The sequence below is a fragment of the Mastacembelus armatus genome, chromosome 6, assembly GCF_900324485.2.
Source record: "Mastacembelus armatus chromosome 6, fMasArm1.2, whole genome shotgun sequence".
Classification (NCBI taxonomy): Eukaryota; Metazoa; Chordata; class Actinopteri; order Synbranchiformes; family Mastacembelidae; genus Mastacembelus; species Mastacembelus armatus.
In genome coordinates, this window is record NC_046638.1 from 15,975,304 (window position 1) to 16,119,482 (window position 144,179).

A 144,179-nucleotide genomic window follows, 5' to 3' on the forward strand; every position below is an offset into this window, starting at 1 on the left:
AACTATGTATACAAAAATTAAAATATAAAACAAGTCAGCCAAGAAAGAAGATTACAAATACAACTGTAGTGAAATGACAAGGCAGTAAACCAACATGGGAAACTAAAATGCTGCAGAGAAACTCATCAGACAAAGGGAACCTGGTTCAATTTGTGCAGTGTCAGAGCTGAAAACAGCTTCATCCTGTTTGTTCCTGACTTAAGATGCTTACCAGCTGACTGCTTTGTAAAGAGAGAGCAGAGTTGTCTTTTGGTGTGGTCTAGAAACAGACAGTAGCACTTTTAAATCTACTCTGTGGGAAGATTTAGTAAGCAGTAAAATTGAAATAGAGGAATAGTGTGTTCAGTTCTCTTGGTTCTGGTTACAGGTCTGGCAGCAGCATCCTGAATGGGTTTGATGAACTAACACTGTTTAGAGCAGGTAGCACAGCTCAGCTGAGTAGCAGTAGGCCTGATCCATCATGAGCTACATTTAAAACACATATGTACTCGAATTTCATTGAAGACTTTACACTATTACAGATGTATTGCAGACACTGTCCATATGTGGTGTGTGCCAGGATGTTGTTATGAGCAGGAGTAGCTTCATATTGTTGGGCAACTTCTGGCCGTAGTAATTTTGACGTGAGGATAGGAAGAAGTTAGGTGGCATAGTTTATAAGTGGCCATCAGCCAGAGGTTTGGGGGTGTATCGGTGGGTCAGACGACACAGCATTTTACCCACAGGAGAGTGGTGTTCGATTTCAGTGTGAAGTGTGTTTTTCCACAACTGTAGCTGTGCTGGTGCTTCCCGTCGTAACAGTGACAGTGAAGGTTATTTTAATGTAAACCACAAGCTTTTTTTAAACCAGGCTGTGATGGTTGCATAATCCAAATGCTGTGTTTATGATTGTTACCCTGGCAACAAAGGTCTGGTAAACATGCTGTTTGAAGAATCCTATACAGTGAATCCATATAAAGTGAACTGTTGTAAACGACGTATATTTCCATTTAGGTTGGAGGACTTGCTATGCAGTTAATTAACTCAGTGTTTAATACAGTAATAGTGTTTAGCACTAGCATTGCAGCATATAAATACCGATGCGTTAAAATAACCAAGACACTAAGTACATCCGCACACATAAGTACGCACACATTGTCATTAGGGAGTATATTTTATTTACAAATCAACAGAAGAAAAATCTGAATTGTGGGACTTCTGCGACTTTTAAAATGCAGCTTATGATTGATAATTATCAGCATTGCCACTATGCTATATGTTTTATAAAGGTACTTATGTAAAGTGGCATGCATTGATGGTACTACTATTAGGAGAACATATTTCTTTTTCAGTCCATTCTGTAAGGCTAATTAATTTGTAAACTAATTTGAAAAGTGTTTTCAGATGTAAAGAGATGTTCTCATTTATTATTTTCATCCCAGCTTAGAATCACCTGTAGCAAGAAATGACTTAATTGCACAATCTATTAATTTAACATTCATTTGTTTAAATGTACTTTTGCAAAATTAATCACAATATAAATTATCTTCAGAATTGCAAATCATAATGTATGCTGGTGGCCAGAGGACAGAGAAATCTGTTCTGTCACAGAAAGAATAATGAAAATGTGTCATCTTGGATGAGGAAGGCAGACGCACACTTCTCTTCAGAGAATTCCATTTTCTAATTCTCTGACAGACGCAGAGGGGGAGCAGAACACATGTACCTCCCCCTCACATACACCAATTACCGCAATGAGCAAATGAAAGGCTGTGTCCCATCAGGGCCGCCGTAGGGGGTAGAGGGAGAGAGCGTGGAATGCAGCAAGTGAAGGGGGAGTTATACATAATTGCCCCCCCCCCCCTTCCACATGCACAGACACATACATTACCAACAATCATCATCTGCTGTCACCTCTGTTGATAATCCCAGAGTTGTCTGTTCAGCTTTATAGCAGAATGGCTCCTCTTGTTCACGCTCCTTGTTTTTCTTTTTCTGTTTTTCTGACTCGCCCTCGATTTCTTGTCTCCATTTCTCCATCATGCCATTTTACCCACTCCACAGATTTTCCCTCCTCCTCCTCCCCCTCATCAACTGTCACCATGCACACTGACATTTTCACTGACTTAGTTTTTACAATAATAGCAGTCAAAATATGTGGAAAGAGTCTGTCGGGTCAGTCAGTATTATTTGCAGCTTCACAACATTCAAATGAAAGACAATGATTGACTGTTTCCCAAAAACAGGATTTACCAACTATCAGTGCTTATATTAACACAGCTTTTATATTCAAATTCTAATTATCCTATTTAAGTTGGCTATTTATATAATTGATGATTTTTTAACAACTGCATTTTAGCTCTTTTTAAATACAATCTCACTGTAGACTCCTAAAATGAAGATCAAGATTAAACCTGAGTCTCTGTTACTGTGTGCACCTCCAATGTAACAGATTTAAGCCCAACTGTAAATCAGAGAGCAGTGAAGCCCACCTGACTGCATGTTCTCACTGCTCTCGGCTGCAGTGCAGTGTCTCTGCAGGCTAATTGAAGTCAACCACAGGGCACCGCTAATGATCAGCCTACAGCGACCCTTGATGGTCTGTCATCCTTCTGTCTGCAGCCCTGTGTGGCATTTAGAGAGCTCCTGAAGGTTGAGAGAAAATGAGAGAAAGGCAAAAAGTAAGGTTAAAAAAAAAAAAAAAAAAAAAAACAGACAGAGAAAGAGGTGGGGGATGAGGCGTGGAGGAGGCCATGGGGTAGAGTAGGCCTTGGTGGGGCGGGTGGCTGGACAAATGACCCAGATGACGAAATGACCACCACACTGTGCAGGATGTAGCCACGTTTAACTCTGCTTACTTCTGTTCAGTGGTCATTATCCCTCCCTTGAGCTCTCTGCAACTCCAGATTTACTAACACAGAATCAATACGAGTGGGTGGAGCAGGAGGTGGTAGGACAGGAACTGTGGATGAGGTGAGAGGATGAGGGACAGACAGGGAGGAGAGGCGTGTGAAGAAAGATAGGAGGAAAGGAAGGAGGGAACTAGAGAGGAAAGAAAAGAGAAAAAAGAGGAGGAAAAGAGAAGAGAAGTTAAATTAGGGAGCAAAACAGAAACAAAGGTAACAGGAAAAATGGGAATGAATAGGACAAAAGAGGAGAGAAAAAGGAGGGAAAAGAACAGGACAAAGGAGAGGAGATGAGAAGAAAGGAAAGGAAAGAGAGGAGGAATGTATGGAGGAAAGGACAAAATGAACAAAGAATGGAAAAGTAAAAATAGAAAGAATAAGGGAGGTGAGAGGAATAGAGGAATAGAGTGAAAGGAAAAAAGAATCAATGAAAGAAAAAGAGAGGGAAATGAAAGAAATCAGGAGGAAGAAAGAAAGGAAATGGAAAAAAAAAAAGAAACTGAAAGGCCGGACGAAAGATGACTGGAAAGGAACTAAGAAGGAAACTGAGTTCTGTCAGTAAATCAATAACAATCAAAGAGTGGAAGAAACTAAAGACAGATGTTCTCTATGCTTTTGTCTGCAGATTGTGTTGCTTTACTGCTACAGCACAGGGCCCCTTGTGTTCTTGCAGCCACTCAACTGAGACTCGCTTCTGCCACATCTGCCCTCTTGGCATTTGGGTTTATGAGTCCTGGGTACCAGCGGTCAACCGCACCAGTTAGATCTAACATAAAAACAAGCATCAAGGCTCTTCCAGTTAACATGACGTCCTCTATTAATACAGTAAGCCTCAGGAGGGCAGAGCCATTGCAGAAAAACAGCAATTTGCCTGCAGTTACTGTTTTATTCAGGCAACAAAATATGAGACCCCAAAATGAAGGTGAAGCTTTATTTCATATCATTTCATATCATAAAGCCGGAGAGTGGTGTTGTATTTTCAGCATTTGGACTGTTCACGGCACGTTTCAATACCAAAATGAACCAATCACATGACCAAGGCTTTCTTAAATTATTTACTGAATAACCAAACAAATTTTTTTTTGTCCAAACAACAAAACAAAATTAAAAAAAAGAAAATAAAAACTCTTAGCAGCCATGTTGCTGCTATTTCACTTTATTCAAATTCAAGCTGAATTTGAAATTCAAATGGACTGAAAAGAAGACATGTGATTGATTATATGGATTTTATGACACAGGAGCCTGTTGGGTTGCAGCTAAATCAGCTTTGAGAGCAGCACCTGTGGAACATAATGTAATCCAACAGACAAAAAAAACCAAAAAACCTTGTGCTGCTTATAATGCTCTGTTCTGCTCTGCATTTCATTTGCAATGCAGTGGAGCTAGATTGCGTTATATTCCAGGGCGTATGTGTTATTTTGTCACCGTGTCATGTCATCTATACATAGTGTCGCTTTATTTAAAAATGAGAAGCCCTCTGTATCACTGCCGCATTAAGAGCCTTATACGTATGAAGTGGCAGCACAAACTCTTTGTCACTAGAGAGGCTCTCTTTTTGAATCTCATTAACATGAAATCTTATCTTATTTAAATTCATCATCATGAGCAAATAATTAATGATTTGATTAGCTTAACGTATATATAAAGGCAAATTATTCACAATAGATATGATGGAATATGATTTTTTTTAAAAACACCCCTCCACACACACACACACACACACACACACACAGCCCACATCTTTCCCTTCGTCTGTATAAGAATTACATTTCACTAACTGGCCTTGACAACCTAATTGAACATTAGTCTAATATAGAACATTACCAGAAGAGAAATGAAAGCCTGCTGTCCTTGAACACTCTGTCAGGTTCATTGTGAACACTACTGTCTTCTCCCAGTTATTTCTCTCTTTGGCTCTGAGTGAAAGGACCTTCCCAAAGTGAAGAGCATAATTTAGCCTGCTCTAATGACATAGAACTATTCAACAGGCTGTCCGTAATTGTTGGACCAGGGCTGGGAGAATAATAGTCTCGAACTCTCACCCTCCTAGCTTTTCTTCTGCACAAGTCTGAGTACATGCAGTGACCTAAGTCCTCCAAAAAGACAGATATACAGCTAACTAGAGCCAGTAAGTTATGTGAACTATGGGGAGCCCATTATTTCTTAATATGCTTATTTAATGTGAAAATTAGAAGCAGACTGGACATGGAGCTAATTCCTAATGTGTCATTCTGTCTGTGTGTGTATGTGTGTGTGTGTGTGGGTTTATGGGTTTAACCAGGAAGCATGTCCATGTGTGGTGGTCTTCAATGTTCCTCAGCTAATACCTGTAACTCAGTGGCTCATGCTGGACGTTAATGAGTACTGAGAAGGGCACACCTCGGCAGGCAGACAGCGAGGGACAGAGAGGAGGGGACAGAGAGAGAGAGAGAAAAGGGAAGGAGAAAGAAAGGCGAGCGGTGCTGGTCTAATGAACTCATAGCTCGCTGTAGGCTGTCACTCTCCTGCTCAGCACTGTGACCTGGACAAAGCAGCCACATTGTTGCTTCAGCATTGTGTGTGCTAGCCCCGGCAGCCAGCACCCCACAGAGGATCAATGGCTCCTGTAACTTAAACTTGGTGACGGTGCGGGCCAGTGAAGGCAGCTGTCACTCTGAGTATTGTTGGCTCTGACAGCAGCCTCTGATGAGGGCATTGTAACGAGAGAAACTCAGCAGAATGGCAGAAAACCACAGACACGACATGGTGAAATGTGCAGGCTGCACAGGTCCAAGACAAGATGATGTAGATTTATAGCTAAAACTGAAGCAACTAAAAGAACAGTTAGGGACATTGCAAAAATAAATGGGGTTCTGCTTTCTTTTGGATAAAGGGAAGGTGGTTTCCAGTTTCTTCTTTTTCCACTCACCTACTATATATACGTATATATGTATACACAGGCTTAATTATGCATAGTTCAATGTATTTTTGATTTATTTTCATATATATTTTTAAAATTTGGAAATGATCAGTGTTCAGCTGGACTTCTGATGTGTGCACTGATGGCTATATTTTTGTTACAAGATTTTATGGTTTAAATTGAAGTAGACAATTACAAAAGTTGTACCAGTTCTGGGCTGGTCAGAAATATGTGTGATTTCAAGGCAGTAAGTGGAAAAGAAGGCTCAGAAAATATGAATAATGTCAAAAGTGGAACGTGAGATTCAGCCTTCATCCTCACCACACTAATTTGCATAGACAGTCTCTTATTACAGGACCTTACCGGAAGGAAGATGACTTTATTATGACTACTCCTGTTCAAACTGTCAGGTGTTTAAAGTGGCAACCTGTGACATTTTAAAAGTAAATGTCAGTTATGCTATGTTGTGTTATTATCTTGAAATTTAAAAAGCAGCCATTTATATTTCTTTCTCAGGTTTTGTCTAATGCACACCTGGTAGACAGGTGCATAGGAGTATAAAGTCTTGTGAATTTCAATTTAAGATGAGCACTGAGGGCCAACGTTACAGACAGAATGTCTCAGTTAGAGCCATTTGTCAGGCATCAAATTCACAATATGAAACGTCTTTATACCAGAGCCAAAGGCTCCAGCAACTGGTGAGAAGTCAAATCTCAAACACCTGAGACAGGACCAGAGCCAGCAGTGTGTTATTCTTTTTTCAATTTTCACTCAGTGAAGTGAAGTGAATTACAGCTTTGAAAAGTCTCAAACAGCTTTGCTCTGTGGTTTTCAGCAAACATTATTCAAATAGGAGCGGGGGCTATTTTCAGCCATGAATTAAAACACATGTGATAAAGTATGTGGGACTGAGTGAAAATAAACAGTGTCCATCATGTGAAAACACATGTCACCCACTTCAACAGTGTGGCTCACTCATGTGCTTCAATAGACTTGGACAACAATGGAGCTCTGCAGCAGGACAAGACCTATCAGGCTTTGAATACATGGACAGTAATGGTTGATTTTGTTTTTTTTTTTGGATTTATGGACTGTAAGAAAAATATAGAACAGCATAAGACTTGGGCAGCCAGAGCCCTATCAGAGTGCCACTTACTTAAACCCTGTAATGCAAAGTGCTAGACACTTTTCAGCTGATAAATGATCTTTGGGAGTGTAGAACAGAAACACCGAAGCCTCAGCTCGTTAGCACCAGGAATGTGAAAATTAATTAAAGAAGGAACTCAAGGATTTTCTACGTTTGGTGTTGAAAAAACAGTATTGTTCTTGTGGAAAGCTGTAATTTTACAGTAATAATATGCTTTTAAGCTTATGAAATGCCAGATTGGTGTGATTTTTTTTTTTCATACTAAACCTCCCACATCCTCTACAGTATATTTTAATATGCAAACCAGTGAAATCCATTTATCCTGTTATGTGATTTCAAACATCAATCATCAATGTCATGGGTAAAATAGGAATTTGTTACTTAATTCCTCAGGAAAAAAGTAGTGCTTCTCTGAGATTTGAAGTCTTCCTCCAGCTGGAGTAATATGTGAATTTTAAATTATACATTTAGCAGCTCAAGAGCCCTGGGTCGTGCTCTTTAATGGGCTTTGGACTCAGATTTGATTGGGTCCTGTAGCGCCTGAACCCAGCAGGGACCTAAAAGGCTCTGCAGAGCAGAGCACCCAAAAAGCAGGGACATGAATAGAAAGGTATTGAAGCATGTACTGAGGTCCTAAAAAGGCGTGTGTGTGTGTGTGTGTGTGTGTGTGTGTGTGTGTGTGTGTGTGTGTGGGTTGTGTTCTTTTCAGGTCTTAAGAGCTCTTATCCCTGAGCAGTAAAACATCGAGCGCTGCACTCCCTGACCCTGCCAGTCATTTCATCTACTTCCAAAAGTGTCACAGACCTTTGTTGAGATCAGCGAGGAGACCACCGGTGTATGTGTGTGTGTATGTGTGTTTGTGTGTGTGTGTGTGTACACGTGATAAATTGCCGTACCTTAAAGCTTTGTGACAATCATCCGCCCTGGGAAGATGGCCACCATTAAACAACACATCTGGGAGGTAATTAACAAACAGGAATCCACAGAGGTTGGAAACAGCAAGATGCAGACCAAATAAATGATGGAGGAGAATTCCAAAGATTATGGAAAGTCTTCAACGCATGTAAGAGAAAGAAGTCATGTTTTTGTTCCATGTGCTCCTCCAGGACAATAATGGTGGTGGGAAAGCCATGTGGGTCAGTGTGTGGCGCGGGCCCGTTTACCCGCCATTAAAGATTAATAGAAATAGAAGAGCGGCAGAGAGGTCAGTGAGACTGAAGCCAGCGATATTAACAGGAAATAGGATGGAGCAGAGATGCAGTAGGCGGGCTACAGCTAAACAAGCCATTATCATTCATTTACAGGAAATTTGTCATTCACAACACAACCTGCACCCACAAATAATGCAGTGATGTTCGGCTTGAATAACACAATTGCTGAACAGGAAAACAGTTTATCTCGCTGGTTTATTCTCACTCATTTGCACTTTTCCCTTTCCCTTCCTTTTCCCCCTTGCTGTTCCTCTCATCTTTTATTTTATTTCCTCTTCTGTCCTTCCCCACTTTTATTTCCTTTCCTTTATCAGCCCCTTTTTGTCTTCTCATTTCCTCTTCTTTTCTTCTTTTCTACCATTTCTTTTAATTACACCCTCTTTTCTCAACTTACAATTCTTCCCTCAGTGCCTCAATTTCCTTATTCTTTCCTTTCAGGTTCCTATCCTTTTAAATTTGTGTTCCTTTCCATTTCATAGCTTTATTTCATTTTTGTTTCCTCTCTTTTTTTCTGTTTACTTCACTCTTATTTTTTTCTCTTCCCTCATTTTCCATCAATCCCCCTTCTTTTTTTTGTTCAATTACACACTTTTTTCATTTTTTCCCCCTTTTCCTTCCTGTTTCCTTTTCACTTTCCTTTATTTTTTCCCATTCCTTTCCTCTTGTTTCCTAACCTTTACCTGTTTTTCTTTACTCTCTGCTGCTCTCCTCCTTCTTATCCTGCAAGAGATCCAGCTTTATTGGCAGAGCTTTAGAAAACCAATACCAGGAGATTAAACTTGTGTCCTTTTACTCTTCTGTTATTAAACAGAAGAGCTCCGCGTTCTCTCAGTGTGTTTGAAACCAGGCTCTAGCCCAGCTAACAGGAGACTGGGAACCATAATGAAATAGTCATGATGTGTGTGTGTGTTTGTGTGTGTATGTGTGCATATGTGTTTTTTTGTCCGTGCTCTATAGTTATTGGTGCATTATTACCAGCTCCCAGGCAGCAGTGATGCTCTTCTAAATTAATTCATCAAGGTTGCTTCATCTCTCCTGCAGTATGTTGTTTCCTCGCCCTCCTGTTTACATCAACACATGCAAAAAAGTGCCCTTGATAATTTACATCATGTGTGCAATGACTGAATAAATTCATGTAATGTGATGAAATAAAGTGTAGATTGGTCATTTACACAGTGTCAGGTGTGTCTTACCCATTGCCTGTATAACGTGCTTATGGCATTAGCCTGAAAGGACTCTAAGTATTAAAACATCCTCGCTCTATGTATATGATCCTTGTGTTTTATGAGGATATTTCATTACATCTTGATTTGGCACTATTAATAATCTCCCTTTTCCACAGGTGTTTTCACCTGTGTCAGTCTGGAAACACACTAAAAAGCAGATAAAGCCTTTTTTTCAAACAGGAGAATCCTCAGCATCGGATGTCACACCTTGTCTGATTTACAGGGTTGATGTTGTCAAATCATCAGGGTTCAGTACTGTGACTCTTCAGCTTGTCAGCGCTTCGCATCCACTTTTTTGGTACATTTTCAAAAGATGAAAACAGCCCTTTTCTGTTCACCGCTGTGTGGCACATTGTGGAAGACTAGTGATTTTGTTGTTGTAAACTCACGTTCTTGACAACAAGTCACAGTCTACCTCAGTGAGTCACGCCTGCACTCCTTTCCTCACTTCCACTTTCAGCTGTTTCCCTCTTGTATATGTCTGCTTTTTTGACTTCCAGCATCCGTACTGTGGCTCCAGCTAATAATCAGTTCCACTGGATTTTTATTTTCTCCTGGAAACTAAATATGGTCGCAAAACAAAACCAAGACCCACTGCCTTTGTACCCTGTCTGAAACCACACTTTTATTTATTTGTTTTATTGAGGCCTGTATGAGAAACTGAAGGAGTCGTTAAAGTTATAATTGTTATTGGTGGAACATCTTAGTAATCCAGAATCTTATGTTTTTGATTAAATGGGTCATCAAACTAACTTTGATCATCTACTCTACTTCTTAGAAATACAACAGAAGAAGCAAGCAATTGCTGCCAAGCATCCGTACTGATGCAAATACATTTCCTTTCAAATTTGAATCCAATGGGGGAATGATGAACAATGTGAATTACTATATAGGGTGAAACAGTGTAACAAAATATATTCCAGCCTTTTAATATGATTAAAGTCTTAAGGATAATAACTTTAAAGGGACTAATGAAACCCCAAAAATGTACAGCCACCCTCTAACACCTCCCAGAAATGTTTTTCTCTAAAATGCTCACAGCTAAAGAGCTTCCTTTAATTTAATCTTGACCTATGACCCCTAAAATATTTGTGCAAGACCCTTTAGGTGTCCTGGCCCTTCCTCTTGTCTGTCTTTTTGGTTTTTTTTAGTGGGGGAGACAAATCGTGTTAGTGCTTATGTAAAAGTAGGTAAGTAGGTAACATATCATAGTTCTTTTCCTGCCTGTGAATTTTTGTGGTTGTTTCTATATGTTATGATGGAAAGACAGATGCAAAACTTTAATAAGGGCCTGGTGAAGCTGCAAGACTTTGGATGAAGACTTTCTTCCCATGTGAACAACTGCAGAATGGTGAGGCAACACTACAACACATCTGTCAGCCATAATGGAAATAAACGTCATATTCCCTCTTACTTTGCTGTCATCTCTTGCTTATGACTTGTACTGTGTATATCTTTAACTGTACCTGAAATAAAGTGAGAGCCTGTAGCCCGATCATGTGAGCTGATTAATGTTCTATGCTCTGCATATTCCACCCCATTGTACATCTCAGCCAGACTCCAACTGTGGCAATCAATTCAATCAGCAGCGCTTATGAACCCATTACAATCTAGCTGAGAGCAGACGGGGGCTGCATCCTTCAACTGGCCTCAGAGTAATTACTATTTAGTCAAGCCAAAAAGGATAGAAGGATGGATGGAAGGATGGCTAGATAGATGGATAGATGGGTGGGTAGACTAATAAAACATGTCCCTAATGACTTGCATGTGACTATGAATATGCATTACAGCGATTGGGCAACAAGAGTGGGTGTTGCGTTATTTACACCCCCACCCCCCACCTCCCCCCTTCTGAGAACGCTGTAGCAGGTTGCCATGATGACTAACGTGTACCATAGCAACCATGCTGAACGTTCCATCCCAGTCCTGAAGGCCAGAGGACTCACAGCTCTGTGAGGACGTCCACAGGCCTCAGGGGCGTAGTATGTGATACTGGAGATTCATTGACCACAATGCAGACAGAGGCAGCCCACCAGTCTCACCTCATGCATAATTACAGCTTCAGCGCTCAAAGGGGATTTACCAATGCTCCAAGTGAAATATATATCACACTATGGTCAGTATATTCTCAGTCTATTCCAACTCCATTAGATGGCATGTACATGTTTGTACACAAAATTTTCAAAATGATCAAACCTGCAGCCAAATGTTGTGAGGTCAAAAAGGGTGAATGTACCATAGCAAAGTTTTCATTAAGTTTAGGTGTACTCATATTAAAAGACGATATACACAGTAAGTAAGATTACCTTGTGTCATATGTGGACAATGCAGTTATAGTAGCTGCCTGAGTTATTCGATGGTTTATGTCTTCTTTTTTAAAATGACCTTTGCCATTTCAAAATGAAGTTCAATGTAGTATTAAAGTTTAAAATCTATTGAAGCAATTGAGGGCATCATGTCGGCCCTTTTTGTTCAGAAACGACAGGCAGTCTTGTGCTTTAATAAAAACTGACAAAGTTGTCCAAGATTGCTGGAACAAAACATCAGTTCTGTTTCAGTCTATAGAAAGCCAAGACTCAGATTTGGGACGTCAAAAATAATAACAGTTTCTTTGAAGAGAAGCATCAGTGCTGTGCTGAGTAATTTGATTTTCTCTTCAATAAATTGTCATTAAAGTTGCACATTCTATGTGTGCATATTTTCTACCTAGAAAAATGTGTAATTTCAGGAAACATATAACAGAGAGAAGCTGTACCAGAGAAGACCTAATCTAATCTCTGATGATATAAAATGTTCATCTAAGGGTGCCCCCCCCCCCATGTAGTGAGAGTTGTGTATTCTCTAGCCTCCCTCTGCCCTCTGCTGTCCATGTAATATAAAACTGATGAGCTCATATGATAAAATGTCTTACTAGCAATTCATTCTGTAAAATACACAATGTGAACAGTATGTCTACATTTTGTGGAAGTATTAAGACATGTCTGCTGTTTGTTCCTTACATATGACCAGCAGACTCTATGTAGCTGCACAGTTATCTTAAACCTTTGTATTCTATACAGGTTACGTCTTTATGGGTACAATGATGCACACATGCCTATTGTATTATACACAGGTGGAATGTATTAAGATGCAATGCATATATGAGCTATGCAGTATAGAGTATTTTTCAGAACCAATATATAATCACTTAAAGAATTTGTTTACACTGGGATAATGCTCTATTGTCAGTAAAGAAAAAAATAATAATCTAGAATACTCTATTACTTCATGTTCAACGGACAATCATAGATAAATATAGGGCTGTGTGTCATTTGAAATATTATGTTTTCTTTAAAACAGCACACAAAACAAATCATGAAGATTAAACACTGCTGTACATACACAGTGCAAAATCTGCCATGATGAGGAGGATCCATCTCATTTTGACACTCTTCATGTCTGGAAGGCAATATAAATACTGGATTAAGAAACTAAAACACTATTCATTTACCTTTATTAAACCGAGTGATATGTGGCACACACTAGACATAAGCTGGTATTATTCACTTTAACAACCATGGTTGTCAGTAAGCCTCCAACCTCCTGGAGGGTGAATAGTTGTTATTTACACATTTATATTTTAATTTTGAAACTACTTCTTTGGCATCTGTGTCTGGTTTTAAGAACACACACACACACACACACACACACACACAGAGTCGAAGTCATGGCCAAGGGACCGAGGTATGGAAACAGGAAGCATGGTGGGAGAAATATATAGGGAATTAGCTGTAATTTCCACACTTTTGTAACATTTTGTGATGACACCCTTTCACAGGATATATCAGTTAATCACTTCGATGCAACAAAATAGCATACAGACCACCAACACTGCTTTGCATGTTCATTTAACAAGAAAAGCATTGACAGAATTAATCTTGTTCCCAGTAGTCCCCAAAAAAGGAAACATTAGTTTTTAATTCAGTGTTTCGATTCATTAACCTGAAGACTCAGGAGCCAAGGTCACTGACATATGTACATTTGTATATATGAAGCCTACTGAGCTTAATGTTCCAAAATCTGTATGTGGCTCAGATTAGTCTAGTTTCTTTACAGACATTAATCGCTTTGCATTGTATCGTTTCTCTCGTACTACGACGTTACATGAACAGCTTGTCTGACCAACACATATAGCAGTCTTTTCCACCTTGCTTAATACCTTTGGACTATGGGAGGAACATGAAACACACTAAAAAAAACAGGAGATCAATCATATACTCATGGGTGTATTTTAATAAAAATAATTCTGTCAAAATTAAACAGAATACAATATTTCTTCTTTAACATGTTTCCAGTACATAGATATTTTTTTCAATTCTCATTTTTCCTTTTTTTTTTATATCATTTTAAAGATTTTAGAAGTCATGCTAAGTAGAGGATAATTCGTTTCACAACAGTTTTTTTTTGTTTGTTTTTTTTTTTTGGCTAAAACTTAAAAGTCAAAGTATGAAACTAAAATCATGATAGAAGTCAGTTGTGCACAGCTTGTCTGCAATGCCAAAATCCATTTCTCTGGCCTCTCCAGAAGAAGTCCATTTGGCTTCAGAGGCACTCGGGCCCATTTCCAAAACTCTTCATATGACTCCCTTCCTTAAAACAGTCACTGAACACATCAGTGGTTATGTCTGTGAAGGGAGAGGAGGAAGGGTTCATGGTAACAGCGTTGAGATGCAGCCCCAGCTCAAACACAAAGGAGAGCTGGGAGATTTGTTCCCTACAGGTATGCAACACAGGTTGTTCTTTGACGTACGAATAAGTGTGTGTAACAGAAGTCCTTTACAGCTGTAGAAGCAGAAGTCGTGTGTGTTCTGTATGTGTAGTTCCTATCATAGAAGAGTTCCTATCATAGCAGAAGGTGTTTATTAAAACCAACTTGGTAAAAAGTTTGACCACATACCCTGTAGTAAACCCAACACTGCATACACACATCTCTAGTATTGTAATAGAACATATCGACTGATTCTCTTGTAATGGAAAATATACACTTCAGGGTGGATTCATGAGCCATTTGCCAGAACACAACAAAGTAGTCGGAGTGAGAGCCAGGCAACATTCAGTCATTGGTATTTGGGAGAAATGAACTATTTAGCAAAAAGAAAATGAAAATATATTTTCAACAAAACTAAAGGATGTAGCAAAACAGGTTTGCTATCAAAAGCCAAATTATAATATACATATATGGCTGTTTTTGTAATTTTGCCATAGAGAAAGCAGATAGACAGCAGAACATTAAGGTCTTGAACTTTCAGATAAACAACAGATGAGGTGAATTATGCATAATTACAAATGGGGAAAAATGTCTAATACTGGTTAATTAAACAAGACATTATGAAATGAATAATCTTATGGAAGTAGAATTAAATAACAGCCAATAAACTGAAATAATTTTACTAATAATCAAAACTCAACTCAGACCCATGAATGATCAGTTCACTCCTTTTGGCTACAACCATTAAAGAAAATGACTTTTTGGTGTTGCTCCTCAGAGTTATGTCTTTGCTGTGACTTTCTCTAAGAAACATTTTCAGATTGCCAAACTCTGCATTAACTAGCTACCATGAGCTGCTGCCATTTACACTGTGTCCTCACTATGATGCTAAGTCATAAATCCGAGTTCACAGGTTAGCTGGTTACTGTAGGCATGCAGCACTGCCATGTGAAGCTGAAGGGAATGTAAACAGACTGCTAGTTATTGTGCAGTGTTTTATGATCAGCAGCAACTAGTCACTGACTCAAAAATGACTAACTACTTAGCTACTATCTAACAAGAGCCAGCTGGTACAGGTTTGATAGCAGCTCATAAGCCTGTCAGGAGGAGCTGAGATTAAAACATTACTTCAAAGTTTCTTGGTTCACTTACATATTTCAGTGTTTATTTATTTAATACTAAATACTTCAAGGCTCTAAAAACTGTTTGACAATGAGGTGTGGTTCACAAAAGATGGTGCAGCCATACTTTTATGCTGTCTCAGGTTGTACTGTAAGTGCTTCATGAAAGTTTTGCTACTACCCCTGAACAGGATCGATGTAAGAATTTCTATGTAAATGTCACAATAGCCAGCAGCCACCCTTAACAAAAAAAAAAAAAAAAAAAAAAAGATCCTAGTTTTCCATGTAATTATTACATTATTGCACAAACTTTGCATGAGTTTGGGTGACAAATTTCACTTGATGATGTCCCTATATCCAGTAACAGCAAGAACACAGTCAAGTTAGACAAATGGGGGTGTGAGGGTTTGTGTGAAAAAAAAAAAAAAACAACTCGTTTTCTCAACCTTTAACTGGTTTGAAATGAACATAAAAGAAAGACTGACTTAATTATCACAAAGTGCACCAGAAAATGAAAAACTTTCCTTTTGGGCAAATGACTTCACCTTTTCATCTGAAATTATAATTGCAACAGCACATGCCCAGAGCCGGTCAGACTGTGGGTGATTATATATATATATAAAAAAAACCAAACCTGCAGTAATGAAATCCCCAGGGGTGACTTGACTTAGTCATACACACACTGTGCTTGTTAGTCTGCCTGTGATACAGAATTTCTCTATGCTGGCATCAAGGTGACTATGAGAGTGTCAGGCTCAGTCCTGAGAGCGGCTGTTACAGGTGCAGCTGGGGCTGAGCTCTGTCACCTGCAACCACGTCATTGATTGGTCGATACTGTGGTCCTGACAGTAAAATTAAGGCTCCAACACCTCTAATATTACAATTCAGAACCTTGTCGTCACCTTTTCCCCCTGGTTACTGGCAGTGTTCGCCACCCTATAGGCCCTTCAATTATGTTGTATACGCAGGTGATGTTTTTCAGGATCTGCCCTGTTCTTTGGCTACTCACCTGTTGGCTCAGTATTTTATTTTTAAAAACATTATGTAACTACAGCTCAGGAGGGTTAAGGAAGCAAAAGACAGCCTCCAAATTTTTATTCCCAACTTTCTGGATTAATTTAGGGACTGTCTAACAGTCAATATTCTGTCTTATATTAGTACTGTACTGCATCAGACTTAACCAGAGTTAATGGTCCACTCCACACAATTAGAGGTGTTTTTTCATGCTGACCACTTGCTTACTCATCCTCCATTTTGCATTTCAAGACATAAATGCACTTTCAAAAGGAATACAGGGTTCAGAGTGTGTACTCTATTGTCTGTCTATCTTCTGTATGTATATTAATGACATCTCAGGTTTTGTTGTGTTGACCTATAGCTGTGGAGGCCACCATGGTAACTATCTGTGGGTACTGTGGTCTATAATATGCTAGTCAATAACAATGTGAGTTAAATTATTGACTGGAGGGAATCAAAATCATTGAACCTAAAGAAAGAACCGGGGCAATTACGATTTGTTTTGTCCAGGATGAGCACAACAAACTAACAAAAGAAAGAACTAAAAAGCCTAGATAAACAGAATTATAATTAATTATCTTTAAATAGTGTCACACACTCCTTTATTTGATAATACTAAATTAAAAGGAAGCTTTCTTCTTTCTCGCTCTCCTCCGCTTCTCTGTGCTGCTGGCTCAGTCTGACGGACAGCCAAGCACACCAATCACATGCATGCTCTTTCCTCTGTCACCATGACAACTGCCTGCCGGACATGCCTTCTGTCAGTGCTACTTAACGTGAACCTGTGGAGAGATGGGTAATGAATGAAACAGGCTGGATTTATATTCTCCAACAACAACCACACAGACACACACACAGACACACAGACACACACACACAGAGACACACACACAGAGACACACACACAGAGACACACACACACACACACACACAATGCTTGCTTGTAATAATTTGATGAAAACCAGTGTATGTGAAGATGTGAGCATTCATGAAATCTTTACCATAATGCTCTCTAACTGACACATGAGGATATCAAAAACTATCACACCGTGATTCACACATCATACAATTAGTTAAAACATTAAAAATATTGTTGAATCTATCAGTAAAGTATTGGCAAAAATAATGGTGAAAGCAGCAATTTGTCTTAAATTACTGGTGTGCCACTTGAGATCTGAACTGTAGACTAAGTGAACAATGAAGCTCATTATGTGTAATATACAGTTTATCAAACTGCCAACTAATTAAAAACAAATACCATCCAAATCAATGTTACAATATTGACTCACCTGGACCTGGGCTAGTGCAAAAAGTTGTCTACTCTGGCGAATGAGCAGGAACCAGACCGGACTCGGGCCATGAGCTGAACACACTCTGTGGCCTGACCCAGTGCTAACATCAGTGGAGGCTGCTTAGGCAGATTTTGGGACTCTAGATGAGAAAAACACAGCCAGGCGGGGGTACAACACATGAGACACAAAAGAAAAACATTTGCCTAATAAGAATGATAGTGATGGGGTTTTTTACCTTTTCTCTTTTATGCTATTTTTTGTGCGTATGGACGTGTTGGTATTTGCCATTTTGAAGGGTGGGGATCTGAGCATGGTTGCATTTGTTTACATCTCAAAGCAAACAGTGTTCAGTACTTTTACCTTTTTTGCTTTTCTTAAAGAACAATAGCAATGCTTAGGTTTGTGCTAATTGTCTTGGTTCCCTCGCTGTTTGAAATTGAGTCTCAAATTGTCAAATTGAAATTGACAATACAAACTTCAAAAGAAGTTGTTTATGAACTTGAATCTTATACAGACAACAGAAAACAATTTTGACTAGCCATAGAGCAGATAGTCCATCAAATTTTATTTCACTGTTATGGCATTGGGCAGTTTTCATGACTGTGTGTATTATAATATGTTCTGTTTATGCTAAGTGACAGAAAACAATCTGCATATGATGGATTCAAACAAAATGAAGTACTTACTAACACACAAAATAAAACAAGTAAAAAATTTAATCACATGTGTCATTTACTGCAGACTGACTGTATGCTGTATGTATAATTGGGGTATCATATAAAGTACAGGTATACTCTATATACAGTTTATATTTCCAACTATTCCAACAATGTCTATGTTTGTCATGGAACATTGGCCATAACTGCAGGTCAGATAAAGTAAAAGTCATAAACTGCAGCTGTAGTTTGAGGAAACATATGCCCATGTAACAAACAGTATGTGACTGTGTTTGCTCTTTACCCAGTATGGCGCTGTTGAGTGCGGAGCAGAGTGATTCTCTCTGTGTGGGGTCTAACTGCTGGCCAACGGGGCAGTTCCACGGGTCTGAGTATGCTAACAGACTGAACGCATCCTACACACAGACAAAGGCAGACAGGCAGAGGCCAACATCAATACAACCCTGCAGCGCATACATGCTCCAGCTTCCTAGGTTGGAATACAAATATTCTTACTTTTATAAGATGGCCAAAAGTATGACTTGAAGTGAATGACAGTTTTGCTCAGTGTCTGCTGAATGTACCAGTGGGTAACAAATTAATTAGCTGAAACTACAGTACAGTATGTCAGTGCTCTGTCACTTGTCTGGGGGGAGTAATCCTGCCCCCTGGTGGTTACAAAAATGACAACTAAAGTACTTAAAATTACCTTGTCCCTTTTGTAAATGTAGCTATATCTAATGGTGTATTTTGCTGTCATAGAGGCTTTGCTCTTATGAAATTAGTGTAAAATTCCTATTATTGTAGAAAATTAAAGACAAGCCCCTTGGTGCAAAGTTTTTCAATGTATTGCAATTACTGGTGTTTTGCCAAAGGCTCTATTGTTCTCAGAGTGACTGCTTATAAATCAAATGACTCAAGCTGCAGTGCAAAGCAATTTAGCCTTCTCCTGCGCACTGGAGAACTGGAACATATGCCCTTAAATATTGCGGGATAGACAAACAACACTGCAACCAGGATTTTACTGGTGCCAGCAGAAGAAATATCTTCATCTCAGTTCTGTATTACCTCAATGTGTTGTAGCACAGCTGTTTAGTGAGCTAAAGTGGGCGTATACCTGCAACATCTTCTTGTGTGTGGCGTTCTTGCCGTACTCGCGACACAGCTGCTCATTGAGCGCCTGCAGCTCCCGACCAAACTGGATCATCCTCTCTGTGGCTGCCTGGTTCCCTCCACAAAGTTGTTTGCTATTACTACAACACTCATCTGCTGACAACACACACGCAGGCACACACAAAGTATACAGATACTGTAAAAACATTGTGCAGAAAGCACATTAGAAATAGGAAGAAAAAAAGGATGGTTACTTTATATATTACTATATTACTTTACTTGTTACCACAGGCAAGTAATATAATAAAATGCATAAAGATAAATCAAACAAAGGGAAGCACATAGAAAAAGAGTAGGATAAAGGGAAAAAAGTTGCACGAATATGTTAAGTTGTAGTCTGTGTGTGTGTGTGTGTGTGTGTGTGTGTGTGTGTGTGTGTGTGTGTGTGTGTGTGTGTGTGTGTTTACCTGTGACCCCATTGCCAATGCTGTTGTCATCTGGCTGAAGGATCTCTTCGTGTTTGTATGTGCCGTTCATGATTCGTGCCGAGGAACCTTCGACAACCCCGTTGGTATAGTGCTCTGCTTCGATCTCCATCTCACTGTCACTACACAAACAGACACAGCAGCCACACGGATACAGAAATAAAAAGACACAAACAATTCACAAGTTTAATAATATAAACAAATTGTTAACATTTAATGCTGCAGATAACTTGTCCATCAAATTCATACTAACTTGAAAAGTAGTGCAGAAACACTGACTAAATCATCTGGGGACATTATCTGAAAACAACAACTTCTATTTGACCATTATTCTGATAGAATATTAACCATGAGTCATCACTTACATTGTTTTAAGACAAGCATCTCAGGGCAAGCAGCATGAATTAGTTTAGACAAGTGTTGAACAAGAATCACGATTAGTCAAGCTTCAACTGCAGTTAGCCTTCTTCTATTGCAGGTGCTTAACAAATTGACAGCTTACAAAACTCTGACAGTAAATGGAAGTTCCAGGTATTATTCTATTATGGTTGATCAATTATGTGTGTTGAGACATCACAGCAAACACAGATCACCATTTTACTACTGGATTTGCATAATAACCAAGATAATTAATACTTTAATTCAGCACTATTAAAATACATTGTAAAATACTGTGAAAACACAAGTCACTAGAACACCAAGTTCTTAAAAGTTCCTGTTATGTTTTGTGAAGTTACAGCAGAAAAAACTGTCTAAATGTTACTCTGATAAAACTAATGAATCTGAAACAAATTAATGCTCAGCACACAAACTGTAGAGCAAAATGTAACCATCACCTGCAGATGGCCACACGTAGAAAAATAATACAATAACAATAGGTTGATGTTACAGTGTAGCAGTTTGTGCTTCTTCAAATTAATGAAGACATCTTAAAACCCTGTAGCTTGCTGCCATCAGAGAGGCAGATCCAACATGACACTAAACATAAATGTTGCCAGTGTTCTGATTACATATTAAGGTCTTACAATGACTGTGGTGATGATTTACGAATGATAAGCCATCCCATGTAGCAAATTTAATGGTCAATTGTCATCAGAACACTGAATACTGAACACAACCTACATCATCTGCTACTTCTAATATGAGTACCAACACCCTCCCACCATTCCTATTATACAGGCCCTCTTACCTTGTTTCCTGGGTGCTGTTGGTGCTGTGTGGCTGGCTCTTTGTGGAGTCAGAGGAATTGGACTCAGAGTAGTTGATGGAGGAAGGGGAGGAGGAGGAGGAGGAGGAGGCGGAGGAAGATGCGCTGGGGTATTTGATGCTGCTGCTGCCAGTGCTGCCATGGGCTTTAGTCTTGTTAGGGGGAGTCACCCCATTACTGCAGGTAGGGCTGTCTGCTCCTGGGGTGGGGGTGATGGGGCGGAAGAAAAACACACTCTTTAGATGACTGTACAAATCAGTCTTTTTGGTGAGTATTTTTAAGAATTTTAGTGTGCTTCTGTATTAGGCTGCTTCTCACTGTGTACCTCCGGTGTGCAGGTGTGTGTTGCTGGCTCCGTGGCGGGGACTAAGGGTGGGTGAACCGGGGTAACTGTCCTGGGACTTGGGGGAGCGAATGGTCAGACAGCGAACCTCGCTGTCTGTACCATTCACCATCTCCACAAACTGACGACACCTAGAGGGCAGAGCACACTGGCTGCACTTTTGTTCACTGGAATATTACACATTTAAACAAAAAATATCACATTTCTCAACAAGCTAACTTTATTTCCACTATAGCCATGGTTTAGGTAGACAATCAGTGTTCAGCTTTACAGATATAACAGCATCTCAGTCCTGTGTTTGGTCTTAATGCTTGAATAGTACCAACTTACTTTAACATGAATAGCAGGTTGGGGTTGTGTTCTAACAGGCCGGGATAAAGCTGCTGAGTGGCTTCTATGGCTTCACCCACCCGGCCTGCCAGCACCAGCTTCTGTATTCCTGTTAGACAAAAGAAACAAGATGCTATTTACAATGCACAGATAAAAAGAAACCATGCAATGGAAACAAGCATTTGATAGAGGCCAATACATCATTCTTAGACATCACAGGTCATTAGTGGCTAATAGCACCCACAGTATCTAACAGTATCTAATTTTGTATCCCTTTTGTTTCATCATGTAGTGCACTATTTGGATAGCAAAAAGGTATTATTTGATGATAAAGGTTTGCTTGTAAAAATGTCCATCGATCTGAAGTCACTATCATTACTGCAATTACTGTTTGACAAAAGCAGGCTACTACAGCTTAGCTAATTTAGTGCACAAGCTACAACGCAACATTGACACAAAGCCCAGAAATTTCTTTGGCGATGCTAAACAAACACTGTATCGAATTTATGCAGCAAGACAAGAAGTTGAGGATGTGGAGCAGTGTGTGCGGATGGTTCGCTCACTCTGTCTATTCTTTATAGATGTCTGGTCCTCTTGTATCATGGTCTCTGTGGCTCTGGCGAATGCTGTTGCAGTGGCGCAGTACCCATGGTGCACAAGGTAGCTGGACACCATACTGTAGACAAAACATGAAAGAATGTTTGATCCCCTTTATCGAAGTACACTAACATTTTGTGAACATTAGTCATCTGAGCATGCAACCAATTTTAGACTGAATTTTTTCATATTCAGCTACTACTCTGTGACAGCATCTGGTTACTGTTTCTCAACTTGGGCTTAAGACTTTTAAATGAAAACTGGATGTGTGTCATTTGAAAGACATGAATGTTTATTGGGCTGGGAAGAGCTAATAAAAGAGCTGCGTCACGGAAAATGTGTGAGCTACTATTTTGGAGTAGAGGTAGTGAAAATCTCACTCTTTGCTGCATAATGTTTTTATGTGTCTTACATGTACCTAAACTGTAAAGTATTTAATTGCTTTATAAGTCCATCCATCCATCCATTATCTATACCCGCTTATTCCTAACCAGGGTCACGGGGATCTGCTGGAGTCCATCCGAGCTCTCTTTTTGGGTGAAAGGCAGGGGTACACCCTGGACAGGTCATGCTTTATAAGTCATCAAACATAAACATAATCACACATTTGTGGCATTCTTCACTAACAATGACAATAAAACTAGCTATCCTGGTAGCCTAGTGGTTGAGTTACATGCTATATGCTATTGATAACAACTTCCCAAGTTCAAGTTCAGTGAGCAAGCCTTAATACTGGTCACTTCACTTCCCTGGATGTAGGATAATGAAGCTGATGCACCCAGTTTTATTTTTGAAATACTGAATGTGAGTATGTTTACTGAATCTTACTTCTGAAGCACTGCCTGCCACTCCCCAAGCCTCTCTCCTATGGGGAAACGGGCGATCATGCCATGGATCTTGGCCCGCCATTCACTCATGTAGTCCTCAATATCGAAGACAAATGGCTGCTGGCCAAAGTTAGCGTCTACGATCTCACCTGGAGTCTGAAGCCCCACAGTAGGGTACAGGTTGGGCTGGTAGATATTAAAAACAGAAAATACAGTTAAAATAGTTTCCACCTTGCATTTTATTATATTTTTCCAACGTCTTTTAAATATTGAACAACATATTCTGCCTTGTATTAGACAAATTATTACAGTATCAAGCTGTATCAATGTTACATTCAAACCAATACTTGACTGAATGCTATTTAGGTTTGACAGTGGTTGGTAACTATCTACTCCTGCTGTCATTGTGGGCAGGGACCAACTGTGAGATTGAATTCCAGTACTTAAGACCAATTGGTCGGTAAAACTGTTATAGTGGTTTATTTTCTCTAAGGCAAATTTTCTAGTTATTTGCACCCACTTTGTTAGTCACTGCATTTACACAAACTATATAATAAGGATGATGCTGATTTGGTGTTATAATATTACAAGAAAAGTCATCATTCAAAATTTTACTTAAAAGGTGCAATGTGAAAAAATGAAAGATTTAGCCACATCTAGTGGAGAGAATGCAACCTTCTGAGCACACTTTACACTCCCTAACCCCCGCTTCCAGGTGCAAGGGAGGGTACAGTGGCCATCACTTTTAAAACAAAATGTGATTCCCTGTCTAGAGCCACTGTTTGGTTTGTCCTTCTGGGCTAGTGTGGAAACACGGGTGCCTAAGTGAAAGGAGACCTGCTCCATGTGTAGATTTAAAATGTTCATTCTAAGATTAAGAAAATGCAACATATTTTCTGGTAAATGACATACATGCATACTACATTCCATTTCCGCTAAAAGAGCAGTCTAAACATCACACATTGAAGTGTGTAGTAGCAAAAGCAAAGTACATCTCTCATTAATGTATTTCATAATATTAGATCGTATCTACTCATGTATTATCGTGCTCATTACTTCAATGTTGCATTTGGTAAAGGTGGAGATAATGTTAACACATATGCTTATAAAGTACTTTACATACTGTTGGGAAATATATATGATTCCAAAAAGTAATTAGCAACTACAGTTATAGAGTAAATGCAGTGGACTAAAAGTATGATGTGTTCCTCTGAAATGTAGGGAAGTTAAAGTATAAAGTAGCAGAAAATTTAAATACTCAAGTAAAGTACAGATATCTAAAAAATGCACTTATGTACAGTACCTGAGCAATTGTAATGGATATTGAGTCACGGATACTTACAGGGAGGTCTGTGAAGGCTACACCTACAGAATAAAAGGACACACAGTTAAACTTAAATGTGCTATATACATGAAGGTTCCATGCCCAAACAAAACAACTCATCCCCCACATCATTTAAAGTTTTATTAATTACCCTACATGCATGAACAATTAAGAAAATGTTCACCAACCTAAACTGATGCCATTTTTGGTGTAAAAGCAAGTGTTGTTAATGAGGTTAACGCAACAGCCAATCACATCCCCCGTGGTAAATGTTGGCCCGTATGGTTGGCCAGTCCCAGACGAGCAGAAGGAGTGACCGTCATCTCCATGGTAACCGTATGAGTGCTTGTCCCATCCTAAAATAGGACAAGGATTAGGATTAGTTTTGTTATTTCATACTTGACCTCCTATGAAAGCTGCTATGCCTAACAACACTGGAAAAGGCTGCATGATGTTTTACAGCAGTCTAATACTGCGCACATGAAGTGGGAGCGGTACAAAAAACTGTTACTGATTCCACTGGAGCATCTGAAGTGAAGTGACTGGCTTTGAGGTCACTCTTAACAGTAGCTGCTGCTGGAGGGAAGGGAGACAGTTACTCATTGACTTCAGCTGCTCAGATTTTCCCATCTGACAACCACTGCCTGCAGGGCGTCTCATGAAAATTCACACACACACACACATTCTCACTTATTGGCGTATGGTGCAGTGCCCTGAATGACCAGCAGGAGGACCTCATCTATGTAAAGAAACTGGTGAGTCACTGCCAAACAGGAACAGCAGCAGGAGGGTGAATCAGGAGAGTACAGGAGAAGAGAAGATGTGTTATTTTCCTGATTTTTTTTTAATTTCTGCTGCTATTGTTGCATATGTGTGGGATTCTGAACTGTTCATTCAGCTGAATGTTAGCTTATTACTGCAGCTGGAACACTTAATTTTTTTTATTCCCTAATAATTTTCTAGTAGGGTACTTCAGTACAAATGAAAATGAAGAATATGTACAATAGTTTTTTTCACAACAAACAATTTGACTAGTAACATTAAGAATGCAGTCTGTCCAGTAACCCGCCTCTTGTACAATGTCAGCTGGGTTTGGCTCCAGCTCCCCCCATGACCCTGGATAGCAGGAATAAGTGGTAAAGGAAGGAAGGAAGGAAGCAAGGAAGAAAGGAACGAACGAAGGAAGGAAGGAAGGAAGGAGGGAAGGAAGGAAGGAACGAAGGAAAGATGGGTGGGTGGCTGGATATCAACAATGGCTTTGTTTTTGTGAAGTGTCCCAGTAAGCTTTTGTGATAAAATGGGTCTCCATTTAAATTTTAATGGGATTTCAAGCAAATAAATAAAAAAAAAAAAAACAAACACACATTTCTATACACTACTGATAAGCAAAGCGTAGTAGTTAGTTTGCTGAGATAAACAGCTGCTGTTGCTAACTTGGTTTCTGAGATTATCTGTTATCGCCACCTCCATTTTCCTCATGTATAAATATTTAGTATGTACACTCAGCGGTTTCAGTAAACATTACTTATTTTGTTACATTTTCTGTCTAAAACTCAAAAGATGAGTTAGCATGCATAAATGGATGAGATGTGCCCCCCCCATTAGTCAGTTTACATCAGTCCAAATTACTTATGTCACACAGGGAATCTTTTCCCTCTGTGCACATGTGAGACATTTTGAAATATATACAAAGAAACATCTCATCAATATGGGTGTGCACACATAAATACATATACTAAAAGTCTGCTTTCAATTAGTATGTAGAATGGATTTGGAAGGCACCGTAAAAGACACGATGTGAAGCTGCACTTCGGCACAGCTGTGCTTTGAACTACACTCCCAGTCAGAGCTTTGGGGCCGCTTCAGTTTTCCCAGTTATGTATGCACTTTTCATGAATGTGTCAATGTCTCTGAAATCAAAGTGTAAACAAAACAAAAAAAAAAAAATCATGTAATCTTTTCGTTTACCTCTATATTTTCTAAATTTTTGACTCATTCAAGACACTTCTTTCTTTAACTGAAATAAAATTAAAAAAAAAAAAAAAAAAAACGAACTGAATAGGCAAAGGATGTCAAAAGAACAGCACCAGTATTTTTGTCGTCTTTGCCCTTTAATCACCATCCCTTACACTTATCTTGGGACCATTTGGAAGGGTCACAGTGGCTTTGTATATCTCCACATGGGAAACCATTGGCTTAGAGGGTCTTACAGTGCGTGAAGAGCAGGGCAGTTGATCATGCAGCATGAAACATCAGAGGTTCACTTTTAGTTATTTAGATGACCAGCCTGTTGTACCTTTAGGTCTACTCTAATGGAGTTGTAGGCATCCCTTCTCTTGATCTGACTGAGCTTAAAGGGACCCAAAACTTACAGGGTTTAGCTTCAGCTTGCTACCACTCCATCAGTGTCCCTCCTCAATCACAGCTTGTCTATTGTTGCCAAAAAGCAAAGTAGGGTTGATAAAAGTAGGTCGTGGGTGAGCTGAGATATTAGATGTGAGCTTCTATATGTGACTCTGTGAGCAAATAATTAAGTATTAACCTACACCAAAATGTGTATATGGAAGTGTGCTTGTATGTCAAGTGCATTGGTGTGTTTCTTTAAACGTAAGCACATGCTGTTCTCAGTCCCTATGCATTCTTTGGAGTTTATGTGTATGTACTTCTGTATGTGTATGTGTGTGTGTGGGAGGGGGGGTATTACATTAATCTGCTGACAGGGATATTGCCTCTAAAGCCAGGCTCACTGCTCCAACATGCTAATGAAATGGGCAGGCCTCCACAGCAGGATCAGACACAGAGGTCAGCAGTAGAGAACACTGTACTATTAAGGGACACACACACACACACACACACACACATATATATATATATATATATATATATATATATATATATATATATATATATATATATATATATATATATATATATATATATATATATATATATATATATATATATATATATATATATATATATATATATATATATATATATATATATATATATATATATATAGCTGTGTGTGTATATGTGTGCGTGTACAGTATATATATATATATATATATATATATATATATATATATATATATATATATATATATATATATATATATATATATATATATATATATATATATATATATACTGTACACGCACACATATACACACACAGCGAATGCATGAATTCACCAGCACTTACATCCCATGTGCAGATGAAAATAAACAATAAGTGGCTACAAACTTACTTCAATGAACAGAAGTGTGAAGACACAACACAAACAAGTGGACTCTGAGTCAGTCAGTCCAGGACACACACAGATAAATCCAGGACAAACACACACTGTCACACAAACACACTGAGTTAGTCAGAGTTAAGGCAATCAACAGTAATCTGTCTACCAGGGCTATGGACCATCTGTAGCTCTAGCAACCAAAAATATTTTCATAACTAATGTGTGAGCCGGTTTGGAAAACATGTCCATCCCAGCAACAGAGTTCCATCATGTTCCTCCCTTTGTGTGACATTTGACACATGTGAACCAAGAAAAGAGGAGAATAAATGATCTCTGTGTATGTGTGGGTGAGAGTGTGAGTCTGCTGAACTGGCTGCACCAGTGTCCACAGCATTTCCACAACCATCGGCCACCAGACAGATCTTGACTAGTCAATAAGCAGGTCAAATGGCCCCCAGACAGGCCTGGAAACCCCACAACGCAACTGGTCCGAGCATAGGAGTGGTCTGTTTGGTTGGGAGAGGCAAGAGGCTTTAGCTGCGAGCCTGTGGCTGCAATATGGCTACCACACTTCCTCCTATGTCATCAGAGATTGCTGAACCATTCAATGATGTCATTGTGTGTATTTGCTCAGAGTCTGTAGAGACATGGTGGGCCAGGGGTTGCAGGGACAAGAAGAAATATAAAGCCAAAACAGGAAAAAAAAAGTCTTCACAGTATAAGGCAGTGAAAATGAAAAATCAATTTTCTCCACTTTAAACTTGTTTTCCAAATCCATACCATACTGACAGCAACAAAGGACACAATGCTGGGACAGTCAGCATTGCCATTATGTTGACAAAAGACATAACAAGCACACAATACACAATAAATATTTAAGTGTCAGTAAAAGACTCGGGTGATTGTTGTCAGACAGGCACTTTCTTCTTAAATCGTTATAGTGGCGCCTTTGTTCTCAGCAATGGACTCAGTAACTTTGGTGCGGATTCAACTTTATTCTCACATGTAAAAAAACGTTATGGGAATCGGACAGTGTATGACTGATGACTGATATACTCACTATGTGATATCAAAAAACTGATGCTAAAAGCTACCTTGTAACTAATTCAGTGTAATTCATCATGACATTATTTCATCTCTGCCTTGGGGAGATTTTTCTTTGTTATACAATATTGGATAAAGTTTTATTTTAAGGTAAATTCTGAAAATAGCGTACAAAACACTTTATTTAAAAACGAACGCCAATCAGTTTACTCATCAAAAGGAATTTTACTCTGTGACACCTGTAGAAACAAAAGCTTTATCACACAGCCCTGATGTTGTTATAGTGATGTCATTTGGGGTACTTTCTGTTTGGGTGTGGAGACTACAGATTTGTAAGAGAAAGATTATATACCTTAAACATTGGGTTTTGAAGTTATAGGAAGTGTAGGGTCATGGTTTCAGCAAATGTAAAATTTTTTTTTTTTTTACGTACACACCTAACATCTGAGAACTCCAGTGTCTTCCTTAAATTTCAGAATAACTGCATCCCTATTTCAGGAACCAGTGTGCCTAGCTAGCATGGATTAGACCACCACCTACTATGTGGGACGCACTGTTCAGACTGAAGCTGAAGGGACACACTGTAAACATGGCACCATTTTAATGGGACAGGGTAAATTAGTGATCAGCTGAGATGTGCATCTGAACTGAATAAAGTGACCTGTCTAATGAAAGAACAAAATGTAAGCAGTTAGTTATGAGCTTCAAGTTGACCAAAAGGATTTTTCAGTTGTTTTAACTGTTCATTGTATCAGTTATGTTGCTGTATCCACAGCTCCTAACCTGTATTTATACTGAGGCCATTTGTTAATCCAAAACTACTGCAATTAACATAATGCAAGTCTGAGTCCTGTTTGATGTCGGATTTTGAACACAAAGGCTTTGTATATCTCCACAGAGTGAACAAAGGAATGATGATAGAGATGATAGAGGACACAGAGGGAGGAAGAAGCTCACAATGTGGAGAACAGTGGTGCTGTAGTAATGAAGGTGCAAATGATTCAAGATCTGAAGGGGAAAAAAAATGGAGGAAAAGAAACTGATTCAGGATCAGTGCAGGAATTGGCAGAGAAATATGAAGACTAAAACACAGTGGAAAAACTGTTCAGACCTAGATGATATTTTAATCTAAAACAAATCAACTTCAAACACATTCAATAATTGACAGAGAATAGTAAAAAATGTCTCATGTTTGGCAAATTATTTGATGGGTATTACATATTAAATATTCAGAAGTAGCAGTTTGTGGTGCTGCCTACTCCTACCAAAAGCCCAAGTCCACCTCATACTGTACGTCACTGATCCATATGAATGCTCAATGACATGCCCAGGCATGCCCTTTCTGCAGCCAGACGGTTCAGACACAAACCACATCAAATTACTATGGAAGCACCACACATCTGCATCTCCTCCTCCTTTTATCCTTAAGTCTCATGAATCTCAGCACTTCTCCAGATACATTCTGTTATCTGCAAGACCCACTCCTTGTCCTTTACTTCATTTCTGTCATCTACCTGTATATGTTGCCTCCACAGTCTCACACATGCATCCACCCAACTAAATCCACAACATCTCTTCCAATACTCCAGTTCCAAAAATATCTACAGCCTGAGTGAAAACAATGACTAAGTGCTAATAGTGCTTTTGCAGCAAAATCTCCTTTTCTGTGATTTAAAGTCTAAAGAAAATCAACCACATTCACAGTATAGTCAGTGCTTGATTGTAATCTGAACCATTGTGGTCAGAGGCTTGAAACTCTGGGGTAGTAAGTAATTAGAAAGTTCAGGGTCAAGGTTTTGGTCAGCCCTTGCAGAGCTGCTTAATTGTACCGTCAAAGGGTCCTGTGTGTAACTAAAACTAAACAAAAGTAGAAAACAATGCCGGTTGTTGTTCTTGCTTCCCATGGTGCTGGTTCAAACTGACTGCTAAGTGGCTGAAATTCTGGCTGTGTCCCAGCAAGCTAACGTTATTGCTGGACGCTGGCATGATGATCAAGTACTTGATATACAGCCTGTTCACAGTGTATAACCTTGGGAGCCCATATTTCTCCCCATCTCACCACAGACTGTATCTTGCTGTTCTACCATCCCTGCATGAACAACTTATGTTGACTTGCCTATTGTAACATCCTTAAATGAATTTCAGCATTAACCTATCAACCAAACGTCAAAATGTCCTTCCCTGCACTGTTTATGTCATGATGAGAACTGAGCATGTTACTCACCCGGCAGTCTGTTCATGTTGACTCCCTGGGCCGACAGGCCAATGCCCATGTACCTGCACATGTAAGGACAAAAATTCAAACTTCAGTAGAGTTTAGGCATCATTACATAACAAGCAACCACATACATTATCTATAATCACTCAGGAGTATCATCTCCTTTTGATTCCCAAAGTAATTTAGCCCAAAATATTCAAATAAAGCTCTGGATATACTTTTGATGAGTGTTATGCAGAGGTAACTTTGAACATACAGTCTTTGATCTCCTTTCATAACCCAAATGTGAGGACTGGTTATTGCAGAGTGAACTGCCGCCAACAGAGAGTCTAAACATCAAAAGTGGCAGCAAGAGTTGAAGCACAGGGATTCACAGTGGCATCATAAGCCCATCCCATCAGTATAAGTGTTTGGCCTGCATCCTACTCATGTAAACAGGTTTAAGAAAGCAACTAAGAGGATCTCTAAAATCAGACGATGAATGTCTATGCTAAATTCATGTGCTAATCCATCTATTAGATGTTGAGATATTTTACTCAATTCATGAAAATGTTGACCTGCTATTGATGCTTGAGAAAAAGTCATGGAATTGCCAAAGTCAGTAGCTCTTGAAGAGATATTTCAGACTGAAATAATTGAAATGTCTATGAAGTTGAAATGGTTGACAAAAGTGGGGGACTAACAAGATTTCCATCCCATCCTATTCCATCCCAAAACAAAGCACTCCAGACTGTGATCCGGTGCCTCGTTTGCTTCAATTTTCCTGGAGAAGATATATGAGTTTAAATTCTATCATAGCTCAGTTGGAGTTTGACAAGAGACATCCAAAGGACTGTGAGAGCATTAGGAAAAAAGATTCTGGCATGGTGGTGGCAACTATGAAGGTGCTTCTCAGCAGCAGGAACAGGGACATTGGTCAGAACTGATGGAAGGACGGATGCAGCCAAAAACAGAGGCCCTTGAAGGAAACCTGCTGCAGAGTGATGTGACCTGAGATCCCAGTTCAGATACTTCCCATTCAACCTGACAAGAAGAATAAGATAAACTGCCCACATTCTGGTGTGCAAAATATCTCAGGTTATATAATCTACCATTAACACTTCCCAGTACTACTTGAAGAGCTGAATGCAAACAGCAATTTATACCTATTAACCTGTACCTATTATATGGTTCACTGGACAAGCAGTTCATGCTGACAATGAGTCTGAGATCATAGCAATGTGACTTTTTGTTATTTGGGAAGTCAACATTGTACAGTATTTGGGTGTCTTTGGTTTCAGTTCATTCCCCAATGTCAGTGGCAATACTAAGAAATACCCATACACTACACATTATTATAGTGGGATGTCATGGCAGTAATTCTTGACATATTGTTTCTGTCATCACTACGAGAATTAGAGTAACTCCATGAAGCAACCTTTGTGATCCACCGTATGTCATTATTTCATGTTGCAACTTAAATACGGGGTCATACAACTGCACTGCTGTGTGTTTTTAAACTCATGGTGACATGGAAAGCTTACAGTTAGTACAGTTAAGGTAGCAGTTCTATGCACCGACACTCCCACATTGTGCACCAATGTTCTTTCCTTTGCATTGAGCTTTTCAAATGATACTGGGGAGTATTAACAGTAGATTATGTAACCAGAGACTTCTGTTGGGGAGGATGGAGGAGATTTCTGGCTCTATTGCAGAATACAAGTCAAAAGGTCATGTTACAAAGCCAGGAATTTAAACACCTGGCTAGGTAAATACTGATCATCAAACCCATTACTACCAGCTGATACTTCAACTAAGGGGTAGTAATGCAATATTCTAAACCAGTGTCATTCAGTTGTGTTCAGAGACTTTGGAGAAAATCCAATATAAATACATCAGGACTGCAGTGAAAGAATCACTTCTGGAAAAATGAGTCAGATGTCACAATAAGATAATTTGGGTGCAGCTAAGATTTAGCTTTTGATTTTTCAGCTACATGAAACCTGAACAGCCCCCCCCACAGCAGTTGTCAGTGCTAACTGCTTAAACTGCCGTTTTTGGGTTGTAACATCTCCATTTTCACTGACTTAGCAATTGAACAGTATACATGTCTACGACTCTTTATGCAACCCCATCAGTGAAACATTTGGACAACAGGATAACAAATGCATATATTGGCAACAAGACTCTAATGCAGGTCGTGAGAGATATCTTTGGAGTCCCTATTGTATTTGGCAGTGATCTTGGACCAAAGATATATAGATTGCTGTTTTTATGCAGACTCAAGGTGAGGGAAATGCTGCTTAAGCAAGTTTACAGATTTGAAACACACCACAGTGACCCAGGGATGTGTGACCCTACCAGAGCAATCCCAAAAAAACAAAAATGAGCAAAGATAGTACAGGTGACTTACAGACAGGCCTACCTAGCCTGATGTCACAAATATATACTAGACTTTGTATATAAACTATTTTAATAAAGTACATAGATAACATGAAGTGGTTAACATGGATAACATGAAGTGGTTATAGCCTTGTTATTCAACACATAGTCTACTGAAGGTGTGTGGAACTCTATGAGGTGACATTTAGCATGGTAACATACTACAGTTCAGTTTAGAACATTTACATGTTTAATGTGTTAGCAAAGCGATATTTGCATGTTAACACATTAGTCAAAATCAACAAATTAAAAAGCAAACTGTGAGCAGGGGCAGACTGGCAACAAGAAGCAGCCTGGGAATTTGGTGTCAAGTGGCTCCAGTTCAACACACTGGTCTCAACAAGTTTATTCATCAACAAATCATTAATTAACAAACCACAATCTGCTAATTTGTGTGCAGTTTGTGTTGGGCTAATATGTAAAACAATGGACCTCATTCTGGAATGTTTCTACTGCCCATGTTTGTGTGTACAGAAAGCAAAAATTCAAAGCAGGATTAATGTAACATCACCTCCCGACCCACTACCTACATGTCGGCCGGTCTGCACCTGACCATGAGGATGATGATGCTGACATTTGTTAGGGTAACATGCTAATGTTCAGGGTTCTTCATTTTCATTTTGTGTTATTTTAACATTCGTTTCATAACACAGCTGTGACAAACATGAATTCGGGCATTTGTTTCAGATGTACTCTGAAATAGTGCTGTTTGATGAAAATGAGCATTGATCTTTTCATTAATCCTCTGAAAAAAAATCATATCAACTCTTCAAAAAAAAAAAAAATGTCTGGTTACAGTAAAAAGTCAGACTGGATGGATTAATTTGTAGTCAGAGCTAACTCACTAGCTGAGCTGGCAGTTTGCATACCTAGCTGATAACTGCCCCAGAAATCAGTGTGTGAACAGGTAAAATCTTGCTAGACAAGGACTTTGTTTTCATGAGATTGGCTCCATTGATAATATTCTCAGAAACCAGCTGATCCATGGTACTGAACTTGAAGCTCAAACTTCACAGAGAAGAGACAAGGATAACTAATACCAGTTAATGCAGCTTTCTTTTTGTCTGGGTGGGTGGGTGGGTGGGTGGGTGGGGTTGCAGTGATACAGAAATACAGACCAACTCCTCTAAGATTAGAAAAGGTTGCTCTACTGCCACAGGACACACACAATGAAGCTTGACCAGAGTTTTCTTTGCTTACCCATCTCGACCTTTGCTGACAATCTTCACTTCAAAGTAGTAGATCCCACAAGCAGCCGGGATTGGGTGTGTGGCTCGCACTGATGCTGCATCTTTGTGGTTTTTACCATGCCCTGCAAGAGGGAGAAATACAAGGTATACATGAATATTATGGAATTCTTTAGTCTTCTTGGGTAGAAAGCATCAACAAAGCATATTTCCTAAAGCTGAGAAAATGTACTGTGAAAGTTTGTGGTGGCTTTGAGCTCCACTAGAGAGATCTAGTTAGGCCAACATTTAACTGACATTAGCTTCCCACTGGCATTATATTTTAATTAGTAAATACAGTTTTAGAATAACACTTGGTCTGTATTTAACTCTAGATACTCAGTAGACAGCCAGTTTTCACCCCAAATCTGTTAATATATGTGTATTTGTTTTATTATATAGACATTTTATGCATTTTCTTAAATTTCTAAATCGTTGCCCATACATTTAAGCTATCAACAAATTAACACAGAAATACAATGTCCAATTTGGCTTTGCACATATTGGATACATCTTAGTATGCCCACAAAAATCAGTGGTGGCTTAGTAATTCTGATCCTGTACTGAAGGTAGGGCTTAGAAAACACAGCCTGCCATCTGACTAGAGCCTGACTCTCCTTTCTACAAGCCAAGGCATACCATAAAACTGGTGGTGGATCATTTGTCAGTCGTGTGACATGGTTAGGTTAGGCCCATGACTCTGCCAATCTGCTGTACTTTCATCAAACTTTTTTTTAATCCAACATTTCCCCAAGGCAGTGTCTGAACAAATTCCTCTATGTTGAACTTTTAGTTAACAAAATTTTTATCATTCACATATCAGACAGTCACATCTAATTCTCTGAATTCATGTACTGGAACTGACATTGAAATTTAGTGATGAGTCAGACACAGATATGGCTGATTTACATTCATCAATCCATGCTTTTGTTAAGGTAGCTTTTCTATGATGAAGTTAGAAATTGCTTTTGATTTTTGTGAGAATGTGTATGCAAAAATAACAGAGTCTACTGTGTGTGGCACAGGGTCAAAGGACTCATGTACAGTGTCTGGATCAATTATATTCAAGCACAGCAGTCATTGCTGTCTGTCATTCTATATTCAGATGGGTGCTTATGCAATCCCTCAGGTCATAAAGGGGGTTGTGTGTGTGTGTGTGTTGGGGGGGGTACCATGTTCAGTAGTGTGTTGTATAACTGCAATCGAGCCTCTGCAGTAAGCATGTGCATGTACTCACACCACTCACTATGTTGTGATAAAAAAAAAAGTCATCGTGAGCTCTGTTTGTATGTGTGTGTGTGTGTGTGTGTGTGTGTGTATGTGTGAAATGTAGGTAGGCTGTAATCTTAAACGAAGCAGCTGGCTGTCAACAGACACCTTTAGGCTGTTTGTGTTTGTGTGTGTGTGTGTGTGTGTGTTAGAGACAGACAGAGCACTCCAGATAGTCATGCAATAATTTTATGACCTAATATTAGGTTAAAGTACATTAAAATGTACTACATAAAATATACACAATAACATGTCATCAAGAGAAACAGAACTTTTAGGGGGAAAAAAAACACTGATCAACTGAAGTACTGCAATAAACTATTCTGATTAACTAAAACTATTATGATTTATAGTAACATCCATTTCTGCCCACTCTCAAATATGCTGTGGTACCAATGCATGTTGTTACATGTTCATTCATGTGACAAGCATGTCTGTTCATGTGTGCACTTCTCTGTGATTGTCTGGTCCGGCAGTTGCAGCAACATTCGTGCCATCTATTTTTAGCTGCTACTCGTGAAAACAGCCAACAGGTCTCTTTACAACTGCATAGATGGGTAGGTGAAATGGCTACTACTTTTAACAACACTACCACCACCCTACCACCTCAAAGACCTAAACCAAAAACTAAAGTTAAAAATTAACATTCACAAGTTGGGTGTTTGTGAGTGTAAAATTAAGCTGTAAAAGACACATACACCATCTTGTCATTTAACTATTCAGACAAAATTACCCTCTAAAAACAGCACTGGCACTGCACATTTCAGCTGTTATCTGGCATCAAACCTCTTCACCAGAAGTCAAGGATCAAAGGTCCATGTCCTGTTCTTCTTACCCCACAGCTTACTTACTTACTTACTAGGAAACCAGCACTTCTATCCCAAGTTCCATCCCTCGCCACAAGCAGGGGAAAGTGAAAAATCTATTAGTTCAGTAACAAGAAGACCAAAGGCTGCAGCGTCTTGTTGCCCTCTGGCCCATCCCGTTAACAGCAGCAGAGGCAACATGAGAAGAATAAATAGCACTACAGTATGTCACTAATGAAGTAGAGAAAGATTCTGGAGGAATTAGAAAACAAATATGGTTGCTACAAACTTTGTACTAAAATGCCTTGAACAGATACTGGATATTGGATGCAGTGGAGATCAGTAGTGGTATGAACTGTGACATCACAGTTTTACCTTCTCATACTCACATTTTAGGCTTGTCAAGCTATCAAACTAGCTGAACAACAGATGACAATCCTGTGCTTTGTCACCATAGATTAATGCCTATTAGTACAGTCTTTCTAGGAAACGGCTTCTTCATGACATTGCCCTGACACTCTGCATCACAACCCACTGTTCCTCTGCTGCGGCTTATTGAGCCACCTAAGTAGAACAGAGCCAGTGCTGTTAATGTTATTAGTCAATAGGCACGTCAAAATGTCTTCTGTGAAAATGGCCTGTTGTTTGGTCTATAAATGCAATAGGCCTATCAAACAGAAGTGCAAACCAAAGACAAAAGCTAGAACAACTGCCCAATACTGGCTTAAGTGAGACATGTTATGCTACACTGAACATTGTAGTCACTAACAGATGTTGTGCTATAGCGTAGCCGAGGTTAAGGCAAAGGTCATAATTGGAATAGATAGATAGATAGGTAGGTAGATAGACAGATAATCTCAAAGATCTGTAAAGATGCAATAAATATGATCAAACAGAACAAAATTATTACCTTTACAGGACAATAATGCTATATGTATTCAACATATGACTGTTGAAACAAGTTTAAGGTCACATTCTGGGAGAGGATGAACATGACATTGGCCACGAATTGACACTCCAAAAATATCAAAAAACATGTAGGTTGCATTTATCAACTAATGTCTAACAATTAGCCTGCAAATATCATCAGAACACAATGTTTGTTGATGTAGCAGTTCTGATCAATTTGGACTAGTCCAAACCAAGGTGTCCTAATGGGGCAGCTCTGGGTGTACAGTCCACTAGGGCTGTTACTATAAGCAAATGGGTCCTTGTATAACTGGACCAAAAGCTTTGTCTTCATCCTTGGCATTTTTTCAAACTCCCTCAATAGATGGACTCCATTGAGGTTGTGCTTTGTCATCTATTGTGTTTGCGATTTTCAAGGACATAATTTTAAGGCACAGCCAACTAGTAGAGCATGTGCGTCCTCTTTGGAGACTTCAAGATTGCCTTATATTTGCAGATGATGTTTTTCTATAAGCTTTGCCAGGTTATACAGTTGACAATGGATCTTTAAGAGCTGCAAAGGTTGATAAAAGCGGAGAGACTAGAAAATCAGTGTAGGCTAAATGCACACTATACTATTTACATCTACATAGCTGTGAGGGTCAGTGTGGTATGCTCCTGTCACACTGACCAACATTCAAAGAATGTGTCAGATTTAACCAAGAAGGCAAATTTTTGTAGTCTCTGAGCGGGTTGATGTTAAAAATGAAGACAGACGAAATATACAAAAACATTATATGAATGTCATCAGCTGTTAATGTCTGTGTAGTTTTGTGCAGATCGCCTGCATACAGTCCAAAATTTATGACTGTGCAGAACACAAAAAAACCCAAAACATTCACTTAGGGAAAAAGAGGTGACATTTCTCTTTTGATTTGCGACCATGAGTGATCCCTGTCACTTTATCCAGAGTCATTTGATCCATTACTAACATAAAAATATTGATTAATACAGCCATAACTACTTAACAATATTGTTCAGAGGTTAATGGTACAATACAGTGTGAGTTTAACAAAACACCTTGCCAGTGCTTTATGGTCAATGATGAGCTCAGGACATGATCAAAGATCTATCTACTGTAATTTCATCTAATGCTAACATGTTTTAAATATGCTTAATCTTAATCTGTAGTAATCTAGTTAGCAGATACAAATGAATAAATGGGTGATTATTACTTGAAATGACTGTCCTGAAAGAACATCAGGTTTACAGTAATGTTTAAGATTAAATTAATCTTTGTGAATAAAAGGACTAGGTAGGTACTGTGGCCTTGAACAGGGAAAATTGGCACACTGGTCAAAATAGCATCCAAACCACAAGGGTGAAGGAACAGAGCAAGCACTAGAACAACCAGGGGGATAAAAAATATCCCACACACTCCAGAATAGACCTATTTATATGTCAGTGCTGAACATTTATGCAGTGTCACTTAATCTGTGCACTTCATAGACATAAAGACTCTATGTTCCACATACCCCAACATGAAATGTCTAGTCTTATCAAAAGCATGGGTTTAATGATCATTCTGTGCTAATGTCACAACTGTGACAAGTTCATGGGTAATTCTAGACAGTATGGCAGAATCCCAATAACACTGATTAAAATGGAAAGTAACCTTTGTCACAACTTAATCTAGTCACACCATTAACATAGAGTATGTTTTATGTACACCAACATACCTGACAAATAACATGTAAGATGATATCAAATTAAATATTTGTTCACATCAGCAGCAGAGCTCAGTTATTCACTGAATAATCTGCAAATAATTTTAAACAAATAATAGGGCTTCTCTGCTCTTCATAAACAGCGGTACCATTACAAGAGATGTGTCAAATGAGCATTTCAAAATGGGTTACACAGCCTGCCTGCATCCTCTCATCATCTGCATGTTTCACTGACGTAAACAGCCAACAGGGCCCAGAGTGGCCTTGCAATGCCTCTATGGAGATTTCTCACAGCCTGAGATGCAGAACTAGCTTTCCTTGCTACGGTGGGCTGCCCTGGAGCGTCGCCTGATGAAAAACAACGGAACAGGCAAAAGACTGAGAACAGGGCTTCACACAGATGTCAGGTTGTTTTGATTTAGGAGCTGGAAACGTCAAATAATCCAGCTGACAGCTCTGGCAGGCCATGCCTACATCTTTTAAACCATTTGAATGTGTGACTGACCGCACCGTCTGACGAACTACGTTGCTGTTATTGTGAAGACACCAGTCTGCCGATACTCCAGATTTATGAAGACCGGCACATTTGGCCTAATGTAATGCGCCAAGGCCTCCTCCCTCACAGCAGCTGTTAAGAACCAAGTGTTCGTCTGCTGGAGGTTGGACGGGACACTGTCGTGGTGCTCAGGGCTCACACAGACCTGAACAGAGCTGGGCCGGAGGGCTCCAGACTGCTAAGAAAGATTTACGGGTTCTGGACAGCACTTCTAGAACACTGCCACTGAAATCACGCGAGCCTGTTGTAGTTGAAAAACTAAACAATTGCAGCTTCACACTCATTGGTACATTGTAAAAGGGTAACAGGTTTGGCTGGTTTCCACGGTGTAGCCAGCTTATCCTGTTATCCTTCTGTTTTCAATACTAGTTCCAAGGAGCAGCAAGGTTAGCGACCGTTAGCTAGTTAGCCACCAGGCTAACCACTGTATCTGATAGCTTGCTGTTAGCTAGCCCTGCTTTCTAAACACATTAGCTTCTTGGCAGAGCCCTGTCTGTGCGTCGTTACTGATGCCAGTGACCCGCTCCAGTACCAACCATGAAGAACATCAGATGCACGGTCAGTTTAGTGCAAACAAATAACGTCATGAGCGGTAAACAAACAAAGGAGAGCTGTGTTGTTGGGGGGTGAAATTTCAGTGTGGTGGTAATAAGAGCAACTGTGAGGGTTAGCGAGTTCACTGACGCCCATCTGGGCATTCCTGTGCTCGTTTGTGAAACAAAGCAAGGTTACGGGACAAGAGAAGCAGCTCAGACTAGATTTACCAGGACTGCACACATACACACACAGTCAACATAATCGCATACTGTGTGCGTGTGCGAGTGATAGAGCCCCCCTTCGCAACAACACAGTGACAGGTTTGAGCTGAGACCTACTGCTGCTGTGACTACTTGATCAGACCCGTCAGGGCCATGCCAGCCCTCTAACCTTTGTAATGGACCCGCAGGTTGTTCTGTGACAGCCCAATGTAGCTGTATTTATCCTTGGGGCTCCAGGATCGGGGTAAAGGGGTCTCTTCCTCGTTCACAGCCGGGTAGAGCCGTTTCAGCCTCTCGTTCAGTTCGTGTTCCTGGTAATTAAAAGCAGGATCCCCTAACGGCAGGCTTCCCGCTCCAAGCTCTGCCATGTTTGGCCTCTTAAAACGTTATCTTATTGTTCGTTTCTTTCTATCCAAAGCCCCGTGTCAGTCCGCTGGAGCTGTAGGCTGAGAGCGAGAGAGACTGAAGGGAGAAAATAGCAGCGGTGTGACATCCCCGGATAAGCAGCAGAATGTACTGTAGACTGGAACAGTGCCGTGTGGGTACTGTAGTTCACATGCACTCTCGCTTTTGTGCTAATATGTCTGGAAATTACTACACAGCTGTACTTTGGTTTAGGGCTTCTAAAGGGAAATGTAGCTAGGAAATGTAGTTCTTATAGTTACTCTATGGACAGTTTTTAGGATATCAAATATTTTAATATTCTGATATTCATCTATTATCTATACGTGGCACAAGCACGCGAGGAAGTGGAATTTAAATATCTTTTCTAACCAAATGAAAACCATCTAAATCGCTATTATTTCCAGAACGAAAACAAAGTATAATATTACAGATGCCTATTCCTAAAGATACAGATCACCTTTTATTACTTTGCAATAATCAAAAGTTGCTGTTTTTTGTGGTATTTCCAAAGTGGGTAAGGTTATAATTTATGTATCAAATGTTTGTAATATCACTATACCGGGTTAATATCTTATACACAGGTTTAAAAAATCTAATCTTGGTTTTAATGTCTGTAAAGTTCTCTATTTAAAAAAAATTATCCTCTTACACAATTTGAAAACTAGTCAGGCACACCGCGGACGACTAAGTGAGGTCTTGCTACGTCCCTGTTGCCATGGAAACCATGCTACAATGCTGTGTGCCTGTGATGCTACAGCCAGCCTTGAACTAAACGGAACAAAGTCGAGAAGTAAAAATAGCAAGAGCGTGTTATGCTATTATTTAGCCTTCATATAATCACTATAGATGTCACCACAGAAAGATATCAAATTTCCACCTTTAACGCCGTCACAAAAACAAAGGCAAGTGATAGAGAGATTGAAAAATATTTCAAATATAACGCTAGTTGTATTAAAAGTAGCTACATATGGCTAAACTGCAGCGTTCAATGAAACCGGACTCTCTTTCTTTTTATTTTAGACTTACATATGACCATAATGTACAAACTGTCCAGACATCAGAGGAACGTCGAGAAGGAGAAAGTGCTAATTCTGTCTTTGTCCATTCATCTTCACCGAGAAAGGTAAGCAAGCCAAACAGATTCATAAAACATTGCCAGCTGGATAGCTGAAATATTTTATTGCTGTAAATAATACAGTCAGTTTTTCAGTGTTTCACCTCTGCCACAGCAAAATAACTGTGTGCACGCACGTGTTTGTGTGTGTCTGTGTGTGTGTGTGTGTGTGTGTGTGTGTGCGCGCACGTTTGTGGATGTTGGAAGTTGTGCTGGACAGGCAGCAGTTACATTTATGCAAGCCCAGGGACAAAGCCCCAACTCCTGATGCAGCTGGAGAGCTGTGTGAAAAAGGAGCTGCATATGATAAACCCCCATGAGCCAAAATATCAGGAACTGAAACTACAGGTGCTTTGTCTTTGATTAGTTGTGTTTGATGTTGATTTACTATAAAACTAAAAGAAATACCATACACACATTTTCTTTATAGAACACACACATATCTTAATCTGTTTGGTTGCAGGTCTACCGCAATGTCTTTGGTTGCTTCATCAAAGAGTTCAAAACCTACCAGCCCCTTCTCTGTGCCATCAAAAAAGAATATGAAAACACTTTAGGTTAGTAGCCCTACCAGTAAACTACTTACATATGTGCTGTGAGATAAATGGAAACACTATCTTTGACAAAGAAAAAAGTTCAACAAAAAAAAAATGATGACAGGAAAATTATGTCTGAGGTACAAAAGATGTAGGTGGCAAATTTTAAAGAATTAGTTTGAAAGGTAGACCCCAATAGAGGATTTATCTCATTTATCTTGCATTATACTGTACATCTGTTCAGCATATCAGCAGGATCAAATCCGAGAACTGGAACCACTGCAATCCCGTTTAAGGCTGGTGACAGAGGAATGTGACAGGAAGATTCAAGCTCGCTGGAGAGAGGAGCAGGCTGAGATTGCAGCCTTGAAAGGGGAGAAACTGCAACTGCAGAGGAACATTGAGGTCATGAGAAAGAACGAAAAGGCCATGCAGGCAGTGGTACATGAAATGTTTCTTTTGTTCTAAATATTTTTTTGTTCATTCATGTAATTTTTTTATTGCATGCAATTCAGAACAATTCATTTCCATGTGAATTTGAGTTTTTTCAATTTTTGTATACATGAACGGAAGCATATCAAAAATCATTTAGGGATTATCACTATCTTGTCTGATCCCACCCCACTATTTTCTTTTACACCCTAGGTGGCTCATCTGCAGTCTGAACTGTCTAGCCAATACATCCAGTACCGAGAGGAGCGTGATGCCCGCAGGCTGCTGATGTGGCAGCTCAGTGACCATACAAAAGGCCATGTGAAGAAAGAGGATTCTGCCGGTGAATATACAGGTAGACCCTGCAACTACTCATCAATTTGGTCAATGAATCACTCCAATCAAATGAATCAATGATCAAAATAGTCATTAGTTTCAGCCCAAAATACAGGGGCCAAATCATGATATAACAATATATACTCTCCATATATTTATTCCTACAGAACCCTGCAAATGTAGTCACAATTTCAGGTTCTGCCAAAGTTCTGACAAAAGCTGCTGTAATGAAAAATGTCTTTAAAGGAACAGTTTAACATTTACAGTTAACATAAATATGCTTATTCACTCTTGCACAGACACAGAAGAGATAATCGATGACACTCAATCTGTCCATTAAAGATGAAGCTACAAACAGCACCTGCTTAGCTTAGCATACTTTAAAGACTGAAACATTGCTAGCCTTGCGCTGTCAAGAGGTCAAATATCCACCTGCCAGCTTCTAAAACTCACTAATTAACACATTTTATCTAGTTTGTTTCATCCAAGCAAAAAAGTGAAACAGAGGTCAAGTTGTAATTGGACTAAGTATATTGTGTTTTGATTGGCAAAGAAGAAGCTAAGGACCCAGTGGAGCTGCAGCTCACTCTGAAAGTGTGTCGGGAAGACCTGACTAAAGCACAGGAGGAGCTCAACAGGATGAAGGCGGAGTACTGGGATGTTGTTCCTCGACGTAACTGGGAAGCACTGGAGCAAACACACAAACAGACTCTCTTGCAAGTAAATCGTGTATATATATATACAGTACATATAGTACACATATATAAAAATTATGACATTTAAATAGTTTCTTCATCATTTGCTTTTCTTTTTTTTTTTTCTTTTTTTCTTTTCAGCTAAAGACACTGCAAGGTGACTTTAATCAGCTGAAGCGTGAGTATGACACCTTGCTGGAGCTCCATAAAGGAGGTAGCATACAGGACAGGAAACATGTCTCCACCATTGTGCAGGTATATTGAGAAAATTAATAAAGCTGTTATATCTGTTTATTCAGTAAAGCTGGAGCTTGGAGATAGAAACAGGAAAACAGCTAGCCTGGCTCTGTCTAATGAACAAAACAAAACTAACAAAAAACATTTAATTGTAAAAATACTAAGTGAAGGTGTTATGAGGGATATTGTCATTTTTACATTTCAGTTGGTTAAACAAACAAGATAAAACCTGTTAATCAGTGAGCTTTAGGTGGCAGTTGGTGGATTCAAAATTTTTTCTTACCTGGACACCAACTGCCCTCCACTGTTTTCAATCAAATCTAAATGTCACTTCGCTCCAGCTTATATTAAACAGACAGATATGAGTGCGATATCCACCTTCTCATCTAACTCTCAGCAAAAAATTAAAAAAGGGGGACAACAGAATTTACTACAACTGTTCCTTTAAAAATGTTTTGGTTTTGCAGATGAATGAGTGTGCGTCTCAAGGGCAAAGCCAGATTCAGTCCAGCCAACTAAAAGAGATGATCAACTCTGATATTTCTGAGAACAGCACACTCACTGCCCAGGAGTTTAGGTGATATAAATAAATGCACACACACACAACTATACAACTGTAGAAAATACAGCTCACAATGATAAATGTGCCTCAAAGGGCTTTATTTTGTTCCACATATTCCATACTCCTTAAAACAATCAGATATGGAAGAATTTCACCAAAATACTGATATAATTACTATCCCTGTTTTGTTGCCAACAGAGTGTCTTTTGTGTATGTATGTGTATGCATATAGGATGGCTCTGAGGACAGCATTACCTCTTAAATCAGATGAGGAAATAGATGAACTTGTTACGTCAGCTCAAAGTGAACCAGACTGCAGTAATGACACCATCTCCTCCAAGAGACTCCACAGCTTGGTATGTAACAGCAGAAGTTTCTTTCAGGCTGATTTTAGTACCACACTACATGCCATCCATATCTTGCATCTGTAGCCATTCCCAGACATTTATGCTCCCATTTGGTAAAGATACTGAATTAAATTTTGATATTTACAGAAACTGTGGTCACCTATACTAATGTTGTCATTTCAATAAATCAACATAAAAATATAATTTTTACTTCTTTAAAGACATATTAAAGTTTGAATAGCCTTCTACCCAGTTTTTAAGACTGTGTTTTTTGACTTTAATGCTCCAACAGCTTGCAGAATTTGATGCAGCAATCTTACCTCTATGTCTTGACGAATCAGAAGAAAATGCATCATATCATCCACCCAGTGATTAATGCTTTTATTAGTTTTTTGTTGAATGAATGCAACATTGCTGGTTTAAGTATGTATGTTGTTAGTAGCTCCATTTGTATAGTCATGATCCAGTATATGACTACACCCCGGTATCCCCCTGGAAGAGCTGGAGAAAGTGTCTACGGAGAGGGAAGTCTGTGCATCCCTTCTTAGACCACTGCCCCTGCAAGCCGAACCCGGATAAGCAGCAGATAACTTTCTTTCTATCCATCGTCTTACACTATTCATGGTAACTTAAATTTGAAGGGGCCTTGTGGGGCTTTTGTGTATAAAAACAAAAGCTATGTTTTTATTGCAATTACCAAAATGCATTGTGTATCATTGAGGTCTGACAAGCATTTTGAATGAATTTCCTACCTAATAAAAGCTTTTGTAAAGCAAAGTATCTGCAATCTTGCAATGCGTACTTTCATATTTTCGAGCTTGCATCCTTTATTGCCTTTTTTTTACACTTGAATGCATTCCTTGGTGTGCCGCCTAGATCGCTGGAAAAAACCATTGACAGCACTATATTGTATCAGCTGTTTTCATATATGTATGTGTGCATACTTTTGTGTATCTGCAAGAAAAGCAAAATAGATACCAACACATAAAAAACTGCTCCATAGCATTACTATAGAATTAAGAACTCCACAGGAAACCTTTAAATGTCTGATAGATATGTGAATTTTCAATGAAACTATGTGCCTTATTTTTTATGGGTACCTTACTGTATAGCTATACATTCTATCCCATAGCGTATGTGCTTTTGTGCGTGTTTCGCTAAAAATGAAACAGGTTGTCTATTTTCTGTTTAAACAACGCTGTTTCTGTTCAAACAACTCCTACAGCCTCATTTCAAGTCAACCAAAGTGAACATTGACCCGTAGTAGAAGCTCTGTTTGGTTGAATACTGTGGTCTAAAAAGGTTCCAGGTGGCCCATAAGGCCTGGGTCTCAAACAGAGCGAAAGTAACACAAGGAGTTCTGAATTCTCAAATATGTAGATCCTGCAAGAACCAGTATGACAAAGATCTACTTCTATAGAAAACATTTGGACTAAGAATTACTGGGTAGCATAACTGATTAACATATATAATCTTCATATGCTTGCTTATACTTAAAAGTAACCCTATAAAACACCAAGACGTTACAATGAACATTGTTCCTCAGCGAAAAAACGTGAATATTATCAGAGTATTACATACAGCTGGAGAGCAGATAGCCATGCAGATGGTTTATATGATTATCTGTATAAGTATAGCAAGGGATCCTATAAAGTTCAATGCCCTTTACAGTCTGGAGAAGCAGATTAATAAATGTGTTGTTGCTGATAAAATGGCCAACCCAAATAAAGTCTGTATCACCAGTAACGGTAAGTTACAAAATATTTTTGACACAGTCTTCATAAAAGTGACTACAATAACAGTAAAAATGCATGCCAAGGAGTTTTTGTCTTCTAATTCATGCTCATTGTGTAAACCTGACCACTTATCACAGGACAAAAAAAAAGCATGTCAGTGACCAATGGGAAAAGTGGACTATTATTAAGAGAGTGAGCTACAATGGCAATGGAAACCTGTTGACTCCAATTAGCTTTTGTTGAAGTAATTAGTCTATGGGTTGACTTACTGTTTATTAAAGACATGAGAAATTAGAATTATTTGTGTGATCAGCTAAAGCACATTGTGTTTGTCTATTGTTGTGATCTAGATGAGATTTGTGGATTTGTGGAACTATATAGGCCTCACTTGCTGAAACATATATGCTTCAATGTTTTCCATATCTTTTGCTTCTTCTGCACTACACAGAATGCAGTAGCTCAAACTTTCCACAATGAATCACGGTGGCCGCACCTTCTGATGGCTATGTCCAGGAGCGCACACGCTGGGCAGCCTGAGACAAAATAAAAATGCACATGTCCACAACTCCTCCAGCATACCAAGAACCATATGTGAACAAAAACATACCTGTGTATAACAATTTCCCGAGGCCAGACCTGTTTGGGGAGATTGCTGAAAAGCAGCTTAAGGTTTGGGCGGGGTGCTTTAGCCAGCTCAATTTGGTTTGGTAGTGAATGTTTAAAATTTTTATTACACAGAATGAGCTGACTCAAGGTTTATGAACCCAGGATGTTTTGTAACTTCTGCGTTTATGGGATTGTGTGACCCACTGCAGATGTGGGGTGTTTCTCCTGCTGTCCCACCCATGATTTCCTGGTTGGCCCACGGCCTTTACATTGGGATGATGTCACAAAAATACAACTGGCTTTCCTACACTATGTTTATTTATGACACAAATCAATATAATACCTCCATAGATTACAAATTCATAATACAAAGTGTAAAAACTAATCATGCTGTAGGTGTCCTGTTTGACAGTTTGACAGACATCTTTTTTAGCATTATAGTCTATTAGAGAAAATACTTTTGGAGCCACAGGGATTGTTACTTGCAATACCATCCATCCATCCATCCATCCATCTTCTATACCCGCTTTTTCCTGGTTCAGGGTCACGGGGATCTGCTGGAGCCTATCCCAGCTCTCTCTCGGGTGGAAGGCAGGGGTACACCCTGGACAGGTCACCAGTCTGTCGCAGGGCCACATATAGACACACAAAGACAGACAACCACACACACTCACACTCACTCCTACGGGCAATTTTAGAGTCACCAATCAACCTAACATGCATGTTTTTTGGACTGTGGGAGGAAACCGGAGTACCCGGAGTAATACTTGCAATACCTATAAATAGAAATTGGCAGCAGGCTGAGTATTGATGCCGTATCCATCACACTAATACTGTAACACTCATTAGTAGCAGCAACCCCTTTCACACAGAGTCATCTGATTTGTTGTTAATGCACCAATACTAAGCACACCACCTTGCTAGCACCTTTCGGCACAGCAGTGCTTTGGGCTAAATGCTATCATCAGTGTTCTGATACGCTCACAGTGATAAGACATGTATGTGTAGTATAATGTTTAATATGCACACTTCTTTTTCCTTTACTGTTCCAAGTTTATAAAACAAATAGAAATTGTGCTTTAGTAAAAGAATGAATATTATTATACCTTCACGATGAAAGGTCAGGACGGTAAGGTAGGTATGTCATAACTACTGTATTTGCTTACAGTGATTTGCAGATTCCTTTTACAAAATAGATGCAAGTACCTACAATATAACAGAAACTCCACAACTCAAGGTGTTGATTTGACTTCTCAGTGTGCACCACATATTGCTCTGTCCTCACTATATAGAATTATTATATAATATATGTACTAATTGTGTTAATACATTTGTGAATGATCACTGTTAGTGAATTAAGAGAACGTTTAACTATACTATATTCCTATCTTTCAGCTTTCACAGAGACTATGTCTGGCCCACATGTTGTAGGTTGCTTAAAGACTGTGCTGCCCAATTGTGTAAATCTGTTCAGAGGATCTTCAACCTGAGTTTACAGTTGGGGAGGGCTCTGGCTCTGTGGAAAACACCTTGTATTGTACTGGTAACTAAAGTAAAATGTCTGTCTGAAATAAATGACTACAGGTTGAGATGGTATGAACTTGGATCACAGACTTTCTGACAGAAAGGCTACAGCTGCATCTGCATCTCTGAAGTATTCTGATGATACTGTGGTTGTTGCATGTATCAGGAAGGTGTTATACGACTAGTTATAGGCTCTGTCAAAATAAGATAAACTTCATCTGCAAAGTCTTAGCTCTATCTATCAAATGAATGTAGTGAAGTTAAAACATTTCATACCAACATAATAGTCGAGTACATAACAACTGTTACCTGAAAATTGTAGGCAACTTAAAGTTGCATAATTGATATTTACCAGTACGTTTAATTTCACTGTTGCTGTTAGCAATAGTTAACAGTGTGTAGCAGTTTTTTGCAGTGTTTGCAAATAATACAATGTAACTTACTGCACACAACCTACAAATATTAGACAACGCACATAAAAACTCCAATCCCCACAATCCTACGGGCCAGTTACGGCGTAGAGTACGTGCCTCGTAACGGAGTAGACACTGCACTCTGCGTTCGTGCAGCCGGCCTCGGCGTTGGTTAGAGGTAAGTTTTTAATACTTATTTTTAGGTAACTCTCTTGTGGAATAGTGAATGGAAACATGTGCGAAAACAAAAAGCGCTAGTTTAGTCTCACATTTGAATAAGAATAAGGTGGTATAAGTACTTAAACTGGCTACTCCTGTCTGGTTTAGGGCTAACGTTGGGCACGCCTATGTAGGGTAGCTGCTTCTGGGTTCCAGGGCTGAGTGCGCGGGCCCGGAGGAGACATCAACACTTGGAAGGGACTGGGTATTTTTAGCAGCCACTGAAAGGCCAGCGCCACTCAGCCAGTTAGCTAGTGCCTGAAATTTTATTGTATCTGCTGACTAACATTGGCTCGCGGGGAGGCGTGCTATGTGTATGCGAGCGTAGGCTGAGTGAACGTTAGCAAACACGACAGCTCACAAGCTAGTGAAAGCTAACTAGTTAGCTAGTGCTAACTAGCCGTCAATGAGGGTTTTCATTTATTAACGTTGCTAATAAGCTTATGCTTCTTTCTCATTCGCCTTAACTATATTTACCGATCTAGAACCGGCTTTGTCCTGTTGTTATTTATGGCATATTTGTTTGTCTCCACTGTTGTTTCACATAGCTTTCAGATTATTCCAGTAAGTAGCCTAACAGTGCATCGTTATGTGGAGGCACATGACTTATGCTGTCACTGTGACCCAAGCTCCACACCACTAGTACACCTTAGTTAAAGCAGTTTTACTTTTTTAAGTGCAGTTATATGTCATGCACTTTGAGTGGACAGTAAGTCTGATCTTGATTTTTTCTGTTTTTAAAATTGTGTTTACTCATAATAATTACAAAGTAAAAATATGTTTTTAGATTTATTTTCCCTTAATTTATTAAATATTTTTTAAAAACTGTAATCACATGTATGAAATATTAGGACTGTTAATTCAGTGCTTTTGTAGAAAGCTTCTTCTCGGTACGGCTCTACAAGCTTTGCACGTCTGTATTTTGGCACTTTATCTAATTCTTCCTGGCAGATCTTCTCAGACTCCAAGGGAAGTGTCTGTCAGTGTCCGATCACTCACCGGTTCTCCATGTTCTCTGGAGTTTAAATATGGGCTTTAGGTGGCCCACTAGAGGACGGTCAGAGACTTGTCCTGAAGCTTCCAGCGTTATCTTGGCTGTTTCTTTTGAGTCATTGTCAAGCTGAAAGATGAACTGTTGTTCCAGTCTGTTTGTTACACACTGGAGCAGGTTTCCTTCAAGGACCTCTCTGTATTTGGCTGCATTCATTTATTCCTATGTTCTGACCAGTCTCCCTGTCCCTGTGTTCACCGGATATCGTGCTTAGTGTTCTGCCCAAAAAGTTTAGTTTTTCGTCTCATCAGACCAGGGAATCTATTTCCTCTTGGTCTCAGAGTCCTTTAAATACCATTTGATAAACTCAGTGCAGACTGTCATTAATTTTGCTCAAGTGTCTTCTGTCCAGCCACTCTACTATAAAGGCCTGATGGATAGAGCTGCTGAGATTGTTGTCATTTCAGAAGGTTCTCTGGTCCCTGCAGACTTCTGAAGCTCTGTTACAGTAACTCTGGATTTTTGGTCACCTCACTGACTGTGATCCTGGTAGCTCTCAATGCTTTATAATAGTTTTTTATCCTTACCCTATGCTGTCTATCCTTACCACAGTTATATTGTGGATATCTACAGAGAATTCCTCTGACTTGATGATGTGATATGTGCATTTCTAAACTATGTTCAGTCAATTAAACTTGCCCAAGTTGGATGTCAGTGAAATTGCAGACCTATCTCAAGGATAATTAAAGTGAACAGAATGCACCTGACCTCAGCAAAGGCTCTGGATACTTTTATAAATGGCATTTTCACTCGGTCATTACTGAGTGTAGATTGATGGGCAAAAATCTGTTTGTCTAATTTGAATGTGCTTTAGAAAGTTGTATGATAACATTAATAATATTAGTGTGCTGTACAACATAAAATGCAACATATTAAAACTACATATTATAATGTAATACTGTGCAGTAATGAATCTGCAAGTGTGATGATGTGGAGCCATTCCACTCTTCCAGATAGTTTGAAGTCTGGTGACTGGGCAAGTGTAACAAATGTGCATTTTTCACCTACACTTGCTGTTTTTTTTTTTTTTTTTTTTTGGTTTTTTTTGGTCACTCTGATTGTTACATCATATCATATAATATCTTTCCATCTTTTTAGTGTGTTTTGCAGGGTGATTCAGGATGGTGGACCAGCCTCTGTGGGAGCAGATAGGATCCAGCTTCGTACAGCATTACTATCAATTATTTGATTCTAACAGAATACAGCTTGGATCCATATATGTGAGTGTGAGAGAATTGTGCTTTTGTTCAATTGAAAGATGCTGTAACACAGGACTATGCTGCACTTGTGACTTGGACATGTTAATGTTAATGGATTCATAGTTTTACATCAGAAAATGCATGTGTATAATATACAAGATTTTTTTAAAATTATTTTTACAGTTCAACTTGTTCTCACAATACAATCCATGTACATTAGATATTTGAATCATAAATAAACCTGCGTAAACCACTCGACTTTTAGGTTAAATTAGACAAACTTATATTGTCAATCAAAGTTTGTGTATTTGTTTGTGTACATGCGTCCTCCCATGTAGAAATATAAAGGTTTCTATTGGATGTAGTGTTTGTATAGGTTTCCTTACACAGTACAGTAGAGCTGAAACACTCAAATCTATTAGTCAGTTGATTAAAATATAAGATTTTGATAATTATTTCATTTATTTCAAATCACAATATTCTGTGTTTCCAGTCTGTTGAATGTGAACATTTGCTGCTTTTCTCTGTCATATGTAAGATAACTTAAATTAATAAACTGCAGCTTGGGTTTTGTGCTGTTGGTTGGATAAAACAAGCAATCTTGGGCTCAAAAAATAGTAATGGGCACTTTTTTTATTTTTACATTTTATAGACAGGGCAATTAATCAGTAGATTAGCTCTTACAGAGAATAATTATGATTACTCATTAATATTAGCTTATCTACTTCTTACTATGTTTAGTATTTACTAAGAAAATATATTTATTTATTCTTTAAAAGATAAGCCTGGACACTCACTGCAATTATAGAAACTACTACTACCTATAAGATTACAGTTGTATTGGAGCATCAGCAACTGGTACAAGCCATGTAAAAATAAACACGTGAATGGTACATTGAAGGCCATGTTAGTAGTTAACCAATTTTGGATTAATATATGTTTACTTGTCTTTGTAAGCAGGTAACTCAGAGAAACTAATAAAGTTAAGAAAAAAATCATGATCTAGTGTTGTAATAAGCCTTTTCACAGTGAATCTACTAAATCTATTTGTTTCTCATATGTCAATGTCAGACACAGCGTGAAAGGAGCAAAGTTAATATCACTCGTGTTATGTGTTGTGGCGTTTTTTTCATTGGCCTTTTATCTGCAGTAAAATAATGCAAATCATTCTTTTCCCCCAATCTGTTTTTGTCACAGACCGATGCGTCATGCCTTACATGGGAAGGACAGCAGTTCCAGGGAAAAACAGCAATTGTTGAGAAACTCACTGTAAGTTGGTCTTGCAACTTAATGCTACATACAGATGTAATGTAACAGGTATCGGGTGGCCCACACACTGGTAGTGGTAGTCAGTACATTCACATGCATGCAAGTAACCGGGTTACCCTGAAAAGACTGGTTATACAGGGAACTGGACAGTGCATTTACATACTCTGTTGTGTCCTGGTTACTGCAAAATCTATATGTACATGCAGTGGTCAGATTTTACCTCCACCTTTTGGGAGCCATGGTATGCATACTTTACTGTTTTCGGGATATAACTTACAACACACTGCTTCCTGTTTTTGTGTCTGTCAGAGCATTTGGAATGACAGAGCAATGACCACAGAATTTGGCTATTAAACTGTTATATATAGGCTACTCACTTTTGAGGATTATATTATTTTTTTCTCAGGTTTTCAATAGTTCTAAGTAAAGTAGAGGAATCTTGGGTAAAAGTTGTTTTTTTTTATTATTCTATTAGTCTGTGGTATACCTGTATTAATCTTCTTTTTGTGTGTTTTTTGTGTGTGCTAGAGTCTTCCCTTCACAAAAATAGCGCATAGTATAACAGCACAGGACCACCAGCCGACTCCAGACTCCTGCATCTTGAGTATGGTTGTAGGACAACTAAAAGTAAGTAGCACTGTCATTAAAACCTTTTTCAAAGTGTTTTACAGCTGCACTGGCACACATTCATTTTTATTGTAAGGTTCCTCATGCATGTAGCTGTGTCTCAAAGTAATTTCCAACCTTACTATTTAATTGGATTGAATTTATTATTTAAAGTTTAATTTTTGACAGAGCAACTTTTTTTTGTACACTGTCTAAAAATATTCAGCCTATATATTGAAGAAGTGTATATAATGAGGAAAAGGTCCTATGGATTTACTGTATCAACTTGTATGTGGCATGCTCAGAAAAGCATCTTTCAGTTTAGTGCTCAGTGTTAATGTTAATCTGTACACAAGTGATGAATCTTTTATACAGCATAGGCTTACAGGGTTTAAAGAACTATGCCAAGTCCTCCTCATCCAACATTCTTGCATTACTCTTACAGACAATGCATGTATACACTCAGTTTGCTAGATTATTAAATTCAAGTCTACAACTTTCCTGCAAGAAGTCCTACCATCAGAAAGGTTATAGTGTCGAGTCCATGCTGTTTTAGATAAATGTGGTAAAATGTGTGGTCATTTTGGTGTTTTCACTAAAAACACTAACTATAGCACATATTCTATTAGATTATGTGTACATATAATCTATTAGATTATGTGGTGTTGTTTTTATTCCTTTTATGTCCATGTGAAGGCTGCTTCAGCCAGCGTCTCTATCATGTTGTTTGCCCTGAGCTCTGCTGTTTGTGTATTTGCAGGCAGATGATGACCCCATTATGGGTTTCCATCAAAGTTTCATCCTGAAGAACATTAACGACGCATGGGTGTGCACCAATGACATGTTCAGGCTGGCCATTCACAACTTTGGCTAACCCTTCCCCACTCTGGTGGGCAGGGGTGGCCATAGTGAAGGGCACTGTGTGATGAAGTATAGAGGGAGGTGAGGGAGGAGTTGAAGATGGAGAGGAGAGAGAACACTCATCCCTCCCTCCTGCTGTCTCATTTACACCTGTTTGACCAACAAGCAAACACCGGATTCTAGATGTCAATCACTGAACCTCATCCAGGTGGTTTTTCAGACCACCCCAGCCAGTAGAACTGCAACGTGTTTCTTTGCTGAGAGCCGGCCGACCAATCAAATACCCCTGTCTGCCACTCCGCTGATCTGCATGACGCTGGGAGCTCCTTCATTACAATATCTACAGTAATGCCACCAGAAAGACAAACAGCTGTCCAACGCCATTAACTCTTACTCTGCTCTGCTCTCCACCCTTCTTTACTCTCTTCTAACCCGTTCTGCTCAACTGTTGACTCCACTGCTGTCAACTCAGTTCTGTTAGCACTGTTGTTGACTGGTTTGTAGATCCTTGTTCAGGTTCAGAGTCGGCTTCTTCAGATCCGACTTTTTGTGTTGTAATTTGTTTTTAGATGCCACTTGTGTGTTGACTTTAGATTGCCTTAGTGTGTTTAATTGAGTTTTACCTTCCTTTTACACAACTGTTAACTTTGCCATGATTCAGTCATGTCAGGTTTTGCGCTTGCAAGCCAAAGAATCATGGAAGAGGCAAAGTTTGACCTTGCTGTTTGTTTGACTCTGAGCTGATCTCGCATATTCTCTCTCTCTCTCTCTCTCTCTCTCTGTCTCTATTTCTGTCTCTCTCTCTCTCACACACGTCTGGCAGTTAACATGGACTACAGCCACGATACACAATAAAACCTGAACTTTTTTCTTAATGGTGTGGCCTTGTGTTTCCATATCATTCTCTTTGGCTTGTTGTTTTCCCAATCCTTCATTTATCTCTTTGTGTACATGTGTAAAGGATTTGTCATTTTTACTTTTAGCAGTTTGTAGTTTTGTATTGATTTTGGTGACCTCACCACTGAGGATCAGCTGGTAAACTGAAAATGCCTCATTTATATATCAATTAGCCATAGCATTATGGTCAATGACAAGTTAATAGCGCTGATTATATTGTTACAATTTCACCTGTCAGTGTGGGGGGTATATTAGGCAGCAACTGGACATAGAAAATATGGGCAAGTGTAAAAATGTGAATGACTTTGACAAGAGCCAAACTGTGATGCTAGATGACTGGGTTTGAGCATCTCCTAAACTGCATAACTGAACTACAATAGTGTTGGAGGTGTCTCTGGTCTCATGTTACTATGCATAAACTGGGGTCCATGCAGGGGATAAACTGTTGGGGAATCAGGGGGGATAAAATTGAATCAGTTTGTTCCAACTGAGTCATACTGTAACCAAATATGATTTTACAAAAGATGAGGTAAGATTCATTCATCCCTGAAGGCAAATTCAAGTTACGACCTTATTTTTCTGTAGTAGGGTTTCGTTTAACAACTTAAAATTGAACAGCAAACGTGCTAATACAGATTATATGACCTAAGTCAGTGGCTTTATTTTATGGAGAACTATTTTGTACCATAAACATGATTAATTTGTTGGCACAGGAATTATTTTTTCCAGCTTCAGCACTGTTTAGATGATTCATTTGTACAATGGCCTCACTGTGTCAAAACTTGTACAGTTTCAGAATCAGTGAGCAGAAAGCACCAAACTAGCACAGATCCTCATGTAGGAGCCACCTGTCATCTGACATGCTCATGAGTCAGAACCTACTAACCTACTATCTGATTATTGAACACATTTCCTGTGTTTAATAATAGTCAACTAATAAAAAGAACTTTGAATCTACAAGGAAACAGAGAAAACTAGCACACAGTGGGATTCTGGATGCCAGCTAAGGCCCTGTGTGAGCAGACACTGCACTGAAAATGAACAGCTATAGCAAACAGGATCTGGATTGAGAGCAAACCAGTTACAGACTGAAGAGGGCGACATCGTGCCTTGTTCATGTCACCCTGTTTTGAGGTAGGAACCAAAGACCTGACACGCTGACAAGTCGGAGCCTACGCCGCGGACACAGCGGAAGTTTAGACGGTTGCTCTGGGTGAAAGAAGTGAATCGCGTCAATCAAGAAAACATTGTCCCCCGTCATTACCCAGTCTCCCCTGTCCCTCACCCATGGCGTCTGACTCTAATATAGATATTGAGGATGCGACCCAGGCTCTCCGGGACATACTCAAGCTCGACCGTCCCGGGAATAGCACCGGTAAGTTAGACCGGGAATCAAAGGAGGCTGCGCTAGTTTAGGCCGCAGACGCTAATTGAATGCTAGGAAGCTAAATGATACGAGCTAACGTTAGGGCTTTAACGCGCTGTTATACTGGAGGAGTTTCACTAGCTGCTAATGAAAGCACAGTTTAAATGTCAGTAAGTTTACAGGTGTATTTTCACAGAGGGTAACGACTATGCTGGAGTACGTCATGATGTTAGGGCTCAATTGCACCTGAGAGTCCAGTATTTTATAGTCCCAAATGCTAGCTCCTCTGCCAGCTAACGCTAGCTTATGTCTCAGTCTATTTTCTGGAGTAGGAAAGCTGGGTCTTTTGCTGCCATATTTGAAAAAAAAAATCCAAATATGTTAGGTTAGTCGAAATTAACTCTGCAGCACTGTTCATATGTGCCTTCATAGTAATACATGTAAATAGGCCTGTTTATCGCATTTTGCCCCAGTTCCTTTAATGCTATCAAGAATTAGCTGCAGCCTCGCAAGCTGCGTACTGAGGTCAGTGATCTGGATGCACTCCCTTCAGCTTGGTTTGTGGTATTTTCAGCACAGTACTCGATCATTTAGAAACGCAGACCTTTTATCTGGGAAAGTTGTGATGAAAAGAAACGCAGGGTCGTTGCTGGCATTATTGAACGTTAGCTCGTACGGTAATGCATTACTTTGATGAAAAAGTAAGTTCATTTCCTATTATGTAAGTATCATTGCTGGCAATTTTTCAGCCAATACATTAAGTTGAATTAAATAAATAATGTTCAATCCCTATGGCCAGGATTGATGTGATTGAGGTGGGTATTTAAAATTATTGCCCTACTCCTGAGCTCTTTGTGATTGTGATGATTATTTTACATACACAATTTTTACTGTGAAAGTATTTCAACAGGCATTCAGAAAAAGCTTTCTCTACTACTTTGTGTCTGTACAAATAAGTAAATGCATTAGGTATATTACATTAAGATTGTAGCTGTGTTTCTGCATATGTATCTTTAATGCAGTGGTTCCCAAACTTTTTCTGCAGGACCTCCATTTTTGTAGTCTATAACTACCCCTCAACACACAAGTACATGTCCTTTGCTTCCACACACCACTGGAATTCTTTTAAAACACTTTAATTCATACAAAACTGTAACTTCTTATTAAACAAACAAAACAATACACAGTGTCTTGTTCAATGTAACAAGATAACCAGAGTTATTGGTTTTACCTGTCAGTGGTCATACCTTTATGGCTCAGTGTAAACTAGGTCTTTTCAGAAGCTAACACACACACACACAGTAGTTTCTCGTCGTTACCCACTATTGTCCTGCAATGTACACCTCATCATATTGTCTTCTTAGATTTGGAACCTGTGCTCAAGACTGATCCTCTGCTGTAATGTTATGTTTTATTGGGAGCCCACTTCAAAACTTGTCCTTTCACACCACCAGCAGGACCAGTGAACTAACATAAGCCGACTGATGGTTGCTGTAGTGACATCTGCTATAGGACTTCTGCTATACGTTCTAAAGCAGAGCTAGAGAAAGTTTTCACGTTTTGTTTTGGGAACCACTGTTTTAACGTATTAGACCGCCTACAGTGTTATATATATCATATTGGCCTCATACCAGAGATGCCCATCGCTAGTTGACACACATTTTTGATACATCTAGAACTCTTTGCAAACTTTGAATTGATATCTTTCTACATTTTGTCCCATTGTAACCCCTGTATTAAACGACTTTCTTCAGATGCACATTCAAGTGACGGTCAGAGAAAGCTTTCTTTTAACGGCGAGCTGAACGGGTTATTGGGAGCAGCAGGCCTTCTAGGAAACAGTGATCGGTCCACCATGACAGAATCTACCAGACCCATCTCCACAGACATATGCAGCACTCAGGAGAGTCAGATAATGTGAGTGGCTTCTTAGAATCAGTCACTTAACAATTTGTCAGAGTAATATATGTGCATTTCTAAGAAATTTAGTTAATATTTGTACTTGGCAATCACAGCTGCCTCTCTGGTGATGATGGGTCCACCTGTATCCCTATCACCTGTAACAATGTGGAGATCGTGGCAAGCCAAGACTCCAGCATCAACAGCAAGGCTCGAGGCAGCAACAAGGTAAGGTCTTTAATGCTCCAAAATAGCACTATTTGGTGGCCTCCAACAAGGCATGAGTGTCACACTGCTGTGTTCCTGAAAAGGTTCTGTTGATCAAAACCTGTTGATCAAAAATCTGTGATGATTCAAAACGATGCCACCAGCTGGCTTTCTTTTAAGTGACAAGCTGCTGTGCTTTGTAAAGATTGAGATCCATGCACTGGTTTTCAATCTGCATATTCATTTATTGTGCGATTTTAAGCTGTTTTATGTACAACAAAGATATTAGGAGCTATATTTTGAAAAGACAAGATGTTTTTTGTGGTGTTGAGTTTATCATATGTTTTGTACTTTATTTTGACGAGCCTAGATTTGGCTCATGTGTCACAAGTTTGTTTTTCATTCAGGTGAAGATTCAACCTGTTGCCAAGTATGACTGGGAGCACAAGTATTATTATGGGAGATTGATAGCTGTGTCTAACTCATTCCTGGCCTACGCCATCAGAGGTAAGACTGTCAGACTATGTATTTATTAGTTATTTACATTGATTGATATTTATACAAACATCACCCAGCATTTGGGATGCTATAAATCAACAAGAGTTACCACCTCAAACAAGTAAGGTATAAGTATTTTACTCATGCTTTTTGATCAGTGTTTTCATTTTAGACTATGGCATTTAATTAAAACAAATGTTATTTTAATTAACATATCTCCATATAGGAGCCAACAACCATGCAATGATTCGTGTCCTGAGTGTGAGTTTTGCTGAGCGCTCCCTACTGAAGGGATTCACAGGGGCTGTCACAGATTTGGCTTTCGCGCACCTTGACTCCTCCCTGCTGGGTTGTGTAGATGAAGCAGGCAACCTGATGGTCTGGCAACTCACCTGCACTGAAAACAAGATACTGTATCCTGACGTGGGGGAAAGTGAAAAGGAGTGTGATGGGAGAATGTGTGTATAGAGTGGATATTACCTCTGTTGCAGTGTTTAATTATCTGTCTGTAATACCCACTGAAACATCACTCATAGCAGCCCAAACTGCAATGAGAATTTACACAAACCTCTAATTTTCCTCTTTGCTTTTGTCACAATAGTGACAGAAAACTGGCATTATCTCTTGTTTTCCTTAACTCATATTCCCTGCAGAGATCAGATAGTGGTTCATATCAGACGACCAGAAGACACTCCACTGAACTCTCACCGCCGCCTCATTTGGTGTCCATTCATCCTGGATGACAATGAGGAGAACCAGGATGACACTAGCCAGACCTTGGCCCTTCTACATGAAGACAGGGTATGAGTGTCTCACACATACTTGTTTGTACCAGCTGGAAGGATAAAATGCATATTACAGATAGACTAAAACTTTGAATAGACTGTTCCAGCAGCATACCTTTCTAAAACTAATTTTAAGAACAGAGAAAAATTAGGAACCAGGGATTGCAACGAGTGTATCTTGGACACTGTTATATATAAAAAACAAGTAAGGATATAAACATCTGCACTTGTGCAGTAATTAAATGTGTCTATTTACAGGGGAATGATGTTATGATTGGGAATGATCAGCTCCACAATGAATTTAACTTCAGAAAGAAGAGCTGGCATCAGATCAGTATTATCAGTGTTTAGGAAATGGAAATGAATCAGCAGACAAATAGAAACATTGCCTCACTAAATTTTTAATTGCTCTCCTCGTCAAGGCTGAGGTATGGGACCTGGAGGTTTTGAGAGCCAGCAACAGTAGTTGGCCTGTCAACGCCACAGAACTGAAAGAAGGCCTCATCACAGTCAAGGGACATACCCAAGTAAGAGTCATTATGAAACACTAATGAAATAATTCTTGTTTAATGTTACTTATGTGAGTATTCATTTAATACAGTACAATTAAATGGCGATCTCCCGCTACTGTCTCCCATGAAATAAGTATTACTTTGAAGGATATATGCCATATGGAGTGTTTTGACTTGCACAACAAAAAAAGAATTCACTACTGTTACTATGGATATTTCCATGAAGAAAGATATGGTGACATTAACAGATGTGGTATGCTCTATATTAGTGTTGGGTCTAAGACAATGATTTTTCACTGTGCTCACAATGTGTATTGTTTATTGTGCGTCCCTCCAGCAAGTCAGTGAAGGTGCCCTGTCTCCTGATGGTACTGTGTTGGCCACAGCCAGCCATGATGGATACATCAAGTTCTGGCAGATATATATAGAAGGAGGACAGGACAAGCCCAGGTAAGGAAGTCTTTTTACATTTGGTTTACAGTATTTCTTACTCTCTGCTAACCTGGTTTTTTCTCATCCTATTTTATTTTTTATTTTTCCTCACACTGCATTGTTCAGATGCCTTCATGAATTGCGGCCTCATGGAGGACGTCCCCTCTCCTGTCTTCTTTTCTGTGACAATCACAAGAGGCAGGACCCAGAGTTAGTACACACAAGTGCACACATGACCTTCAGTGAAAATTGTGACATTAAGTATACATATTAATCTGAGGTTGTTGCAGTTTGATTTTTAATACTATATTATTCTTTTTAGGGTTCCATTCTGGCGATTCCTCATAACTGGAGCAGATCAGAACCAGGAGTTAAAATTGTGGTGCACTGTTTCCTGGACCTGTCTACAGACCATCAGGTTATTCCTTTGGCTTATTTAAAATTTATACTAATCTTATTGCCTGTTATCAGTGTAATACTGTATTACCCAAAATATTGACACAGGGACCAGTGGCAATATGTTTGGTAATACCATTTATTAGCTTTTAAATATACTAATGACAATTTGTTTTCCTCTCTTAGGTTTTCTCCAGATCCATTCAACTCATCAGTGCTTCCAAGTCTGAAGGCCAATCTGGACCTCTCTGCTGAGTATCTCATCCTCACTGACGTACAGAGGAAGGTCAGCACAATGTTGTCAGCTGGATAGGTTCAGGAATATTCACAAATTCTTGTTTACACAAATAATTTTAATCACTGATTGTTTGGTGGCAATAAAAAATATTAAACACTCTCATTCTTCTCAGTGCCACTAACAGCAATTAAATAAAATTAAATCTTTCAGTGTGCCATATGTCAGAGAACTAGTTCTAGCCAGCTGCTAGAATCAGGGTGTCGATGAAAGTAGTTCAGTATTTTTGAAATATAAGACTTTGTGTCTGGACCAGTCTGTTTTTCTTGGTACACACCTTGGCCTCATACATTGTTGATGTTACTCTTTCCAAGGTTCTGTATGTGATGGAGCTGCGGCAGGACTTGGAAAAAGGCAAGGCCAGTTTCACAGCTGTGTCAGAGTTCCTGCTGACCCACCCTGTTCTGAGCTTTGGGGTCCGGGATGTCACCCACAGCCGACTGCGGCACACTGAAGTCCTCCCTGCAGAGGAAGAGAGCGAGAGCATGACTACAGGTGCAAACACATGCACAAACATACATATATGCTTATACTCCAAAACGCAAATGACTCTTTTCACTACTGTAGTCCTTTGATTTCTCTAGCCATATGATTTTTCCCATTATTACTGTATTTTGTGGATTATAAGTAGTACTGGAATATTAATGGAATTCTACTAATTATAGTCTAAATTAGCCTATGAAGAATGTAGGCTAGGCATAGCAACAAGCAGAAGTGCATTATGAAATTCATTAATCTGTGTCAAGTAACGTTAAACACCTGCACCAACATCAGGGTGGGGGACATGAAAAAATGTACCCCCTTCCTCTCTCAGGTTGTCCGAATGCTGACACTCACTCCAAATTTTGTTTCAGCTGCACTTTGAAGTTTGCAGTACAGCTTTCTTTTGGGCGGCATTTTCACTTGTGCTACACTAGGTGTTGTAATTTAGCATTTTTACTGTTTCAGCAATACAGTATTATCTTCATTTGAGTCAAGAGTGCCAGTAGGGCCATGTAACAGTAGTGACTACTTAATAAAATTGCTGTAAATATACACGGTTGCACCACAAGCCAGAGGAGTAAAGAAAGTGCAACTTATAGTCCAGAAATACAGTGTATGGTATGTCATTTAGCTATTCCAAGGTCATCCAAACTCCAAAAAGTTATCTTTCAAACAGTGAAATTTGTTTCCTTTTCACTCCATTTGATGATTTTGTGAGGAAGGTTATGTCTTGAAAAAGACGATTGTCACTTTGAGACCATTAAATATGTAGCAGCAGTCATCCTAATTAACCGTATTATCTTTTTCTTCCAGAGGGCACTCAAGGACCCACAGAGTCCAAGTCTGGGATCCAGATTAAACTCTATTGTGTTCACACCAAGTAAGTCTGCCTTTATCTCAGCTCAGCTCATGTTAGCTTGTGTACAATGGTGTAAACTTTAAACTCTCCAAGGGGCAATTTGAGTTACAGGCAGTCAATATTAACAAATACCTAATTACCAAAATCTAGTTTTTCATCTGTAGCATCCATGTGAAGTGATTCACAGTATGTAAAATTTGATAGGGGGCAGCAGATCTCCAAAGGCTTGTGGATGCACTTAAGTTAGTGGAATCCAAGAAACAAGCAATTGGCTAAGCCATAATCATGGTGCTGTTAAATGTGTCGGCATATACATGTGTCTATGTGTGTGTTTTCAGGAGCCTGCAGGATGTTCAGATCTGGTTCCAGCCCAATGTTTGTTCCAGCTCTGCAGTCTTCATGCCCCATTCTGATTCTCAGGATGGTTTTGGTAAAGTATCAGAGTAAAGCAGATGTGAAGCATGAAAATGATGACTGGTGTTGATGCAATCTGTAGCTTTACTTATATATCTTCATTCTGTTCATTTGTGAACATCTGAATGTTGCTGCACCAGTTTTGTACAGAGAATTGTTAGAGGTTTAGGTTGGTGATCTATTTATATGGGAAGGTTATTATTATCACATTGTATTTACCCACATACCTATTTAATCTAGCAAGGTAAGATTGCATCTGCTGAGTCTCATTGGCCAGTTGTGCACAAGATAAGCTATATGTAAAGGCCTATCTAATTAGTGTAAAACAAATAAAGAAATCTGTGATTGTCTATGACAAAAAGATGCTGTGAAGACATGTTGATGTCTTGGGTCTACATGATCTAAATATTGCACTATGTGTATGTGTTTTGTTGAATAATACAATGTATATGTGTCAAATTTTACAGTGCAATTAATAGTATATTCTGTGTTTCCTGCAGGGTTTTCAGACAATCTCATTGACCAGAGCTCAGATAAGGAGTCAGGAGGCGGCTCCCAGACTGACCTAAGAAAGATCCTATCTCTTCCTACGCCTGCTGACTTTTTGTCAAGCCCCGTCACTGGTGGTGGGCCGATGCCCAAGCTGATGACTCCTGATGCCTTCATGACACCAAGCACTTCGGTACAAACACTCATAAGCCATGTCTAATGCCACTCTCTGTCTTGTAAATCTGAGTTTTACCAGAGTTATGCATATTACAAAATCTGAAGCACTTTCATCACCAGCACTCAATGAATGTTAGGATATGTTAGGCTACGACATATACAACAGGGAAAAGAAGGCCGCATTTAAAGGATTCTTGAAATGGGACAGCCTTGTCGCAATGCTCTGGTGCAGTTGGGCTTCAAATGTAGCCTTCCAAAGAAGTGGCCCCTGAACTGGGACACAGCTTATGTTTCAGACATGTTTTTATTTGCTGCCTAGCAACATCTTGCCGCTTGAATAGCACCTGCTCCCCTCATACTGGTCAAGTGCTGCTGCTGGCACTTACCAGACCAAGCCTACAAAGCTTGTCTATACAAAGAAAAGAGCTGCTTTGTCTTTGCTGTTTAAGTAAAGGTACAACTGAGACAACCAAAGAAAGTCTTCATTTCCAGTCATGAAGAAATTGAAAAACAAGATTCTAATATAAATATTGTACGTGAGACTTAACTGTTCTGTCTAATAACCTTTTTGGAAGTTATCTGCATTGCACTTTAGTTTTAGTTTTGTTAGTTTATGAGTTTGATAAACATGCCAAAGTAATACAAGGAAAATGTAAATATAGCAATAATATATATATTTATTCAATTGAGAAGTGATGTTACAAACCCTATGCTATATTTCTGCCTGTATAGAACTTTTTTGTCCCATTTCAGGTACCACCATCTCCTGGCAGCAGCGCCAGCAGTCTGACTATTGTAACTGCTATCAGCAGCAACTCTGACTCAACTAACAGGTAGGTTTCTCTCTGCACTTCATTTGGAATAAAATCTGATGTCTTTAGTCAAGAAGTTTTAGTACTTGGTGTAGTGAAAATGTTTGATCATACATTCATATGTTCTCTATTATATTCAGCTGTAAATTGGTTTGCATTGCTTTCAACCATTTACCATTTCAACTAGTTTGTTATACTGCGTCATATTCTATTTGCTCATAGTGTGTTAGAATTTGTATCGGGTGTTGTAATGGTGTGGGACTGTTTACTATTGAACATAGCGACACATTTTACTTATAGACCCTGTTTATTACTACTGTTAGAGTAACACGTCCACGTAATTTTGCTTCTGTTTCCAGAGCTGTAGATGAGGTCAGTCAGAGTCCTAACAGAGCTGAGAACATCACCAGCAATAATCTGGTTCACTCTGCCTCAGCCAGTAGTCCAAGAGCTGCTTCTGCTGTGCTGCTGCCTGGACTGGACAACCTACAGGTAGAACCTGACACAATTACCTGCTTCTTCCAGGGCCCTAATATGCTTATGGTGTGATGTTTTTTAATACACTCTTCTCTCTGTATCCAGGGTATTGTGACCCCTATCAGTCCTCTTGCACTTGACAGTCCTCAGGCCATAGACTCACCCATCCTGCCACCACTGGCCTCTCCAACCAGGGCCCGCTCCCCTGATGTCATCTCCTCAGCCTCTACAGCCATGTCTCAGGACATGCCAGAGATTGCATCGCAGACCCTACAGCTTCAGCGTGGACTAGGGTCCAGTTTGGAGCCCTTACCACTTTCTGCTCTCCAGACAGACAGCATGGCCTCTGCTGCCTCTGCTCTGCACCTCCTCACCTCACCACGCACACCCAACAACAGGTACAAGACTGACAAAGGAATGCAGACTTGATATTTGTGTACAGAGTACACAACGAAAGTAAATGTTTAAACAGTTCTACCTGATCCTCTTGTGAAAACCCAAAGCTGTCAGCATGATAATCAAAATATGATGTACATTTAAACATGGTCAGGAGTATTGAAAAATATGCAGAATTTGTCAGCGCAAATGTTTGCCAAAAGCATCAGTATAGTTCCTTAAATTAATGAAAGCATTGTATTTTCTCTCAGCCTGTTGCCCCTTGAACTTGGAGGTGCGGATGGGCCTGTAGGTGGGGTAGTTGAGTCAGAGCCTAGACTCAGCCACACCCCCTCTCTGCTCGAGAATGCCTTATCGCAGGAAAACCCTGGGGTGGGAGGTGGGTCTTCAGATAGTAGTGGAGGTCACACACCTTGGCCAGCTGCACCCGACATCACCAGAGAAACCAGGAACACTCTCAGAGACAACGGTCTTGGAGACTGGTAGGAATTCACACAGATACATTTAACAGTTAAACACTAATCTACATTTCATGATTGCAACTATTTTTGTTCTGTTTACAAATCCTTTAACACAAATAAACAGGCAATTTCATAAGGCCTGCAAGGGTAAGGCAAGATATGATAGCTTCTGTGTCAAACTTGTTTTGAAATTGTAAATGCAGTTTGAAAAGAGGTTTGTGTCCTGTCCCCCCCTTGTGTTGCAGTTCAAGAGAGGAATCAAAGGACAGACACTTGAGCTCCTCTTACCATCGTCACTCCTACCACCTAACACAGAATGATAGTCAGGACACTGGTGCAGAGCAGAGGTAATGCCAGTGAACTCACCTTTAAGTGTTTGTAAATAAACAGGCACAGGTAATGCCATCACAGACAAATGGCACAGCAATTTGCTTACAAACATTTAGATTTTACTACAGGAGCTTTCTTACTGTGGTGTTTTGATGTGTTTGTGTACCCAGTGACCCTGATGATGAGGTGGCCAGCCTGGCATCTTCCTCAGGGAACTGTGGTTCTCGATCTTCTCACAGACTTCCAGTAAAGGACTGGAAGACCTCACCACGCAGCTCGCCAAAACTAAAGAGGAAAACAAAAAAAGATGACAGGTATTTAGATGTTTGATATTTATGTACGGGTGGGGATGTGGGTGATGCCTGTGCATTGGGAGAATTTCACTCAGGCTTTATTGCACTGAAGCATTCATCAGCAGTTTCTCACTCTATCTCTTACACATAAAGTAGTAAAATGAACAAAACTGAGAAATGGTTCAGCCTGCTCTCAGTCCTTCGTCCATAACACATTTGAAGTTCAGTATCTGTGTTTATACATGCAGTCTAGCAAAGACCAGACTAAATGTGTTTGTGATGTAGCTGCAAATTCATTTTCCGCAACCCGGTAATTTTGTCACAGTATGAAACTATGATCACTTTTGTCTGAGCCACTATTCAATATTTAATCAGTTCATGTATTATCATTAAAATGTGTTTGTGCATTCTTTGTTCTTTCCTTTTAGTGAGTCATCTCTGTCCAGGCAAATGGACTCTGGTCAGGTAACGTGTTCACAAAATATCTGTGCATCCATTTTATATTAAAATAAACAAACTGACAGATACCTAGCACCATCTTATTTTTTTATTGTTCCTAATCTGTTACTAAAAGAATTGCCTACTTAATTCAATGTTTAACTCAAAGATGTTGATTAATCCAGGTATAATTTAGTGTTTCAGCAACACATTTCCTTGGTCTGTGTGGTCTCCTTTTTAATCCTTCTCTATATCCACTCATAGATGAATTCAGAAGTACAGGACGAATTGTTGATGGTCCTGCGTAGCCAGCAGAGGGAGTTAAGTGAACTGCGTGGGCAGATTGAAGCCATGCAGAGCTCCATTATGACCCAGGTAGAGCATGTCCTTACCAACCACCAAGAACAAGAACGTATCCTTCTGTTGTTGTTGTTTTTTTTTTTTAAACTTACTAATAAAATTTATGGTTGTGAGTTTATTTGGCATTTTCACTCTCCATCCAAGGATTAGTAAACAACTCTGATGCCATTATTCGAAAATGTAAAAGTTTTGGTGCTAGGAACACCTGAAGTTCCAGTACATCTTTTCTAATAAGCACCAATAATCACAGAAGATTTCTACATTTAAAAACTCCTATTATAACAGTTTTCATTGTTGGACACATGCTGGTCTAGATGGTGATCCTTTGATAACCTGTTATTTCGAGCCGTGACTGTTCATGTCCTCAGAGCGCCGACTGGAGCGAGTTCTGGCAGAGAGTCAGAACCATCAGCAGCAGCTTCATGAGCAGCTCAGCCAGCAGCTCAGCCACGCCCTCAGCACGGCCCTTACCAACAGAATGGACAAAGTGCTGCGAGAGGAAATGAAGAAGACAGTCCCACAAAGTAAGAGGGCACACACACAAACACAGACAGAAATAGAAAGAAAAGTGCCATTCACAACTTAGCAGAAATGAGATGGATATGTCCTAAAAGATCATTATAGAGGAAGTGGGACTGATTATTGAATTGAAATTGAATTATTAACCGATAACCATCACTTTAAAATCCATAATGCGTTACAGGACTGTCTTAAATATATATGCTGTTATATATAGTTTTTGTCTAATTTAAAATCTGTGTATATTACAATCTGAGGTTGTGTAAACATCTTTTGAATAATTTTTGACTAATTTTGACTTTTGAATAATTTTTATTTAAGATTTCTACATAAGTGAGACCATGATCACATGAAGCCATTTATTGTTTAGCAACTGTAAACACATCTTTCCCCCTCTGTTTCAGCTCTCCACTCAAACTAAACAGAGTTGTTTTCCCTTTCTCATAACACAGCTTTCAAAATGGTCATCAGAGTTCATAGATCAGACAGGACCAAAATGGATCTTTTGCAAAATAATGTGCCTAAGCCAACCCAGTTATGGTCAGGCTGTGCTGTAGTAAAGTTATGAAAAGTTGGTCAAGTCTGACTTTACCATGTGTTTTCATTTTCAATGTCACTATAGCCAGCTACACAGCTGAGTTGTCATTAACATGGATTTATGCTGATTCTGTTAGATGACGTTGCAATGATGGCAATTTATCAGTGTAGCACAGCAGTTTGAGCATGACTGATGGTCGTTGTGCTTTTTTTATGGCCTGCTTAAATTAAATTGTTGATTAGAATAGTATGAGCTGCTGAAGTGGTTAGGAGTGTCACCTCACAGCAAGAAGTATGTCTGTGAAGATTCTCAGTTGTCCAGGTGAAGTTATCTAAATGTTTTCCAGGGAGGACACACTCTGCAGCCAGTTGGTGAATCAGAGGGGTCAAATGAGTCCACCATTAGATCCTCACGACCCTCACCTGAGCTCACTTCTTTTGCTCACCAAACAAGCCTAGTCAGACCAGGTGTGAAGTGAAACCAACTCAGGAGTGTGGGTCTAACAACTCTCACCTGATTTACATAGCTCACCTAGTGAGCCTATTTGGGCTGGGGTGGACTGAAACCATCCTGCAGGTTAAATTGAAGTTTGCATAGCAGCTTTCTCTTAGACTGATGAAGCTACTCAGATGAGTAGTAAAACGTTTCAACCTAAAAGCTAGAAGTCCATTTACCATGACTCAACCGCTAGATTAGAGCAAAAAGGTTCAGGGTTGGAGTCTGTAGCTAATCTGGGTCTTTGTGTTTGGAGTTTATATTTTCTTGTGTCTCTGTGGGTTTTCTCCAGGTACTGTGGCTCCCTCCTACAATCCAAACACATGCAGTTTGGGGTTAGGTTAATTGGTCACTCTAAATTACCTGCAGGTATGAATGTGTTTGTTTGTGTGTGTGTCATCCCTGTGATAGACTGATGATCTGTCCAGGATGTACAGCACCTCCACCCAATGTCCGCTGGGGTTGGCTCCAGCGCCTGTGGTCACCTTCTACAGAATAAGCAGTATAATGATGGATGGATGGATTAAATTAATGGGTGATACTCAATCAGTTGTTTAACAGGAATTGAAAAATATGTACATGACTCTTTGATAAATTGGACTTCATTAAAACCGAGTATAGATGACCACAGAGAGCAGAACATTGAATGGAGGTGTAAGTGGCTGACACTAGGCATTGTAACCAGCTGTGTGTGGTAGTGTGTGGGTGTGGGACATACATGGTGTGTGGCAGCAAAGATGACATCCTTAATATATCTATACACTTGATACACACACACATATATAGTACTATGCAAATGTTTAAGGCACTGAAAATATACAGGTGCTGCTTTTAATATAAATTACATAAATTGTGTTTTCATTTATAAATTGATTTCATACCAACTGCAGTAAATGGAACAAAAACCTGAGACCATCTGCTGCAGGGCTCCTAGTTTTTCTTGCGTCTGAAAATAGTTCTTCGTGAACTCTAGTGGGTTCTTTATGGGCTTGTTGTCCTGCACAATGAACCCAGGATCAATCGGGGACACACACTTGATGTAAATTTTGTGTGATGTACCATGACTGAATGACATCTTAAACAGGTATACACTGCCAAAAAAAAAAAAAAAGTAGACAGTTGGTCGGTATCAGTTCTTAGAGAATCGGATTGGTGTATCCCTAATCTAAATCACATGTAAATGTTGTCTGGTTAGCACACCTTTTATAGGTGATGTTAAAACCTGGTGGATTTAAGCTTTCTTCTCTATAAAGCTCAGTTTGGCAGCACTAAAAATGGACAAAATGCACACCACCCTGTACATCAATAAATTAGTGTTATTTTAATGCTTGACATCATTCTAGGTGTGAGTTAAATATAACAGGCAACTGAGGTGCGTTGACTGTGACAATCTTTGGAGAGATGTTTTCTTGCATCGTGCCCTCTGATTCAGGGTTGAGATGTTCCTATCTTTTTACTCCTTCTGTGATAACATGCCTAATAATAGAGTTCTTGCTAATGTGTCTCGCTAATTCTTTTCCCTCTCTAGCGATCTCTAAGAGCCTGGAGCCTGTCACAGGTCAGCTGAGCAACACAATTGCTGCTAAGCTGACTGCAGTGGAGGTCACCTTGAAGGACAATGTCACCAAGGTGGTCAAATCCAAGGTAGGTAGATAGTTTACTTCATCACTTACATATTTTTTTAATACTGTGCAGGGTGGGCCGTGTAACCTCTCTTATCTATTTTACACAAACCCCTCTGTTTCCAGAACACAACAGATGCAATTGGTCGAGCAGCAGCTGAAGCAATGCAGGGGCCCATCCAGGCAGCCTATAAAGATGCCTTCCAGAGCATCGTGTTGCCTGTTTTTGAGAGAGGCTGCCAGTCCATGTTTCAGCAAATTAATGACAGCTTCAAACAAGGAACACAAGAGTGTAAGGCAACCTTATCACATATCAAAAGTTATGGTTTTGTCAACTAAGACATTTTCACAATGGTCACTTTGGACCCATCCTGTGAAGCTGGCTGTGGTGGCTCTTAATGACCAGAGATATAATTTGTAGTGTTGCTGTCTGTGTAGCCCTGGACGCCTAATTAAATATCCGTTTCTTATAAAAAGCTCAGGGACAGCTTGTGTGAGTCTTTGCAGACACAGCTAGCACACTGATGTGTTGATAAGCAGTCTGTTTACTTTGAAATTGTAGAGGCTGACAACTGGGTTTTTTTTTTGTTTTGTTTGTCTTTTTTTTTTTTTTTTTAATATTGCCAAGGCTGTCACAACATGTGCAGCGCGGAGGTGCAGTCACTTATCCTGCAGTAAACAGGGAGTCCACAGTTCTTCTCAAACTACGTGTATGTCTGTGCCTTCTTGGAAGCTAAACTATGATGAAATTCAGGGTTTAGTATTTTGTGTAACTATGGCCTTTGACTTGACTGTGAATGTTGCATTTACATATACACTAATACCCAGCTATATTGCAGGTCTTCAGGTGTGTTTATCTCCAGCTTTTCTCTCTCTTGTTGGTTCATGGTGTGAGGTTTGTCTGATACAGCAATATCACAAGTGCAATATATGTTAAGACATTATACAGTGTTTCCCTTAAAGTGTCATTCAGGCAGCCAAGCATTAAATATAAAGCTGTGTAATGAAGAAAACATTATTTGCTTGATTTGCAATAGGCTACAAAGCCATATGTCGGACGTCATATATAATAGCTGAGCACTACAGAATGTGCTGTTGAAAACCTTAAATTTGTGATACAGTGTTATGTTATAACATACACAAGCTTACCAGTAATTTTCTTTGCATGAAAAGCAACATTAGTTGAAACAAGGGTCAAGACTCTATTTACTTTAGGGGAAACATCTGCTCAATGGTTCGTCAAATCATGTTTAGAACAGTACTTCTGAACTCTCATACACATTCAGCTTATTGACTTTTTAGCAACAAACTGCACTTTTAAAAGTGTATGGAGGCAGTGACATTTATTTCCAAGGCTTGTGTCTTCAGAATGTCAGACTAGTGTTTTAAGACCAAATAACTTTGACAGTCACACAGGCTGCCTTCATCTGTTGGAGGAGGTGACAACCAATCCCAAACAACCAAAATATGCTTTCAGTGTCGCTCTACTTGTGTTCAGTTCAATTTCACCACTGTAATGACAGTGACACTTGACAGTGGAACTTGCATTACATTGAGTGGTTTGATTCAATGTCAGTATCAAAGATAATACTCAGTGGAGCTTTGACTATATTTCTAATGTGTTTTGTGAGGCGAACATCTGATTTTCTTCTTTCATCTTTGCAGACATCCAACAACTTGAGACTCATATGAAGAGCAGAAAGCAGAGAGAGCAGGAGACACGAGACCCCATGATTGGCCAGCTCCAACATATGATCGACAGCTTCCAAAGCTCCACCGATCAGCTGGCCAATAACATCACAGCAAGTGTTCGGGCAGAGGTCCAGCACCAGGTCCAGATGATGGTGGGAAAGTATGTATCCTGCTGTCCCTTATTGATCACAGTTAGCCACTTGTGATTGGAAAGCTGTTACAGAAACCTGTCTTTGGTCATGTTGAAAGTATTGAATCTCCCTTCAACAATTTGCACTTTTTGTCCTATTTTCCTTCCCATTTGTCATTTAGCTACATCTGTTTGTTTCCCTAATGTGATTCTACTCTAGGCCTCTAGGGCTCTACACTTAAAATTATTTTTAAGGCCATTGCCACCCCTGACTGAAAAAGTTTAGGGGACAGACTTATGTCTTTTAAAGATATAACATGTCTCATTTTTTAAAAACTATTAAATATTGCAGTAAAGCATAACACTTGGGCAGAAAGGATGGGTGGATGGTCAGCTCTACTGTTAATTGTACCACTTTGCTCAAATAATCAGAAATCAGAAGACTTTATTGATCATTAAAGGAAATTGTTTGGTTGCTGTAGCTTGAATTACATATCATATTAAAATACAATAAAACTGTAAAAACACAGCTATCAAGAAAAAAATCACTAAAAAATAAGTGCATGAAGTGCTAATATAACAATAATGTTCTACATAGTTTTATTATTTTCATTCACGTGCATACACTTTAGAAGTCCTAACTGTAATAAGATTGCCTACCTGCAAATGCATTTTTTTTTAGTTTGTAATACTAAATAATACAAAATCCTAAATACCTAAACAAAAAGTCTGTGACATGTCCCACTCAGTACTATGAGCTATTATAAGTTTCGGAAGAACTCTGCTCAATATTGCAGGTATCGATCTGATAGCACAAAGTGACATTTTTATTATCAAATATACATATTAGCTTATGCTAGCAGTCCTGGCATTATTCACTGCCTATTGAGCAGGTGTGTAATGGATTGGAGAGCAGAAACAAGCAAGTCTTAATCCTAAGGCTAATGTAAGAACATAAATTCAATGGAGTCTCTTGTTCCCTCTGCAATTAATTTCATGGCCTCTAGAGTTTATAGATTTGTTGGGGGTGGAGCAGAGAGAAAGTAGTTGGCCAACTAAAACTTTAAAATCTTGAAATGGCAGCTTCAATTTATAACTTTCTATGTTAAGTACACCATATTAAATCAGACTTGGCGCCAACACAGACACAAGATACTAATAAAAATATGATTGAAGGAGAGAATTCTTCTTGATCCTGTTAAATATGTGGATGTTGCCCATATATTCTTTTTTTTTGTGTTTTTGTTTTTGCCTTAGGCAGCCTGCTAGAGTGCAGCATAGTGGTTTGACAACCACATGGTACCACACATACCATGGAGGTCCTCACATTTCCTTGTCTCTTCTTTTCCTCCTCAGTTTGCAGGAGTCTATTCTTAGCCATGTCCAGCGAATTGTCAAAGGTGAGGTGAGCCTGGCAATGAAGGAGCAGCAGGCAGTGGTCACCTCCAGCATCATGCAGGCAATGAGGTCAGCGGCCGGCACGCCCGTCCCCACAGCACACCTTGACTACCAGACACAGCAGGCCAACATCCTGCAGCTCCTCCAGCAGGGCCAGCTTAACCAGGCTTTCCAGCAGGTAACGCACACACACACACACACACACACACACACAGATGTAACTAGGTGTATCATCATATGTATTTTGGAACTTCTGCAACCAAATAGTATTTTCCAGTTGGTAATGGATGCAAACACCCTCCCGCAACTTGTAATTATCCTCTAATAAACATTCACTTAAACACACCACCAGGGCCCAACAGGACTATAAGGCTTAGAAAGCCAATATAGTGTGACCACTTCACACACTCCCACTTGCAGATCCCATTAGTGCATCAGCTAGACTATAAACTCTCATTGTGCATGTGTTTTTCTGCCCCAATAACTTAATACCTGAACTTGCTCTGAATGGTGACTACACAACATTACTACAAAATAAGTAACAATCCACCTGTAAAGATCATTTAGGTTTTTTTTTTTTTTTTGGCTTTTTGGCCACCTGTCGGTGGACAGGAATGTTTTTCTTACTAGGAAAGGAGGAAAGGAAAGGAGATATTTGAACTGAAGGAGTCAAAGATGTGTCTCTTACTGTGTCCTCAGGCTCTGTCGGCGACAGATCTGAACTTGGTGTTGTATGTATGTGAGACCATCGACTCTCAGCAGGTGTTTGGTCAGCACCCCTGCCCCCTCAGTCAGCCCGTGCTGCTGTCGCTCATCCAGCAGCTCTCCTCCAACCTCTCAACACGCTCTGAGCTCAAAATCAGGTGAGGAAACCAAAATTAGTCCACATACTGTTTTTGGAAGATAGTATGTGATTCTTGCACATGTCCAAAATAACACCAGTCCCAACTTGGAAGCCACTCTTTCCAGTTGTATTTGTATTTGTAGATAAACAAATTACCATATTACTGCAGTGATTATCTTCAGTATCTTTTCTACTTGAGTTCTGATGTGAAATTTGTGCACTCTTTCCAGTTCAAAATATATAAATATTGATCAGTCTTACTTGTATACTTGCAGGATACCATAATTTCATGAAATAATTGTCTCACTCCAGCGTGGTTTGATGTAAGATCTGTCTTGCTATCTGTACATGTTTTTTTTGTCTTGAGTTGCCTTAAACACTTCTCCCACACAAGGTGGAACCTGTGCTCCTCTCGCTTAGTAATAAAGCCACTCTTCGCTTAAACTGTTGCTTCCCATCTTATCACTGTTGTATGTCCATTATTCCTCATCTCCTGTGTGCTAAATAGAGCTAAACTGCTGACCCCATCACCCTGTTCAGTCTGTAGCCCTGCTACACGACTGTCCAGGGGGCTTGGAAGATCCTGTGAATACCATTGCAGTTTTTCAATGCTCTTTATCATCTCTTCTTTCATGTTCTTGTCTTTTTATCCTACTGTTCACACCTGCGGTCTGTTTTTTTTTTCTCAGTTGAACAGTTTGTTGTGCTGTTATTCTTAAGAAACGTGAATGATCTCCTCAGTGAGTCCCTGCTCTGCTCACTTTATGTCCTTTTGTCTTATGAATCCTTGCATTTTGCTTCCTCTTGCTTTTCTCCCCCCAAAAATCTTTTCCCATCAGACTCTCTTTACAGCACCACGTCTGGATCACCTGTCTGGTGCTGCGTTTACATTGCAGCTGCCTGCTGCTGCTGATACAGGCCTCTAGTGCCACTCTGTGCCATCTGGAAAGAGAGAGATGAGGACAGTTGAGTGTGGTTCAGTCCAAAGTATTAGTACAATAGATACAGTCATAGCTGAAGGGAATGTGGTAGGAGGAATTCACTTCATAATCTATTCACTTTGCCTATTTTAATTGCTTATTCTGTTTCAGCCATGCAGATTAGCTTTGTACTTTAAATAACAGAACTGATTGTATTTCTGAGTATTTATTCTCATCACGTTTGGTAACGCGTGGCTTTTAAACTTTTACATCTAAAATTTGAAGCACTGTTTGAAGCTTTTCACAACATAAAGGAGCCTTCTTTTCTATACTTCTGATAGCTGGTATCTTAGAGGAATCCTTTATGGAAGTACTGCTAGGATTGTTAGGGAAGAAGAAGGAAGACTCGTCTTTATTCACAAAACTGTGGGATCATTAGCAGTTCACACGACAACAGTGTGTGAATTAAATGAGAAAGAACAGTATTTTTTAAGTGCTCTTGGCCGGACACAGTTTACTTACAGGCAGATTATCTCCTTGCCAGACATTTACTGTAGAAAGTCATTCAGTAGCTGTGGTGTTATTTGCAATGACATTAAATGTCAGTTTAAAGGGAGTGTTGGCAGGGTTATGGAGATTTGATGGGCTGTGTCTGTGAGTGTGATGGAGAACTCTGGCTGGAGGCCAGCTGGCAATGTGAGAGCGCCTCCAATGTTAGACTCGGATCAGGTAGTGCTCCGGACACAGAGATGAATGGTGATTGAAACTGTAAAGACAGTGAGTATGGGAGAGGAGAGGAGAAGGGCTGTTCTGGAAAGTCTATCCACTACATCTGTCCACAACAGTTCGTCCAGGAGTTAAAGGTTGTGTAGCCGCAGTGAGAGAGACAGAGGTGAAAACGAGGACACAGGTGAAAACGAGCAAAACTCAATTTCCACTGCAAGACTGGAGGGAAAATGCAAAGTGCACATTCACACATCATGCAGGAAGGTGATGAAGGACGGTGCTTGATATCCAAACCACAAAATATAGAACTGGCATTTCTCTTTACCCCTGAAGCTGTTCCAATGGTCAAAACAAGAATAACTTGCACAGGCAGTTTTTATTCTTGAATGGGTGAAGGCTGTGATTTGCATTATCACATTTTACATGTGAATCCTCTTATTTTATTTTATACACAAGTCCGAGAATTCTTTAAAACCCTAAAATCAAATAATCTGAATCCTGTCCCTGAAAAGTTGTTTGAAATACAATTATGACAAGTCTAAACCATTTTGATCATTTTTAGGTTAGGTTAATAATGTTTGACAGATTTTCACCACCTGTTGTAGTACTTTCTCATCAATTTGGATTTATGACACTAATGAAACTACAAAAAAAAAACAAAAAACACATTTGCAAATTTTGCAACCTGATCAGAATTTATTGAACAAGTCTCATATGTGAGATGATGTGCTATGTCTTCTCTAAGTGGTTTTGTCTGTGGGGAAGTGCTGGTTTAATGAGACCAGCACTGAAAACAGCACAGTGCTCAGTTGAAGCCTGTTAAACACAACAAAGTCAAAGCCTCCTGCACAATGTGCCTGAAAACACTGAAACTAATAAAAGACACTAGATTCATATCCTTAAAACTTTTTTGCCATTACTGATGGGAACCAAGTCTTAAATTGCCTTCCAAGTGCTTAACAAAGGTCTTAAAAGTCTTAAATATAACTGGATGAATCCTACAGAAACCCTGAGTTCATTTGCCTCTGCCTCAGACAGTGTAGTTCTTTTCAGTTCTTTCTTGCTCACAGTAGATGACGGTGGCTGGTAACTTTTAGCCATCATTATCTAAAGTGTCTCTCCTTCTATGTTCCTTGCAGCTACTTGGAGGATGCCGTGATGAATCTGGACCATGGCGACCCCCTAACGCGAGACCACATGTCATCTGTGTTGGCCCAGGTCAGACCGAAGCTGTTTGCCTTCCTGCAGCAGGATCCCCACAGCCCACTCAGCAAGAGAGCGCGGCGCCTGATGATGATGCTGCAGGGTCTCGTCAACCATTAGTCCTTCATTTAAAGTCTGGCACACAGAAATCGCCTCCTCTTAGCTTATGAATCCCTTTTTGTTAGGAGTCTACAGAAAGCCCTTCAGTCCATTTACAGCAGTTTCTCAGAGCTTGAGGATGTGACACATTGTTGGTTGGAGATTGAAGATGAGAAGAAGCTTCCCTCCCGTCTGCCCATCCCTCCACGCGACCCTAAACTATTTTTGCTCATTCCTCCTCCTCTAACTCTACCAGTCAAGTGTCAAGTTAAGAAATAGACTGTTTTTGTTTTCTGTTTTTTTTTTTTCCTACACAATAATAGTGTGGATAATAGTGCAAGACAATAAATGGTCTGGACAGAAACATTGCTCATTTCTGTTAGAAAAACTCTCTAAGTTCATGGTAAATCCCTGCAGACCTTTGTTACTGCTGCTTTTACTGCAGGCTTCCTGGTCTCATTATTTTAGCCCAATCAAGAAACACCAGAGATCCTGTTGATTCTAGTCGGCCCCATCTCCCGGACACACCATACCTGAGACTTCTTTGATGTGATCCAAATATGCATACGACTCAAAGAATGTTCACCGAGTGGTCACAAGGCGCCGTCTCTTTGGTTCTGCTGTGTTCTTCTGACCAGACATTTTGATTTTGATGAAACTGGACCTGTTGGGATGCAGGGTTATAGTTTTTGAACAAAAGAATGAACAAAAGCATGCCTTGTATCTTGGCTGTCAGAGCAAACAGCAGCTGTCAATAAGACCAGCATCCTTTCTAGAGCTAACTTGGAATTCCATTGCCACAAGGTTACGCAGAACTATTTTTTTTTTTTTAATTAAAACCAAGCTCATCCTGGCAACCAAAAGTATGTAAAACCTAAAGCCAGTTTATGTTGGTGGCATGTCTTCTTTCAGTTATTTCTTAATAGAATGGGGACAACAACCTCGCCGGGCCACGTGTCTCACTGAGTATCAAGACGCAGTTGTTTTACTGAAAGTTAATAAAATGAGTTCCTCCAGTAGAAGTGTTTAGGATGAGAATCACATCTCGTTTTTCCATCTGGCTTTTTTTTCCAAATCTTTTTAATGAGCGTTACTGAAAGATACAACTAAGATTAAAGGATGAGGAAGAACTGACATCATTTTTCAAATCTGACAAATATTTTTGTTCAGGTATAAGCTGAAAAGAATTCCCCTTTAAAAACAAATGTTGGGGGCCCAGCATTGAGGTTGGCACATATACAGCTCTGTCCTGTAAATCAGTCAGAGCACTCCCCACATTTTCTCCTGTCACTTCCTTTTTTTTTATATCAATATTTAGTGTTTATAAGATTATACTTGCTTTAAGAATTGTCAAACCAGTTAAAACATAAAAACATTTGTTGCTCCTGATGGTATTTTATCAGGATATTCCTAATAATGTTTGTAAACTTGTGCAGTTACTTCTTACAGGCTCTAGGCGGCAGCACTTAGTTGGACTGCAGATATTCCCCCTGCTCATCCTTTAGGTTTGTTAAGTCAGAAATCATTCCTGCTCGGACACTGTCTGTTACCAACCATTTGAAAAGCCTGTCTTTAGGTAGTGAAGGCACCATTTGTTCATCTTTATAACCTGCTGAAAAATGTTTGCGAATTTGTGTGCAGCCCATTTACACACAGTGCGGCCACACTAAAATAAAAAAAAAAGTTCTGTTAATTTGTGCTCTGTGTTTAGAATCCGTCAAGTTGGTTTTGTCTAGCAAGTGCCTTACTGTATTTTATCTGTTTTGGATATTTGATCCCATTTGGGCCTTTAGATAACTTGTAATGTTCAAACATTATTCCACAGCTGTTCCACTTTACTTTGACATGCGTTTATTTGACTGAAATATGTGAGGTAATGCTCTAACAGCACAGCAGAGGAGGATCTGTATGCTGTGCTTGCAAACATTGGACTCAGTTGATCTGGACAGATACGTGAATGCTCAGTGTGTGAAAGACAAGTTGTTTTGACTACTGCCACCTTCCCCCCTTTCAGACACGGCCGCTGACTCCTGCTTCACACGGAGTGAGAGTTGAGTCTAAGTTGCTTTTTTTTTTTTCTCCTCTCTGGTTCCATTGTGTTCATTTCCCTCTGCTTGGATGGTTATGTTGTTTCTTTTAGTTTCTTTTACCCTAAACATTTTGGAATAAAAAAGGATTTGTTCGTTTTATTGTGTCTTTGTTGGTATTTTCAGTAAACAGACAAAGGTGAAGTGATACATTTAGTGGTTGGGCAGTCTATTCAAACATAAAGCAACACAGGGTACAGTTTTAATGTACTTCAATATTTGTATTTTATACTAATTTCAGCTTCTACGCTGTGGCTCAGAGGGGAATCATTTACATTTTATTACCAACTATAGTTGCTTTTCTGAGTTGGATTTTGATATTGAAATGTTTAGGTTTAGAAAATGCAACATGTTAAAGAAATAGTTTGAATCCTTTTTGGCTTGATTATAAAATTACACTCTGGCGATGCTTGCCACTTTAAGTTATTAGCAGCAAAGGGGGATTAAACTTCTCAATTGGCTCCATTTGTTTCCCTGTTTAAAAAAAAAGTTCAAATTGCCCATTTTGACCAGGTGCAGCAGTAAAATGCCTCCCACACTGAATCATCAGTGTTTAAATCTATGAGAATCAATGAGGGCTTTTGATTTGATGCTTCAGTAAGAGTCTGAATGAATGACATATGTTGTCAATGTTGCATTGCTACTTTAACGTGGGTAAAGCATCTAAATACTTCCGCCCCTGGTAGATCGCTTAATTCCTCCCAGCATCTCCCTCGGTCCACCCCAGGCCAGACCCCGGGGACACTGAGCCGCTGTAGACCTTCCTTCTCCTCCTCCTACTTCAGCTCGGCTCGGACGCGCCCTCCCCTTCAGTGGAGCAGATGAGCGCACTGTGGATGCTCTCACACTGGAGCACGGAGCTGCACCACGCACAGGAGGGAAACACTGACCAGCACTGAGGAGCGGGACATTGGACTGTGTCTTTAAAACAAAATACAAAAACTGGGAATTCCGGTGCAAACCTGAAACTTCGACAGATCAGGGGACAGACTGTCGGGTCAGCATGGCATCTCTGATGAACTCTGCATGCCTCCTCTTCTTGCCTGTTGCTCTCCTTCTGAGTAAGTAGCTAAATGTATTTCTGTTGAAACTTGGAATTCTGGGCAAAGCGCAACTTCCGCTGCAGTAGGGAGGGTTGTGGTGCTGTGCGCGACTGTGCGTAACCAAACGGCACAGATGCAGGTCAGGACTTAGAAAGAGTGATCGTTACGCATGTAGACGACCGGCAGCTGTACATCCGCCACCTCTTCACCTGCTGTCTACCCTGCATCTCTGTGCACAGAAACTTCGGGTGTCCCGTATCTTTCCACATCCATCTCCAGCATCCAGCGGAGCATGTGCTGCTGCTGCAGGAGCGATCCCACTATGCACAAACTAGTGTAAAGGTCGTGGATGCAGCGGGCTGAGTGTTGCTGCGTGAGAGGACCTGTTCCCAAAGGTGGATACAGCATCCTTTACGCAAACTGCCTGAGATTTCCACAGTGTCATCAGACTGAAGCTCTGTTAGACGGCAAACAGCTGCTGATGAACAGCTGGAGTGTGATATCTTTGCCCCTGCAGTGTAGTTAACTTAGTGGGTAACTGTGCAGAGATCCATTCATGTTAAACAGGCAGCTGAGGGGATCAGACTGATGGGATCAGACATAATGTTATAAATTAAAAGCTTGTTCAGGCTATTTAGTTTTGTACTTCCATATAGGTAAAGAATGGCCAAAGTCAGATGAACAGAAAACCTGTGCGTCTCTAGTATGGCCAAATCTACAAACACATTGAATCCTGCATTTCTCAAAATGCAACTTGATAACACCCTGTCCACACCTGCAGTTTATAACAAAGACACTATGTTAAAATGTGATATATCGAAGCTCAATGTGAGACATATCGAGTTGATATGAGTTATTTTATTATTTAGAGCAATTCATGACACACAAACTGAGCTTAATGCGTAAAACTGCTGGAGTGGCCCTTTAAATGAACAATAGTAGAGAGTGCATCAGTGTGCTCAGTAACCACTTTGAAGTACAGAGCATGATATAAAGCATCCCCTTCATCACTGATCATCACCATCATCATCACCCCCCCCCCCCCCCCCCCCCTCCCCCACATCTCTCTGGAGTTGACACCCCAACCACCCACTCTCACTCTGTCAGTCAACTCAGTCATGTTACTAACATGTAGGGGAAGAATAGGCTCATTACACATTAATACGGGCTGATATTTTTAGATCAAACGCTGTATGTGAGGGAGAGGGAGCAGCCTGATGTGTGGCTGGAGTGTCCAATAGCAGTCAAAGCTGTTAAAAGACAGACAAAAGACAAAAAGTTAACATTACATTTATACATGTAGACCATTTATTGTTCACAGTGGCTCTTTAATCCACCAATCCTCTATGTGAGGCATCTCACAACATTTTTTGCAACATTCTGCAAATGAACTTTTTCTAAAATGTAATGGAGAAAAAAGAGAAAGTGTGAAAAAACTCAGCTTTCTCACTCTGTGTACACATGCAGACACTAAAAGGCACATAAAATCTTAACGGATGGCACGAAATGGCAGATTTGCTGGATTGGCATTCATTTCAGGTTGCTCTCAGCGCTGCAGCATCAAGAGGCTTGTACAAAAATAAGGAAATTACCTACTACATTGTAACCAAAGAGCTTTTTTAATGGAGGACTGGAACTGATCTTTGTGTTTTTGTTGGCATAATCCAGCAAAATAAATACTGTAAAAACAATGCTATGTATGTAGCCGAAGCCAACTGGTTAAAGGAGAACTCACTGAGCTATCTTGCTGAGAGTTAGGTTAGAAGATTTATACCCCCCTCGTGTGTGTATCCCAAATGTGTATCTTAAGGTAACAAAACTCACCTCCCAGCTCACGCTAAAGCTCACTCATTGATTTATTGAATCTCATGTGCTCAATTTGTACAAACACACACATTAAACCATGTGGAAAGTGGAAATCTGGTGACCTGTCCAGGGTGTACCCCTGCCTTTCACCCAAAGAGAGCTGGGATAGGCTCCAGGCTCCTTGTGACCCTGGTAAGGAATAAGTGGGAATAGATGATGGATGGATGGATGGATGGAAAATGGAAATTCACACTTTTACTGGTGGATATGTACTGGACTGTTTCTTGACCAGGTCCAAAACCTTCCTAGAGCTTAAAGTTTGACCTCAATGAAATGCTACAGGAGCAGGGTTGGGGCGCTGCTGGCGGGATGGCTAGGCCACATTTAACTGCTGTCTGGGCAGGCGCCGCCTGATTGTTCACCTGTGAGTCTCCAGCAGCCATTCCTGTGTTTTTCATTGCCTGGTTCGTGGAAACCTGCCTGTGACTAGGATATTCCCTGTTGTTTTTCCCTTTTGGTCTCTGTCAGTCCGCTTACTGCCATCTCTATTCGCCACCCACTTAGGCTCTCTCCCTGCCTGAAAACCCTTGTTCTCCTCAGCTAGCCCTACAAAGCCCCGTCAGTGCTCTGGCTACCTCTCATCGGGTTACGGCCCTCTCGTATGACCTGCTGGCTTGTGGATACAGTGCTGGGCCGGCCTCCCTGACCCTGAGGTCTGACAGACAGGGAGATTTCCTCTTCTATCCAATTGTTTGTGAGCTCTCAGTATCAGGGCTGGAGAGAAGGAGAGGTTTCCCATGGGTCAGGGCTCCTGCCTGCATCATCAAGGCCCCAAAAACCACGATTAAAGCAGTCCATAGGTGAGAGGGAGATTATACTTGGCTTTTAATTGTTCTTCTCACAAAATACTTAGGAACCTCCCTCTGTAAGTTCACTCTCAGTGAGTCAACTGCAGCGTTTTCGAGGTGTTTTTGTAAACTGCAGCACAGACACATGAAGTGGAAGACTCCTCATTAAAATAGGTTTTAAAGTCTTGTGGAAAATTGCCTGTGCTTCCCCTCCTTCCCTCTCCAACTCACAAAGATCTCAGCTGAGCACACACACTCACATACATGCACTACACACACACACACACACACACACACAGGCACACACGCACTTTGTCCATCACGCTGCACTTTCTCAAAACTATCCTTCCTTCCACTTCCTTCATCCCCCTCTTCTTTCCTTCCGTACTTCCAGCAAACCACAATCTTCCTCGATTCTCAAACTTCTTGCGTCTCTGCAGTCACTTCTTTCTATGTCATCCCTCCATCGGCGCTTTTCTATTTTATTTGAAACCTGGCTCTGTCTTATCACTTCGCTTCAACCTCTTTCATCATCTCCTCCTACCCTTTTTTTACACTCTTCTCTGTCCTTCTTTCGTCCTTTTCATCAGGGATTCACAAATATTAATAAACTTGATAGCAAGAATCCCGCAAGTAAAGCAGATTCATTTCCAATATTTTTTAAATAGAAGGATCTTAAGAGATGTCTGGGTAAGACCTAATGTACGGCACACATCACAAGAGATCACAAGTGAGGAGCCATCACAGAAAATATGGAGCAAAAACAAGTGGACTGGGGAGCTGGTTATTATATAACCATCCTCTGCAAATACTTGCTGTTTCTCTTATTGACGCCTGTGCAAAAGATCAATTCAACAACGTATGCCTCATTTATTCATCAAATTAGAAACAATAGCAGCAATGTTGCCCTGTTGACTGGTCCATCCATCACCTCATAAGTTTCTTTTGACGACACGATGACAGTTAGATAACCAATGTATCTTTAAAGATGAGAAGAATGTGAGAAAGTAAGTGGAAAACAACACACATGCTGTACAATGGTGAGCACAGCCACTAAAAAAAAAAAAAAAAAGAATTGAATGCATCTTGCTTTCATCTGCAGCAGTCTGTCTGCTCGCTGTAGATTTGTTCACCATTACAGTGAGGTAGAGCAGTAAGTCCTACACAGATGAGAGTGTGACATGGGCTATTATGCATACATTAATTGTTGTGGGCTGTGTGCACACAGCCACAGATGAGATGGCGGATTCTGAGCCCTTTAAGCTTGTGCATGAGGAAGAAGCAGTGGAAGCCCGTCCCAGCTGCCCAGGTAGTCGCTTCAACATCAAAAACGTGTTGAGAGCTGTTTTAAACTGATATGCATCATGGGATTATGCAGTACAGGATCTGATTTCTCAAAACAAAGCAGGTAGCAGCTGGTAGAAGGTCCCTTTTTTCATTTCCACAGTGATGTTGCTCATTCATCTCTTTCACCTTCCGTCATCACGGCAGCCCTTCGCCGCTCAGAAAAAGTGTTCTGTATGTGGACGAAGGTCTTTGACTCCAGTTTGTGATGCTGAATCAGTCAGTTTTTTTGTACTGGAGTTCACTCACTGATGACTGAAAGTGTTTCAGTATGTTGCAGTGATTCCTGGTTTAAAGCTGACACACCACAGAACCCACAGAAACAGTTATAGTGCAGGAAGTCTGCAGTGAAAAAGGTGGCCGCTGAGTTATTAATCTTATAAACACCCTCTATAAAGGCCTAGTCGTCTAATTCACCTCTATAGAATCTGTGAACACAGAGCACATCGTGATGGCAAATAGGGTTAAAAAGTTCATCTTTAAAATTCTCACAAACTCAAACACAGTTTTCATGCTATTTATGTTTAGCATTTTTTGGTAATGATTTCTTTATACATTTGGTTCAGTCTGCACAGTGAGTTTTAATTTTCACCTCTTTTGCTAATTTCCATAGTTCTGTTCTGGTGTTTTCCTCATGATTGCAGAGCTTCTACCTTAATCTTAGTAATCTTCAGCTCTTCTCTTTCCAGTTCTTAACCAACAAACAGACTCATACTGAGGAATGTAAACACACACACACACACACACACACACAATCAGACACTTTTTTGTGTCTAGGGCTTCTTTAGGGGGATTATTGATGTGTGTGTGTGTGTGTGTGTGTGTACCTGTATGCAAAAGGTTACACATTATGTGTGTGTGTACATCCTGCAAGAATTAGTTTAAACAAGATGTGTGTGGGTGTGTGTCTGAGAGTGAGAGAGGGTGTCAGGGTTCTTCTAACAAATACCAAGTAATGAAGTACCAACAGAGCATGACTTTCTTCTCCTTACACCCGAACTATGCTAAGCATGAATATTCAGACACACACACAAACACACACACACACAGACATGCTTATAATGTATAAAGGAATCCCTGTCCTCTGCTGTAATTACTCTAAATGAATTCTTCTCCTGCTCTCACTGTGTGGTCATGTGGGTTCCTTGTGTAGCTCCTAAAACTGCAGTTTTAATCTGAGTAGATGTGTTTAATGTGATTATTCATATGCATAGATGCATGTGCGTGTTCATTCATACTCCCAAGTCCCCTCTCTCTAAAACACACACACACACACACAGTTCATCCCGCAGTGTGTACAGAGAGCATAGGAGAACAATGGGTGTCCAAAGTTAGCAAAGCTCTTGTCTTTTAGTCCACACACAAACACACAAACACAGAGAATTCCATAGGGAAGTAGTGCAGAGGCTATTGGCTGAAAGAAACAAAGGAAATAGGGAAATGTGAAAACTGCAATGAAGTTTACAGGAATGAAGTTATAGAGTGTGTGTTTGTGTCACAGAGGTGAGTGAGTGAGGCAGAGAGCAATTGGAGGGTGAAAGGATAGAGAGAATAAGATGGAGAGAAGGAGAAGGAGAGAGGGATAGAGACACAGAGAGAGATCAGGACCTGTATTTATCAAGCCTGTCAGAAAAAGGCAGACCACCATGGATCACTGACCAGAGCCTCAGGACAATTCAGTTTAGTATGATTTGAAGTCAACAAGAAACATCCTGTGAAAACTCTCCAACAGATGAAACTGAATGAAATCCAACAGAGTGAGACAGAAAGACAAAAATGGGCAAGGGAGACAGTGTACACAGAAATCCTGCAGTTTTGTGAAGGAAGAGTGAGGAAGGGATATATTTCTCACACAAGCTGACTTCTTGAGTACATTAGCAGGGTACACACAGATATATTTAGCAACACATAACCTGATCATTAGTCAAACTGTAATCAGGCATCCCTCTAAATGGGCAGAAAATATGATTAAGTCTGTTAGTGTAATACATGGTCATATTGTGTGTTATCTTTAGATTGATAATGTTCTCATCCCTCACGTAGTGCATTACCCATTATTACTACAGCTTATCATTGCTAATTTTAGTGCTGGTACAGTGGATGTTTTATTTTTCTTTTCTGAAAACTGCTGTTTTTTTGTTGTTGTTTTTTTTTTGCTGCTGGAAATAAGATTGATGAGTGCAGTGAGAATGAACTATAAAAACAACTTTCTTAAAATGTGACCAATCAGCTGAAAATACTTTGGAGTACTACAGAACTGGGAAATGATCCTATGGCTGTTCATCACTTACATTACAAATAATTATTCAATACATTGCTAATGTTAAAATCCTGATTAGTGCTAGTTTTGATTGCTAAAATGGAACAAGTTACCGGCCATCAAACTAAAACAGTGGCCGGAAAAGATGCACCTCCGAGAGAAGCAGAGGAGAATAGAGACAGACTGGGCTGCAAAAAATCCTCGAGGAATTCGATTCCAAAAAATCCTCAAAGTAAATTCTTTACCTCGAGTATTTTGTATTTGATTATTTCGAGTATTTAGTATTTAATCACTGTCGCACAACACATTTCAAAGTTGGTGCTATGGCAGAGAGTGAAACCGTCAGTAAAAGGCAGAAAATGTCCAAAGTTTGGGATCATTTCTAACTTCATTAAGATGACAACACAGTGCAATGTGTGTGTTGTAAAATAGAACTGGTGAACCACAACAGCACTTCATCAATGCTTCAACATCTGAACAGAAAACATCTGGTTTTTCACCGAACAGCAGAGCCGACACAAGGTAACGTTATTTCAAGGTAACCAGTCGTTTCTATCATCCATTACCCAGTGGTATCGTTTAAAAATGCTATATTTGATCTGATTACTCAGGTAATCGCTGAAATATTCAGTAGAATATTGGACTCCAAAAATAATCGATAGCTGCAGCTCCAGAGACAGCTGATATTTCTCCTATTATCACTTCATGTGACACTTTTTCACATTAGCTACATTAGTATATTATTATTATTAATAATAATATTTGAAGGACTTCAACAAATTACTATTTTACTATTTTCAACATTTTATTGTCAAAATATGAACCTTAAACAACATGTTTGCTACACATAAAAATAATAATATAAATAGTAATAAAAATAAATGATTTTTATATGTGGTGACATTTGAATAGATCTTAAATTTTTATTAGAATAGAAAAGACGCTTTCAAGATTGCCTTTATTGTCATTGTATAAATATATACAATGAAATTATGAGATGCTACTCTTGTAATGTGCATACGCAACAATACACACAGCATCCATACCGACACACGTCTCCACACACAACACGCACATACATACACATATAACACCCTATTAAATAATGAACAAATAATAAATAAATAAATAAAATGACTAGAATTTCACACTGAAAGTTAGTGGCACATTAAACAACAAGGCACCACCACTATCTACATAACAATGGTTAAACCTTTAAAATGTGTTAGTAGAGGGCAACACTGTGGATAGTGGTTAGCACTGTTGCCTCACAGCAAGAAGGTTCCTGGTTTGAAACCCAGCAGGAGCCTTTCTGTGTTTAGTTTGCATGTTCTCCCTGTGCTTGTGTGGGTTTTCTCCAGGTACTCTGGTTTCCTCCCACAGTCCAAAAACATGTATGTCAGGTTGATTGGTGACTCTAAATTGCCCATAGGAATGAGTGTGAGTGTGTGAGGTTGTTTGTCTCTATGTGGCCCTGTGATGGACTGGTGACCTGTCCAGGGTGTACCCCTGTCTTTCACCCAAAGAGAGCTGGGATAGGCTGCAGCAGATCCCTGTGACCCTGGTTAGGAATAAGTGAGTATAGAAAATGGATGGATGGATGGATGGATGTGTCCAATAGGCATTTTTGTCTTTTCTCCTTAGGAAGAATTAGACTGTTGTCTTTATGCTATGCTAGGCTAGGGCCCTCTGGCTCTGTCTTCATACATGATGTTTTCTCATTGCAGTCTTGAATTTCCATTCAACAACTGGGCTTTTGTGACTTCCTTGTAAATAGCTGTCAAGTTGCTTTTTTGTTGTGTTTTTCTTTGTCTACATCCTGCCACAGATGAGAGAGGAAGTTGTTTAAATAAATGTGCACAAACTGTGAGTATTTGAAATGACTTGAGTATTAAAAAAACATGTGCATGCCTCAGCAGATGAGTGTATGTGCATGCCTCCACATGTCCCCGTGCACCTGTTAGTGTTTATCTGTGTGTACCTGAATGCATGAATGCCTGTTGTATCCCTGGGACAGAGGGAAAGGTAAAGTGGACAGAGCTCAGGTTTTTGGCTACATGGTTCAGGACCTTGAGACTTAGACAAAAAACACAATCGACTGCCAGCTCCTTCAGAAACCAGACTGCTGAGGTAAACCAGACACAGTCGAATGGAAGAGAAAAGCAAGCCAACAAGAGAATCAAAGCCTAAAGACGTCTGTCTGCCTGAGCCAACCTACACAGATGTTTAGACGCAAAATAAAGCTGCTCTCGAAAAGAGAAACTTAACAACTCGTGACCTTTCCATAACCTAAACATTTAAAAACTTAAGAGGCTATGACTCTCATTTCTTTTACTTTACATTTCATATACAAACTGCTTTAGAAATACATGCTACAAAAGAGAAGACTTATACATTTTACCTAGTGGTCCTTGAATTGTCCATAATTGCTGAGTGATTGCATTCCTTCATGTGGTCTCTGCACTTTTTCAACACATTGTAATCCTCAGTTCTCCAACACTTTGCAGCATCCTCTGGTACTGAACATCTGTTTTAAATGATGAGGCGCTGCCATTGATTTCAGCTCATTCTGAATGACATTCCCCCATTGCTCATCAAATCTTTTCCGTTGTTCTCACTTGTTTCTACATTAAGTCATTGTACTTCCAGGAGTAAAATGTGCCTGTTGTTGTAGCTTTTGTGGTGATCTGACACGTTTGCTTGACCAGTTATGCTTGAGAACAGTGCTGCTGGTGCCTCCTGAATGAGCAGTACCTGCAACTTAGACTTAGGATCACGTCCTGGGCATGACAGAATAAAAAGCAGATCCTGGAAGTGCCCGTCACACCAGAGAGTGGTGCAGAACATTAGTTTGTGTCCTTGTGAAGTGCATGTAGGTGGTGCTGAGGTTTGGTGAAGTCATCACTTTGGTAACTGTAGCAACAAAGTTAATTCAAGGAAACATATTTTATGGTCTTTCTCACGACTTACTTCACAATCATCTATTGCCACAACTTGTATTTGGTGCAGCAGTTTATATTGAGTTCATGATGTAATGCAGTGATGTAAAATTTTGTCACCAAACTTGAACTCCACACAAAAACATGACTCAAATGGGTAAATTAGCATTTTATAGCTTAAGACGTCTTTGAGTTGACAAATGGTTAATGTTTCTAACAACAGGTGCATTTTAATGCAGGTTCAAGAAAGACAGCAACCACACTGTGAGCTGCTGGTTTATCAGAAAAGCAACAGAAGAGCAGCTGGTGTAACTGTTTACAGTGCAGCCAAACAAAACCCAACATGTTTGAATAAAAAAACTCAGTCCATAATTGCCTGTTTCCCATCATAACATTGGTATATTTTATTTCATGCTGTGTAAGTTATGAATAGCTGTCCATGCACAGTGGCAGTCTATGTTATAGGCCCCGTAGGCAGTTGATGTATGATGGGGAGGTGGGGGACAAATCACCTGGCAGACATCCTAATAAATATAGTTACATATTAGGACTGCCTTGAGTCTCCAGTCTAGTCCCGGAATCTTGCACGTAAGACTTGACTGTGGTGGGTTTTGACTTGGGCTTGACCAGGTGTCTGGTCTTGTTGGGTCCAGTTGGCTCCTCTCTCTCTCTCTCTCTCCCTACTGTGCCATTTTCTACTGCTGCCTGGATCTTTCTGCACTTGCAGTCATCTAAACATGCAGTGCTATCATAAAATATACTTTTTTAGTTCTTCATGGAGACATTACAACAGATAGCATACACAACCCCGGGGACAGGAAGCAGAAGATTACATTTCCATATTGTGTATGGCAGAGGTGTTTTGTTTTTCCGATATTCTCAGTTCCTGTTTATGTGTGAGTGTATGTAGCCTGAAGGGAAGACAGGTTAGGGCTCAGAGCAAAGGAGATGGCTACAGCAGCGTTTCAAAATTATTTTTATACAGTATGATGAGAGATTTGAATTTCACTTCATTTCAATAACAGCAAATCTGAAAGTGTTCTTACTAAGCTTATTAGAATGAGTGAGATGTGATTTCTCTCTGTGCTTACTGGCAGCTCTATGGCAACATCCATTTTAAAACACGCACACTTTAAAAGGAACGTTCTTACCCTGACAGTTATCTTCTGAGACACGGTTTGTGTTGGGCTACATAAATTAAAGTGAACTCCATTGAAATTGCTGTGTAAAAATGAAGTATCAGGTCAGAAGCAGCAGAATCATTGCAGGGATGCATAGCATGTCGTGTCTCTCTTCTTACACCAGTTCTTGTCTGAACATGTAGTGAGTGACTTCTGCATGTTTGCTTTCCCCATGCCAAAATGTTTTTAATCATCTTCTTGGCTATAAATTATAACTTGTACTGGCGTTCGACTGTTCGCTCTGTGGAAAAATGATGGTTGGGAAAAAAAAAAAAAAAAGATAGAAGCAGTTTTGATGCAGTCTAAATTTCATAGTAATGTCTTAACACTGTCACTTAAAAGCATAAATTTCATAAATGCTGACATAACAAGACTGTATTGCATTAGATTGTACTGGGACTTGCGTCTGCCTGGTCAGTCACTGAATTACTGGTGTAAACGAATGAAAGCACTGAAGGAACAGGAGTTTAAATGTTTATTTATTTATATACAGTACAAAATAAATCAGATTGAGCCAAGACATACAGAAAATGTTGAACCTTTTGTTGAACCTAGTTAAAATATTATGAGACAATACTATAAAGGAGTAGCATTATTAAATGGGGGGAGTTGATTCAGCTGTATTGTGAACAACTAATTTTGCATTTATCTGCTAGAAATCAAGTTTCATTTCTGCAAAGAAACTTTGTCCTTTTGCATTCACAGCCTGCAGATGTGTGTCACTTGTATATTGGACCTCTGAACATGAAAGCAGCTGTAGTGGCTGCGTGCCAGGAGACAAACACTGAGGCTGAGAAGGTACAAATGAAAGGACTTTATTAGGAGGCATTGGTCAAAGAACAAGCTTATTTGGCAACAGGAGAGCAGACAAACAAGTCCCATGGGGCAAAGCAGGTAGGCAGTTCAGGAAGAGGCAGTGGGTCATACAAAGACAGCAGCTAATGGACAGGCTTAGTGAAGAGGAGCTGGGATGGGATTAACACCTGCAGACAGATAGAGGTTCAGGTTCAGTCACAAGTGCAGGTACAGACAGATGTGGCTTTAATATAATGGCAAATGAAATGCAGGGTCACTGTTAATGAATAATGCAATAAAGGATTGTTTTTCCTGTGACTAGTCAGTTCTTAGGGAGTGATTTCAGACGAAGCCATGTTGGAAATCATCCTTACATCAATGTTCAAGCTATTTATAATGATAGTCATCTTTAAACACCTCATCTATTACTAATTTAAAGCACAGACCATGAGTGAGTTCTTCTGTGTTTCTGAAACCCAGGAGATGAAGGTTTGCACACAATGTGAGCTGAACATGCCTGTGTGTGTTCCTGTGTCTCCATGGATCTTTACACAGATATTATGTGTGTGTTTGCTTGTCTGTGTAAGTGTGTGTTTTCTCCCTAGTGTGTTGTGCTTCTTGGGAGTGAGGTGCTAACAGTGATAAGTTACAGCAGCAGCTTCAGGTGCTGAAGTCAATAAAAGCTCATTAACTCAACAAGAGGGTCAGTGGCTCCGTCCACCATGATATGCCTCCCACTTTGTCTTCTTCAGAGGGGAGCAAGGTGTGTGTGAGGGTGGCTGCGATTTTCTTCCCATACACATGCATGTGTTAGTTGGTAGATCAATGAGACTACAGGGTTCATTTCCTCTGACTTTAGAAAGACGGAGGGAGGAACAGGAGAATTGGGTAGAGCAGAAAAAGCCAAGTGAAAAAGAACAACAGCAATAATATAAAGACTATTAATAACCTTAATTGTGAAAGAATTTGTCATAACGTTTGTCATAATACATCCATTTTCCTAAGGCTATAACAAGTCTTAGGAATAATTTCTTCTTCAAGGCAGCATGTTGAAGTTCACTTCAGCACAGTCTGAGAATTAAAGTGCAGAGAGGTGAAAATTGCTTGGGATAATCAATAGCAGGAGACACGCTGCACAAAATTTTATTGAATTTAGTGAAAGATTGCAAAAGATGTGAGAATGAATGCACATTTCCATCTACTGCCGAGCTGGTTTCCTGAGATAAACAGCTGGTGGTGCTAATTTTCCAGTCGATGCCATTAATCCACTGCAAAAAAAGAGCAACAAGATGAGATAATTAAAAGAGTGCCCGTCACATCTCAAATGGTAACTGTGATTGTTTTGGTTATTATTTGAGAAACATTACCGTCTCTTCATTTCTCCTTACTGTTTTGGGTTTTTTCTGCCCCTGTTTTTTGTCACGTCACTGAGTGGGGAAAGTCATGAACGATTTGCTGAGACTGTTGCGTTTTGCTTTTATTGAGTAGCTTGTCAGCCTCAGCCAAATGTTAACCAGAACGCATTACAGAGAAATACAAATAAATCAAATCATTCATGAAAAATGGTTGCAGAGTGGGTGATCAGAACTTCTTCTCTGGACCCAGCTGCCTGTTTTTGTCGGAAATGGTGATATAAGCCTGGAGGGCAAATCAAACTGTAAAGTTCTGCATTGTGAAACCAAAACAACTAGCTAAATGACACTAAAATGCACACAAAGTTAAGAAGAGCTGCAGCTGATCGTTTCCTGCCATACTACATGATTTGATCCACCTTTCTACCACCTCTTGTTTCCAAAAGCTGTGACCAGAACAGTGTCATGTTGCAGTATTTCCTGATGAGAACAGTTTCTCTGGTCCGTATTGGTCTATGCTGTGCCGGTGTACTTTATACTGTATTGCTGAGCTGCCATGCCCTGCAGGCTGCTGTTTGTCTCTGCGTTGTACTGTGCTGTGGTCTGCTGAGTTGTGTTTGGTCTTGAGAGGTTGTAACTTGTGTCTCATCTGGAGATGTTAGCTCGTGCCTCAGGGAGGAGTTCATTAATTCATCTGTGAAGACGTTCACTCTCAGTCTAGTTACTTTGCTTTTGCTGCTCCATCTCTTTCATTCTCTCCCCTGTTTTCTAGGATTCTCTGCCTCTTTCTGCACTTCACTTTTCCATTATCACAGATTCTCATTTCTTCTGCTCCTCGTCCTTGTGTCCCATGTCTGTACTGCTAATCTCTGCCAACTCTTTTTCTCTTTCTCTGCCTTTATATACCATTTCGCAACTGCTGCTTTATTGCTTTACATAACACAAAACTAACTAAACTGTTTTTTTTACATCAATCTTTCATTACAGTTCCGTTGTGAGCTCTCCCTAACAAGCTTTTAGGCTGAATAATGCACCAGCCGGTGGCCTCTGCTGCAGGTCTGTGAACATCAGATGTCCGTGTGTGGGTATTATCAAATTCACATTCTCACAGGTCAGCTTAATTTCCATAGCAGAATGGACATCCACTCCATTCACCCATCTAATGCTTGCATTGTCGAAGATTGCTCTGGCATTGGAGGGAGAATACAGCATTAAGGGCACATTAGCGGGGTTGGGAAAGAAGAGGACTGAAATTCTTACAGTTTCACATGTGGCGCTGTGAACCGTCCTAACCTGGTCAGGCATTAAATGATGTGAAATGAGCAAATGAAAGTGTGAAGGTTAATGCAGCTCCACATCATCATCATCCCTTCTTCCCTGCAAACTAACAAGTGCTGTGATCAATATTCTGATAAATTAGCAAACAACATGAGTTTCCTGGAACATTTTAACTTACTGTAAATCAATACTCTGCCCCATGGAACAACATCCAAAAAAGTGGATGGTGGCTCTAATGACTCTGAGGAGGAGTACTTCTGTCACAGCTACAAACAATGGGACACAAGCCTGGATATAGTCAGTAAATGTTAAATTAATATAAGTCATGTCCTTTTAAAACAACTGTAACACAAATAACACGATCTTGTCCTCACTGTGGGAAATGCAGGGTCTCACTTCATGTTGGTAGTTATTGTGTGTTATGGAACATCAGCACATCAGTCCTTTACCTGAGTTTGTCCTTCACTTCACAGGTTTAACAGAGTACTTAGGTACTGCCCTAAAGACTAGAATCACAGTACAAAACATTCCTGTTAGCAGTAAACACCACAGATTACTGCACATGAAAGTCTGCAGTGTGTGCACTGAAATGAATCAGCAGCTACTTTTTTTTTTTTTTTTTTTTTTTGGTACATCTACACTCAAAGGTGGTTATATGCATTATAGTTGCGTATATGCACCACTACACCTCTGCTGTGACTGCATTCTGCACTGAGATGGCACATCGGTCCTCTCAAGCAGCAAATCCCATCTCACACACGTGTTTTGCTAGTACTGCTTAAAATGTAGGCCTAAATGCACTGTTCCTGTGCTTCAGTTCACGTATGTACATTTCAAAGGCACTACAGCTTATTTATGAACACACTAAGATAATGCTATGAAAAGATAACATAGGCTAACTGTTACACCAAACAATAATTGAGATGCAGTGAAAATTGTATGTTTCCTTGTACAGTCGCAGTAGTTTCTTCTTTTTCCCCTTGCAAAAATTTCTTAAGTGCATTTGTAAAGTTTAAACATTAAGCACAAGTCCTAAATATTCTCTATATTATGATGTCATCTGCTAAATTCTATATATGGAAAGATAAATGGGTTTGTTGTAAATTATATGATGTGTTTAAATGACTGAAATTTGTGGCAGCTCGGACATTTGGGGCATTGTGATCATGGCTGAACCAGCTGAGCGAGCTACATAACATTTATGTATTTAACTTTTCCATCCCATCTTTACAAGCCCACCCACCCCCACAAAGCATCTCTGTCCACAGTTGGTGCATTCCAGTCTGTGTCCTCTCTGAGCATCGGCCCAGCTGCAGCTGTGGCACAACAGAGCTCTGTGTGTGTGTGTGTGTGTCTGTAAAGAAAAATGTGTGCAAGGTGCGTCATGCAGATATTAAAGCTTTGTTCAAACATTAAAAAAACTCTTTCTCTTTGGGGACCCCTCCGGTTGGTGGTGCCCGAGGACACAGACTATGTGGCCTGTAATTTAAAACAGCCCCCCTGTGTTACTTCCCCAAGTGATGGAGCTCAAGAATCTCTGGGCAGATTGAGGCAGATTGGAGTGGTGTTAGCAATGGTACAGGTATTGACCGAGAACACAAGAGAGGAATTATATATCCCAGCTGGCCTGGGAATGCCTACAGATTTCCTAGGAAGCACTTGAGGGTTGTGAAGGCATAAACTCAGCCGAAGCGATGAAAGGTGGATGATGGACTGAAAAAAAAAAATAATAAAGATGAAACGAATTCACAGCAGCAGTTCTACACCATGCTCTGCCACAGTTTGAACATTATGAAAGTCACAGATTTGTGCTTTAATATTTGTTTTGAAAATGACTCACAGAGAGAGGATCATCCTATTGTCTTTTAATGTGAAAAGCCAGTTTGTGAAGCTGTCACATAAACTAAATCTACTTTCTGTAGCGACAGATGAGGTTTCTCTGTGCAGTGTAGTCTAGAGCATTATTTGTGCCAATTCAGTGCTCTATGATTGGCTGTTATATAATGTTGTGCATTCCTGCATATAACACATCATAATGCTGCATGAGCACTGAATAAAGCGCACATCCTAACTGTGCATAATTTTGACAAAAACTCTGATAATTATTTTTAGAGCACAGTTACATTTGCATAAGATTTGAGTCAAGTCAGAAATGGCCACAGACAGTGGATTATACACACAGCAGTTATCTCAGGCTCTGGGAATAAAACAGGAATAAAAACAAAAATTGTGCTGAAATGATTATGCTCACTGACAGTAACTTTCTGTTTGGGTCTCACCAAATAGACTCCAGAGGTGAAGTTTGTCAGCAGACAACAATTAGTTTTGATCTTGTATTTTAACAAATGTTTTTGTAAGCATTTAAGTTTCTCTTGATTTGCTTTTTTTACGTTACCAGGAGGAATCCGGTTTATTGCTCAGCTGGTTGCAGTTAAAACACCCACGGAGCTGACATAGTCATCACACTACACAACAGAAAATGATGAGGAACAAGCTGAAGAGAAAGTTCATTAGAATTTGTGTTATAATGACATTGCAAGTGGGTCGAAACTGAGCAAAGACAGAGGACAAGCAACTGTGGACTCCAAACAGGCCACAGTGCAAACCGTGACATTTGATCTGTTTCAAATCCAAAAGCTTTGATTTCAAACATCATCTATATTCCACGATGAGATATCCTTCTGCCAAGAGACAGCTGATACTTTTATGTGATTTTGGAACAAAACATTTTCTTGTGGTCCTCCTCTCTCTCCCCGTGTGGTCGGGTGTGTTTGTTTTATTGTAGGCCCTGTCCTGATGCACAGAGGGGCTCGTGGGAGCAAGTGTGCTGAATAAAACACTGGAGCTGATGTTAAAAGCTTCCTGCCAAAATGATTAGATCCTCCGCCTCTGAGATGCAACAGTCACTGGGGTGTGTGTGTTTCTGTGTGTGTCTGTGTGTGTGTGTGCATGACTAAGGGACACTTTCAGCTTTTAAACGCCTGGAGGATCTCCAACCACTTTACACACGCGCCCATGTACACGGACAGTTTTTGAAAGGAGAACAGACATTCCTCAACATACGGCATTTGTTCAAGGGTCTTTTTAATCACCCCAGTGTTGATCTTTGGGGACTGAAAATGAGGCTTTGTGTGTGTGTGTGTGTGTGTGTGTGTGTGTGTGTGTGTGTTATCATTTCCAATGTTTTGTGTGTGTGTGTGTGTGTGTGTGTGTGTGTGTGTGTGTGCGTGTGTGTGTGTGTGTTTCAATGAGAAAGACCAGTAGGGAAATCACCAAGAACAATCATGGCCACACATCGCTGCCCTCTTTATTTTATAGGGGAAGCTGACAGACATTTACTACAGCAGAATGACTTTGTATCTGTCTCATTTTCTATGTCTTTCTGTCTATCTCGATCTCTGTCATAGCTTTCTGTTTCTTTCATTTCTTCTTTTTGCACTTTTGCTTCTTCAACTCACAGCTGTAACAGTTTAACAAACTTCCAGACAGAAACTAGCTATGTATTCCCTCCACACACTCCCCACAGCCTGTCATTTACTCTTCTTCTTTCTCCTTCTCAAGGTGTCCTCTCCTCCCATTTCTCTTCTCACCAACCTTTATTTCTCTCTTTCTCACTCCATCATCCCAACTTTCCCCAGAGCCTCCTCTAACTTTCCTCCCATTTTTTTGTCCTCTTAAAATTCTTCCCAGCTTCGTATTTCTCTTTTTCAGATAAGTGCATCAGTCACTCCCACTCGGAGCGTTGCTGTTGTTAGATCGTCTTGTGTGAGAGTGAGGTTGTACCCATCAGAGCCAGTCTCTGGGGGAATTCACTTTACACATGTGCTGCAGTGGTTCAGACTGAGCCTTATACATATTCATCAACATAACTCTGCATATTTCTAATAACGCAGAAAGTCTGATGTGTTCTTTTCCAACTTTATGTTATGGGGATGGATTTTTGAGTTCCGGTCTTGGACTTTTATTTTGGTTAGTTTCCTGTTTCTCCTGTGTTGATCTTGGGTAGTTTTATGTTCATCAGTTAAGATTAGCTTCACCTGTGTTGATTAGTTCTGTCCTGAGTCTATTTATATCTCCTGTTTTCCTTTGTTCAGTGTTGGAGCATTAACGTACATGTGTTTACCTTTGTCCGAGGAGCGTTTTTTAGTTTTTGTTTTATGCCCGGCCCGCCGAGTGGGGGAGATGTTTGTTGCCTGTGCCTGGTAAACGCAGGCAAAATAAAGAAGTTGTCGTGCATTTGGGTCCTATCCTCTCCTCCTTCACCACCACCACCACCACATCGTAACACTTTATTGGGCAGTGTTACATGCCACTCGAAGTGATGATGAGGTGTAGTGGAGGGTAAATGAGAATGCACTAGAATTTTTAGTCCCATGTTTTAATAATGTAATATTGGTGGAAAATACTGATTGGCATTTCTTTCTGTTCGAGGCCGGGGCAAATCTTAAAGTGTACAGTATAGTTTGGTCACAGTTAGCAGTAACGCAATTTTTGTCAACCAACAAAAACTGAGCAAACAGTTTGACAAACAGGTCAAGAAATATGTTGAATGACTTGCATGTATTCAAGAAAACTGTATCCTCGAACTGAAGACAAAAAAGAAGACAAAAGGAAGCAAATAACTATAATTTCCAAATTGGTTAACTTATATTTTTTAACAAGATAATGTTCTTATACTTTTGTTTTCTACTGCTGAAGGATAGGGAGGTGATCTGAGTGGCCCTGAGTAGCACTAATAGAGTAATTAAGCTCAGCGTTGGCTAAGTAATGTGCTCTTTGGTACTGTGGCTCTGAGCTGTGTCCAGAATTACTCTGTATTTAATCTATAGTGCACTATATCTGAGTGTCTGAGTTTATCCACTATATCGTGTTGTCAGACGTTCCACAGTGGGGAATAAAAGCAATGACTTCTTCTAGTTGTACACTACTTTCTGTTAACTCGACAGTCCAAAGCATTTTTTAATGCAAAAATGACCTTTTTGCAACTCTGCACCTGACAAAACCAGAAAACTTTACCAAGCTGGGAAACAACATAACTTCTAATGAGCCTTAACTTCCTGGCCTTTCCTTGTTGATGAGCACATCCCAGAAACAGAGGCTATCTAATATACTTAGGGTATGTTTTATCTCAGTCCTTCTTCCTTTCTGTGTTTGCCAGAAAGGATAATATCAGAACCACAATCTGTAAAACACAATTTAAGTTTAAATTTCTTTTCAGAAGTAAAACATAAACCAGTAAAACCATAATTAGGGGCTGCCCTAACAGGTAAAAGTTAAAGGACTGATGTGTACAACGTGTACTAAAATGTGTACTTTCTCTTTTTTTCAATCATTTATACATTTTGTCCATTAGTCAACTCGTTTGCCACAATAGTGATTGAGACCATCACTTTGCCGAATCAGCTGCCATTGACTTCTGACTTCGTCTGATCTGTCATACATTAACAGCGGTCTGGGCTTCAACCCACCTTAATCACACTCTCGATGTTTGTTTGTCAGTTGGCAATATAGGTTTGGCAGTCTGTCAGTGTAATTGGCTATGCACCAGCAACCTAAAGCCAAGACAGAACCTTATTATGCAGCTATTCATGAGTAAATCCCAAACCAAGTTGGGATTTCAGAAGGAGCCGGAGATGACATCAGTGTAGATTTGCTTGGGGAGCTGAGAGGAGCTTAGAGTAAAAGCAGCAAATTTGGAAGTTGTTGCAGTACTAATGCAGCACAGTGCAGTGGTAATGGCTCAGAGACCAGGAGTGCTGCATTTGTAAAGACTGTAATTTTAACTTTTCTCTGCGAAGGGGAGAAGAAGCCCTGACATCAAGAGACACTTTGTTTCTTGAAAATAAATGAGTTTGTGGACACAGTATGAAATTTATGGATTTTACATACAGTGTGTGTGTGTATGAATATATATATTTATATCTTGGTTTTTTAGAAGTGCAAAACACATTTCGGTTCAATGTGTTTCTTAAAAAAAATATGCAAATATAAAGTCTTATTTGCAGCTGCAAAAAAAAAAAAGAAACATTTCTAAACTACCAGTTTGTCTTCTGCTGTTCTTTTGAGTCTTTCTGCCTGTTGTACAGACATATGCAGCAATCAGAGTGCAGCATGACTGATTACTTCCACGACGACAAACCACCTACAGCACTGCCAGTACCGAATGCAAACCCATTTAAGATCGGCAGAAACTTCTGCGGTCCAGGTGTTAACTTACAGCAGAGTGGAGGCAGATAGACTGTCGTTAGCAGGTAGACAGATCCCTTAGACAGTCTCCTCTGATGACTGGAGAACACTTGTTGTACACAATAAGTACCAAATAGTAGCAAAACTGTGTCTCCGTTCCTTGCTAGAGACAGTGGTGTGGAAAGACGTGTAAATAAGCCACAGCAAATGAGGATCTCAGTCCTCTCCTCTCTAAGTAACTAAACCTGCCAGTTTGTCCCAAGATTCAGCTTCTAGAGAAGCAGTCAGCTGCCATCTACATGGAGGACAGCAGTGATGCCCCACCCTCCGTGTATCCGATAATTTTTCCCTTGGGGACTGGCTGATCCATGTACATAGTTAACACGTTGGAGGAATTTTCGCAGTGTTTCCTTTTTCACACACCAGTTTTTCTATTTCTTTTGGCAGTAAGTGTTTGTAACTGTTTATATATGTGCTAGTTCAGAAAATGGGTAATCCCTTTGTTAGCCCTCTGGTTACTGTATCAGGTATTGAGAGCTGTATTGATTTTCTGAGGAAATGTTGCTGCGGAGCATGGAGAAACAACTACAGCTGCATACAAAGTGGAAGCAGATGTTCTGCTGACATAGCATATTGAGTGTAACCATAGTCTGTTGTAACCATAGCAACATTTATTACAGACCAAAGATCGCTAATAGGCTTTTTTTTATTTTTGTCATTTCTGACTTTGACATGACATTCTATGGCATTTGTGTTGACTCTTTTATTTTTCATCATCATGAATTCCTGTTGAAATCCTCTGAATCATGTTTATCAGGACAGTAGACAGTCCCATGAGGAGAATCAGTCATACTTCACTGCAGGGTTAAAGTCTGTGTTTTCTGGGTGTTCTAGGAATAAACTCCAGCTGTGTTGCGGTCTGATGAATATTCATTCACCCACAGTCACGTGTCCCCAGCCACCAGGGGCCACAATGGCTTCCGATACTTTCTCGTTCTGCTAATAACCTTCACTTAGCTTCAAGTTTACACAGAGGTGGAGAGAGAGCGAGAGTGACTGCATGTTGAAAGAAAGAGAAGGACTGGGATATAAGGGATAAAAGAGAGGTTTTTATTTCAAATTGTCTTTATGAGCACCTGCTCCACAATTTGAAGGGGAGGGAGATGCAAAATACGACTTCAAGCTCCAATTTGACCAATTTATATCAAACCAGAGAACATACACACACCCAAACATTCTGAGAGCTCCTTGCTATTAAAGCCAATTTAATCACTGATCACAAGCTTTATCAGACTTAAAAGCCCTGCATAAATTCGGAGACTATTTCATCTCTGCTTTGGCGGCAAAGTTGTCCTAGTCTGTGTAGTTGGTATTAAACATCTTGCTCCTGCCAGTCGTCTAATGCACTGAAGACATTAAGATCAGAGCTGGACCTGACAGCTTGACGACATAAATGCCAATAAATACAAACATTGCGAGGAGGTAATTCTTTTTGCTCTTTGTGGATCCATTAAGATCTTTGGTTTGATACGTAAATGAAAGCTAAAGAGATTTTCAGGTTCCGCAGCATTTGATTCACTGTGATCTTAGTGGGATTCAAATGAGCCCATTATATGTAGTCTTGAATGCTCATTTGGGGATTCACTATTGTGTGCAAGTTTTGAGGGGCCCAAAAATGTGGAAGCATGAGGAAAGCTGTTTAAGCATGGTGCTTTTTTTTGGACATTTTTTGGAATTTGGTGCTACATGCATAATTTTTATAGGATTAAATGTGGCACCATCTTTGTATGCTGGTATGAAATATCCATGTTTTATAAAACTACACTGTGCCACGTACAACCATCTTAAAACAATGCGTCACTTCTACATAGATGATTATTTAATACAACAAGGCCGTTTATGTGGACAAAAAGAAAAAAATTATTAATGTCTTATGACTGGAGAAAACTGTGAAAAGGGATGTCTAACACACAATACTCAAAATAAATATTGACCCAGTTTATAAAATCTAAAAACGAGATGTTTACCAACAGCACTGATTGCGTCCTTGATTTCTGGGTGCTGGGTGCAGGAAGGCTGCAGTGATGGCACTTTATGTTTTGAATCAATTGTTATTTAGGCGAAACACTTTTGATCAGGCACCTGTTTACACATATTGTCACGCACTGACAAGTTATTATATTTGATTTTTTTTTTTTTTACCAACTTTTGTAGTCAACAGAGCTGATAATTCATTCATATTTGCTGACAATAAATTGCACACACACATATGGGGCAAATATGTGCATGTGCTGTGGGTATAGACTTGAGTGATTTTTACATTACCAGCTAGTAAACTGTCTGCTGTTGTGTGCCTTTTTGAAGATGCAGGTTTTGGAGTATCACGTTTGTGTGGAACTGTCACTTTTTCCTGGTTGGTGAAGTGAATACATAGAAACACAGTTAAACAACATGTCTGTGGGTTGACTTGCTGTGATGAAACCACAGTGCAAACTCTTCCATCGACCGCCTGCGATGATAAGACCGCTGTCTGTCACAGTTGGTGTACGGAGCAGCAGGCGAACAGCTCATACAGTATGCAGACAGCATGTTTGCCAAAGTGTATGTAGCCCATGTGTTTATCAATGTGGCCATGTAGTGCCTTGGATGTCAAGAGTCACATTTCTTTAAATTAGTGAAAACAGGCTCAGGGGAGAGAAAGAGTAGTCTCGCAATAAAATCAGGAGCAGGTGGAGTTGAGGTAGAAGAGGTCTGTTGAGGCAGGTGAAGAAGACATAGCCATAGGTAAAATATGATGTAATAGTAGCATGATAACTGTACATGAGTTTACACAAGTGTGGAAAACATCGTGTTACTGTACAAGAAGCAAACTGCATTGGGTTGTCTCACTGCATTAGTGACCACTGAACACATGTTCTTCAAGCAACAACATGGAAACAAGTCTGCACAACTTAGAGAGAGAACAGAGTGTAAAGAAAACTGTTCTCCGTATAGGTCTTATACATCTTTGTTGTGTTTTAGTTTATGTTGTTGTGTTAAAGCTGCGTCATCAAACGCCTGTGTCCAAAATGCAGCTTATCCTCTGTGCTTTCTTAGTTTCACTGTTTTATGCTTCTCTTTATTCATCTTTCTTTATTCCTTTGATTAAGTAAGTCAGTGTTGTGTAAACAGTCTTTGTTTGCATTTAGATCAAAACAGCACCAGTCAGACCTGCAAATGATTGAAAATGGGATAGATTTCTGTTTGTTTCATGTATTAATTTGAGGAGTGCCACAGACTCCTCACATTATCACCAACTAGTGACATAATAAATATATATATATAGGATAAAATTAACAGGGTCCACAACTTTCTGAATATATTGCAATTAGCAACGTTAATGCTTGATGTTTACATCCCCTAAAACAGGTATAAAATTTCTATGTCAAACAGAAATGGAATCAGCAGGCAAATATCTTGGAATTAAACATTTTATCTGCAGTAGGTGTTCTGCCTCAGTAAAGTCAACACAGCTCATCCAAGGCTTTCAGATTTTATATAAATAACACATTCATTTTAACTCTGAAACTTTTCTATGTGGATAAAACATAGGCCTTCATTTAAATAGTTGTCACCTGAGGAAGGGGGAAAGGAGCTCTGCGTGGGAGGAAAATGAAGCGTCAAATGACTGGAAAATTAAGTTTCTAAAGAACCTGTCCCACAACATTTCTATCTCTCCCATGCTATATTTTTATGATAAAAGAGAAGAACTTGTCCACAGAGTCTCTCTGTGCACTTTTCTCCCTTTTCACAGGTTACACACTTCACTAAGTCGTTACCTAAAGCCTTTCACAATTGAAGGACCTGCTGATTGGATGCCTTGCTTTCTTGCTTTCTTCCTTTCTTTTTTCTTTCTTTCATATTTCCGTTCTTGCTTTCATTTCCACTCTATTCTGGGCCTCTGCCCACCCCACAGAGATAACAGGCACTGGGAAAGCACAAACACTAAGAGGTGTTAATGGAAAGGTACTGCAGAGCAGGTTTCCCAGTCACACTGAAGAGTCACCTGACCTGTACTGGTCTAATTATAAGGTGTTTTTGCTCACGTCTGGTCCCATGAACACACAGGTCGCGCACGAACACGTACTTCCTGCACACACACTTGCCTTAGTATGTATGAAGGAATACACTGTGCTGGGGATATATAAAGATGCATCCGCTAATGTGTGCCTTTATGGTTTATAAGTAATTATACACACCCACACGCAATGCACATTGTACGGTAAACAGCCTCAGTGGGACACTGGTTCTCACGCAATGAGACCTCTCACCCTGAGTACCATCATTATATGTTTTCGTGAGGAGCCACGACAGAGGCCAAAGTTTCCATAGTGAAAGTTACCATAGCATCATGTAAAAAAAAACAACAATCATGTCTTTAGTGTGTGTGTGAGGGTGTGGGGGAGCAGACTGGGAGGGTCACAGGGAGCCACGTGCATCATTCAGGGATGAATTGACACCTGAAGAGAAATAGCTGCAGGTCTAATCAATTTGAATGTGTTCCCCTGAGATACTGGTCTGTCTGTGCGTGCGTGTGTGTGTGTGTGAGTGTGTTTGTGTGCTTGTCAGGTGAGGTGAGCAGCAGGCATCAGCAGCATTTCAGTCCAGTCAGCAGTGATCTTGCCAACCTCTGCTCAACCAGACTCATGAATAGATCACTATGTTGTGAGTGTGTGTGCGTGCGTATATGTGTTTGTGTGCATTTGTGTGTGTGTGTGTGTGTGTGTGTGTGTGTGTGTGTGTGTGAGTTTGTGTGCGTGTGCGTGAGTCCTATGGATGTGCCATCTGCATCCTACTTTCTGAAGACCTGTAGATGCCATGGTGACTGAGTCCATCACGTGTCCGGGCTGTTCTGGGCGTGTCAGTGTGTGACTCTGCCTGCTGAGCACTGTGCCTTCACTCTTCTCACTGCTCCACACAGCACTCTGCTTTGAAAACGGAGCTCAGGGGATAGAGAGCAACTTTGATGTTTTTCACTGTGTGCACAAATGTAAACACCTCAGCTGAAACACTAGAGGAGTTGGTAGAGAAACGGCGGGTTGTAAGATACTTGATACAGTTTGCAGGAATAAGGAACCACACATACACAATTCAAATGAAACTACAGGATGGGTGAAGATATTGTTCTACCTAATTGTTCTACCGGTTCAAATCTTCTTTACTTTCTACATAGGTGTTTAAAAGATGGTGCAACTGCAAGGTTTCCATCCACCGGGGGGCATTCATAGATGGCAGCATGCTGTTTGCGTTTTCCAAGTCTGTGTCAGGTTTTTTTTTTTTTTTTTTTTTTGTATCTTCTTATCTAGTACTCCATGCAGTGGAGGTAAATTTAGTTTATAGGCCAGTTTCTTTTAGGAAAAACATCAGCTGAAAGAGACAGAATGTTACTGAATGTCATAGGCTGCTTATTAACAGTAGCAAACAGGTCAAGCAGATAATTCACGTCAGTGGAGGAGTTTGTCATTCCATTAACTTCATGTCCATTGATCCATCAGTCACATGATCAATTTTTATTTGTTGACAAAAAGTGTAAAAGTTTTGTCCTATTTCTTGTCAAAAGTTACTTTCAATTTAGTTGTACTCTCTTTTTTTATCATGAAAAATGTATTTTATTGTTTTCAGTGATTCAGTTGGTGTCTTCCCCAAAAGCAACAATGAAACATTTTTATTTTTGCTCTGAAAGTTGCCTTCTTTGTAGCAACAGCATCTGAACCATCTGACATACCAAACTGATGCAAACAAAATTCTCTGCAAAAATGAATATAGTTAGTTCTGAAGTATTGTAAAAATTTTTAAAGGACTCTGTGCTACAGTGGTTTAGTGTTTAGAATTGTTGCCTCACAGCAAGGTTCCTGGTTTGAAACCCATCAAGAGACCTTTCTGTGTGGAGTTTGCCTGTTCTCCCTGTGCTTGTGTGGGTTTTCTCCAGGTACTCTGGTTTCCTCCCACAGTCCAAAAACATGTATGTCAGGTTGATTGGTGACTCTAAATTGCCCATAGGAGTGAGTGTGAGTGTGTGAGGTTGTTTGTCTCTATGTGGCCCTGTGATGGACTGGTGACCTGTCCAGGGTGGACCCCTGTCTTTCACCCAAAGAGAGCTGGGATAGGCTCCAGCAGATGGATGGACTCTGTGCTATCCTTGAAGACTCCAAATTGTTGTTTCTATGAACTTTATGGAAATCTAAAATGTCAATTTTCAATGCCAACCTTTTCCGCTTGATGGCTCATCCCCTAGTTGTGTACAATTACACTTAGTATACAGTTTTTATCTTTAAACGTTACATTATGGCACAGATCATTTTGGCCTTTCAAAACACAGGTGTTTGTTTCTTATGTATTTTCCTTGCCAGGAAACATCGCTCCAGGTGCTGCCATTCTTCTTGAATTGACAGTGGTGGGCAATGACATATTGGAGTGCTGCACTGTGGGACAGCTCAGGGGATTATAAACAGGCTAGATGACATGAAATTTAATTAAACTTTTATTTTTTAAATTAAGAAAATCAGAGGATTACTCCCTGTTTCTCATATTGGTATTCCCTAAAAGCCAGTAAACAGTGTATACAAAAAACAATATGAACAGTAGTGCATCATATATTAGGTCCAGTGCCTGTTGTCGGTTGCCTGCTAACCAGGTTGAGAGTTCCACAGCAGCAGAGGTATGAAGTCTTCATGTATCGTAGTTTAAATGTTGTGGTTCAGATTGTCAGGCGTCATTCTGTGGTATCAATTTACGCCCCCTAGGATTGGATTTTCAGGTTGACTGGCAGATTGTTTTGCTTAGTCTGGTGTGAAACACAACATGCTGCTGCTCGTTTGATCATTTGATTCATTTCAAATGAAACTGAACCTACAATTTGAAGTAAGTTTCTTCAGGCAGAAAGCCCTGCTTTGATCACTAGCTTTATTAGCAAAAGAAATTGGCACTGACCTTCAAGCTCATTTGATGCCATCACTTCAGAAACAGGTTTTGGTCAAAGCCACCATACCAAGGTTTCTCATTTAATTTTTTTTTTTTACCCTGTTTTTGGTCTGGTACAGTCAGTGGCGATTTTGGTGATCCTCTGAATATTTTTCTTATATAATTCATTATTTTCCTTTGTGCAAAAGAAATACAGCCTCAAAATATTATATCATGCATTTTAATAGCACATTCATGCTCCCCAGAGGACAAACCCTTTGCTGAAAAATGCTAACTTTCAGAATGTCTAATGGCTGTGTCACCATAGAATTTGTACAGATGTTTATGATCTCCAGAGAATGATCCTTACTGACCCTCACAAACCCTTTATCATAACTAACTGTCTATTATGATCCCAAAGTGCATTGTAAAACTGCGGGTGCTTACAAATATTGTAAATAAGGCTTTAAATTGCATATTATGCACAACATGTAATGCTTAACAATCATAATACAGTATAATGAGGTGTCAGGGTGAGAGAGAAAGTAGAATCCAGCAGATACTTTTAATGTGTCCATAATAAAAAAAAAGAGTACTCACAGAAACTCCTTTTAATAAGTGCAAATTAATCTGGTGCCAGTGGAATATCCGAGGGGAAAAGGTGAGCTGTCAGAGCATCTCGGAGAAAACAAATCAAAGACATTAAAGAAGAAGAGAGAGTCTTTGAGTTTATACAAATGTGAAAACATCACACAGGTCAAAACATAGTTATATCTTCTATCAAAACAACAACATAAATCATATTGCAGTGTATCACAGTATATTGCGTTGATTTGCTTGATATAGTTTTGATGCATGCTAATTTGACCTTTATTCTTTGTATTTTTTTTTTTTTTTCAAATTCTAACACCTTTGCTTTTCATTGTGGCTGCAAAGAAAATATTGGAAACTCAAATACTGGACACTTTAAAAGAAATGTGTTTGTTAACGTAATCAGTCCCAGCTTTAAAGTGTGCGCCTGAGGATATTCTATATTTTTCCTAATGCCAACCAATTCTATTATGTAATAAAAAATAAATGTAAATACCAATAATCACTTGATTTAAATGACTGGTATTATCTGTATTTTTTAAACTGATATAGTTTATTTAAACTATTAACTGTACATACTTCAGCTGCTTTGAACTAAATGGTAATGTCTGCCTGCTAAAATGCATACCATAAAAACAAATTGCTGATGTTTAGGACTGTTTAATCATCCATCCATCCATTATCTATATGCACTTATTACTTAACCAGGGTCACAGGGATCTACTGTAGCCTATCCCAGCTCTCTTTGGGTGAAAGGCAGGGGTACACCCTGGACAGGTCACCAGTCCATCACAGGGCCACATAGAGACAAACAACCTCACACACTCACACTCACTCCTATGGGCAATTTAGAGTCACCAATCAACCGGGACCTTCTTGCTGTGAGGCAACAGTGCTAACCACTAATCCACTGTGCTGCCTCTGTTTAATCATTTCCAACAATTTTTTAAAAAGTATATTATTTCATTTAAAATACAAAACAAGACTAAGAGTCTAAAGCCATGTTACTGTCTGTCAGTAATATGGCTAACTATGACTTTTATGGGTATATTATTCATGTTGCCATCTTAGTGTGAGAGCATATTTAATTAGCATTGAAAGCAAAGTGCAGCTTGGGTTGATGGGAATGTGTTGCAGGTACTAAATCATAAATCAAAGTATTGGATGAAAATGTGAGCTAATTACGGTATTAGATAAAAGGTCAGGAAGTCACGGACTAACCAACCAACAGACCTACTGTTAATGCTAATGGATGAAATGTGCATTAGTCTGTGGCTGAAAAGATTCCCTGCATATTGTAAATAATGACTAAATGGTAGATGAAGGGTAAAAAGAGACGTCTTGTATAGCAACATTCAGGGTATTACTGTAGGATCATGGTGACAGACACTTTTTAATGGACTTAATGAATGGTCAAAGTACAGAGTAAAATACCATCACAGTTGGCCACAAACTGTCTTATTGAAGAGGGAGCTGCTTGCACTCACATGCTGATGCACATACGTGCAGATCTGCTGTCACAAAATCATGCGATCGCTTTGTTTGTTTTCAGACTGAAAACTACCTGCACCGGAGTCTGTTTGGGAAAAAAACCAAGGCACTTCTTTCCTGTGGTCTTGGTCTGGTTGTTTGACCCACTCCAGAGTTCAACTGACAGATTTTATAGCAGCCCGCATGAGCTGCACAAAAAAAAAAACTAAACAGGTTAGGTCCAGCCTTCCCAAGAAAAACACAATCTTCCTCTTGAGTTAACGTTAACCAAGAAAGAAAGTAGACAGATGCTTTAGGACAACTTCATACTTCTTTGTAAACACAATCTATGCATTTGTAACCTGTTAAAAACAAATGGTTTTGGATAGGGAAGTTATAAAGAGAGACAGAGATTAACATTGTGTTGACCTTTTCATGGGATTTCTTGACAATAAAGAAAAACACGAGAGTAATGCCAGTCGTATCCTTTAACGTTTGTCATATTGATATTACACTGCACTGTAGTTGGTACTTGAGAACAATCTTTCCTGACATCAATAGTTCTCAACAATTCTGCCAAACAAATACTATTTATCAGTGCAAATCATCAACCCTCTCAGAAAATTGCTTTCCTACACTTCGTCATCCTCTTTTGATCCCCTTTATCTCTCTCTGATCGCAATCAAGTCTGCAAAGCCTGGAGATTTCTCTCACTGTCTCTATCAATCAGTCACTCTACCTCTCCACTCTTACTGCTCTGTCTCTTTCTGTCTTTCTCCCTGGGCTCAGCCTTAGTTCAGATATATTAATCAGGGCAGGTTGAGTAGCAGTTGATCAGCTGTCCTGTCATTGATCGGCCTGCTCCCTACAGCACTGTTGGGTCCCATGCAGCTGTAGTTATTCATCCATTTGTCTTTAAGTGTGTTTTCATCTGCCTTCCTCTTTTATTTGATTATTTCTGCTTATGTTCACATTATGTGTTTGCTCTGCTGAACACTTTCTTTTTTTTGGCACATCTGTCATAAGAAGTATTTTAAAAGCAGTGAAATTTTATTAACAAAATTCAACCCAGCCGTCTGCAGCTTAGCCCCACTAGTGTTAATGAAGTTCATTCACATTCAGGCCAGTGACCAAACATCTCCACCAACCTTGACAGATTCCTGCCTAATAGGAAAAGTCCTGTATGAGTTTTAATAATTCTCTATAGACCTATGTTATTTAAATTCAAAGTTGGCTATGTCTTGGGCTTTTATTTTCTTTACCTGCTTATCCCCCCTGAAGGGGAAAGGAGACCTCCCCTGTGCTAATGGGACTCAGGGTCATGTGTGTCCTACATGCACATTACATTACTGTACATTTATTAACAAATAGACTGTTGGCCCTTTCTGGCCGCACAAGTGTTTCCGTGGCCCCTTTTTAGGAACTTTGGCTGCTTTTTGACTGCATGAATCTAGTGTTTTATTCCCAGGCCACAGCTTTGATGTGGTAGTAGCACATGTTGACAGCTCAGACACTATTATGGTTAAGTTTCAGGGCTGAATGGCACTGACTGGTTAAATACAAGCCCTCAGAATGGTAACAAATGTCAAGGGAAAGCCTTGACCAACGTGACCAGAACTAGTGGATGGATTGCCATCAAATTTGATATTAATATTCACAGTCCCCCCCGTGGTTGAGTCCTAATGACTTTCACAATCCTTTGGGTTTCCCTCTCGTGCCATCAGCTGGATATGCTGCTCACTAGCCAGGATTGCCAATGTCAGTGTGTTGGGCCGTTCTTTTACGCCAGACTCACATAGAGTATCTTAAAACTAAATGAAAAATTACAACTTGTATGGATATTCAAGTTTCACAGATGACTTTGGTGATCCCCTGACATTTCCTCTAGTCTTACAGTGAGATTGACATTTTTGGTTTTGAGTGGAATGTCTTAGAAAATATTCAGTGGCCTGCCATAAAATGTGCTACAGTGGATGATGGGCAGTAGACAACATATACACACAGTTCCCACATTAAAGGCCATATAGTTGACCTTCTTGCTGTGAGGTCAAAGTGTTAAAACACTAAGCCAACAGAAATAAACCATGCCACCCTGTTAGGCTCCTCAGTGACCTCAGTATGAGGTGGAGAAGATTCAATCAAACCTTGAAAACAGATCATTAGTTTACAAGCCAAACCAGGAACAACAAATTCCTGCCAATTGAACAGATGCGCTTCCCTGCCTTGATTTCCCAACTGCACCCCCAGAACTCATTTCAGTGTGAATAGTGGTTGGTGGAGATACTCATAGAGTACTTTGCTGAAGAGCAGCTTTTCCAAGGGAGCATGGGAGTTCAAATCAGTGCGTCCTGAGAATATCCTACATCCTGTTGATTTACATGCAGTTGATATAACTGGCCGAATTACCCTCATTTGATACATATCCATATTACTTACTGTCATTGTTGTTTCTCACCTATGATGAAAAAACATTTTCCTGCTAACATTGCCTAATTAGTTTCCTTAATTTCCCTCTTTATCATAACTAAGTACCTTTTTCTCTCCTTCCCTATGAAATATCCACCTTCACTTGTTTTCCTTTATCTTGTGTGTTCCTTCTAGCTGCTTTTCCTCCTCAGGTCTTCATTAAAACTTCATGGAGATGAGTGAAGCCAGTAATCTACAGACCCTGTGAACAACCCTACCTGAAATCAATAGGTTTCCTAGAAAGAAAAAAAAAACAACCAAAGAGAATAGGGGGTGGGAGAATGTCTGGTTTATTAAATATTAAACAGCAGCTCTCTGGGGAGAGGGGGGAGAGTTGTGGTGATGCAGTGTCTGACCCAATTAGCATCTCTTGTTCACCTGCCAGGCTCCAGCCGTGGCTCCACTCTGACTTTTACTCATCACGACAAGATACTTCTGGGACAGTCACACCCTCTTCAGGAGTGTTATCCCTGCCATCTTGTACACTAATCATGACATGATGCATCTGTGCCTGTCGCATCTTTGAAGAGGGTCGTGTTGGCTCAGTGAAATATCGGTCAGTAGTACCTCCAAAATGATCTCACTCCACAGAAGAGCCAGCTGTCAACAAAATGCAATGAAGCTCCTCTAGGATGAGCTGTTTGTTTAGTAGCATTGTCTCAGTCTTTTGTGTTCAGTCCCTGATGTTCTCCGAGAGCTGTAGAACTCTTAAACTAGTTTTCTGGTTCTTCTGATATTGAGCAACCTGTTTGATAATCAGAAATATGAGGCTGACTGGATTTGTGATCTTTAGGCGTGTTTTGATCTCTGTACACAGGGCTTTGGTGTCATTCAAACAGGGGTTTTAGTTTTATGGCCTGCAACTTTGGTTCAGTCTCCCTGCTCCAGCAGGGCCCTGTTTGGAAGGGTTCTAAAAGCTCTTTCCCTCAAGAGACTACAACCCCAAATGAATAACTTCCACTAGTAACTTCCATCCATCCATCCATCCATCCTTCCATCCATTATCTATACCTGCTTATTCCTTAACCAGGGTTAAGTCACCAATCAACCTGACATACATGTTTTTGGACTGTGGGAGGAAACCAGAGTACCTGGAGAAAACCCACACAAGCACAGGGAGAACATGCAAACTCCACACCGAAAGGCCAGGTTGTGAACCCGGTACCTTCTTGCTGTGAGGCAATGGTGCTAACCACTGTTTTTTGAAAGTGTATTTCTCTGTGCCAGTCTTCTGCATATGCACTAAGGATATTAAGTTTTCCACCCACGTATTCTGCGTCCAGTGCACAGTTCAGTTAGACCATGATTAGCATCTAAACTAGTTAGTTGGTTCATTAGGTTTAGGAAAAGATTGTGGTTTGGGCTCAAATAACTACTTCCTTAATCTTTGGCTGCACTGCTGCTCTGAGATTTGCAGAGCAAACATTAGGGTTAAGGAAACTTACTTTCCCTCTTCAGCATATGGATGTGAAAAGAGTCTTCTAGTGTCAAACTCTGCCATTATTCTGCACAGTGAAGGTAAAGTAACAATATGAATGTTTGAATGGAGGAGAAATTCTGCTTACAGGATTGAATAGATTTGCTCTGAGTGCCCCAGACAAGGCAGGGAGGATTTCTTACCTGACCAGTTCTCCTGATAAATGACAGGACAAGCACAGTGAACAGTTGTGATGAATAATAATGATGTCAATTAAACAAGCTGTTGTTATTACTAGATTTCATATCCATTTTAATCAGCTCTATTTTGAGTTCCTCTCTCTATAACCACTGTTTCTCATGTATATGCAGCAATTCAAGTGTTCATTGTCAGTCAATAGGCAGGTGTTTTGTCCGTCATGAGACAGGAGCTTTGAGATGAATGAATAAAGAGATGAATTCAAGTAGAAGACAGACAGGAATAAGCAACAGATGGCAAAAGAAAGAAGATGCCAAAACTATATGTTGGATCTCTTTCATCTCCCTCTGTTTGGCTCCAGAGGAGGGCAGGTATGGAGACAACGGGTGATACCTACATAACCCTCCTTAAAACCCTTTCATAAAGATTTATGTCAGTCATTTATTGAATGTTTGTCTTTCTATTTGAGCCATTCAAGCGAAAACTGAATTAGTTTAATTTAGTTTAGTTAGTTTAATTATGACTACTTATGTTAGCCGATTTCTGTTTGGAAGTATTACATTTTTATTGTAGTTTTAGTGTTTTATTATCTGTACTTCATCCCAGAAACAGAGAATGACTGTCTTGCCAGTGTTATTTCAGTCCACATGGAATCTGGTAGCAATTTCCCATGAGGAGCTCCTTCAAATTATAGCTAGTTTGCAAGAAAAGCAAGTTAAAGAATAATGCTGTAATGCTGCTTGGATCATTACAACCCATGGCAACCTCTATGATCAATATGTTGTGTTTCCAGTGACTGTTTCACAACAAAAGCAATCCTACTTTTCACCAGTTGAAAGTTTAGACAACAGTAAGATGTATTATTATTAGCAGCAGTAATATAATACAGCTCTGATATTTTGTCAGAGAGTAAATAGTGCTCCTCAGGTGGATGATCTATATGCAGCATAGAAAATGACAAACTTTGCCACTGAATATTCTATTCTGTTCTACTACTAGGCCTATATATAGAGATAGTGAATGAAACATTGGGTTTTATTTATTTATATTTATACATGTCATTTAATAGTTAAACTGTACACCGCAAAACTAGAAATGCTGAGAAAGGTTAAAAATGTCAGGTTGAAGAAGGAAGTAACACTAAAAAGTTCAAATAAATTCATCTTCTGTTTTTATGGAGCTTTAACCACTCCTCTAAGTCTTCTCCTCTGTTTCACACTCATTTGCTGCTGCTTAAAAGATGAAAAAGGATCATGCTAATCAAACAGTAGTGCTTGTGTACCAGAAAAGGTCTGGTTTGCTTCTGTGTGTACACAAAAGCTTAGTTCACTGCTACTGCAAGCCTCCAGAAATGATGGTACAACACCAACACAACTTAATGTTTGTTAATTATTATTTCAACATACATCACTCAAACGCTCATCTCGCTGCAAGAATTTTCTCCTCCCTAAGTCTGACTCAACAAACAGCTTTGGGCTTTGGTGAGATGCTGTAAATAGCTATGCACAAAATAAATGACTTGTGAGACTGGGTTCTCAGGAGTGTGTGCTTGTGCATTCATGAAACGTGCACTTTAGTGCCTGATTTTGAAGTCCTGGTTGAAGGTTTATCGGGGGTTTCTTTGAAGATATGAACAATAATTCATTTTCTGTATGGCTCCCTTGATTTTGACAAATGCCTTTGAAAAATGATTCATTAAATCACGCTAAAAACGCATAGGTGTATGCAGTTCTTCAATCTTGAGACCTGTCATTTAAATACAATATTAAAATCTGATTCTTCTTTCTCCTCTTCAGCAAAGCACAGATTGCATGTTGCATCATTCCTTAATATTTCAACATATGTAGGAATCACAGTAGACACTTCTTCTCCACCAGCAAATGTCCTAACAATAGAAACAGACAACTGCCAGGTTGCTACCTGGTCTGTTTGACACCTGACTGATTAATTAGTGTTGGATCCGTTTCTGAAATATTATTTTGGGTTTGTGCAGTTAGTGCATGAAGGAGGGGTTTAGACTGATTTAGATTTACTGTTAAAGCTGAACTGCTGATTTTTATATTAACAGTAGCTACTATATTTTCCCACTTTTTTTTTCCTTTCAACAATCCATTTACTTTAAGTGCAGCTAATGTTTTGGGAAGTATGGCATATATAATGTTAAAGGAGAGACCAGGTTAGACATTTTGTCATGTTGCTGCCTGTTCTCATCATTATGATTTTAAACATGTTTGAGTTTTGTGAGGTAATCCGAAACATCAATATTATGCAGCAGGAGAAAGGAACAAATAATATTCTTAAATAAGATTCAGGTTTCTGTTTAAGCCCACTTTGGGTCTTTGTTTGATCTACTGTCGGCTAAGTCTCCGAGTACACCTTGTTCTTTGTGCTGTTTAAGAAACTGCTTTGCGGCGTCATCCCTGTTAGTTTGTGTGTCTGCAATCGGGCCGTGTCAGTCTGTCTAGTGCTTATCAGTTTTGCATGAACTTGTTGCCATTTTTCTCTGACTGTATTTTGTAGATTTACCCAGGGAGCTAGTAAAGAATGTAGAAGGATGACCGACCCATGCTCATTTCCATCTGCTACACAGTAGGTCTACTCTTGGACCCACTGAACAAATTTGCGATGTGTACTGTGGTGTAGCTATTCCCAGATGCCTTTAAAGCTTTCCCAGCATTGCTAATCTAATAACAGTCTCTATCATCCTGTGGGTTATTCTCTGCATTTACCTACTCGCTCTGTATTTCCTGTGTTCTGACTATTAAGACTAAAATATTCACATATTGTGATGAGTGTGGAGTCTTTGAGGATTTCATTAAACCTAAGGTGTGTTCTTATCTTACTCAGTTTGGATAATTTAGGCTCGACTACATTCAAACATGTAATATTTGTGTTTTCTCTCTGAACATAATCTGATCACTGAAGATAAATACACAGTGGCCTCTCCCCCTCCAGTTTTACCTCTATTTCCTGGTCAACAAGCCATGCTGTGTCTCATCTTTGATGTGGGCAATCGATCAGCAGCTGACGTTAAACGCTGTATGAGTGAGCGAGGAAAGGATTGCAGGATTGCAGATGGACACACAGCTGTGTCTCGCTCTGTGAGAATGGTGGAATATACTCAACCTTTCAGTCGATTACTGAAACAAGCAGCTGCAAAGACATTCACTGCCCAGTCCCTCAGCCTGCACACTAGTCTCATCTGCACATTGGTCCAACAGCTGCATCTGCTAACAGAGAACACAGAAATGCATTTATTGTCAGTTGATGTACCTACTCAGATTGACTTTGCCATTTACATTACATATGAAGTTTAACTTTCTGTGTGTACCTGTGGCTTTGTGCATGTTTTCCAGTGCTGAGCCCGTGTCCTGTTGCTGTAGCTTCAGCCAGAAGGTGTCACTCCATCTATAAGGGCTTTGCTCAGTGTCTGATGGCTCTGGGTGACAGTCTGACAGACAGCGCCCGCAAGGATGAGGACATGCACGAGATACACTCAATCTGCAGGTCAGTGCACACACACACACATACAATGCCAGGTCAAACACGGAGATGCACGAACACTCTCAGAAAAAATCGCAAAGCACTGAGTCAGTTAAATAGGAAATCTGCCGACTTTCAGTATTCAAATATGCATTTCCAAAGCCGACAGGGCAGGCCGGTCAGTATTAGTGAGTATTCAGGTACTTTAGGAGGGAGGGTTTAGAAAACAAAGACAGAAGCTCTCTGAGGAGAGCTGTACACATTCTCAGAGCTGAGTAGGCAAGGCTTTTGAAAAAAAAAAAAAAGTTTAGCCAAGCATTTTACAATTCCACAAAGTCTGTCTGCTATCTGTTATCAATAGGGCATGTCCATGGCATATACATCTGTACAGAAGGACAGATCAAAGTCTTTGCTCTCTTATCTCTCCCTGGAATTACTCTTGACCTGTTCACATGCAGTTGGAGGAATAATGTTTTCCTCAACTGTGTATGAACACTAGTACATTATGACAAAGTTAATATAGATAGAACAAGTGTTGGCCTGAAAGTTTCATGGCTGTTGTAAAGGAGAATTAGGGTGTTCAGAATATGCAAAAGTGAATCTGGGCTTTAAAGGTGTTACATTTAACACATACTTTAAATTTCACTCTTCAACGTTATTACCTGCAAAAATATGAACACTGCTGTGACAATTAGCTGCTTGCACAGTGTATCCGACCTGAGCCCCTAAGCCTGAAACAGAAGGATTTATTTAAATAGATACTCCAGCAAGTTAGTGTTGCATGTATAACACACTGCCCTGTTTGTATTACACACTTTGCATTAATAAAAAGAATGCAGACATACAGTATGCAGGCATGCACTGTGAGGTTGTGCTTTTAGCTCAGTGCTAATGCTACAGTGACAATGCTGGCAAATTGTTGTATACTTTTTTTAAGCATTTATACCATCTTAATTTTACCTGTTGGCATTGTAACATTTGGTAATTACCACAAATCACACTGTTTTGTTATTAAAATCAGGTTGAAGGCCATCCAGTATGTGGCATTGTGATTTTCCGTGAAAAAGCACAGAAAAAAATGCTAAATTCATTGAAATTCTGCCAAGTAGACTGTAAAAGGTTTTATTTGTCATGCAGAAAAGTCATTGACAAGCAAAACTAAAACTAAAATTAAAAATTGATTGAATTGATGAGGATTATATGGGAGGAATGTTAAGTATTTTATTTACACAACAAGAATGACTGCATAGATTTATGCATACTGGCTGCTAGATTGTAATAACTCTGCCAGGTGTGAGCTGAAGTTGAAGAACAAATCACTTCCAACATGTTTATCTTCTTCGGTATATCATTTGTTTTCTACAAAGGCATCACAGATCATTTGAGTGATTTTAATCTCCATCTCAAAATCAAACTGAAATTGAAATTGTCCCCACATTCTGTGTAAGGAAACATAAACTATAATGACACTGCAGCTATTGTACATATTTTTCCACTTTCCCCCAGAGGATAAGATCATTTTAGGGCATATTTATGGGAAATGTGTACTTCCAGCCTCGGGGTTGTTTTTTTTTTTTTTTCAGTGGCAGTGGTTGCCTGACGCGCATATTGCAATTACCACTAAGTTACCAATAAACCAAATTCATTACCTCAGAACCTTGATATAGGGAATCACTTCTGAGAAATGAAAAGGACTTGCTTTTTAGATTTAGACCAAATACATAGGCTGTATCAGGTAAATCAAACATCAAAGATAGCCTTTGAAACAGTACATTTTAATTTCAATTTGACTTTAACTCTCTAGACTTGCACCCAAACAACACAGTCTCCACTCTCATACCAGCATATCTTCACTGTGCAGCTCTCTCTTTTAGCTCTCATTGTTTCAGCTTCAGGTCTCGTGATGCTGATTAAAGATGCAGAACATCTCTGAGCCACCCCCCTATTTCCCACCCATTTTCTTTCTCTCACCACTTCATTTCTCTATATCCTATAACCATTCGTCATTCCTTCCTCTTTCTCTGTCATCTCCGCTCACCACTCTATTTATACGTACCTCTGCCATCCATCTTCCAGAGAAGTTGTATCCTCTCAGCCAGAGAAAAGAGCCATTAATGTGTGAACGCTCTTAGAATAGGATTGCATATTTAAGAGTCATGTCTGTGTCGAGTGGAGTTTGTACAGTAGTAAAATCATACTCAGCTCCCAGAATTGTAACAGCAGACTGTACACAGACAGCAAGGAGGTCAGCGTACACATTACACTCAAAGTCACTGTACTGTGGGGCTGACAGTTTAAGTAGTTATTTAATGCAGTATTACAGGAGTTGTGACCAGCACCATTTTTACGGCTACATTATGAATGAGACTCTTACAAACTAAAGAGCTCTTCATTTAGCAGTGACAGCATGCATGCTCCATAAAATACAGCTTAGAGACATTAGAAAGTTGTCTGAGCTCAGTGTGTGTGACTCAGTAAACCTGACAGGAAGGAGGAACGGGAGGATTTTCCTTTTGTTCAAGACACATTTTCATTGAGAGCTACAAAGTGTGACATAATAGTCCTTGAGGAATATCTAATGTAATGTACATTATTCTGTGAGGATGCGGGCATGTACTGTACAAGCCTCGTTTGGAGTGGGGGTAAGTGTGACAGGAGGGCCAGTCAGCTGGTCAGGTCACCATTTTGATCCAGGCTGAAATATTTCAAGATGTATTTGAACACTATGGCATTGAGGTTTGTAGTGAATGATGAGTATCTGTGTTGACATTACTATTCTTTATTTCTAAAATGTAGAAATAGTGTTTGGTTTAGTGGTGACTTTTGATTAAAGCAGGGATAAGGGAATGGTTCAAGAGAAATTCTTCACAAATATAATAACAACTTGTGTAAGTGCGTGTGTGTGTCACCATGGCCCTGCAGCCCACCCAGGGTACCACTCCACTGTTGTTAAGTCTCTTCTATTCCTTGAGGTACCAATTAAACTACTAATCCTGCAACCCAGCCACCTTAGTGTGAGTGTTGCCTAATGCAGTGACATAAGAGTTCACACACACATCCACACATCCACATAAACACTTCCCCCCAATCTACACTCTCACTGTATGAGACTTTTGCTTTTTTCTCTTTTCTTTCATTTCCTCTCTCTCCATCCTTCCGCTGCTCTCTTTATTTCCTCCTCCTTCTTCTTTCACCTCCCTCCATCCCTCCACTCTGTTTTTTTTTGTGTGTACTTCTGTGCCTCCCTCTCTCCACTCAGGAGCATGGTTTTACCACTTCTATCAGAGCCACCTAATGAGGAGGTAGCATGGCACTCCCCTCTGAAAATTAGCAAGCATGTACACACACACACACACACACACACACACACACACACTACCGTGTAGTCTGAATAGGAGGCTGTGATTTGCATCTAGGCCAAGGCTGCTCCATTGTGAGAGCTCCCCCAGGAGTGCATCACTGCTTTTATTCCTGATATTCACAATAGGCATTATGCTGCTGCAATCATTCACTGTGGATCCAGAGTAGCTGAGGTGAAAAGGAAATATTTTGGACTAAAGAGACAGAGGAAATAGGCACAATAGAATTAAACACTAAGCTTTTGCTGCAACTTAAACAGGAATAGCAGAGGTTCAGATGAAAAGTAGGTACCACTTATATTAGGGTGAAGTTTTCCAGGTTTTATAAGTTGTCAATAATAAGTTAATTAATTGTTAAAATAAATTTTAATGCTACAAATGATATTATAATATGTCAGTTATGTCATAATATAGTCTGTTCCTATTTATACAAGAAGAAGGCTGGGGTTGCCAGGTTGTAAACTCACATTTTGTGCAAAATCTCTTTATGTGTTTCCTTGGACCCCTTAAAGGCACTGTTTGCTATTTGAAGGCTTTTAGGTACAGAACCATTTAATAATGGTATATCAACATGTGTAACAGCAGGCTCAAGGCTGAGCAAAATGGTAACTATCAGAACTGCATGGCTAATGGCTGAGGCTAAAAACCTGTAACATATTACTATTAGTGAGGGACAAACTGCACAACTTTCATCCATCCATACATTATCTATACCTGCTTATTCCTAACTAGGGTCATGGGGATCTGCTGGAGCCTATCCCAGCTCTCTTTGGGTGAAAGGAGTCCATCACAGGGCCACATATAGGACAAAACAATGTCTAGACAGTTTTTAGCTCAGTCGAAAGGTTAAAAAAGATTTGTACATCTTTACAGTGCAGCCACTGAGCTCGTTCAGGCTGCCTAACTCAAGTCTGCCACTGCACTGATATGGCCTATTCACTATTACACCTATCCAATGTGCCTTTTAATCATCGTTGTCAGTACTCTGCTCACTCTTTTGCTGCCACATTGTTCATGTTAATGCTGCTGCGTTTTATATAATATTTCTAAAGCCTGACCTCCACCTCAGCATCCACCTGTAGGCTCTGAACCTGCATTCCCTTGGGGCAGCATTAATATCATCACTCCTCACTCCCTGCTGTTATCAGCTTCTCTGTGGGGAGTGACGAGGTCAGAGCTATAGACACCTTTAAAGATTAACATTCACACACAGTCTATTCACCAGTTGGCTGCCTGAAATGTAATTATGAAGTTTGGCCTGTACACCTTAATTAGGTTAAACTCTGACACTATACAAGTAGACAGCAGCAGGAAAAGAGTTCACCATTCAGAGGTGAGCAGTGTCTCTTATTGTATTTACACTATGCACGATCAATAAGCACCTCTAATTACAAATGTAATAGGACAGCCCAGATTTATTATGGAAATCAAACAAACAATAGCAAAATGAGTGGAGTGAGTTTGAATGCTCAGTGGTATATCAAAGATACCAAATCATCACAGAGGGATTAAAGGCTTATCGAGGTTTATTATCAGAATGTCAAAAAAAATCTATTATCTTCCAGTACATGAGCTTTGCAATCTGTAAAAAAAAAAAAAAAAAAAAAAGTAATTATAAAGGGCATGATACCAATCAGTTAAATCTGAAGTCTGAAGAGAGGTCTCTCCCAAATAACAGGATAGTCATTGCCTAACAGTTCAGAAACTCCTAATTCAGCCCTTCTAGCTGAAGTATTTGTAAAGAAGAGGAGCAAGGTGAAAATGTGTTTCCTTGGTTGCAGTGACACAAACAAAAGCTGGAGTCTACCGATCGCTAAAACGGGTGTTATCAGAAAACTCTTTCTCACAAGGTTGAATTTTCTTTCACTCAAGTCTCCTTTCACAGCTGCCTCTCTATTTGCCTTTATATTTTTATCCTCTACAGATTTAGATAAGACCATTCGTGCTTTCATTGCATCTCATTGCCTTCTATTCCTGCTGTAGTTTAAAGTCCGTTTCAGAGCCACAGCTCATTTAGGATGCAGCTGTTAGGATTTAAACTGCTGCCTAACAAAGACGTGAATATTCCCAAGGTTCAGCATCTTTCAAAGGTTACCATGTAGATTTAGAAATTATTTAAAGGGGCAGAACGGAACTCTTTTTTTGTATACATTTTTTCACTCTCATTTTTACAAAAAGCTGTCACATACAAATACGTATGAATGATCATAGCTCTGTAAAATCCTCAGCTGCTCACAAACCCCACATACAGCGTGCATAAAAATAGTCACTCACTGCTCAGACTTTTACTGCTGAGATCCAGCAGTTGCAAAATATAGATCAATTCTTATATGAGTGGAAAATGAGAAGAATTTTTTTTTTCTCCTCAACAAGGTAAAGGAAGTCTTCTTGAAGCATGTCAACCTTGTAACCCTGATGAAGGCCACTGGAGCTGAACTGTGTTGGTTTACATATAAAAGCTTTGCCAACGTCTTTCCCAAGAATAGCTGAATTCTTTCAAGCATCACACTGGAGTTGAGAGGCTGCGACATATTATTTTTATTTATTAATTTTTTTTTTTTTTTTTACCTTTTAGTACATCAACCTTGGACAGAATAGTCACACCACTTTCTGAGGTTTCTGCATGAAAAAAAATGCATTATTTTCGTCTGTGATATAAAAGACGACAATGGAAGCAACAAATGAATATTTTAATAATTGATTCACTGGTTTATTTGTCAATTAAACAGGCTTTTATAAAAGAATATAGAGAATATATAATATAGAGATTTTGACAGTACAGTGTTGAAAACACTGAACCTATTGAAAACAATATGAACCTTAAACAAGTTGGGTAAACATTTAATAGCGTGCATGTAAACACAAATTATTTTTGGGTGATGACATTTAAACAGATCCTAAATTTTATTACATTAAAAAGGCCCTTTTTTTCTAGAATTTCACACTGAAAGCAAAAGTGAGAGGCACATTAGCCCTAATGACGCGACATGCTTTCAGACATGCACTTGAACATTGCTAGACATTATCCTGGTGAGCTGCATGAAAAACATAATTGTCTGAGGAATATAGACCAGACATTACTCAGACTTTTTTTCCTAAGAGCTTGCCTGTAAAAAGTCTGGGTAGTTTTGTAGCTCGAGCTCCGATGTGTCTATCATATACTCTACTTGGCAACACTGCCCCTCTCTGAAACAAACTGGATTTTCTCCCCAGATAATGTCCCGCTGTGGCTGCAGGTGTTAAATTGACAACTCCAGACACTCCAGACTATCTTTGGACGTGATTCTCATGGCATTGTCAGGAGTTTATATGAGAAGCAGAAACATTTAATCTACACTGACTCCGACCTGCGTCAGTCATCAGAGCAGTGGTGTGCGTGCGTGCGTGTGCATGCGTACATTGTCCTCTATGGGCTGTAGCTAGACTATAGCTTGTCTTAGTCAGTGTGGAGCGACATCAGATAAAACAGAAGTCTGCCTGCTCAGTGAGATGTCCAAGTTACTCTGACAATTGACGTTAACAGAACTGTAAACATTTTATCCTTCAGGGTCAACATCTTACTTTTAAAATATCATAAGAAATTCTTATAAGTTGGTGCTTAACATGGCTTACACTGAAAAGTCATCTTTATTATTAAAAACAAGAAATGTGTAATGAAAAATATGCCTACAGTTAAATTTAAAGCAATTGTGGTATTATGTAGCACAATCTACATTTCATTTCACTTCATTTTCTTGTGCTTAGTCAGGGCCCGGTCACAGGGGCAGGAGTCTAAGCAAAAATGCCCAGACCCCCCCCATCCCCAGACACCTCCACTAGCTCTTCTGAGAGGACACTAACAGTGTTCCCAGGCCAGCCGGGAGATGTATCGTGTCCTCCTCCAGCGTGTCCTGGGTCTTCCTCTGGGCATCCTCCCATTGGAAAATTCCCGGAACACATCCTAAGGGAGACATCCCAGACGGATGCCCAAACCACCTCGACTGGCTCCTCTCAATGTGGAGGAGCAGCAGCTCTAACCTGAGCTCCTCCCGAATGACTAAGTTCCTCACCTTATCTCTAAGGTCCCAGTCACCCTGCAGAGGAAACTCATTTTAGCCACTTGTATCCACGATACGAAGCTAAGCACAAGATAAGATCTTGGCTCAGGAGGTAGAGCAGGTCGTCCACAGGCCAAAGTGTCCTTGGGCAAGACACTGAACCCTAAGTTGCTGTTTCACCGGTATATGATTGTGTGAGTGTAGAAAAGCGCTATACAAGTATAAGACCATTTACATATCAGCCCGGACAGCCCCACAAAATCACCCCCTGCTGCCTTGCCACTGTGCAGCTGATTGACTGCAGTGAGCTTCAGTCCCCATTCTCTGCCTCCTCTAGGGGGAGCATGTGGGATTGAGAAGGTCCTCAGTACTCCTTCCATGCCCAATTATATTCCCAGTAGAGGTCAATAGTGCACCCCCCCCCCCCCCCCCCCCCCCAATGTACAGTGTGAATAGCGCACTGCTTCTTACCAAGTCACTGGATGATCTCTTCAAGGTCAACCGAAAGTCCGGCCTCACTCCTCCCACATCCATGTTTTTGCTTCTGCAGCTTGTGCTGCTAGTACTGCTTGACCTGCCGATATCTGTCAGCTGCCAGACTCATCAGGACTCTTTCTTCAGCCTGAGGGGATCACTTGCTTCTAGTGTCCTCCATGGGGTTTGAGGAATGCTGCCACGACAGGTACTGAAAAACCTGTGGCCACAGCTCCTTTTAGCTGCTTCATGCATGGAACATAGTCCATTTGGACTGAATGTCCTCAGCCTCCCTTGGGATGTGTGAAAGCCTTTCTTCACCCGCGTGTCCAGAACATACGCCAAGAGGTCATCATGGTGGAGTGAAGAACAAGCTCCCAGCTCCATTTTTTTTTCTTTTAAGAAATGCTTCCTTAATTTTACAGCCTTTTTAAATGGTCCCGATGATACCTGTTTTCATTTTATGAGACGTTGTATAGGGGGAAATAAAAGAGTTCTTCATTTTGTTGTACTGTAACATATTTTTTAATCAACTAAATTAGGCTATATCGGGTAAAATATACCTGACATTAGTGATGGTGTTACTACATGTTACATTAGTGTTCTAGGGTTAAAAAACACTGACTATTAGTTTGCTATTCATACATCCAGCCTTGCCTCTCAAAAATTAAAATATCAGAGGTTGTGTCTATGGACAGGTCACCAGTCCATCACAAGGTCACATAGATCAACCTCACACACTCACACTCACTGCTATGGGCAATTTAGAGTCACCAATCAACCTGGGAGGAAACCGGAGTACCCGGAGTAAACCCACGCAAGCATGGGGAGAACATGCAAACTCTACACAAAAAGGTCCCTGCTGGGTTATGAAACCGGGGCCTTCTTGCTGTGAGGCAACAGTGCTAACAACAAATCCATCGTGCTGCCTATCTGTGTCACAGAACAAGGCAATTGTACCTAGTGAACATGCAGCACGTTGTATAGTCTATATCGGGTAAAAAGGCGATAGATACGAATGTGAAAACATATTTATGGTTAAATAGAGCGGAGGGAGCATTGTGATTTGTGGCTGTACCTGGACAAGTTCCTCAGGGAATTTTACAGAATTCAGGGTGACTGCTCATTAGCTGAAGCTCAGTAGAAGATGGCTGATGCAGCAGGACAATGACCATACACCTCAAAGTAAATTTACTGATTTCAAACAGGAACATACATCATTTGGTGGGACCCACTCAGAAGAATTATATAGACAGAATTATATAGATATATATATATTATATATAACATTAACCCAGCTCCGATGCTGTGGAATGACCTCCCATAAGACGTCCTAAGAATATATCTGAGATAAAGCCATTCTGTAAAGAAGAAAGGTTCAAAATTCCTCCTGAATGCTTTGCAGATCTGGTCCCCAGCTACAGGAAGTTATTACTGCTGCCAGTGGCAGTTTCACCAGTTATTAAATTCATAGGTTCACTTACTTTTCCACCAGTGCTGTAAATGTTTAATAGGTATGTTACATACAGACACAAAAGATTATAAATGTTTGTGTTATTAGCTAAACACATCACAGGACAAGCACAAGACACAGTAATAACTAAAGCATACTGTGTTTGTCTTAGGACTTCAGATCAGATTACATTTTTTGACCAACTATTTTGCCACTTGCCACTGTAGCTCCCTGGTCCAGCTGTTACAGCCATATCAAATTTTAATTAAAAATATAACAATGAAGTAGTCTTAAAACTGTTCTGTCATCCTGCATTTGTAAGGTACTCCACCTGGGGTCCTGACACCAGCATTTCGAAACTCTGCTCTAATTCGATCTTCTCAGAGTTACTCCCTTCCACAATATACCAGGTACAGACTGTGTCGCTGGGCTTGAACATACTGTACTTTTTTGTTACTTTAAATTCTCTTGTGTTGTTCTACAATTTCACTATCCTCTATTTTCCCAGCTTCCTCTAATCCGCAAGTGTTTTTTCTCTGCTAAATGTGTGACATATTGCTCCAGATGTCAGTAAATGTGTCCTGCAACACAGAGCTGTGAAACCTAGTCAACACCCAGATGACCATATTGCTGTGTACATTCATTTCAAGTGGAAAAACTAAGCTCAGAACTGGGGTTTGGAGGTTTTCACATATCAGCAGCAGCATGTTAGCAGCAGAACAGACGTGCTCCCAGGAGATTTGATTATTGTGAAAGCAGCCGGTTGTCTGTCAGTGTCCTCACTGTGTTTTTGCTGTCTCTGCACCACCTGTGACTTGAGCAGAGGCCTGCACATCTATGCTCACACACACACACACAGACATACACACAGACAAATACAATACTGCGCCACTGCACATTCGCTTTCTGACTTTGTCATTCTCTTGCCGTCTCTTGAACATACTGTACTCCTACATGTGCTTTTTTTTCCCTCTATAGCCAGATGCTACCCACACCCACACACATTCCCCTACATCATCTGCTTGTCCCACAGCAGCAGGGAAGTAGCCGTCCTCCCTCAGCAGCTGCTCTGTCAGGGATGGACACTGGAATATTTAAGCGCTGGACACAGGCCAAGCACACATAATTTATACACACACACGCACACATGCTCACACACATGCGGAGTCATCAAGGGAAGCCAGGCCTGCAGTAGTGGTGGTTGTTATTTTTTATGGCACTGCGTGTGTTGAGTGTGAGTTTTTAAGCAAATGCCCTCAAACTGACATTTAGTACAGAAAAGAGTCCTCCAACATGAGAAGAAGCTGTCACTTTATTTTTTTCTTAAAGTGATGTTTCTGTGTTCTGTGACGTATGATGGAGGAGTTCAGTTTAGATGAGAATTACAGCTCCAGTTTGCAAGATTAGTAATACGATAAGATGTCAAGGCATCCCGACATAAGACCCTACCAAAGGAGAGTATCCCATCCCATCATGATTTATTTTATTTGTCTAAATTAGATTCAGCTCCCTCACCAACTAGAGTGATAAATCAAGACATTCAGAAGCAGTCAGACTCACCCACATTAGATCGTTGTGTCTTGTCTCCCTTTGCTATAGTATGACATATCAAATAGTGGATTGATGACTTGATTTTGATCAGTTACGGTAAAATGAACTTACATTACCTTATAGCTGTCACTGTGCAGAGCTGCTTTTTGCAGTGTTATGGTAAGACATAAAGACCTTAAATGGTTAAAGGGACAGTCCTGACATTTTTGGAAAATTTTAGAGACCAAAATATTAGAGCCCATCAAGTCTAAAGTCTTTAAGGTAATTTCAGTAAAATTTCTCTGTCTTTACAGAAATAGTTTCAAGATTTCATTAGCTTAACTAAGCAGGCCTATTTAGATCCTGCAAGGCAAGGATCACAGGACGGAGGCAGACAAATGCATTGGTACTGTTTAATAGCCTTGCCAACTAGGCTGTTTGCACTCAGTAACTGGTGTAAAACCTCATAAGACAAACCGTCCTTGAAAATGAGAGTCAAATGTGGTAATATCTCTTGCTGCAGTTTTGTTGTTAAAAGCAGTAAACAGGCTGATTTGAATATTTTAGCTTAATGCATCATTTTCAAATGTAAAAAAAAAACAAGCGTGAACAGCTAAAGACCTCCCCATCCTCCCTCCACAATATGTTACAGTATATTCATGCACTTAACATCTATCCAACTATCATCTATACCACTTTTTCCTATCAAGGAAGTGTAGCCATACCCAGCTGACACTGAGCAAGAGGCCAAGAGGACATATCACCAGCCTATCACAGGGCTGACACATAGAGACACACTTACCCTCACTTAGTCACCAGTCATCCTAATGTGCCTGTTTTTGGACTGTCTGAGGAGAAAACCCACACAGTCATGGGGGCAACAGGCAGACATCACACAGAAAGGCCAGGATTTCATCTGTTAATTAGATACAGTGCTGCTGTAGTCAGCAGAAAACAGTTTCTTTTATCGTTAACATTGAAATGCAGCACCCTTGACTCAAAGAATGACAGACTCACAAACAGTGCGATATAAATTTGTAACATGCGCATTAGTGGCAGCCTGTCAATTCTTCACCCCACCAGCCACAAAGTGTGATTCAGTCAGCAAGTATATTAAAATATTTGTAAATATTTATGAGTTAGTTTTAACATTTTAATTTTACTTGAAATTAATTTATGTAATATGAAATTAAGTGTGAAATGTGTTTTTTCTCTTTCATATTTCTTCCCTAATGGGCACCATCACGGTACACAATACTAATTCAGCAGTGGGTGTGTAAAGGGCACACAGGACAGTGCTCTGACACCACTGCAGCAGGGAAATTCATGAGTGGTTGGCTGAGTTGCCACCAAGTCTTGCTCTATCAAAAAATGTAGCTTATTCTTAGAAAAATTAAGACTTTTAGCCACTCAGCTCCACTGTTTAACAAAATGAAGCGTTAAATTAGGTACTGAGCTCTGGCTTCTTCATGTTGACTGTACAACTATCCTCATGTACACTCTGTAGCCACAATATTAGTTATTGCGAACTCCATTAAGCCAGTTCAGCAGATAGCATCAAAAAGGAGGAAGATGACATGGGGGGGGGGGGTCGAAGATGAAATTGTTAAATACTGTCGTCTTCTCACCGAAGCAATCTTGTTCTTTTTTTTTCAGCTCTAAAGCTTTTTTGTTATCAAGAGGATCTTTCTTGTGTTTGAGAAATAGAGATTAAGTAGCAGAGCTGAGCTGTTGGATAAGTGAGTTTGCTTTGCTGAATCAGTTGTAGAGTAAACATAACAGTTTAGCTGATGATGGAGATGGTAAAAGCTTTGTGCACTAAGCTACACAACAGTGCAGTGTTTGTGTGTAAGCAGAAGGCCTCCAGCTCTGTCTCCTGCAAATTATCTTCACATACAACTAAACTCATTCACTCATTCATTATCTATACCTGCTTATTCCTATTTAGGGTCACGGGGATTCCAGGGCTGAACATCAATTAATGGGGTGGAAGAACGTGCCGTGGTTTCAACGACAGAAACATTCCGGTTAAAATTAATGCAAAGTTTAGTTAAATAGAAAAATGTTGTGTCTCTTTTCACTTTTAAAGCAATTCATGACGAAACCTTGACCCCATGCTGCCTGTGTCTGAATATAACCATAAAACTGTGTTATGTAAACTGCACTCACTGTTTTTGAATATTATCCTGCAAGGCCAGACACTTTGACAGAAAACAAATATATTATCAGTGAATGTCACCCTGATATGTGAGTATCAGTGCATGTGTGACTTGCCAAATACTCTAGTTGTTCCTTCTACAATGTGTCTGTAATGTCTGGGAGACAGGGTTAAACCCAGGTAATCAGCAGTCAACACTGATTAGCTCACTAGTATCTTTAGCACCTCATATGTCAAATAACCTCTGTCTACACATTGTAGTGGTTACTCGAGCGGTCTCCCTTTCAACAGACTGCTCTATTAGGGCTGACAAAATGCTGATTTTCAACACAGTGTTATCTTCCATATGTTTGTAGCCATATCCAAGAGTCACCTGTATTAAAGACAGGTGCAGCCAGCAAGAAAAAGGGGATGCAGTCTAACACAACAGCTTTGAGGTTAATGGAAGCTGTTTTTTTTTTTTTTTTTCTACTTTTGTGTTATAATAACAGTTCCACTTTGCTTCCACTGTTTGGGCTAAACTTGACATAATTCATCCTCTGTCCTAAACTGATGGAGATTAAACTCAAATTGATTTTCTCTGGCCACAGAAGCTCCCAAAATGTCAGACAGTTTTCGTCAAGGTTCAGATAAAACTTTACATGTGTCGCGTCTGTGAGACATAGAGATAAGTGTAAAGTTCTTCTGTTGTGAAAATTGGAAAGCAGAACGCTGTCTGCCCTGGCAATAATAAGCACATCAATAAATATATGGACATTTTTTCTGTCAGTGTACTTTAAGTATTTAAGCTTTGCTAGCATTTGAGTGTTTAGTGTCAGGCAGATGTTGCACAGAGCCATCTGCTTCTGCTCTCCCCACTAGCCCTCCCTCCCTGCTCTTCTAGTTAACGCTCAGCCAGTATTTCCTCAGAGACAGCTTAGCTAACACATTCATGATGAGAGGAAGCATTAGCAGCCAATTACAGTCAGATAGACTCAACTTGAAGGTTACTGAAATAAAGTTTAATGCTGTGTTTCACAGACGTGTATATAAGAGCTCTGTGTACGATAATTCATTGTGTCTCCTTTTTCTCACCTTTTCCACCTTCTCTTTCCCCTTTGCCTTCGTCAGTTTTATTCCTCGTTACTCTTCTTTGTTCTAAGACAGTGTTTCAAATCTCTGTTTTGCTTCTTATGGTTATAACAAAGCAGTGATTCAACGAACAGCCAGTTCCTGACAGCTCTTCCATTCTCTGAACTAGTAGTGACCTTTTCCTTCAGAGTGGAGAAGCTCAGCAGCGTAACTGAAGGAGGATTCGTTGTTGCTTCAACCTCACCAGTTTCAACATCACTATGCTAATATGCTCACAATGGCAACTGATTTTTACCATGTGTAAGGATTAACATATTCACCATCTAGTTGAGTGTGTGTCCTTTTGATACTGAAACACAGCTGAGCCCAGTGACAGTGTAATTAGTTTTGCAGGTTTAAAGTGTTGTAGAAATAAAAATGTTGAGCGGATGATGTCACTAAAGGGATTAGAGTTATTAGTACAGTTAGTAGAGAGAAACTTGAATGTCTGAGGGACAGCTCATGTTGGATGTTTTGGAGAAAAAGCCAGGCAAGCCAGATTGAGATGGTTTGGACATGTTCAGAGGAGGGACAGTGAATACATTGGTAAAAGGATGCTGAGGTTAGAGCTGCCAGGAAGGAGGCCTAGAGGAAGACCAAAGAGGAGGTTCTTGGATGTAGTGAAGGAGGACATGAGGATAGTTGGTGTGGGGATCCATGAGGATAGGGTTAAATCGCTGTGGCGACCCCTGAAGGGAGCAGCCGAAAGGAAAAGAAGAAGACAAATGTGAACCTCCTAGTGGGACTGGAGAAATGGTCAATTTGTGACATATCACCAGCATCTGTAATTGATGATGGTACATGAAATGTCATTAGGAATCATCTTTTGGGGAATCCTTTTGTTTACACAGACTGTCATGGCGATCCATATTATTGTGACCTAAGTGATGGACTGACTGCCAATGCAGTCTTACAGATCCACAGTCCTCTTGTGGCTAATAAAACTGACAAATCAGATGGACACAGATAATGTGAAAATTAGCTTGGTGTTAAGTCTGTATGCAGATTTACACATTTTCTACATTACGTATGGAGACAATCATTTGCACTATTGTAACATTGTCAGTGGCTTTAAATATGGTCTGAAGATTTCGAAGGAAAAAACCTAAATAGCTGATGAGAAATATCTAAAAAAAAAAATTTTTAACTTTATTTGAGATAAACAACGTTTTCTTCCACAGGTGCTTAGATTTGGGTTCCCATCACCTACCACGTTCATGTGCCATATGTTTGTACAAAATATGTAATGATGTGTGAATGACTTTTTTATTCATTGGGTTTCAGGTCAGATTGAAGTTTAAATTTGAATATTGCTCATGCCATTGCTTGTTTAAGAACAGACACATTTCCAACTGAGTTTGGGGTGTCGTGTCCCAGGTCTCATCTGAAGGTTTCCTCATGTGTCTCTTGTGTTAAATCCCACTTCCCTTCATTACATCGATTTCACTTGTGTCTTTTCCTTGCACTTGCAACTTAGTTCTCCCCACATAAGCTGCAAGAAAAAAAATGCAAGGAGAGAGAAATCAAAGAAATGTTCAGACATGTCCTTTCCTCCATTTCTTTATCTGAAGCAGCTAATCACCAACTGATTTTTGATTTTGTGTCCTTGATCCTCACTCCTCATTGCCTTGCTATGGTTTCAAAGGTAGCAGACCAGACTGACTTCCAGGTTGAGCAAGGATCAAGGTCCAAGGACTGATGAGATCAGGGACTGTGGACTGCAACCCATATCCATCTGTCTCCTCTTCCTCTTTCTTTCTGCAGATCGTGGGATGAGTTCCATGATTGTGCAAATGTGGCGATGGCCGGCTGTCCGGAGGAAGCAGCAGCTGTATGGGAATCTCTCCGTCAGGAATCCAAAAAGATGCAGTTCTCTGGAAACCTCTATGACATGTGCTCCAACCGCAACAATCACCCAGGAGCCTCAATCTCCCCACATGGTTCTCCCAGTCAAGAAGAGATCAACCAGGAGTCTCTAAGAGGGCACGCCGATCATCTGGCAGGTCATATTCTCATGCTACTGTCTCCTCTGCTGCTGCTGTGGTTTTGGATATAACTACCCTTAAGAAGTGGGACTAGTGTGAATAGATGTAAACTTTGTGTATTTTTTTCTTCCACTAGTCTATGGACTTTCCACTGTCTTTTTTTTTTTCTTCTGCTCTGCCAGGGGTTGAATATTTCTAACTGCATGTTCAGAGAGGCCTGACAGTCTATTTGGTAATGTGTCTTTGAACTGCCTGTGCCGTTTCATGCATATTCTCTGCCTTTAATTAGTCTACCTGTCGGAAACACACACAAAAATCATAGACACAAAAACACTGTGCAACTGTGCAGCCTCCTGACATATCTCCCTCTGTGTCCTATGAGTTTCTATTTAATGATTTCAGGGGGGAGGTTGTTTCCCGAGTGTAATGAGAGATATAATGTCAGCCTGGTTGATAAACCTGAAAACCAAGGGATGAAGAGGTGAAATTGCCGCAACTAGTTCCAGCCAAACTTATTATCAGTTTAACAGAATGAACTGTTTAATAAGTGGGAAATCATACCTGGCTTGCCATCTTGCAGAGTATATACTCTCACTTAAAGTGACAGGTGTTTCCATCATTTTGTCATTTATCCAGTGGGACCAGGCTAACAGAAACACTTCTCTGTATAATACAGTACATTTCAACAGCAGCACAAACTATCTTCCAAAATGATCATACAGTCGAATCAACAGCTCTCTGATTCAGCCTGAACAAAAAAAAAAAAAAAAACATCACCTTCCTGAAGGAGGATTTACTGGAGGACTGTTGGATTAGGAATTATTGCATTAGTTTTAGCCAGGCAAACCTAATAAACTGACAAGTAGTAGGAGTCTTGATAATAATACTCCCCCAAAAAGAAATGATTGGACGTTCAGAAAGTCTGACATTGTTTACCTAAACGTAGAAGTTTTTAGCTAAGACATGTGCTGCACTGGAAATTGGCTCTGAGGTTCAGATTTGTCTGAAAATGCTTTGGGACAAAGTAAGTTTTTGGTGCTACTTTTGAGTTGTGTTTGATAAACAGCATCTTTGAGTCTATTACTAAATCTACATACTGAATATATGCAGTCATATTGGATCATACAGGATAAAAAAGACTAAACAAATTTAAATATGATGAAGGAGCATTTACATAGCGGCAGTCTTAACTGCAGCGCTATAAAAAACTGATTGATGTGAGTAGATTCATAATAAGAGCAAAGTTAGTATTTGCTGAGAAACATACACATTATTTCTCTTTTACATGAAACAATGAGCAGCGGATAAATTGTTATAGAAAAATCAGCTGCAGTCACATGAGTTTTGAGCTGAAGTTAAAGTGAAGCCAGAGTACAGTGGAGTTGGTTTTCGTTTGTTGCTTGCCCAGGTGTAAAATCCTGAGGGCCTCTGTCTTGGCATCCTGCACTGTGGCTCTACAGTATGGGACCAATATATTCTCTAATCAGAATCACAGTCCTCACACATGCCAAGTGGATTTCATGCTCCAGGAGTTGTAGCTTGGCCCTACTGAAGCTGCTTGTTATTCTAAGTGGATGCGAGTAACAGTTGTTCTGTCTGGCCCAGGATCAGAAATGCTATCAGATTAGAGATAGAGGGAGCAAGATGAGTACACCTGGAAAACAAACATCATTCTGCCTAGTTAAAGGCTGAATCCACCTGTCTAGCAGCGAGTGTGCTTTACACAGGGGCCTTAAGGTTGTAGGTTTACTTTGTTTCTCCACAAAAAATAAATCAAAGCCGGTCTGACTTTAAAGAGTTACGCTGGAATGTGAAGACGTTCAAAACAAAATTCTCAAAAGGCTGCGCTAACTTAAGGACGGACGGAACTAAATAAAAATTGATTATACAAAGAGATCCAAAGTGAGCTGTTTCACCTCAGCAGCTGATTGAGTTGACAGCAGCAGGATTGTTCAACATACCTACAACATAGAACACAGACGTATAGCAAACACATCTGAAGACATTAAACTAGAGTTATAGAGTTATATACATTGGTGAAAATTTTATTTGGCTTGTCAATGTCAAAAGCCGACTTTTTATGCTTTTGTTCCTCTGTTTGAACATTGAGGAATCCATAAACCCAGCAGCTAAGATTTTCTTTGGGGTAAATTTAAGTGCAGTGAAACTAAGAAGAAATAAAGAAAGTGAGATTTATTTTTTTCTAAAAAAAACAAAAAAAAACAAAACACCAATCAGCCCTGAGCTATTTTTTACATGAGGGGCCTCATACAAAGATATGCTTGGATGGTTTAAAGAGGCTGCTGAAATGTTGAACTTTAATTAAAGTGACAGAAATAGCAATTAGTGGCCTCAGTGGCTGATTCACCAAGGTGCAGCAGTTTATCTCCATGGAGTTCAAAGAAGATGTTGTCACTGGAGGCTAAATCTGAGAAAAACTAGACACTAGGACACATAGGAAAATCATATCAGATGTCTGTATGAATCCAAGGCCATAGTGAGGTCAGTCATTATAACCTTACCGGTAGCATTGTTTTTTATGAATATATCTTGTTCAGATTTGCTCAGAAGAGTTGTTTTCTTTGTTAAAAAAACAAACACACACAAAAACCTCGAGAAATCGCTTTTATGAGAAGCTCTGATTCGTGTAAAGTAGGTGGACAAATCTGATTTCACAGTGGTTTTCAATAACTCTGCAGTGTAAATGCAATGTTATTGACCAGAGCAGAGCAGGGAATTATTTTCCAGAGATTGTACATCTCTTTGCTTCTGGCAGCAGCTTGGTGCCCTGACAAATACTGTAGGTTAAATTGCAGAGAAAGGACTGCAGGAGAACAAGAAGCATTCTTAAACACCAATATATCATTGTCACTTTAATGACACAGTATATACTGGGTGTTTCATTGTGAATAAATAGTGATGTAGAGGTGTAACACAAAGCTATTAGCTGTTTTGAGGGGTTTCCCATTTACAAACAATCAAGGGGCGTCTGCACCATTGGGATAAAAACACATTTTCACAATGTCATACTTCAATATGGAAATTTTAGCTATTTAGAAAAAAAATCAAGTATGTGACACACATCTTTGCATTGCATCATTTTTTACCCACATTTGACTGACAACTCTGGCAGCTAACATGTTCTCCCTGCTTAGTCTTTACACTTACAAATCCTCATTCCAGGTCCATTTACCAACACACAGGCAAGTCATCTGGCTCTGTAACAGAAAGCACACTTTTTCCAAAATGCAAAAAAAAACGCACATAACACCTTAAATAGTCATCAACAGTTGAACCAACAGTGAGAGATTGTTAAACGAAGCATAGGACATTCTCAACCTGAGGTTCACAGTCAGCTGCAACAGCCACCACTCTGCAGTACTGTGTGCTCAAATTTACAGTTTTTCTATCGGCATCTCACCTGGGCTGTGCTGTGAATAATTACACAGCCAAAAGGACAGTGGTTAGTGAGTAATTGCGATACAAATAAATGCAGTTTATCAAATAAACTAATGCGTGTTTTACATACCAGAAGATGCTTAATGAAGCCCCTCCAACTCAGGAGTGCTTGAGCAAATAACTTTGTGTGAACAACTACCAGTTAGTCTGGGACAGATGTGGCAGATGGCAATGTGAAAGTGTATGGCATATGACTAGAGGTTTAAGTAGAACGATAAGAGTCAGAGCAGACAGACAAGCTCTCACCTGGGTACCACAGTCATACAGTATACGCCCCTCCAGCTACTGGCTGCAAGCACAGCTGTGGTCTCCCAGTTATAATTACTGATAAGACACATGGCATTATTAGAGATGTGGGACAGTAAAGACTAGGATCTGGCCGTGTACAGCATTGTGAAATATGAGGATAAGAAATAATTCTACATTTTTACTTTTGATTTTTATTGCAAATATAGAGGACGAGAGTAGTATTGAAATCACTCTAAATGCCTCCTCCCTTCATTAAACACACACACACACACACACACACACACACACGCACACACACATTGCTTAGATACTGTAAATTGAAAGATATTTGGTTTCACAGATCACAGTTTGGATACAAGAAACGCACGGACTGACAGTGAGTTAGGTCACCTCACTGTGTATAGTGTGAATAATTACAACTCTATCAATATCAGTGTATATAGCAGTATTTCATATGTATATAGACAATGTCATATATGCCCTACAAGTCCTACTTTTAAAGCTTTTGCATTTTGTATTAGTTGTGCTTTTCACCTTATCTGCATTATTCTTAACGCTTTAACATGCCCTGTGTGAATTATGGGTGCAACTTACACAAAAAATCACCACAGCAGAGTAACATTACATATTTTCCAGATGCACTGTTTATTGCTGCAACAACTAACAAGCTAAACTAAATTTCTGCAGCACATTTCTAACTCTGGGAGACCCATGTTAGAGGTATATAATCAGAATTGTGCCTATAATTCACATAAGGTATCATGGGGACTGGGAACATCATGGATATGTTAAGCAGAGTACACATATTGTGTTATTTAAAATGACTAGTCAAGATGTTCAGATCACATACTGGATTTCCATCTTTTCGTTCCATCTTCAGTCATTTGGACAGTAGCCTAAAAAAATGCTAAAGATTAATTACAGAGATATTTAACTCAGACGTTTGTCCATTTCTCACTGTATTGCTGTCTTTGTACTGCAGATTGTGATTGTTTTCTCTGTTCAAGGTTGTGTATAAGTGTGTGCGAAAGAGAGATCAGATATCTCACGAAGTGTAAAATAGCTTGTTGAATTTAAACCATTTATTTGCACAACTTGAACAATTTCATCACTGTTAGTGATTAAACTGCTCTGCTCCAGCTCTGTCTGATGAAATGTCTCTCTCTAAGCTTGTTTTTTGTGGAGATAGCATGCAGTGTTTAGCTTTCTTTGCCTTTTCATGTGAGAAAACCGGAAGAGCGCGACTAAAGCCAGTGTGTACGTGGATGATCCTGTGACATATGTGCTAACGGCGTGCTTACATCATATACCCACGTAAAGCTTAGAGACAGTACGTTCCTGTGGATGAAGAAATATGCGAGTGGCATTGCTGTTGCTGCACAAAGTCTCCATCAAACAGAGTGGAGATTCAAACTGCCAGGAATCATGGATGAAAAATGGACTTTACCAGAGATGAAAGTAGTGGAACAGGTACAGCCAAGAGTCTTTTCAAAATGGTGCAATCGCAGCATGTCCTGCTTTCAAAAAGAATTTGTGAATGCATTACTGTCTTTAGTTCCGTTTGCTGTCTCACACTTTTTTTCTAACCGTCTTTGCCTTTCGTTTCCCATTTCTCTGCTTCTCTTACAGGTAGTAGATGTAGTAGGTTTTGCTACCTTTATAGAAAATCATTAAATTGGTGCTGACTGACTAATTGAGTGTGCTTATATTATTCTATGTGGTTATAATGCTCTGATGTTAAAATGAATGCTTCTGGGTATGCAATTACAAGAAGTGTTTGCCGTGGAAACTGGGGTGAAAATTTTGGCTTGTTTTTTTTTTTTGAAGGTTGCATGTTGTCAAAAGTAGATTGAATCATAACCAGGTCTTATGAGTTTTATTTGGAGTGTTTTGGCCACGACCTTACTACAACGCGCCCATTAAGTATTCAAGCATGTCCTCACCATTTCAAGTTCTGCAGTGTGAACACAAAGCCATGTGTCGAAGTTCTTCAATGACAAACATTCTGAAAATACACAATCCAAATTTAAAGAGAAATCATTAGAAAGTTAGCCATGGAGAGCAAGGACAGATTTGTAGGAGTACTACAGGTTTTGACAATGACCAAGGCCTAAAAACATGTTTAGAGCATGTGGTAGGAAGAATGTTCGGTAAATTTGTTCGTTCAGTTGTGTCCATTTGCAATCTTAACAGGTTAGATAGCCTGTATACAAATACCAAGTGAAGGAAGACTTAAGTTGATTGAATATCACCTAAAAATAAAAGCAAACCCCACTATTCAAAGGGTAATTTCAACTTATCACAACTCAGGTGTTAGTGTCATCCCCACTGGTAATAAAAACATGGCCTATGCTTTAATTACACTTTAACTAAAAAGAAGTCAGACAAGCCAAAAACACAAGCAATCAGACACTGGCATTGTGTTCCTGCCTCTATATAACATTACACTTCGTACAGTTATTTCTTCTGTCAGCTCATAAGTTATAACTGTCAAACTATGCCCCTTACAGATACAGGTCAAAAAATATTAAGCGCACGTATTTGCTTTGTGCCAACTCTCCAGTGTTCTAATTACTGAACTTAAATATAATATATAAGCACAGATAAAGGATTAGTGACATTTTGGTAAAATGCTTACTTGAATCAGATGAGGAGCTCACTGCCACTCTTGTACTTGTCTTCATTGTTAGCCCAAAGTACAAAGGATGGAATCAGGGAAACAGCCTGACTCTGTTCAGAAGAAGCAAAACTGGCATGTCGCTATCTCTAAAAGTCACTTATTAACATTTATTGGCACATTATCTCATGTAAAACCTACAGCGCAGCATTGTTACATGTGCTTCTTTTTTATTGATGAAACAAATGACAGTTGTTTCAGTGAGCTTTGGAGGTGGGTGTAGTTGGATTTTGTTGTACAAGTTTACTTCAGGCACCTACAGTAGGGATTTTTTTGGCTTCAGTATGTTGAAACAAAGCAGCACATGGAGGATTACTGCACAGGCTTGAGACTTCATTAAAGAAGATGCCTCTAAAAAGTTGTCAGAATTTATTTTCTCTGACATTTCATGACTCTAGATTAAAGTATCACCAGGCAACACAGCATGTGCGCAGCTCCAAACGGCTGCAAGTGATAAGTGTTTGAACATTTTGAACTTCAATGCCCAGAAATCCTTTAAGGTAACATCAGTAAGCAGCGCAGCGTTCTCGTCTGCGATGCTTTATACCAAAGGAGAGCGAAGTCTTAAAAGTGAAAAAGGTCTAAAAATGCTGAGTGCAGCTTTTTTGTGGACAGAGTGCTGCTCTCTTTGCTGTGTGGGAGTCAGATTGGATTTCCCTCCTAAATGTTCCCTCTTCATTTCCTGTGACCAGAAAAAAGACGCTTATATGGGCAGACAGCAGGAATCAGCTGCACTTTGTAGGAAGTTCTTTGTTGCAGCCACATGTCGCATTTATTTTCATAAATAAAATATATTTGTCACTTAAAATTTTATCTGGTGCAGCTAAACAAGATGTTTGCAGTGCTATTTGCCAGAAATTTGTAGTTGGGAGTTTTTCTACACCAGACATCAAAGCGCTCTGGTTAAACATGTTTGGTATAAAGCAAATAAAGTGGACTTAAGAGTGTGTTTCCGACATTATTGAGCAGCACCAGTTGAAAAGGAAAATGTTCTGTTGCTTTCTGTGACAGCACATTGAGCACCACAGCTGAAACGCCTGAACCTTCTCTGGCTTCTTGTTTTTGAATGAAAACCTAATGATGTCACACACAACGTGTTGTACCCTTTTATTGAAAGTAACTTTTGGGTTTGCAGTTTTTCATTGACTTAGTACTTCAGAATGGATTCCAGGAAGACTATTTTTGCACATTATGGCCATTATGTGAAATATGATTCACGATACTTATGCACAGCCTGGCCCCCTCATTTTCATGTAAAATCACCACAGAGATAATTTTACCCTCTGGGCCTCCTAAAATGAATTTTTGTGAATGTGGTAAGAAATCTTGCTACCCAGTGAGCTCTGCCTCGTGACCTTTCCTTACCATTTGCATACAATAAGGCAAAGAAGTGTATCATAGCCCATGCATATGCATAAATTATTTTGACATTGCACAGATAGTGTATATGTCAAAGTATTGTATGCTTTGCACCAATATACAAATTTGTATACAGTATGTTCATGCAGTAGATTGAAGTCCCTCTCATGCTGTGGAGGACATCAGGCGGCAAGGCCCTGACCACTAGCAGCCTCTTGCATGTGCTTCAATGGAGTCACTCAGAGTGCCAGCAGCTGAAGTGATGCTTATCGTTTCCATAGCAATGGGGTTTTTTACAGCGACAGCCTCCTGTTTGATCCAGGCTTGAGACCGGCAATGGCAAGGCACAGGAAGACCAGGATTCTAACCCAGACCCTTCTTGTTGTGGGGTGACAGCACTAACCACTGTGCATCTGTGTCCCCATATTTGTATAGTAAATGCACATATTTTAAAATATACCAGAAACCTTTGTTGTCACATGTATCTAAAAGATTTACACAGTTATATATGTATATATTCATTTTTCCTACAGGAAAAGTCAGTGGCGCCCCAAAGTCACCAGATTACATTGTGTAGGAGCCACAAATGTCTGTGTAAAATTAAAATTTCATGTCAGTCCTTCCAATAGTTAATGAGGTATTTTTGTCTAATTGACCAACTGCTGACATCCCTAAAGCCGTGCTGCTAAAATGGCTTAAGACCAAATTGTGCGATGAGCAGCATGTTTGAAATCCATATTTCCATTTATTTACATGCAAGGAACACTTCAATTTGAGTTTATGTTGAGTTTAGCTAATTCTGTGAATGCAGAAAATTAATGATTTGTTTTGGTGATTAAAGCAGCAGCAGCAAGGCAGTGCAGAGATTTATTTTATTTATGCAGACCTTGGAAAGAAACGCAGATGGAGTGCAGGTGAGGCTGTAACTGTTTAGTAATTGTGTGTGTGTGTGTGTGTGTGTGTGTGTGTGTGTGTGTGTGTGTGTGTGTGTGCGTAGGTGAGTCTGGTCGTCATTCTTTCACTGCATTTGATCAGAACAGTGTGGTGTGAGAGAATGTACTGTAAGTCTCAGGTGAAAGCCATGTATGTTTTGCAGAAGTTGCTCCTAGTTATTTGAATGTTTTTTACAGATGAATATTTTATTACTGCCGGATGCCTCAGCAAACAGAAGCAGCAGCAGTTTATAGAGTGAAGATGAAGTCCCAGAGCTCCTCGGGTTTACACAGTAAGCGCATAAGCACATGTAAACGCACACTCCAGCAGGTCATGACACTGACACAAGGTTTGCCCAAAAACTGCATTTACACTTATAGACAGTGTGAAGACGATGGAATATTGACGTGGACTCGGCAAACCTTTTCAAAGGCCATGTTCCATCCTTCAGTTTCTTCACTTTCCAGGAGGCAACGAGCAGCAAAGCAATTCTAGCTCCTGTACTCTCATTTATAGAGAAAGCTTCTTCTCAGGTTTGTGCTCAGCAAGCAGTGGGTAGAGACTTCTGTCAAAATTCGTTATTTATTCATTTTGACCTTGAGGTACAAATGTTTCCAACACAGCGGTGGCTCTCCTGCACATATAGTACAAGACAGCTGTGAAGCAGATGAATATATCTACAGGCATAATAAAAGCCAGCACTGAGCTCCAGCACACCATATTTTAATAATAATTAAGTGTGCCCCTGCTTTTTTATGAAACTAACCGTTCAGAGAAACCTACAGTTGTGTACACTGATTAATTTTCTGTGCTTTTTTTTTTTTTTAAAGAGTGGCACATTATGCCTGTTATCTTCTAATAATAATTATATTTGCATCCATTTTATTTGTCACAGACAAACGGGGAACGTATGCATGAATTTAAGTGAGAGGCAGGGTAGACCTTGGACATTTTCAAATTTATATTCACCCCTAAAAGTAATTTGGCTTATTCATGATCCATTTTTTACTGTTAAGTTCTCAAATAATAAGCAAAGAAGAAGATAAGTAATTACCCACACAATATTTCTTAAACTATACACAATGTCATGCACATATTATGTTGCGAGGTTATTGTACTGTTAAATATATATATTTTATGGCTATCTGAAAGTGAAATTAAACTATTTAATTACACAAAGTTCTATTAGACTACATGACAAATCTAATAATTACCCAGAAATTACTGACTGTATTAATACTATAGTGTAAAGGAGAAAACCTCTTGACATTCTCCTGTTGCATTCACAAACACAGTGGGTGACCTGTAAAAGATGAAGCTTTTATTGTGTGCAAAATTTATCGTGCTTAAGGTGGAGTTTCATCCTCAGTTCACTGATAACAAACGTTTACAGCAGTTATAAGTATCAGAGATGCTCACAAGTCGCTTTTGCAAATCCAAGTCAAGTCTCACATCTTGCATAGTTGAAATGAGCGTTCTGTCATCTGCTAAATGCCATCCAGACTGCTTAAAAAACTGCACTGA

The 144,179-nt window shown here is 39.7% G+C and overlaps 5 protein-coding genes across 12 annotated transcripts; 4 read left to right on the plus strand and 1 right to left on the minus strand.

Annotated features, from left to right (window-relative positions):
- Positions 1–13,617: 13,617 nt before the first annotated feature.
- On the minus strand, positions 13,618–41,110 carry ranbp10 (RAN binding protein 10). Of its 3 annotated transcripts, none has more exons than XM_026311393.2 (15): positions 40,749–41,110; positions 34,550–34,661; positions 30,935–30,987; positions 24,616–24,783; positions 24,446–24,468; positions 23,105–23,289; positions 22,243–22,355; positions 21,680–21,788; positions 21,332–21,480; positions 20,989–21,205; positions 19,782–19,921; positions 19,319–19,467; positions 18,506–18,617; positions 17,543–17,684; positions 13,618–17,035 (listed from the first exon to the last, which is right to left on the minus strand). In XM_026311393.2, exons 1-14 carry the CDS (start codon positions 40,945–40,947, stop codon positions 17,554–17,556), a joined length of 1,860 nt encoding a protein of 619 aa, XP_026167178.1. In that variant the 5' UTR covers positions 40,948–41,110; the 3' UTR covers positions 13,618–17,035; positions 17,543–17,553. The 3 variants fall into 3 exon arrangements, with proteins under 3 accessions (XP_026167178.1, XP_026167175.1, XP_026167179.1); XM_026311390.2 differs by having other exon boundaries at positions 19,319–19,470; XM_026311394.2 differs by lacking the exon at positions 40,749–41,110 and adding an exon at positions 36,704–36,828 and having other exon boundaries at positions 19,319–19,470.
- On the plus strand, positions 40,068–45,986 carry tsnaxip1 (translin-associated factor X interacting protein 1). 5 transcript variants are annotated; one of them, XM_026311397.1, is made up of 12 exons: positions 40,214–40,379; positions 41,650–41,886; positions 42,005–42,107; positions 42,306–42,446; positions 42,562–42,655; positions 42,879–43,075; positions 43,280–43,421; positions 43,959–44,122; positions 44,239–44,352; positions 44,802–44,911; positions 45,129–45,252; positions 45,536–45,986. In XM_026311397.1, exons 2-12 carry the CDS (start codon positions 41,831–41,833, stop codon positions 45,617–45,619), a joined length of 1,329 nt encoding a protein of 442 aa, XP_026167182.1. In that variant the 5' UTR covers positions 40,214–40,379; positions 41,650–41,830; the 3' UTR covers positions 45,620–45,986. The 5 variants fall into 5 exon arrangements, with proteins under 5 accessions (XP_026167184.1, XP_026167182.1, XP_026167183.1 ...); XM_026311395.1 differs by having other exon boundaries at positions 40,217–40,379; positions 43,956–44,122; XM_026311399.1 differs by lacking the exons at positions 40,214–40,379; positions 41,650–41,886 and adding an exon at positions 40,068–40,107 and having other exon boundaries at positions 43,956–44,122.
- Positions 45,987–49,613: 3,627 nt separating this feature from the next.
- On the plus strand, positions 49,614–55,602 carry nutf2 (nuclear transport factor 2). Of its 2 annotated transcripts, none has more exons than XM_026312365.1 (5): positions 49,614–49,700; positions 51,891–52,012; positions 53,189–53,260; positions 53,789–53,887; positions 54,627–55,602. In XM_026312365.1, exons 2-5 carry the CDS (start codon positions 51,914–51,916, stop codon positions 54,738–54,740), a joined length of 384 nt encoding a protein of 127 aa, XP_026168150.1. In that variant the 5' UTR covers positions 49,614–49,700; positions 51,891–51,913; the 3' UTR covers positions 54,741–55,602. The 2 variants fall into 2 exon arrangements, with proteins under 2 accessions (XP_026168150.1, XP_026168151.1); XM_026312366.1 differs by lacking the exon at positions 49,614–49,700 and adding an exon at positions 49,852–49,946.
- A 1,199-nt stretch (positions 55,603–56,801) lies between these two features.
- Positions 56,802–80,378, plus strand: edc4 (enhancer of mRNA decapping 4). Its single transcript, XM_026311406.2, has 30 exons — positions 56,802–56,999; positions 58,745–58,907; positions 59,006–59,117; positions 59,504–59,603; positions 59,821–60,007; positions 60,248–60,395; positions 60,802–60,906; positions 61,229–61,341; positions 61,450–61,533; positions 61,646–61,741; positions 61,906–62,005; positions 62,329–62,509; positions 63,311–63,377; positions 63,695–63,786; positions 64,271–64,452; positions 65,190–65,269; positions 65,608–65,740; positions 65,831–66,123; positions 66,373–66,603; positions 66,828–66,929; positions 67,083–67,226; positions 67,634–67,670; positions 67,908–68,055; positions 68,372–68,527; positions 71,084–71,199; positions 71,304–71,469; positions 72,843–73,029; positions 74,356–74,575; positions 75,097–75,260; positions 78,027–80,378. Exons 1-30 carry the CDS (start codon positions 56,912–56,914, stop codon positions 78,208–78,210), a joined length of 4,179 nt encoding a protein of 1,392 aa, XP_026167191.1. The 5' UTR covers positions 56,802–56,911; the 3' UTR covers positions 78,211–80,378.
- A 35,106-nt stretch (positions 80,379–115,484) lies between these two features.
- On the plus strand, positions 115,485–134,049 carry nrn1la (neuritin 1-like a). Its single transcript, XM_026311187.1, has 3 exons — positions 115,485–115,599; positions 117,746–117,896; positions 133,758–134,049. The coding sequence occupies exons 1-3, from the start codon at positions 115,485–115,487 to the stop codon at positions 134,047–134,049; spliced, it is 558 nt and encodes a 185-aa protein (XP_026166972.1).
- Positions 134,050–144,179: the final 10,130 nt, after the last annotated feature.

Excerpts from the sequence above, each read along its gene's own strand:
- ranbp10 (XM_026311390.2), bottom strand. The coding sequence starts at position 40,947 with ATGGCAGAGCTTGGAGCGGGAAGCCTGCCGTTAGGGGATCCTGCTTTT. Across the intron at positions 23,290-24,445 it reads TAGCCTTCACAGACCTCCCT|CCCAACCTGTACCCTACTGT; the intron begins GTAAGTATCCGT and ends AATATCTACCAG. Across the intron at positions 17,685-18,505 it reads ACTCAACAGCGCCATACTGG|AGTCCCAAAATCTGCCTAAG; the intron begins GTAAAGAGCAAA and ends TTTCTCATCTAG.
- tsnaxip1 (XM_026311395.1), top strand. The coding sequence starts at position 41,831 with ATGTCACCACAGAAAGATATCAAATTTCCACCTTTAACGCCGTCACAA. Across the intron at positions 42,108-42,305 it reads ATTCATCTTCACCGAGAAAG|TTGTGCTGGACAGGCAGCAG; the intron begins GTAAGCAAGCCA and ends GGATGTTGGAAG. Across the intron at positions 44,353-44,801 it reads ATGTCTCCACCATTGTGCAG|ATGAATGAGTGTGCGTCTCA; the intron begins GTATATTGAGAA and ends TTGGTTTTGCAG.
- nutf2 (XM_026312365.1), top strand. The coding sequence starts at position 51,914 with ATGGTGGACCAGCCTCTGTGGGAGCAGATAGGATCCAGCTTCGTACAG. Across the intron at positions 52,013-53,188 it reads TACAGCTTGGATCCATATAT|ACCGATGCGTCATGCCTTAC; the intron begins GTGAGTGTGAGA and ends TTTTTGTCACAG. Across the intron at positions 53,261-53,788 it reads CAATTGTTGAGAAACTCACT|AGTCTTCCCTTCACAAAAAT; the intron begins GTAAGTTGGTCT and ends TGTGTGTGCTAG.
- edc4 (XM_026311406.2), top strand. The coding sequence starts at position 56,912 with ATGGCGTCTGACTCTAATATAGATATTGAGGATGCGACCCAGGCTCTC. Across the intron at positions 60,907-61,228 it reads CAGTCAAGGGACATACCCAA|CAAGTCAGTGAAGGTGCCCT; the intron begins GTAAGAGTCATT and ends GCGTCCCTCCAG. Across the intron at positions 71,470-72,842 it reads CAAACAAGGAACACAAGAGT|ACATCCAACAACTTGAGACT; the intron begins GTAAGGCAACCT and ends TCATCTTTGCAG.
- nrn1la (XM_026311187.1), top strand. The coding sequence starts at position 115,485 with ATGCTGAGAAAGGTTAAAAATGTCAGGTTGAAGAAGGAAGTAACACTA. Across the intron at positions 115,600-117,745 it reads TCCTCTAAGTCTTCTCCTCT|TGCTGAGCCCGTGTCCTGTT; the intron begins GTTTCACACTCA and ends CATGTTTTCCAG. Across the intron at positions 117,897-133,757 it reads GAGATACACTCAATCTGCAG|ATCGTGGGATGAGTTCCATG; the intron begins GTCAGTGCACAC and ends TTCTTTCTGCAG.